Source organism: Schistocerca serialis, chromosome 3 (genome assembly GCF_023864345.2).
Source record: "Schistocerca serialis cubense isolate TAMUIC-IGC-003099 chromosome 3, iqSchSeri2.2, whole genome shotgun sequence".
Taxonomy (NCBI): domain Eukaryota; kingdom Metazoa; phylum Arthropoda; class Insecta; order Orthoptera; family Acrididae; genus Schistocerca; species Schistocerca serialis.
The window spans coordinates 406654708-406776603 of NC_064640.1; the positions used below are offsets into that span (position 1 = coordinate 406654708).

At 41.1% G+C, this 121896-nt stretch overlaps 2 protein-coding genes and 1 non-coding gene across 5 annotated transcripts; 2 read left to right on the plus strand and 1 right to left on the minus strand.

Moving 5' to 3' along the window:
- Nucleotides 1-20439: 20439 nt before the first annotated feature.
- Nucleotides 20440-102718, plus strand: LOC126470266 (ero1-like protein). 3 transcript variants are annotated; one of them, XM_050098005.1, is made up of 12 exons: nt 20440-20546; nt 27694-27813; nt 27909-27992; nt 46026-46097; nt 61977-62038; nt 72921-73109; nt 73277-73323; nt 73409-73501; nt 73580-73838; nt 73960-74113; nt 83705-83850; nt 100075-102717. In XM_050098005.1, the coding sequence occupies exons 3-12, from the start codon at nt 27960-27962 to the stop codon at nt 100148-100150; spliced, it is 1131 nt and encodes a 376-aa protein (XP_049953962.1). In that variant the 5' UTR covers nt 20440-20546; nt 27694-27813; nt 27909-27959; the 3' UTR covers nt 100151-102717. The 3 variants fall into 3 exon arrangements, with proteins under 3 accessions (XP_049953962.1, XP_049953960.1, XP_049953961.1); XM_050098003.1 differs by lacking the exon at nt 20440-20546 and adding an exon at nt 20904-21941; XM_050098004.1 differs by lacking the exons at nt 20440-20546; nt 27694-27813; nt 27909-27992 and adding an exon at nt 20904-21941 and having other exon boundaries at nt 100075-102718.
- LOC126472263 (U6 spliceosomal RNA) lies at nt 43526-43630 on the plus strand. Its single transcript, XR_007586390.1, has one exon. It is a non-coding gene; the product is annotated as a U6 spliceosomal RNA (small nuclear RNA).
- On the minus strand, nt 101696-118668 carry LOC126470893 (piggyBac transposable element-derived protein 4-like). Its single transcript, XM_050098916.1, has 2 exons — nt 117820-118668; nt 101696-101803 (listed from the first exon to the last, which is right to left on the minus strand). The coding sequence occupies exons 1-2, from the start codon at nt 118666-118668 to the stop codon at nt 101696-101698; spliced, it is 957 nt and encodes a 318-aa protein (XP_049954873.1).
- Between the last annotated feature and the right edge of the window lie 3228 nt (nt 118669-121896).

Sequence of the window (121896 nt, forward strand, 5' to 3'; positions counted from 1 at the left end):
GAAACATTTTCATGAAAGACTGAAGTGAGTTAAAGGTCTTTGTAAGAGAAACGAACAGTGGCTTGCAGAAAATATGATTAAAAGCTTTAGAGACATTTCCAGTTCACACCTGTGTGCTCATCATGTGGTTATTGTGTCCACCAGATATGGGAAAGGAGGCATCCTCGAGCCTGGAGAGTTAGATGGGTGTCTCTCTAATCCTCCAAAATAGGTTGTTGCTGCAGCCTATATGGCTGGCTTACTGGTGCATGATTTTCCTAAATGACTGATATTTTCCAACACCTGTTGCAGAGAAACTTGTGAAAGTCCTTCCAGAAAGCAATAGCTTTCATAAGCTCTATTGGTGGGAGAAGGAAATAGTCAATGAAAATGTCAACATTTTGTTCCTGATTCTGATTGGCTGGTTAAATAATCTTATAGGGCACTTTGGGAGTTCCTAAAATTGGGTAGTCGACCAGCAGCCATCATGAGGTGTAGAAGTTGTGCACCATCTCGATTGGAGGCTATGTTTCCATGGTAGAATTTCAGAAATCAGCAGACAGACCCCACCACATGAGAAGATGGAAAGCAGAGATTCTATCGTATAGCACTCTAGTACTTTTTAGAACAGAGAGTTCTCTTGGCATCAGCCACACAGACACCAAACCTGTGATGGTCAATCTCTGATGTAAAACCTCGCATTTTCGCACCTTGACTCCCTGCAGTTAGCCCTGGTAACACTACGTTGAGGTGACACAACTCATAGAATACCTCCTAATATCGTGTGGGACCTCATTTTTTACCTGGTATTGGGCAGCAGCTAGATGTGGCATGAACTCAACAAGTCGCTGGAAGTCCCTTGCAAAAATGCTGAGCCATGCTGACTCTACAACTGTCCATAACTGCAAAAGTGTAGGATTTTCTACACGAAATGATCTCTCGATTATGACTCATAAATATTTTATGGAGTTCTTGTCAGCGATCTCGATGGCCAAATCATGCACTCGAATTGTCGAGGATGTTCTTCAAACCAGATGCAAACAATCCATAAAAATTCCATCGTTGTTTGGGAACATGAAGTCCATGAATGGCTGCAAATGGTTTCCAACTAGTCAGTGACATAGTACATTGCCATTCACAAAAATTCAGTAATTATTTGGGAACATGCAAATGGTCTCAAAGTAGCGAAACATGAGCATTTCCAGTCAATGATCGGATCAGTTGGATCAGAGGACCGAGCCGATTCCATGTAAACACAGCCCACACCATTACGGAGCCACCACCAGCATGCACAATACCTCGTTGACAACTTGGGTCCATGGCTTCTTGAGGACTGCGCCACTCTCGAGCCACGTCATCAGCTCTTACCAAATGAAATCGGATATCATGATATCATCTGTCCAGCCTACAGTTTTCCAGTTATCTAGGTTCTAACCGATGTGGTCACAAGTTCAGGATAGATGCTGCAGGTGATGTTGTGGTGTTAGCAAAGACACACGCATCAGTAGTTGTTACCATAGCCCATTAATTCAAAATTTCGTCACACTGTCCTAACGGAAAAGTTAGTCGGACGCCCCACATTGATTTCTGCGGTTATTTCACGCAGTGTTGCCTGTCTCTACGCAAACGTCACTGTTCTCAGTCGTTAAGTGAAGGCTGTCCACCACTGTATTGTCCATGGTGAGAGGTAACTCCTGAACTGTGGCGTTCTTGGCACACTCTTGAGACTGTGGATCTAGGAATATTGAATTCTCTAACGATTTCAAAATTGGAATATCCAATGTGGCTAGCTCCAACTACCATTCTGCTTCCAAAGTCTGTTAATTCCCATTGTGCAGGCATAATCATGTCGGAAATCTTTTCACGTGAATCACCTGAGTACAAATAACAGCTCCGCCAATGCACTGCCCTTTTATACCTTGTGTACATGATACTACCGCTATTTGTATATGTGTATATTGTCATCCCATGACTACTGTTACCTCAGTGTATATCTCTCATAGGATTTGAAATTTTTTGTTCAGTTCCTCTGCACGTATAGCTGTTCAAGAATAGAATATACACTACTGGCCATTAAAATTGCTACACCAAGAAGAAATGCAGATGATAAACGGGTATTCATTGGACAAATATAATGTACTAGAACTGGCATGTGATTACACTTTCACGCAATTTGGGTGCATAGATCCTGAAAAATCAGTACCTAGAAAAACCATCTCTGGCCGTAATAACGGCCTTGATACACCTGTGCATTGAGTCAAACAGAGCTTGGATGGCGTGTACAGGTACAGCTGCCCATGCAGCTTCAACACGATACTACGGTTCATCAAGAGTAGTGACTGGCGTATTGTGACGAGCCAGTTGCTCGGCCACCATTGACCAGGCGTTTTCAATTGGTGAGAGATCTGGAGAATGTGCTGGCCGGGCAGCAGTCGAACATTTTCTGTACCCAGAAAGACCCGTATAGGACCTGCAACATGCGGTCGTGCATTATCCTCCCGAAATGTAGGGTTTCGAATGAAGAATAGAGCCACGGGTCCTAACACATCTTAAATGTAATGTCCACTGTTCAAAGAGCCGTCAGTGCGAACAAGAGGTAACTGAGACGTGTAACCAATGGCACCCCTTACCATCACGCCGGGTGATACGCCAGTATGGCGATGACGAATACACGCTTCCAATGTGAGTTCATCGCGATGTCGCCAAACACGGATGCGACCAACATGATGCTGTAAACAGAACCTGGATTCATCCAAAAAAATGACGTTTTGCCATTCGTGCACCCAAGTTCGTCGTTGAGTACACCATTGCAGGCGCTCCTGTCTGTGATGCAACGCCAAGGGTACCCGCAGCCATGGCCTCTCCGAGCTGATAGTCCATGCTGCTGCAAACGTAGTCGAACTGTTCGTGCAGAAGGTTGTTGTCTTGCAAATGTCCCCATCTGTTGACTCAGGGATCGAGACGTGGCTGCACGATCCGTTACAGCCATGCGGATAAGATGCCTGTCATCTGGACTGCTAGTGATACGAGGCCGTTGGGATCTAGCACAGCGTTCCGTATTACCCTCCTGAACCCACCGATTCCATATTCTGCTAACAGTCATTGGATCTCGACCAACGCGAGCAGCAATGTCGCGATACGATAAACCGCAATCGCGATAGGCTACAATCTGACCTTTATTAAAGTCGGAAACGTGATGGTACGCATTTCTCCTCCTTACATGAGGCATCACAACAACGTGTCACCAAACAACGCCGGTCAACTACTGTTTCTCATGTCAGCACGTTGTAGGTGTCGCCACCGACGCCAACCTTGTGTGAATTCTCTGAAAAGCTAATCATTTGCATATCACAGCATCTTCTTCCTGTCGGTTAAATTTCGCATCTGTAGCACGTCATCTTCGTCGTGTAGCAATTTTAATGGCCAGTAGTGTACACAAGAACTTTATAGTTGGTCCCTCTGGATTCCCTTTCTCTGGAAGTTCCTTTGAAAGCTGCGTCCAGTACATTTGTACCAGCACAGGAAAACTTAGCTGTCTGAGTTTTCACCGTTAAGTTCACAGCAGATAGGTGCTGACATTCCGGAACACATAAAGGTGACACACAGATCACACAGTCACGACATTACTTGTGTTGACAGTATTTCTTTTCTGTGGCTGACACCTGGAATTTGTGCTGAGTGTGAACAGTTCATTAGTGTGTTTTTACTTCAGAGAATTTTTAAGGAGAGTGAAACAAAGAAGGAAACTGAAAGGAAGTAGTGCAGATCGAAAGGGTCTATTAAAAAATCGCTGGTACAGTTGGAGACAGATAAGGAAGAGAGGGAGGCAGAAAAAAAGAGTAGGACACTAGGGAAGCACAGAAGGAGGCGAAAAAGGAAAGAGATGTAGACGAGAAGAGGGCAAAGAAAGAACATAATAGGAAGCAACTGGAGGAAGAAAGAAAGATGACGTTATATCCAAGCAGTTCATATTATGGCAGGAAGCACCTAAAAAGAAAATAGAGGAACAAGAAGATGAAAACTCAGCCTTACTAGATTGGAAAGGTGATGATGATAATTATTCAAAAGATGATCTTCCGCAAGATAATTTGGAGAATGATAATGTTTTAGCCAGATTAGTAGTTGAAGAGATGTTGCCTCTTGCCACTAATATTAAATGTAGACGACATAAATTCTTCAGGATCAGAGCATGAATTAGAAAAGTGTGGTGGAAAGGCTGTGTTAACTTATTCTAGTGCACTTTGGCTAGACTTTTGATGATGATGATGATGATGATGTTTGGTTTGTGGGGCACATACAAATTCCAAAGCTTTACACAGCTCAATCTCGCCACTTTCACGAATGATGATGAAATGATGAGGACAACACAAACACCCAGTCCCTGGGCAATGGAGAATCCCCAACCTGGCAGGGGAACGAACCCAGGACCCCGTGATCCAGAAGCAGCAATGCTAGCCACTAGACCACGTGCTGTGGACTGGCTACACTTTTGCAAACTAATTCAAACAATTGACAGAATAGCCAATGGCAGGAACAAAAAAACTGTCTAAAACTCGATCAGAGCAATAGTACTAAACATCAATTAAAAACGCATCAATGCATAATAGAGATATATGGAGACAAGGATTCGATAATGAAGTTTCAGCAACTCTGTTCATTCCCTTTTGATGTAAGCAGTGGAACATGAAAATTGTGAGCAGGTTGGTAATACACCCTTAGGCTGAAACACCAGAGCCTTCGGGACGCCCATAAGAGATGTACCACAGCCTAAAAAATCACTCGCGACACTCCGTCTGGTTTTTGTTACCCACAGCGGTAGCAGCGCGCCAAGAGGCCAGCAAGTGACTTCTGAAGACGATATCGGATGGATGCGAATACTATCGTTTATACTGATTTGTAACATAATTGTTACAATAGGGAGCGTGTGTATTGCCACAAAAATTGACAATAACTAAAAAATGGCAACTCGTTTGTCATTTCTTAGTGTTCTGAGGACCTTGGGAGGTATGAAACGGTGGATTACAGCACAGTTTATTTACTATTCTCTTTTTATACTCACTGAAGAAAGCAATTTTCTTTCAATAACAAAAAAATTGCCAGTAAATCACAGAAGATCTGACTTTTTATTACGTCCAGCCTTGTCATCAAATATGGGGTGTCTAGGAATCCTTCATACTAGGTTTGCAAGACAGTCAAATCAAACAAATCGTATTAATGAGTCTCATTACAGAAAAGTAAATGACAATACTTAACTTTGACAATTACACAGAAGTGTCGCAAACAAAGGGCGACATAAAAAATAAGCAGTCTTCTTCAGTATATGAAATTCCAAGTCCGAGCTACAGTACAAGCGAAGTAACAAGCGGTGACACTTCTATCCAAGTCGCTAGTCTTGAAGCTACTGTTCAAATGGGGCGTCGCCAGTCGGTCGCGGCACGTATGTCCTCTTGACATAGGGCCACTGCTGTCGCGTTGTCGTCCCGGAGAGGGTTTCGTCAGCTTGCGATTGGCTGACGTCTTCTCATAGCCATCTCTTCTCTGTCGTTCCCGACTTGCGTGCCGGCGCTGACTTTATGCTGTAACGTTCCTCCTCTCCAAAGCGACGGACCGTCGTTGTATACAGGACACGACAACTGGAGGAGAGGCAGGAGCGTGGATACTCATTTGGACTGGATGTGGTTGCAGGGGATGTCGGACTTACAGTCGCACCCCGCCATCCAGCCTTCGCTCTGGTGGAAACGTCCAGCAGAAAACGCCCAGAAGGGTATGTGTCCACCTCCTGAGGCCCATAACCAGATGTAGAAGGCGGCGGCTGCTATGGTGTGGGCAGGTACAGCTCCATCGGTAGGACAAGAATAAGTGGAGGAGGAGAAGGCTCCATCTCCATGGGGCCATCCCGTGGTGTCGTTTTGACACCCTCTGGTGGCTTCTGTGGCCGCACTGTCCTCGGGATCCATGAATCTGGGGGAAGAGATACAAAAGGATCACAATCCACATAACAGTGGCGAATTGGATTGTAATGTCGGTGCTGCAATACGTCTGGACCTGAAATGAGATACATACATGAGCCAAGTCGACGAAGGATGTCACCTCGTGCCCACCGTCTGCTGCCACTAAAACCCTGAAAAACACGATATCATACGGCGCGAAGCGATACTTCTGGCTTTCCTTCGGCGCCGGATGCTGAGGATGGTGGAGCAGGTGGAGCAGTGTGAGATGGCGGCAGCCGTGAAACAATTCCGCCCGCGATGGTCCATCTCGTTGATAGGAGGCTAGGAAAAGTTGCAATGCTTGATCCCTGGTGTTTGCGGTGCGAAGTTTGGCCATCTGCTGCTTGAATGTTCTGACAAAACGTTCCGCCTTGCCGTTGGACTGTGGATGGAACGGTGCACTAGTGCTGTATGCTATTGCGTTCACAGACTGTTTCAAATTCATTTGACGTGAACTGACGTCCGTTGTCTGACACTATGACTTCCGGCAAACCTTCGAGTCAAAAAATAGAGGACAACACCTGAACTGTGCTACGTGGTATTGTCGAGTTCATTGGCACAGCAAAACGAAATTTGCTGCAGGAGTCTATCACAATCAACCAACGAGTCTTCCAAAAAGGTCCAGCAAAATCTATGTGCACACGTTGGCATGGTGATTGCGATTTAGGACAAGCAGAGAATTTTTGTGGTGGAGCGGATTGATTTTCCGCACATGCGCGACTCTGTAACGTTATCTGTTCTATTTAGATGTCCATACCCTGCCAAGTACGAGGTGCATTCAAGTTCTAAGGCCTCCGATTTTTTTTCTAATTAACTACTCACCCGAAATCGATGAAACTGGCGTTACTTCTCGACGTAATCGCCCTGCAGTCGTACACATTTTTCACAACACTGACGCCATGATTCCATGGCAGCGGCGAAGGCTTCTTTAGGAGTCTGTTTTGACCACTGGAAAATCGCTGAGGCAATAGCAGCACGGCTGGTGAATGTGCGGCCACGGAGAGTGTCTTTCATTGTTGGAAAAAGCCAAAAGTCACTAGGAGCCGGGTCAGGTGAGTAGGGAGCATGAGGAATCACTTCAAAGTTGTTATCACGAAGAAACTGTTGCGTAACGTTAGCTCGATGTGCGGGTGCGTTGTCTTGGTGAAACAGCACACTCGCAGCCCTTCCCGGACGTTTTTGTTGCAGTGCAGGAAGGAATTTGTTCTTCAAAACATTTTCGTAGGATGCACCTGTTACCGTAGTGCCCTTTGGAACGCAATGGGTAAGGATTACGCCCTCACTGTCCCAGAACATGGACACCATCATTTTTTCAGCACTGGCGGTTACCCGAAATTTTTTTGGTGGCGGTGAATCTGTGTGCTGCCATTGAGCTGACTGGCGCTTTGTTTCTGGATTGAAAAATGGCATCCACGTCTCATCCATTGTCACAACCGACGAAAAGAAAGTCCCATTCATGCTGTTGTTGCGCGTCAACATTGCTTGGCAACATGCCACACGGGCAGCCATGTGGTCGTCCGTCAGCATTCGTGGCACCCACCTGGATGACACTTTTCGCATTTTCCGGTCGTCATGCAGGATTGTGTGCACAGAACCCACAGAAATGCCAACTCTGGAGGCGTTCTATTCAACAGTCATTCGGCGATCCCCCACTTTCTTGATCATGTCGTCAGACCGGCTTGTGCGAGCCCGAGGTTGTTTCGGTTTGTTGTCACACCTCGTATAGTGTCAACGAGCTAACTGTTTCTTGCGAACAATCCCCCAGTGTCCTTGGTGAAGTAAGTGCAACACTTCTTTTTGCAAAGCTTTGGGGATCACCACACGTGACTATCCACTGTCATTCTGAACAAGAATCACACCATGCTGTATAGCGAGGCTATGCCGATGTGCGAAGTTAAAAAATGGTTCAAATGGCTCTGAGCACTATGGGACTTAACATCTGAGGCCATCAGCCCCCTAGAACTTAGAACTACTTAAACCTAACTAACCTAAGGACATCACACGCATCCATGCCCGAGGCAGGAATCGTACCTGTGACCGGAGCGGTCGTGCGGTTCCAGACTGAAGCGCCTGGAACTGCTCGGCCACCACGGCCGGCGATGTGCGAAGTATCGGCGCACTACCTCTGCCAGGCACTTAAATGTGATTTGCAGAGTATCCATGTAGTTGTAGATGTGGTGAGTTCTCTATGCTATGGAATGAGCGAGGCCAAGATGTGCGAATATATATTAGCAAAATGTTCAAATCGGAATCAGCTTCCATGGCCTGTGCAGTTTCCTGATAATTCAGAGGAAAGGATTGCCGCAATTCAGTATCCTGAGCATCAATGTGACAAAACGCAGTAGAAGCGTCAGAGTGCGTAACAGGGCTAATCGGAAGACATGAAAGTGTGTCCACATTACCATGCTGAGGTGTCGGACGATACACAATCTCGCACTGGTATTAAGACAGTAACAAAGCCCATATTTGCAATTTTTGGGCAGTTCGTACAGGAACCGGCTTTATCGGATGAAACAAGGACTGCAATGGCTTGTGATCCGTTACTAAGTAGAATTTTCTGTCATACAAATAGTTGTGGAATTTGGTGACATCATATACAATAGCCAATGCCCTTTCCTCTATTTTTTAATAGTTACACTGAGCTTTTGACAACACTTTTGATGCGATAGCGATATGCCTATCGTTATCACCAAATCTGTGCGAGAGCACTGCACCAATTCCGTAAGAAGCAGCGTCAACTTGCAACACAACTGGTTTGTCAGGATCAAAGTGAACCAAGCATCGATCACTGAGCAATGCATGTTTCAGTTTTTGAAAATCTTGTTGGCACTCATCAGTCCAAACAAAGGGGACGTTCTTGCGACGCAAGTGATGCAATGGACCTGCGATTTGTGCAGCATTTGATATTGTTGTTGTTGTGGTCTTCAGTCCTGGGACTGGTTTGATGCAGCTCTCCATGCTACTCTATCCTGTGCAAGCTTCTTCATCTCCCAGTACCTACTGCAACCTACATCCTTCTGAATCTGCTTAGTGTATTCATCTCTTGGTCTCCCTCTACGATTTTTACCCTCCACGCTGCCCTCCAATACTAAATTGGTGATCCCTTGATGCCTCAGAACATGTCCTACCAACCGATCCCTTCTTCTGGTCAAGTTGTGCCACAAACTTCTCTCCTCCCCAATCCTATTCAATACCTCCTTATTAGTTATGTGATCTACCCATCTAATCTTCAGCATTCTTCTGTAGCACCACATTTCGAAAGCTTCTATTCTCTTCTTGTCCAAACTATTTATCGTCCATGTTTCACTTCCATACATGGCTACACTCCATACGAATACTTTCAGAAATGACTTCCTGACACTTAAATCAATACTGGATGTTAACAAATTTCTCTTCTTCAGAAACGCTTTCCTTGCCACTGCCAGCCTACATTTTATATCCTCTCTACTTCGACCATCATCAGTTATTTTGCTCCCCAAATAGCAAAACTCCTTTACTAATTTAAGTGCCTCATTTCCTAATCTAATTCCCTCAGCATCACCCGACTTAATTAGACTACATTCCATTATCCTTGTTTTGCTTTTGTTGATGTTCATCTTATATCCTCCTTTCAAGACACTGTCCATTCCATTCAACTGCTCTTCCAAGTCCTTTGCTGTCTCTGACAGAATTACAATGTCATCGGCGAACCTCAAAGTTTTTATTTCTTCTCCATGAATTTTAATGCCTACCCCGAATTTTTCTTTTGTTTCCTTTACTGCTTGCTCAATATACAGATTGAACAACATCGGGGAGAGGCTACAACCCTGTCTTACTCCCTTTCCAACCACTGCTTCCCTTTCATGTCCCTCGACTCTTATAACTGCCATCTGATTTCTGTACAAATTGTAAATAGCCTTTCGCTCCCTGTATTTTACCCCTGCCACCTTTAGAATTTGAAAGAGAGTATTCCAGTCAACATTGTCAAAAGCTTTCTCTAAGTCTACAAATGCTAGAAACGTAGGTTTGCCTTTCCTTAATCTTTCTTCTAAGATAAGTCGTAAGGTCAGTATTGCCTCACGTGTTCCAGTGTTTCTACGGAATCCAAACTGATCTTCCCCGAGGTTGGCTTCTACTAGTTTTTCCATTCGTCTGTAAAGAATTCGTGTTAGTATTTTGCAGCTGTGACTTATTAAGCTGATAGTTCGGTAATTTTCACATCTGTCAACACCTGCTTTCTTTGGGATTGGAATTATTATATTCTTCTTGAAGTCTGAGGGTATTTCGCCTGTTTCATACATCTTGCTCACGAGATGGTAGAGTTTTGTCAGGACTGGCTCTCCCACGGCCGTCAGTAGTTCCAATGGAATATTGTCTACTCCGGGGGCCTTGTTTCGACTCAGGTCTTTCAGTGCTCTGTCAAACTCTTCACGCAGTATCGTATCTCCCATTTCATCTTCATCTACATCCTCTTCCATTTCCATAATATTGTCCTCAAGTACATCGCCCTTGTATAGACCCTCTATATACTCCTTCCACCTTTCTGCTTTCCCTTCTTTGCTTAGAACTGGGTTTCCATCTGAGCTCTTGATATTCATACGAGTGGTTCTCTTATCTCCAAAGGTCTCTTTAATTTTCCTGTAGGCAGTATCTATCTTACCCCTAGTGAGATAGGCCTCTAAATCCTTACATTTGTCCTCCAGCCATCCCTGCTTAGCCATTTTGCACTTCCTGTCGATCTCATTTTTGAGACGTTTGTATTCCTTTTTGCCTGTTTCACTTACTGCATTTTTATATTTTCTCCTTTCATCAATAAAATTCAATATTTCTTCTGTTACCCAAGGATTTCTACTAGCCCTCGTCTTTTTACCTACTTGATCCTCTGCTGCCTTCACTACTTCATCCCTCAAAACTACCCATTCTTCTTCTACTGTATTTATTTCCCCCATTCCCGTCAATTGCTCCCTTATGCTCTCCCTGAATCTCTGTACAACCTCTGGTTCTTTTAGTTTATCCAGGTCCCATCTCCTTAAATTCCCACCTTTTTGCAGTTTCTTCAGTTTTAATCTACAGGTCATAACCAATAGATTGTGGTCAGAGTCCACATCTGCCCCTGGAAATGTCTTACAATTTAAAACCTGGTTCCTAAATCTCTGTCTTACCATTATATAATCTATCTGATACCTTTTAGTATCTCCAGGGTTCTTCCATGTATACAACCTTCTTTCATGATTCTTAAACCAAGTGTTAGTTATGATTAAGTTGTGCTCTGTGCAAAATTCTACCAGGCGGCTTCCTCTTTCATTTCTGTCCCCCAATCCATATTCACCTACTATGTTTCCTTCTCTCCCTTTTCCTACACTCGAATTCCAGTCGCCCATGACTATTAAATTTTCGTCTCCCTTCACAATCTGAATAATTTCTTTTATTTCATCATACATTTCTTCAATTTCCTCGTCATCTGCAGAGCTAGTTGGCATATAAACTTGTACCACTGTAGTAGGCGTGGGCTTCGTGTCTATCTTGGCCACAATAATGCGTTCACTATGCCGTTTGTAGTAGCTTACCCGCATTCCTATTTTCCTATTCATTATTAAACCTACTCCTGCATTACCCCTATTTGATTTTGTGTTTATAACCCTGTAGTCACCTGACCAGAAGTCTTGTTCCTCCTGCCACCGAACTTCACTAATTCCCACAATATCTAACTTTAACCTATCCATTTCCCTTTTTAAATTTTCTAATCTACCTGCCCGATTAAGGGATCTGACATTCCACGCTCCGATCCGTAGAACGCCAGTTTTCTTTCTCCTGATAACGACATCCTCTTGAGTAGTCCCCGCCCGGAGATCCGAATGGGGGACTATTTTACCTCCGGAATATTTTACCCAAGAGGACGCCATCATCATTTAATCATACAGTAAAGCTGCATGCCCTCGGGAAAAATTACGGCCGTAGTTTCCCCTTGCTTTCAGCCGTTCGCAGTACCAGCACAGCAAGGCCGTTTTGGTTATTGTTACAAGGCCAGATCAGTCAATCATCCAGACTGTTGCCCTTGCAACTACTGAAAAGGCTGCTGCCCCTCTTCAGGAACGTTGTCTGGCCTCTCAACAGATACCCCTCCGTTGTGGTTGCACCTACGGTACGGCTATTTGTATCGCTGAGGCACGCAAGCCTCCCCACCAACGGCAAGGTCCATGGTTCATGGGGGGGGGGCATTTGATATGAACCGAGTATAATAGTTCATTTTCTCTTGAACTGGCTGCAATTCCGTGACATTGCGAGGAACTAGCGGGTCTCATATGGCTAACAAATGAGACTGAAGAGGATGTACACCCTGACTATTCATGACATGACCAAGATAATGCAACTAAGGTTTAAAAAAAAATCACTCTTGTCCAGTCTACACTTTAGTCCTGCATCAGATAGCACACAAAATAAAGCAGGCAAATTTGCAATGTGTTCTTCAGGTGTACTACCTGCTGCGACAATATTGTTCAAATAGTTTGAACAGTTTGGTACTTGGGCAGTTAGCTGTTCCAAATACCATTGGAAAATGGCGGGTGCGGAAGCACCGCCAAAAGGCAAACGCAGATATGTAAACAAACCCAAAAGAGTGTTCATAACACACACGGTTTGAGATTCTTCATCTAGTGGTATTTGAAGATATGCATCGTGCAAATCAATTTTTGAAGAGTAGCGACCAGCGCCTAATCCGTCCATGGGATCCTCCGGGCGTGGAAATGTATAAGTATCAATCACAATTTGTGGGTTGACTGTAGACTTAAAGTCAACACGGAGGCGAATGCGACCTGATGGTTTGAGGAGCAAAAGAGCGGACTTGCCCACTGACTAGCTTGTATGGGCGCAACAGCTCCGCTATCATGCAATTCTTTAAGTTTGGCAACTACTTTGTCACGTAATGCAATGAGAACAATTCTGGCACGGCAAAATTTCGGCTGAGCATTGTCTTTTATAGTAATATGTGCAACAAAATTGTTAGCCTTGCCTAAATGTTCAAAAAGAGTTCAGGGAATTCTTTCAGCCACTACAGTGTCTTTAGCGTTGAATGCGGTCACTGACAACACATTATACTGCATTTGAAAGCCAAACAAATCGAACGAATCAAGACTAAATATGTTCTTACAATCGCGTGATTTTAGACGGTGAAAGTTACAGTTCGCGTATGCGAGTGATACATTGCAGCCAAAGCACATTTTCTGAGAACGGGAATGTCTTGTCCATTATAAGCCGTCAGGTGCGTGCTAGTTTTAGACAGGCATGGGGAGCGTAACAGTTCATATGTGTTACGATTCAGTAATGTAACAGAGGCACCTGTGCCCAACTGAAATTTCACAAGTCTTCCACTAATATGCAAATTAACAAAAAGTTTGTTGGACTGGCGTAGCACTGAAGAAACTGTTTGCTTCCTAGTTTTGATAATGCCTGCAGCAGGCTTTGAATACACTACATTGATTACATGGGTTTTGTGACTAGCTTCTTGTGAGCATGCAGATTTCTTATGTTTGTTCTGTTACAAACATACGGATTGTACGTGACCTTTCTTGCCACAAGCATAACACTGTGCTTGTCTTGACAGGCAATCTTGGCGTTTGTGCCATGAATAGCACCAAGGGCATGACTTAATTCTGTTCGCCTGTGTCGAGGACTGTTATGCAGCTTGACGCCCACGGACTGTTGCTGTCTACTGGGCAGACTGTAAACAAGGGACGCCTCAGCTCAACAAATTGGTGGCTGCTCTTATTTATGGGCCGACACGGCGTCTGAATCACACTGATCTAGAATTTGCACTGCATGCTGGAATGATGGATCAGGCTGATACAAAATAAGTTCTCCAAGTCTGACATCAATTACATTGTACACGATAACATCAGGCAACATAACGTCTGAATATAAAGCATCACAAGGGCATTTGAATTTGCATTTCCTCGTCATAGCCTGCAAATCTGTTACCCATTCTCGATGAGGTTGTTCTGACCGTTTCTTGCAATGACATGCATCACATTCACTTGTTGGTAACAATTGTTAGTTAGTGAATCTACAACCTGATCATCGAGAAGTTCACTTGGCGTGGCGTTAGAGAACAATTTCTGAATTAGGTGAAAGACTGCACTGCCTACCCTTGACAAAAAGTAATGTAGTTTCACAGTACCTGGCACGTTGTGAGCAGTGATGTGGGCTTTATACTGTTGCAACCACTCGAGCCATTCCTCTTCGTTTACATTAGACTGGCAAAAATGTGGTACAGCACCCAAAGCTACAGTTGTTTCCTCTTGCACTATATTGGTGGCTTGATCGGCGAGTAGCTGCTGTAGGTACTGTGTTTAGCAACGTGGCTATCTGCTGTGTCTGAAACTGAAACATCTCTGTTAGCTGTGTTGCATCTATTGCTTGCAGCTAAGGCGACTGAGCAGGGGTTGGGAGAGGTGGGTTGCTCATTTCAGAAGCGGCAAATGCAATAAACAAACAATGCAAGCAATAAAAATAAGCACATAAGCAAAGAAAATTTCTGCAATGCCCACCTGCAAACTCTGACTGGCAAAAATACTATATTGTTGAAACATGTAAACGCACCCCTGCAAAGAAGAGAAAAAGTAGAATTATGGCGCCAGCGAGACGCAAAAGCCCACAGCAAAATAAAACTGTTGCAGACAGGCACTGGGCTTTCGCGTTGGTGTTATCAACCTTCTCGTCTCCAAATATTACGTCCAGCCTTGTCGACAAATATGGGGTGTCTAGGAATCCTTCACACTCAGTTCACTAGACAATCAAATCAAACAAATCGTATTAATGAGTTTTATTACAAAAAAAGTGAATGACAATACTTAACTTTGACAATTACACAGAAGTGTCGCAAACAAAGGGCGACATAAAAAACAAGCAATCTTCTGCGGTATACATAATTCCAAGTCTGAGCTACATAGAGTGTACAAGCGAAGTAATGAGCGTTGACGCTTCTATCCAACTCACTAGTCTTGAAGGTGTTGTTCAACTGTGGTGTCGCCAGCCTTTTGGGCGCTTATGTCCTCTTTACATAGGGGCTGCTGCTGTTGTGCTGTCATCCTGGAGAGTGGTCGGTCAGCGTGCGATTGGCTGACGTCTTCTCACAGCCATCTCTTCTCTGTCGTTACCTACTAGCGTGCCAGCGCTTGACTTTACACCGTAACACTTTTTGCAGAAAGACGTCAGTGTCTACCCACCAACATGAAGTTTTGTTCACTAGACATCCACGCTAATTCACTCGATGTGGAATGTATGAAACCTGTATGAGATGTAATAGTTATATTATTTAATGTACCACATTACTCAGCAAACCTGTAGCAGAAGGGAAAACCGCACAAACATCATAATAAAACGTCAAAAAGTAATAAAAGTGTTTCTCAACAGAGAAGAAAACAATTCCACAATTGTCACTGCATCTGAGCCACAAATGGATAGAATCTCCAACATATTCGGTTTCGAAACAAAAGTAATTACATTTACAAAAGCATTTCTCTATCAGAAAGTCGAATAAAATGTAAGAATGGGCAAATCATTAGGCTCCATAATTTTTTTTTTACTTGACAAAGGAAGTGCCTGTCGCTATAAGACACAGCAACAGAAATATATACTGTTCATGCATGAATTATGTATTTATTTTCTCTCGCTGTCAGCAAAGTAATCTGAAATTATCCACATAATTGAAAACATTTCTTCATGAATAACTAGTACCTTATGTCACTGAATCAGTGAATTCAGTTGTTTTTACATTTATTTCACAATGATTCATGACCCTGGGTATCTTAGAAATGCACAGAACGCAAAAATATAACAATTATTTCGTTAATTAAGTAGAAAAATAAATAAAACTTTCATTGTGCAAACTTTCACATGAGAGAGTGCCGCGATTGTTATATTAGACTGTGGCTGTACTCCGAGGAAACCACACCTTGAAACCTCTGCTACATAGAGCAAAGTGGGATTTCAAGGTGCAGCCATAAAACTAGCTACTAAGTGCTCGGAAAATATCATGTCACGTCACATATCAACAATTACAAATACGTTGACCAGCATTGTCTAAATCCATGTGGGAAATATGTGACATGTATTCTAATAATTTAATATCTGTAATACATTATTGAGAAACTCATTTTAATCTATATTTTGGGGCAGCACCACCTCAGAGACTTTAATTACGAGCTGCACCAGACCATAGCGTTTGCTTGGAACAATTTAGGGAAATCACAGAAAATCTAAATCAGGGTGACTGGATGTGGATTTGAATCCAATCGAGTCTAGTGCGAGTTCAGTGTGATAACCACTGCACCAACGCACTTGGTGCCACTCTGTGGAACAAATATCCAAGTCGTCATGGAACATTTGAAACTATCACGGAAAAACGCAAAAATCACGAAATACAGTAAAATAGTAGTAGTAGCAGTTATTCATCTGTAGGTGAAAGGTATTGGACATGTCTAGTATCCAACAACATAATGCATGCTTATGCAGGCAATTACATACCTGCAGGTATAGTTTGGGACAAGTAGCTAGACATGGCTTATAGTAGGAACTATCGCAGCATTTGCCTGAAGTAATTTAGGGAAACCACAAAAAACCTAAATGTAGATCGCCAGGTGAACATAGGATCCTCCACTCTCCCGTAAATACGGCCAGTCTACTTAAAACAGTGCTATCTCTTTCGATTTATCCCTTGTGCACAATACTTGTTTACAAAGTTATTTAATAATATAAAAGGCTAGTACTCCACTGTTCGTTTATTTCTCACTCCTAGTCACTGCACGGACCACACACATTGTTCCATAGCGTAACATTACACACACTATCAGCTGATGTCAGGACTATAATGATGTTGCCCGGTTACCATTTTGTGTGCTGCAACTTCCCATTTGCTAGCTTGAAAAACTGAGTCACTCTATGATGAGTAAGATGTTGAGCTCAGAAAGAGAATAAGGTGTTAGTGTTACACATTGTGTAGCTCTTGCAGTAAGTTTTTCCAGTAAATAAAATGAGAAGCAATAAAGTAGTGTGAAAATGTTGTACAAAATAATAAATGTTCTATTATCATTGTTTTTGTTGCCTACATGTGTTACGTTTTTACCAAACCACTTTTCTGTGTTGTCTAAGTAATCCTTCATGTTGCAGGCCTATAACATCTTCCTTAACAGGTATTTTAACCACTTTTTAAAAAAGTGTTTTAGTAATCTCTTTAATCTCCTTTGGTAATTTATTGTAGTTTTATTCCTTAATGGTATTTTGAGTTTTATGTTTAGTCTTTCTTGGTAAATGTAAGTTCAGTGTACTGTAAAATAGGGTAAATAGAAACAACAGGGTAAATAGAAAAAAAACTTCATATAAACAGTTACTTTGAATGCTATAAGATTGTACTGGACGTTAATTTTAACTATTTTTTTGGGTTGGCAACACTTCATACTAACAATGAAATTATGTTTTGTTCGGTCGGTAGCATTGTAGGTTGATGTTTATCTTTGTGTCAGGGTCTATAGTTTTTAAGTTGTTTTCCTACCTACTTTAAACTTCTCTAGTAAGTAAACATGTATTCTACATATGACAGTTAATGGCATTGTAAGTATGAGGTATAACATCTATATAAAAGAGTAAAGGCTGGTTTTTGTTTCACTTTCAATGAAATCAGGTCTGTATATTTTCAATTTTTTTAGATTATGCTCAAAACTTCGTGGAATGAATAGAAACATTGTAGACAAATTGAAAATATGCAGCGAATGGGGCTATCCTATTGACTTTACAACCTTAAGACTTCTAGTAAAGGATTCTCTGGACAGAAGGGGGGAAGGAAGTGAAAAGATTTACGAATAATCTCTGTGGTCATGATTTTGTTGAATCATTTACGAGGCGACACAAAGATCAATTAGCAGTGCAAATGTGCCAAAACATAAAACACTCCAGAGCTGGTGTTGCACCAGAAACTATCAACAGTTACTCTGATGAACTGTCAAAGGAATTGGAGAATGTGCCGCCATCTAATATAATAAATTATGATGATACAAACCTTACAAATGATCCAGGAAAACGAAAGGTAGTCACACGGAGGGGAAGTAAATATCCCAAAAGGGTCATGACCTCGTCAAAGGCATCAAAAATGGCCCTGAGCACTATGGGACTTAACTTCTGTGGTCATCAGTCCCCTAGAACTTAGAACTACTTAAACCGAACTAACCTAAGGACACGCCACACATCCATGCCCGAGGCAGGATTCGAACCTGCGACCATAGCAGTTGCGCTGTTCCAGACTGTAGCGCCTAGAACCGCTTGGCCATCTCGGACGGCCTCAAAGGCATCAATCTCCGTAATGTTTGCAGCAGCTACAGATGGCACTATTACTACCCCCTTATGTCATGTATAAGGCTTTGCATTTATATCGAAGCTGGACTGAAGGTGGGCCAAAATATGCAAGAGACAATCGGACAAAATCTGGCTGGTTCGTTTCGTTCTGCTTTGACGATTGGGTCCTTACAGTTCCTGTCCCATACCTGAAAAAGCTGGGAGGTAAGAAATTTCTCATTGGAAACAATTTATGTTCGCTTCTGCCCATACAATCAGTTAACCTGTGTCAGAACAATGACATAAGATTTATATTCCTAGCAGCAAATTCAACACACCTGACACAACCACTGGATGTGGCATGTTTTTCGTCCTCTTAAAAATACTTGGCGCCAAATATTAGAAGAATGGAAGAAAGGCCCAGGAAGAAATGAGGCAACAGTTCCTAAGGATAAATTTCCTCTGCTCTTGAAAAAGATGTGTGACTCCCTGAAGGAAAAATAATGTTATTGGAGGTTTTAGGAAATGTAGGATTGTACCTCTAGACCACAATAAAGTGTTGTCAATGGTCCCAGGCACTGGTACCGGTATACCAATAAATGAAAACCAGGAAGAGAATACTGAGCGAGGTGGTGCGGTGGTTAGCACACTGGACTCGTATTCGAGAGGACAATGATTCAATCCCGCTTCCGGCCATTCTGATTTAGGTTTACCGTGATTTTCCTAAATCGCTCCGAACAAATATCGGGATGGTTCCTTTGAAAGGGCACTAGCGATTTCCTCCACCGTCCTTCCCTAATCTGATGAGAGCGATGACCTCGCTGTCTGGTCTCCTTCCCAAAAACTAACCCAACCTCAACCAAGGATAAGAACAATCTTGAAGAATCCACTAATGCTGTTGACAATACTTTTAAAGAACTCTTCCAGAGTCATAAACAAGACCAGACTCTTAAACAAAGGAGAAAAAGGACAAAAGTTAATGTCCAACATGGCAGAAGTGTTAGAGTTGATGACTTTGAGGACATGGATGGGGAGGATGTAACCCCCCATTCTTCACTTTACAGTGATCCAAGCCCTTGTACATCTAAACAAGCCAAGACAACGGAAAGAAATAGCAAGATAAACAGAAAACATCAGAGGATGAAAATGTATATTCAGTGTAGGCCAGTGATGAAGACTTGATTTTGTCCTCTTCAGATTCTTCAGACCAAGATGAAAATACTGGTATCTCCATAAGCCAAGGTGACTATATGGTGGTCAAAGTATATGGTAAAACATCATATTTTCGATGTTATGTTTGGAAAGTTAATTACCTTCTTCACAATGGTTTTGATGGAGCATTTTTAAAAAGAGTTCCTCAAACCAAACAGTTCACAATGACTGATGAAGAATCTTTTGTCTCAAGAAATGATGTCGTCCTTAAATCGTCGCCGCCGATTCTCAGTTCAAGTGCTCGATTCAAAGACATGCTATGTTTTGAGGATGATCTGTCTGATTTAACAATTTGTTAATAATACAGTACGAGGCTCATGGTAAACAGCTGTGTTCAGTTTGTTCACCTTAAGTTTGAATAGATGAGCCATGTGAGGACACAAACATTATTGTATATTTTACTTACTTTCAAAATTAATAAACCATTATCTTTTGAAATAAATGTGTATCTGTTTATTTTATAATAGAAAAACTATATTCCATACCTTTTATCAACCTCACTTTGCTTTTAAAAGAAACAGTGATAGTTTTATAAACGTGTTTCCATTCACCAATATGTGTGGGGTGATGAGAAACACCATGTTTAATTTTTTTTTAATTTATTGAAAGAAAATAATTTTATAATAATATCATAAGCTGATAAGAGCAATGCAGACCTGAATTTTGGGTAGTGTTTTTTTGTTTAAACTTGACGAACAATGAGTAAATTTTTCAACCACAGTTCAGATTTGTTGCTATTCAACACTTTTTACGGTAGCTCTTGTTCCATGATAATGAGCAAAGCTGTTTGCGCAATAATTATCAATGTAATTTTTGATGTGTGCAACTGATTGGTAAATGTACTCATATTGAGTCGTTAATATCCCACAGGGTTTTGAACAGGTCTTTACATTGTACTCGACTACAGCTATTTTTGGCTATTATTCTTATTGACCTGGATGTCTCTTTCCGTTCCTTTGACAGCCTAAGTGAATTCCGTCATTTGAAATGCGTTGTGGAATGTTCTGATTTTTGATTGTGTCCCGTTAAGTAGGAATCGGTCTTTACTGAGCGGTTAAGAGTGAGGTAAGAGAGAAAAACAACAAGAAAGTCGAAATCTTGCAATATGAAACTAATAACGGTAGTCAAACGTAAAATTCGTATTTGGCGTTCTTAATAAAAAGAAAAACAACAAATAATACTTAAAGGTACTAAATATATTGTTTCTGCCTTTATCCTTTTGCATCTCATTTTCTTTATAATTGAAAAATAGCACATAAAACTGTTTTTATCATTCAGTGGAACTTGTGTTCAAGCAGCATGGAAGGAGATGTAGAATTTTAAAGTAAGAAAAACATTAAAAATTATCTCTGTTCTTTTAAATAAACAGTGTACACTCTTCCTTTGTTTGGTAGAACTTTTGCCTTTTTGATATTGGGTCTTTTTTGGTGGGAAAACGATCGGACATAGAAAGAGAATTGTCGGTTTCTGATGCAACCTTTGTAGTATGTTACGGGAAAAAGGCAAGCAATAAAGGAAATGTGCACTACAACTACATGGATGCGGCTAAAATAGGTTAAATTCCTGGCTAGCAGACGACGCCACCATCAAAACTTTTTTCCCGAGCACATTTGTGTCTTAACGCTGAAGGCCTGTGCAAATGCCACCATTTGAAATGCATTGTGCAATGTTTTGACGTAGGTGTGACGTGAAGCCTAGTGTGGATCGCCCGTAACGTGGAAATCTTCAAAATAATAGCTGTGAACGTCATAATCGCGTCACCACCGTCGTCGATTTCCATGGAGATAGACATACTATAGCTGTAAATGGAACCTGATTGGTGAAGGTGAAGGTTATGAGGGGAAGCTGTATACAGAATTCACCAATGAGCGAGGAACACATGATAAATACGTAAACATAACTGTATTTACGTCGATGTGACAGTTTACGCGTTGGTGTGGTCGAGGGCTGGGGAATTTGCTTGTTGCGTGCGTTTGGAGGACTTTTGACTGATAATGGTTGATAACGTGGTTGCTTCGAGTTATTGTGTATGAGTAAGAGTTCAAGTGACGTTTTCGTGTGCAGCAAGAATAGAAACTTTAGCCTCAAAACTCAGACTGCTATTACCTAGTATTGCAACAGCTGATGTAAGGTGAAGCTGTTCTTCCATGTCTTAATTTCAGGAACAGCGTTACAGGTTGACACCAGTGTCTGTTTCGTGGTATCAAGCACAAGTCATTCCAGACAATATTGGGTTGCGCTTACACGCGTTTAAGCAGTAACGTTTTATGTACGAAAGAGGGCATTTATTTGTTTCGTTGATGTGAAGTAATAAGGTTCTCATTCAGTTTTATACAAACAAATTCATTATTGCTGCGCCTAGTTACGATGAACAGGTGTATCCTCGTTTTTGCTATTTTCGTTCATGCTACAGGTATACACGGAGATGACAGTGTTTTACACAACCAGTGCTTTTGTCAGGTGAGTTGCTAAATGGCAGACAGTGTAGCGTATATATAACAAACCAAATGGAGTTATGTACTGTTGTAAGTCTGTTAACACGTGTGTGTGTGTGGGTGTCGCAAAAAAGCTTAAGAGAATAACCCACAAGTGGTGGAGGGATGGAAAACTGTTCACATGTTTAAAACTTAGCCCTATTTGAGGAAATCTTATACAGACCCTTTCGTAATTTGTGCATACTTAATTGAAAACAGGTCTGTAAATTCTTCAGTTATACAAAAGAAAATGATCATTCTGGTAGATGAGCAAAGATGCAAACATACCATCTCAAAAAGATGTAATGAATTGTTACACCACAATGTTTTTAGTTTCGTAAGAGCAAACTATGGACAAGCTACTGACAGTTTGAGCCCTCAACTAAACAGTGACCCACACAACTTCGACTTTGTTATGGCCTACCCTTTGTGAAGCAGAATGTTTGTTTAAGTGCTATGGTGACAAAGAAATGTTGTGTAGTGTGGGAATCTCGCTACTAACTCCTTTTAAAACTTCTTGCAAAGTATGTGTAATCATTTTAGTAACTGTGTATAATGTCTGATCTTACAGTTTGGCTCTTAACAATAATGAAAACATCATTTGTGATGTTTCATGCCATGCTTGCTTGTGACATATATTTATGTGGTAATTCATCAAAGTGACTTGGTGGCCAATTGGGTGAGTACCAGACTGCCAACCTAAAGGTACGGGACTCGGTCTGCAGTTATCCCTGTTACTTTTGGGTCAACTGAAACTACAGAAACCAGATACTGACATTGTAACATAATGTAACAATAATGTGGCAGGTGAAGACATGCATGCACTAACAGAAAAAGAACAGAATGCTGACAATATGTGCTGCTATATTATTTGTAGGATGTTTTAGGCTTCTAGGTTGTGTTGACATGCTGATCTGTAGTGTAGGCAGAGTTCTAGGTTTGTTTGAAAGGTGAGATTTTGCATGTGAGTTTGCAAAGTGGTATCAGTTGCTTCAGTTGAAGCACGTAAACTGTAGCTAACATTATGGTCACATAGTGAATCTTTTGGATGTGAATTCACAGTTATGCAAATTGGGGATCAGTGAATTCTCAAAATGAAATACAGATTTTCAGTGTTGGAATTGATTGATAAGGTATTGAGACTGACCCTTGTGCTTCAAAATGCTGTGTTAAGTAATGGCATTCACTTTAAGTGACAACAATGAAGTGCAGATGCTTTCTTTTTAACAAATACAGTAAGGAATACTGACATGCATAGGTAAACAGTTTTGAAAAAAGTTGCGTCAGGGTGGTTGGCTTGTAAGCTATAGGGCGTATGTATAGTTCATTTTATGACTTTTAGTAGGTTTTAAATTGTCCAGTTTGTACAAATTACCAGCCTGTTATAACTTTATATTACAACATGAAACTCAGATCTGAAGTGTGAATAAGGTGGAAAGTGTGTGTTGTACCACAACTAAGTCCATGAAATGCCACATGTGAATTTTATTTCCTGAAACAAACTTTCCTAAAACAAAATGCTGTAAATGTGAAATGTCAAGGTCCTAAAAGGATCTAGGCACATTACTGACTCCACAAACTATTCTTACAATTGCTTTTGTAGAAAGAAATTGATGGGACTTTAGCTGCATTTTTCTTAACTTTCAGGAAAGTAAATCTGCCACCAACCCAAGGTTTGGTTTGAATAGCACAGTGCTTTATTAGGCATGGTCCTAATGGGTTTTATACTGTATGCCCTTGCCTTCCTGTGAACTTTGAGTTGACTTATTATTATTATTATTATTATTATTATTATTAGTAGTAGTAGTAGTAGTAATTGATTCGTCCGATGGTCATTTTACAGAGACACAAGGTATGGATAAAGGGACCTACAGTTTAATGTAGAACCCGCAGCATGCAGAAACTTGGTGTATTTCACATTAACAAATCATTGCCAGAGGTGAAGGAGTGATAAGTGATGGAAAAAAAGGGCACTTATTGAGTTTAGGGAGACACCCATGAAATCTTTGATTTTTTACCGATTATCGTCAGTTTGACTATGCTGATCACAAATATGACGTATTTTTCATCAGTTTTGAAACATTAAAACAACATATTGTCATTTATTAAAAATGTAACAATACAGCAACATAATAACAAATTTACAATACGGAATTCCGTCAAATCAGGGAAAAGTCTAGTCATTATGAGTTAGTAGAACAAACACCAAACTAACACTTAACTACACTGTTATTTGACTTTAGTGTAAACTGAATGATGCGATTTTATCCGAGTGCTTTGTCGTGCTACGATTTAGCTTGAATGATGTTTGCAAATAACATATTCGTGGTCCGGTCAAAATATGAGAGAAAGAAAATTTCATTAAAAATTTTTTTCCTCTCGATATATTAAAAAGTTTTTATCGGGGATGAAAGTAAATAACATCTTCGAGATCAACATATTGTAACTGATCAAAAAGTGAGAAAAAATATTTTCAAAAATTTTGGCCCCCTAAAGTTGAGAAGTGCCAAAATAAGTGTGTACTGAAATAGTTCAAATGGCTCTGAACACTAAGGGACGTAACATCTATGGTAATCAGTTCCCTAGAACTTAGAACTACTTAAACCTAACTAACCTAAGGACATCACACAACACCCAATCATCACGATGCAGAGAAAATCCCTGACCCCGCCGGGAAGCGAGAACGCTACTGCACGACCACGAGCTGCGGACCCAAGTGTGTACTGAACTACCAATGTTGGATGTAAACTTTGTCCTGTGACCTAATGATGTTACATCCTGTGACTGTGTACAGGATGAGAATAGGGCATTGATTGTTTCTTACCCCATGGCTATATTATTTTTTGGAATGTCTGTTGTGGTGACAGACTGATATCTTGTATAGGTCAGAGCATCTTTGACAAGATACATGCAATACACAAAGATCTACATTTTGTAACTTTTGTGAGTAGTGTAAGCTCTAATAACGGATCTACTACAAGATTCAAAATGCAATTTTAAGACTTGTTGTTGTTGTTAGTTTTACTTAAGTGACAATACAAAATTACTATTTCATTTTCTCCACATAACATTTATAATACTCAGGGGGAATAAGTAACTTCTGGTTACTTGCCTACATACTTGTCTGCTCTACAGAATTCTTTTTTTGTCATAAATTTTTTCGTGGGTTGTGAGAAAATTCTTCTCAGTTTTGAGGCTAAGTAATTTTCTTGTCAGTGCTAAAGTTAATGTGATACTATAACGTGGAGGTAACTTTTCTCTGAAATATTTGTAGCCTGTATGAAAGGCAGTTCAGTTTTTTTTCTGTTTCTTATGTTGTGGAATGAATGATTTCATAGATCTCCAGTTTTGTGGGATCTCGCAATGCCATCACAATTGTATTCGATATATACAGTCATGGAAAAGTTAAAATATTAAGGCCCTTAAAATGCTATAAGATTCCTTGTGTGTTTCTTTCTACAAATATGTGATCATGGTTTTTGTAGTTAGGGTCTTCGTTTCATTCCTGTGACGGTAGAGTTTCCCGATACTGTGACTCCATAGTGTATATTTGGTTCAAAATGACCATGGAGATAGGCATTGGATCTCTTGATAGGCATATTGAGTCAGTTGTTTCAATCGATATCAATGAGCCTAACTTCTTGGGAACAGTGTTTACCTGTTGCTTCCATTTTAACGCACTGTGTGTTGTTATTACCTGAAAATCTAACTGAAACTATTTCTTTCGGACCCTTTTCAACCAAAAATATATCCATGTGTCCCCATTTTTTTGTGTATCTTTGAGAACTCTGTGCATTGTTTTTACCATATTAATGATTAGCTCATTTTCCACTGTGCTGTATTATTGACAGATATGCAAGCGTTTTTCTCCAGCACCTCAAAATTTTTGGCTATCATAGGGATATAGTATCTCTTTTTCATTTTCATTTGTTTGGACATTGTGTACGAATAAACTGAATAAAATATATCCCAATGCAACGTCTTGAGAAATACCATACCTTATGCTTCTACTTTCTGATCTGTATAAGTTTTCAGTTACTGAGACGCTGTTTTTCAGTCAGCTGTGTGTTCAAAAATACCTGAGTTCCCTAATTTCTTTGGTAAGACTATTGTCTTCACGGAAACATTGTTGCTGATAATGTCCTATACTAATAGAGGAAAACATGTATATGAAGTATAAGGTGTGACCAAATGAAAAGGAGAGTGTAATTATATGTAAAGAAATTTTAATAATAATATTATAATTACAGTTCATGTGGAGCAGTACAACTACACATAGTTGCCATTGATGTCAGTACACTGATACCAGCTTGTAGGAAGGGAGTGGATGACTTCAGTGCAGAAGCTCCTTTGTTGCTGGTTTATCCAATTTTCCATGGTGTCCTGCACTTCCTTATCACATTCGAAACTCTGACCCTTCAGTTTGTTGTAAGATACGAGAGTCACAGGGGAAGATATCGAGGCTGCAAGGAGGATGTTCCTGGTCTTCGTGGCCAGTAAAGGTACTTTCCCAGCCTTCAGGGCAGAGTGGGCTTCTTTGGATAAGAGGAGCTGAGATGCGGCCACTCCATGCTCGTCTGTTTGGAGGCAGGTTTGAAGTGGTGACACCACGTTTATCGCATGCCACAATTGGACTAATGTAATCTGTTCCTAGCTCTGCATGTCTCAGCAGATGGGTCTGGCAGACATCAGTTCTTGCCATCCTCCGATTCTCTGAAAGACGGTGTGGCATCCATTGTGCACTAACTTTGCCATAATGAAACTCCTTGTGGATTATGTGGTGCACAGTTTCTTTGCTTATCTATAGTTTAGCAGCAGTTTCATGTGCAGTGACTCTACAGTTTATCCATATGCTCCACAGCCGAAATTGTGGCACTGGTGGTGACAACATGCACCTGCCCAGGGCATGGCCTGTCCTTGATGCTAGCATGTCTTCATAACACGCACACATTGGAATGTTGTGCAGGGATAATGGAAGTGTCCAATTCCACCCCTCCGCTTTGGGTCAAGGGAAGTGATCGATTCCAGTAGATTTTTGTGTGTAGTGGAATTTGGGAAGGTTGTGGGGTCTTGTTATTTTAGTGTTTTTTGTCGTTTGGTGTATTGGTGTGTGTTTATATTTAATTTGGCCCCTCCCAAAAAACCCCAATTTCCCCCGCTTCTCCCGTCAGTTTCATTATATTTTTGGAGGAATATCTATTTGGTGGTTTTCCGATATATTTTGTGTTTGTTGGCATGTTTACGTGATGAAATCATAGGAGCGGTATGGGAGTTGTTGTGAATGGTCATTTCCGCCCTATTGGTGACGTCATTGGTCAAAGCCGATGGCTGGAATTGGATGCTTCCGTTGACCCTTTTGTGCAACGTGAGGCATACTGCTCTTAGCACAACTCCATCCTGTGATGGATTTGTGAAGCATTCTCCCTTCTGCACCAAGAAATTGGATCAATGCTCATTGTGTTGATCAAGAGCAATCCATCATGTGAACTGCGTAAACTCGTCTTGAGAAATGAGGAAATTGCTGTGAAGCTGTTGTTCAACTGGGAATACACCACACCCTCTTTTGGCAAACACATTCACCCATTGGATTACATACCATGATGTTACAGCGAAGGTTTCCTTTCCAGTTGGGCATACTTTATAGCTTATTAAAACAATAAATGTGTTTTGGAATAAAACTATATTTCAGAAAAAGAACAAATTCTCTTTCTAACTGTCCTATGTTTCCTTTCTCACAGCTGAAGGGTCGAATTGATGACTGCAACTGTACAGTGGATACAGTTGATCACTTTAATAATGTTAAAATATACCCAGTATTGCATAGTTTGCTGATTAAAGATTATTTCCGGTTTTATAAGGTATGTATGTGAATGTAGATTCTTTTTGAAAGCATTAAAGTTGAACAGCTGCAGTGCTTATGTTATTGGACAATCTTTTCTTTTTCACTCTTTAGGTGAACCTTAAGAAAACATGTCCTTTCTGGGCAGATGACAGTAAATGTGCCATGCGCTATTGCCATGTACAACCGTGTCTGGATGTGAGTACCTTTGACAACATTTTTTGGGGTAAGAGGATGGCTTATAATTTTTCAGTACCATTGGATGCGTGTGCTAATGCTGTGTGTTTGATAGACACAAATACAAAAATCATTTTTGCCATTATACTGTGAATTATGATGAGTGTGTGCCTTTCTTTACTAGATAGAATACACCATTCCAATTTAAGTAATATGTAGCACTGTATATAGATTTGCAAATCAATTTTAGATCTGAACTCTGCAGAGCATCTTAAGAGAACATTCTTGAGGATGTTTAGTATTCCCTACTTTGTCATATCCCATCACTGCACCTGCTTGCTGTTGACTAGCCCTTGATGAGTTCCTTGTTGATATGATGATGTAAGGAAAGGTGTAGAGAAGTATGTTGGAGTCTGTGTATTATTCCACTCAATGGAGAAGACAATAATGTGATGACTGTTCCCTGAGGTAAATTTGTAATCTCACTTTATGTCCATACTAACTTTTGCTCGTTCTCATTTGTCAGTTGGTTGGTGTTAAAATGTGTCTCACACCTACTGGGAGATGTCAGTGTCAGGAGACACTTTCAGTAAGTGAAAGGAAATTTGTGAATGTAAGCATGAGCCTGTGTGAGAGAGAGAGAGGATGTGTTGCCCCATACCTACATTAGGGCTTTGCGCAACATAAAAACGGCGTCCAGCAGTGAATGGATTGTAATACAAATGTGGTCCGTCACCACCCTGATGCATCACTATTGAAGGATTTTTATCCATTCAGAAGGAAGCCACTTTTTCAGCTAGTTAAATACATGTTCCACAGATAATTTTGCATGAGATAGCAGTGATGCATGGGTAACCTGCAATATAGTAATCATTCAAATGTAACTTATCTAACCTTGTGGTTATGTGGTGCCCAGACAGGCACAGAATATCTGTCTCTTCACAGCTTTCTAAATTTTCCAAACAGACAAGAATCTCCTCTATCTTACTACTCAGTCCTCTAATATTTTGATGAAATAAGCTAACCTTACATTTCTGTCTATTATTAACCATTTTGTGGGGCTCTTCTGCTATTTTCACTTCTTTCAAGACAGGGTAATTGTATCCTGACCCTAACCGAAAAAAGGTGCCCCAGTGACACCAGTAAACACAGGAATCTTGCGATGTGTGATGGTGGCCCCCTGTATATTATCTGCAAGAAGCTCAGCCAACCTATCTTTCCCTCACCTATTCAGTGTAAGCCATGTCTAGTATATTCCCATCTCCCAATTGTTGCAACTGGCACTGCACTCATATGAGATTTTGTTTCAGTCACCAGCAGCCTGCATAACTCAGTGTTCTCATGGCTCAAGGCAGTGTTTACCCAGGACTGGTCATGGCACTGCAGGACATCCACAAAACTGAAATTTGTGTGTGTAGTTGCTACTCTTATCTCATCCAGGTCACCCCTAATGCAGTAATTACTGTTCTTAGCCAGGCTGTTCGCTGCTCCACCACCTAGAAGAACCTGATCCTTCATGCCAAAACCTTTGCACATTTTACCTGTGTCCTCTGTCGCCTGGCTAAGGCTAGCACTTGGCTTCACAATACTTGTCACTTGGTACTCTGGCCCTAATTTGTCCTGTACCATCTGGCCTACACCCCTCCCATGACTACTGCCTCGCAGCAAGACTTTTCTTCCTACTCTCTTTCGGTACCGTCTACATTGAGTTTCTTTCCTAGAAGTTAGCTGCACCCGACTGTGACCTACAGCTGGATGAGACTCTTCCCCTCCTAATTCAGGTAAAAAGTCAAATTTATTGGATTCCGTTAGCTTGAATGTAAATGAAGTTGAAGAGCTGCTCTTCTTTTGCTCTTTGCTTGTTACGTTTACCTAATTCCCAAGATCTTTTATCCCCTCTAACCCACCCAGTTAAAATTTCATGTGATCTAGTTCAGCCCGAAGGGCACAAATCTTTGCCCCCTGCTCAGTGATTCTCTTGTCTTTTTTTGCGAGGCTTACAGTTCAGTGGGAGAGCCTCATTGAGTTCCCATTCAGTTTCCCACTACAGTCACCCAAGTGAAATTCCAACCCACAGTCTACGCATACCACTCTCTCTTTGACTATCCTATAGCAACATCCACTCTTATCATGCATTGCAAAACAGATTACACACTTCCAGGTGGAATTGAACCACTTAACACTACACGAATTTTCGTTACTTGCAGCAATTAAGCCTATAGATCAACACTTCAGGTGTATTATACAACATAAAAAAGTTATTTATTTCTACATGCAACAAAAACTTAGTACTTTCTCAACTGCAGTATCCGTTAAATTATCTTCATCACAACAGAATGTAACTTTATTGCATGCAAACTGCACATAAACAATGCAGTAGTGCAAAAGTTCTAAATCAAACAAATTAAGATTTATGCTATTTTCCAGAAATACGAACTTAATGGACATGCTCAAATTAAATTGTTGAAGAAAAGAAAAGTCCACACAGAACAATTAAGACAGATTCTCTAAGTTAATTGTGCCAAAATATAGTAACTGATACCTTTATTGGTAAGCTTAATAAACACACTGATACACATATTTAATGAGTAGTTTGTAGTGAACTAACTGTTATTATAATATAAATAACTTGTCCTTACAAGAGCACAAAAACTGAATGTCTTGCTGGGCACAGGGAATAGTAAGAACTGTCACATGGTAACTGGGAGTAGGTATTGGACACAGGAGGTTAAAGTGCGAGCTAACTGCAGAGGATCTTTGAACATTTCTCAGTGGGTAGTGTTGAGTACATTGTATTGTGTGGCTAGGATTTGTTTGTTCTGTAGTTGTTTACCAAAATGCAGCACCTGTCATTCCTGTTTTCTAGTTGACATACTCTGGTTGAACGTTAATAAAACCAACAAACTGCAGGGATGTATTCCTGACTGGAAACGGAAAAAAAGGTGCTTTGAACATGTGTCTGGAAATGGATGGTGTGCGTGCAATGAAAACAAATTGTCCCAGAACACAGTACAGAGTTGCATCACATCCATGGCACAAGAGATGTTGAAAGTAATCTCCAAGGGATGCAAAGCATGAATTTGTGTGTCACATCCTGGATTACTACACATTTTCCCATGTTCCGGCCTCTCTCTGAATAGCATCACAGGCATTGTGAACTTGCTATTGAAGGATATGCACATCAGGAACTGGTTCAGCATACACAACGCTTTCCAGATGCCTCCAGAGGTAAAAATCCAGCGGTTTTAAGTATGGTGACCTAGCAGCTGAAAAGTTCCCGCTACTTTGGGAAGCATTCCTATTACTATCGATGTGATCAGTGAGTTCTTCACATGTTAAAGATTGCATCAAATAGTAATATCCGCACTTACAGAATTAAGCACCTGTTTCTTTGTCTCCTCCACCACCAGATTAACATCCGGAAAAACTAAAAAAAAACTTCTATTTATTGAGTCAGTTTTCTGTTGCTGGTTGAGGAGCACTTACCTAAATTCCTTTGGATGTATGTTGCTCTGCTAAGAAAGAGAATCCTTGGTTTTACTGCAGCTGGTCTTGCTATATGTGTATGTTGCAATAATAACCTGCCTAATTTTTGAGTCATTGTCGTTTATTCATGAAAAATACAAAACATTTCCACTGCCAAATTGTTCCATCAATACTGTTGTTGTTGTTGTTGTGGTTTGGTCTTCAGTCCAGAGACTGGTTTGATGCAGCTCTCCATGCTATTCTATCCTATGCAAGCTTCTTCATCTTCCAGTACCTACTGCAACCTACATCCCTCTGTATCTGTTTAGTGTATTCATCTCTTGGTCTCCCTCTATGATTTTTACCCTCCACGCTGCCCTCCAATACCAAATTGGTGATCCCTTGATGCCTCAGAACATGTCCTACCAACCGATCCCTTCTTCTAGTCAAGTTGTGCCACAAACTTCTCCTCCCCAAACCTATTCAATACCTCCTCATTAGTTATATGATCTACCCATCTAATCTTCAGCATTCTTCTGTAGCACCAGATTTTGAAAGCTTCTATTCTCTTCTTGTCCAAACTATTTATTGTCCATGTTTCACTTCCATACATGGCTACACTCCATACAAATACTTTCAGATACGACTTTCTGACACTTAAATCTATACTCGTTGTTAACAAATTTCTCTTCTTCAGAAACGATTTCCTTGCTATTGACAGTCTACATTTTAATTCTTCTCTACTTCGACCACCATCAGTTATTTTGCTCCCCAAATAGCAAAACTCCTTTACCACTTTAAGTGTCTCATATCCTAATCTAATTCCCTCAGCATCACCCGATTTAATTCGACTACATTCCATTATCCTCATTTTACTTTTGTTGATGTTCATCTTATATCCTCCTGTCAAGACACTATCCATTCTGTTCAACTGCTCTTCTAAGTCCTTTGCTGTCTCTGACAGAATTACAATGTCATCGGCGAACCACAAAGTTTTTATTTCTTCTCCATGGATTTTAATACCTACTCCAAATTCATCTTTTGTTTCCTTTACTGCTTGCTCAGTATAAAGATTGAATAACATCCGGGAGAGGCTACGACCCTGTCTCACTCCCTTCCCAACCACTGCTTCCCTTTCATGCCCCTCGACTCTTATAACTGCCATCTGGTTTCTGTACAAATTGTAAATAGCCTTTCGTTCACTGTATTTTACCCCTGCCACCTTCAGAATTTGAAAGAGAATATTCCAGTCAACATTGTCAAAAGCTTTCTCTAAGTCAACAAATGCTAGAAACGTAGGTTTGCCTTTCCTTAATCTAGCTTCTAAATTAAGTCGTAGGGTCAGTATTGCCTCAGGTGTTCCAATATTTCTACGGAATCGAAACTGATCTTCCCCGAGGTCAGCTTCTACCAGTTTTTCCATTCGTCAGTAAAGAATTTGTGTTAGTATTTTGCAGCTGTGGCTTATTAAACTGATAGTTCGGTAATTTTCACATCTGTCAGCACCTGCTTTCTTTGGGATTGGAATTATTATATTCTTCTTGAAGTCTGAGGGTATTTCGCATGTCTCATACATCTTGCTCACCAGATGGTAGAGTTTTGTCAGGACTGGCTCTCCCAAGGCCGTCAGTAGTTCCAATGGAATGTTGTCTACTCCTGGGGCCTTGTTTCGACTCAGGTCTTTCAGTGCTCTATCGAACTCTTCACGCAGTATCGTATCTCCCATTTCATCTTCATCTTCATCTACATCCTCTTCCATTTCCATAATATTGTCCTCAAGTACATCACCCTTGTATAGACCCTCTATATACTCCTTCCACCTTTCTGCTTTCCCTTCTTTGCTTAGAACTGGGTTTGAGCTCTTGATGTTCATACAATGGTTCTCTTTTCTCCAAAGGTCTCTTTAATTTTCCTGTAGTCAGTATCTATCCTACCCCTAGTGAGATAAGCCTCTACATCCTTATATTTGTCCTCTAGCCAACCCTGCTTAGCCATTTTGCACTTCCCGTCAATCTCATTTTTGAGACGTTTGTATTCCTTTTTGCCTGCTTCATTTACTGCATTTTTATATTTTCTCCTTTCATCAATTAAATTCAATATTTCTTCTGTTACCCAAGGATTTCTACTAGCCCTTGTCTTTTTACCTACTTGATTCTCTGCTGCCTTCACTACTTCACCTCTCAAAGCTACCCATTCTTCTTCTACTGTATTTCTTTCCCCCATTCTTGTCAGTTGTTCCCTTATACTCTCCCTGAAACTCTGTACAACCTATGGTTTAGTCAGTTTACCCAGGTCCCATCTCCTTAAATTCCCACCTTTTTGCAGTTTCTTCAGTTTTAATCTACAGTTCATAACCAATAGATTGTGGCCAGAGTCCACATCTGCCCCTGGAAATGTCTTACAATTTAAAACCTGGTTCCTAAATCTCTGTCTTACCATTATATAATCTATCTGAAACCTGTCAGTATCTCCAGGCTTCTTTTATGATTCTTGAACCAAGTGTTAGCTATGATTAAGTTGTGCTCTGTGCAAAATTCTACCAGGTGGCTTTCTCTTTCATTTCTTAGCCCCAATCCATATTCACCTACTATGTTTCCTTCTCTCCCTTTTCCTACTATCGAATTCCAGTCACCCATGACTATTAAATTTTCGTCTCCCTTCACTATCTGAATAATTTCTTTTATTTCATCATACATTTCTTCAATTTCTTCGTCATCTGCAGAGCTTGTTGGCATCCATCAATACCAGCCACGTGTATTCAACTGCCTTTCCAACGTCCCTCCAAAAACACATCTCCCCCAAAGAACAAACAATTGACAAAACATTAACATCTTTGGAAATGGAAGATTAATGAATTAACAACTAAAATTAATAAAAGTAATTGTCACACCAGAAAATGGATAATTAAGATCTGCACATAATGTAAAAGTTATTTGGATAACAATTAAAATTAATAATGTGTAATTAAGATCTGCACATAATTTGCATAAAACCTAAAGCAGATACTAAGATCTGCACATAGAAATGGGAAAGTGGTTCCATTTCACAGCTACAGGGCCTCTGGTCTTATCCAGCATTGGGGAAGATGGGATTGAGGTCTCGATGAACTGTAATGTGGACTTGGTGTGGTGCCCCATTGTGAAGAAACCACATAACCTGTCATACTGCGAAAGACACATCCTTAAGCAGCCCATGTAGAGTATTCCATAGGAAGTCGATGTATCTTTCTCCAGCAAGGTATTGTGGAATAATAACCAGTCCACGTATGTGGTTGCCAAGGATCCCTGCCCACACATTGATGTTGAACTGATGTTGATCGGGGTTCACAATTTCCTGAGGATTGTCTGTAGCCCACAGTTGATGATTATGCAGGTTGATGGTGCCAGTTCTGGTAAAGGATGCTTAGTTGGTAAGGAGGACTGATGACAGAAATCCCATAATTGTAATAGTCTCGTACAGAAACCACCAGCAAAATCCTTCCTGTAGAGGGAAATCCACTGCTGATTATCCTTGCTCTCATTGCAGGTGATAGGAGTAGTAGCGGTTGTCACAGGTGATTGGAGTAGTAGCGGTTGTCATGCAGGGTACACACAATCATACTTTGGCGTACACCATGTTGGCAGGCTACATGCCTGAAGCTTGTCCAAGGGTTCGTCTCAATATCCTGCAGAACCTGCTCCTCCAAATCTGGTGCATGCACAGTCCACAGCCTCCTTGCAGGTTCAGCTGTCTGAAATGATCCATGATCATATAAACACCCAAAAAGGGCTTGAAATGTTGTGTGATGGGGTTTGTGTCTGCAAGGGCTGTCATTTTGATATAGTCGTGCTGCCCTTCGACCATTTCCATCTGCTTGGCCATACACAGACACCATTTCAACTTGTTCCCAACATGAATACCAACCATTCTGTTTCAGTACACTGTGTCAGTCATGTAGCCTGCAACAAACAAGGAACATGTGGCACATTGTTAGAGAGACTTCCATTCATCAGCGCCATCTATTGTGTCAGTGATGCATTTCTGAACACATTTCCAGTCAGGAATCTGTCCCTGCAGTTTGTCGGTTATAAAAATGTTCACCATGTATATGCACTGAATCTGTAGCAAATTTATTGCATTTTATTTTCTACTGCTGTATCTTCTGTGCCATTATTATGCGCCAACAGTGATGTACAGCAGCAGCATGTATAAGTTTAATGATGAAGATTTTGATGATATGCACCACATATAAGAGTTCGCTGAATGGCAGCAATGACAACATCACCACAGTACTTTAGCATCTGAAGGCTGTTGCATTACTCTGTTTTTTGTGTTGCGTGTTTTAGTGAGTATGTATTTACAGGATTTTTCACTTTTGTGAAGGTATTTTCACCAAACCAAAGGTAATTGAGGAAACAATATGAATAATTCAGAATTACATTATTACTCTGTAACAAGATACGGAAGACTGCATGTCTCTGATACCAAAATACTGCACAACCCTTGAAATTTGTAAACTTCTCGGCTGATTAAAACTGTGTGCCAGACTGATACTCGAACTTAGGACCTTTGCCTTTCGTGGGCAAGTGCTCTACTGATTGTGTTACCCAACATGACTCACAACCTCTTGTCACAGCTTTACTTCCGTCAGTACCTCATCTCCTACCTTCCAAACTTCACAGTAGCTCTTTTGTCAAACTTGCAAGATAGGAGACGAGGTATTGGTGAAAGTAAAGCTAGGTATTGGTGGAAGTAAAGCTGTGAGGACAGGTTGTGAGTTGTGCCTGGGTAGCCCAGTCGGTAGAGCACTTTCCCATGAAAGGCAAAGGTCTCGAGTTTGAGTCTCAGTCCAGACACAGTTTTAACCTGCCAGGGAGTTTCATATTAGCGCACATTCTGCTGCAGTGTGAAAATTTCATACTCTGAAATTTTGTATGTTGAGTTTGGGGCCACCCTGCAGAATCCACATAGAACCTGGTGTTCCCATTCAACTTTTTATGTGAGATACATAATTCAAACTCATTAGGTCAAAACACATTTGTCCCACTTCATGCACAGTTTGTGAAAATGATGCAATATTTTCTGTGGTCTTCCCTGAAAATGAAGGGGTGAAGCTGACAGCAAGAAAATTATTCACCATATTGATGATGAAGCAACAGAAGGGGTTACCACATGTATAAATGGATGCATCAAGAGTTATCTGAACCCCTAGATTTGCTGTTTGATCAATGGGTGGCTCTTGCTTTGCCCATAACTCTTCCTGCTTTTCTAGATTCTTAAGAACAGGGGCCAATATGTGATACTGGAAATCTCTAAGTGGATCACTAATACCTGTGCGTGCAGTTCTAACCATTTGTGAATGTATAGTGAGCATTGTCACCTACTTTTTGTCGTAAAGCACAAACAATAAAAGTTGAACAAAAACATCCAAGCAATAGGTGTTTACACCCAAACTACATATCCGTGGCATTTGAAAATGCAATACAAACAGGTGGGGGGGGGGGGGATAAGGGGGGGGGGGGAGGACTACTACTTAAACATCTCTTTTGCAACAGCTGTTGCATGTCAGGCCCCTTGGATAAATGGATCAGTGGCTGCAATGCAGTGCTTAGCAATATTTTCATTGAATGGACCTCGATATGACAGTGAGACTTGGACAGTAACTCGCTGTGACCCATGAATGCTCCGTTGCGCACAACGACAGCAGCACTAGTTCAACACTGTGACCTGGCAGCATGTGTTAGGTGGTGGCACGTAGTGTTACCTCTTGCCCAACAAACTAGGTTTTGGACATGTAACTCGTGGTGTATGTTGTCACAAAACATAAAGGCCTATGTTTTAGACCTGAAGGTGGAGATTCAACTTCTGACACATTATATGCAGGTGCAGAATTCCTGGTCGGGTTGGAGACAAGGTGTGGAATGTTTAGGAAGCTTTCAACTAGAAATTGGTTTCTTATGAACCACAAGTAAGTTTATTCCCGATACAGGATGCAGTTGGCCTCACCCAGGTTAGTTTGGAAGGCTAACAGGCAGTCTTGACATAGCTGAGAAGTGATAATTTAAAAAAAAAAATGTAGTTTTAAGGCCTAGGTCCACAAAAGTCAGGAAAGACATGAGTCCTAGATAGCCTGGTGCCAATGCAGTTGAGAGATACTGGGTTTGACTGATGCTCTGTACCAGCAGTTAGCAGTCAACATGTGATGCCTCCCATACATCCCCTATTGGCTATTCAAACAATGGAAAGGCCAGTTTGGAATATCAACAGTTATGAAAATGATGGATTGCTACTCACATTAAAGATGACACATTGAGTTGCAGACAGGTCCACAAGTGTGTGTTTTCTTTTCTTTTATGAAGGAGGTTTTGGCCAAAAGCCTACTGTGTAACAGTCTTTTAATTGCACCTGTCTGCAACTCAGCGTGTCATCTTTATGGTGAGAGTGTTCTATCCTTCTCACAATTGGCTTTTCACTTAGTGTGGAAGGGGCAGGTTCATTGTCAGCATGTCAGGGGAACAAAACCTTAGCTGAGGCAATGGCATTACATGGCACACAAACCACAATGAATTATTATTGAATAATACAAGAAAATATTTTAAAGACAAATCATAGCTAATAATTGGATTGCTATAATACAAATAAATGCTGCAATCAGTAATTGTATAGTGTTGTTGAAAGAATTGTTGTCATTCAGTAGATATCTGGAGACTGTAGAATGAAATGTCAGAAAATTAAAATTGAATCGCTTCTTTTTAGTGAAATAGACATGATCAGTTAAAAAGTATGTGGAGGCAAATCTCTGGCTAAGTCACATATTGATTTTTTTAACAACTGATGAGTTACGATGAGAGTTCAAAATCAACTTGATTTGAACTATGGTAGGGTAGTTTTTGCTGTTTTGGTGGTACATTTAAAATATTATTGATGGGCACATCTGTTTCGCATACAACCAGCAGATTGTTTTTGCATAGTTAATTTGACGGTTCCCATCAAGTCTTCTAAAAGACATCATAGTCAGCTTTGACTATAAAAGTTATTTATTTGCACTACTGCAGTTCGGTCATGTGGGTGTTGTGAAGTGCTGTAACTGCACATGTAAAATCTAAAAATCTTCTAATATGTACCGTATTTACTCGAATCTAAGCCGCACTCGAATCTAAGCCGCACCTGAAAAATGAGACTTGATATCAAGGGAAAAAAAATTTCCCGAATCTAAGCCGCACCTGAAATTTGAGACTTGAAATTCAAAGGGAGAGAAAAGTTTTAGGCTGCACCTCCAAATTGAAACAAAGTTGGTCCATTGTAATATGAGACACAATTTAGGTCGAATGAATGACGATACAGCTACAGTAGTTTGGTTTGAGTCATAAGCTTCGCATTTAAGCTTTACCAGGTAGCCATTGCTATGCATCAGGCACTCCGTCCGTATTTATACGGGTACCCTTCCTTTTTCACGTGCTTTGTCTAGTTTTAATCGATTGCTTATTTTTCTTTGATCTGATAAGTGCCGTTCTCTTTGTTATAGGTGTTTGCATCACTCTAAGCTGAAACTGCAGTACTGTACTGTGTCATGCATTGTTTGTCGCATTCTGATAATGAGTGTTTACGGCCTGCTGCTGCTCGCGGCATGGCTTTCTTTAGTGCGCGCTACCGCCGCTTAAAAAAAAAAAAGAAGAGGAATTGTCTCATTAGCGAAACAATGGCAAGAGACTGCTATTTGTTGTTACTTACACTGCTGCTTTCTTTGGTAATGTCAACAAGAACAAAATAATAGACTGCGTATGATGGATGATGTTCTGAACAATAGTTTAGCGAAAAATTTTCTCCGTTTGAAAATCTTTGTAGACGCCTCTTTAGTACATTACATTCTGCACAGAAATTAGTCATCTTAGATTTAAAAATGTAGTCAATTGCCGTGCTTCATTTCTGACTATATCACTATTAGGCATAAGAGTAATACGAATATAAACATGACATGATACGTATATTCTTCCGCGTTTACTGTTGTCTCACTCTAGTTTCATAGTTTATTAGGCAGACAGGATTTAAATGAGATAGCAGCAAACATGGAAGAATACATGGCAAAATGTTTATATTCGTATTATTCTTATGGTGAAGAGAATACTGGATGTGATTCACAATTCATAAAAGTTCCTATTAGCAACCATCTCTTCTCACAGGTAGGAAAAAATTCAGAATGTAGAGTTGGCCATATTGACAAACATCCCAAACAGTCTTGCCAGTCGGATTTTCGTACTACAATGAAATGCTGCTACATTTGAAGATGAACAAAACGGAATTTGTATTTACTTCGTTGGATAATGTATGAAAATACAGTGGTCGAAACTTGGGGCACTGAAAAAAAAGCTCGTCTTCCACCTTTTTTTTTTAAATTTATTTACTGACGCAGAGGTTTTGGCACCAGTATTTATCTTTGTGCCTGCAAAGCATTCCTGTGCAGCGCTACATATATTCGACGGCAGAAGTTAGTTGTGGCGGCACCTACCAACATTTTTCAGAACTTCGCTTACTTTGCACTCGATTCTAAGCCGCAGACGGTTTTTTGGATTACAAAAACCGGAAAAAAAGTGCGGCTTAGATTCGAGTAAATACGGTATTGATATCATTGTCATATACCTATGTTGGGTCTTTTAACATTGTTAACATCTTTAACATGATTGTCACATACTGAGTCAATTGCTTTTTAGAAGACAAGAAATATTGAGTCCATCTGAAAGCCTTGCTTCATGGCTTTCAAGATGTCATACGAGGTATGAAGAAGTTGGGTTTCTCGTGATGGATGTTTTCGGAATACTTGCTGGTAGGCATGAATGGAGTTATTCTGTGGGACTCATGTTAAAGATGCTAACAACATTAAAAGGTCCAACATACAGACACAATGATGACAAGTATACATGTCAGAAGATTTTTAGATTTTGACACATGCTAAAGCTCGAGTTTACCACATGACAAATGGCCACATGGCCAAGTCCGCAATACTGCAGATAAATAACTTTTGTAATTAAAGAACAACCACCCTTTATGAAAGTAATACATAACTTTTACAGTTGAATGTGAGTATGTTGACTTTTACAAAATTTTACATGACTGAACCTCAACCATGAGAAGTTAATCAATGAATTCGGTAGAAAAATGGTGTGCTCTAAATATGTTGCTCATAGATAATGATTGATGTGAAATTCCTCGTTCCTTACTGCTTCTACCAGCTTGTCCATAAACAAATGATATTTCAACAAGAGCCTTGAGATTATACTCATTGCAAATTGCACTGCACTGTAATATTAACTCAACTTGTAAACACAAACTGCTAACACTTGTGTACATTAACATGATTTGTATAAAAATGGATACACTGAAGGTTAGGTATCAGTGTCCCCTGAAAATTATTATGTGAACCAATGATCAAACTGAATTGTAGAGGTCCTGTTCACCACATTTCATCATGTACTAATACGATTCGTCATTCGGAAGCTGTATGCAACTCTTTTGGCTTATAACTTTTGAATCTAGACTAAGGTTCCTGCTCTTCTTGAGCTCCTTCTGTTGCTCCTAGCCATGCTTAAAAGTTTTCCCTAATGATGTCAGATATGCTCCGTGTTTTATGCAGTGTTGTTTGTTGTTTGAAACTCACCGGTATGAGTTAAACTAGTTCCCATCTGTACTAGCACATCAGTAAATAATCTTGATCATGTTGAACGCCACAGCTGAAACTAATATTAATGAAAACCACCTCCACTGCATTATTACAGTTGATTTTGTTTGTTGAACATCTTCAGCAGAATTGTCAGTGGTCAGCAGAAAGTTTATGATCAATGTTTTGGATTTGGTCTTTAACATTACATGTGACAACCAGACCCTTTGCATCATTACTTTAGCACAACTCAGCAACCTGAAGATGTTCATTGAAAAAATACGGTTGTAACACAATAAATGTGTAAAAATACAGCTGAGGAGATTTTCATTAATTATTAGTACATAAGTGTTGTGTTGTGGTAACTAGTTCCAGTAGACAAAACAGACTGAAATATCATGGGCACTTTCCTTGTCTAATCATGGAAAGATGTATGTGTGATGACAACAGTGTGTATTTAAATGATACAAATTAAAGTCGGTCATGAACCAGCCGAGGATTACTCTCTGCCTTCCTGTGAAATGTCGTTTCACTGGATGTATGACACTAGAGGAATGTGTGCTTGCAAATAAAAATACATCAGTCTGATCATTTAACCTCCTCCTAGCCTATTGTGCTAAGATTGACATGCTTCCACCAATGTTTTTATGCTGCAATAAAAAGGTAGTTAGATTGTGATACTTGCACACCACTTTAAATGTGTCAGTCTGAAATGTTATACTCTCTTGATGAATGATTTACATCCATTTACTTTCTGTTTCATGGCACACTGTAGAATATTCTTACAGAGTATGTGTTGTCTCTCCATCCTCCCCTCTGAATAGACATTGTCCTCATTTGAGTTACTCACAATAATTAAAATCAGATTTTGTTGTAGGACATCTGTTTTTATGTTGCACAATGAGTGAGGCCACTGTAGATGTGCTAACTCAGTATGATAAAAACAGCACCCAGTGCTTAGTAATTATTCTACATATTCATAATCTGCAGACCACTGTGAAGTGCATGGCAGAATGTGTTTCACATTGTTACACATATTGGGTTTTTTCCTCCTGTTTCATGTGTGTGAGGATAGTGGGAAGAATAACTCCCAAAATGCCTCTGTGCATGCTAGGGGGCTTTTGCATACTCTTAGACTGGGTTTCACAGGATAGTTGACATCTGTGTTCATCCACCTGCCACTTCATTTTTTTTTTTTTTTTTTTTTTTTTTTTTTTTTTTTTTTTTTTCAGCACTACCTAGGACCGTTTGTGCTGCCTTTCTGTGAATAGAATTGGTATCCCCACTTAGTCCTATTTGGTACGGGTCTCACACATTTCAGCAAAACTCGAGAATGGATTAGATAAGGGTTTTCTAAGTAATCTCCTTATAGACTGATAGTACTTCCCCAGTAAGTTGTAAGTGAACTTACTATGTGATCATTTGTTTCAAATTCCCACAAATTGTTACACCCAAATATTTCTATGAGCTGCAGTCAGTCCAGTTGTGACTTATTGATACTGTAGTCATACTACCTTTTATGTATCTTGTGAAGTGCAAAATATTACATTTCTGATAATTTAAAGTAAATTGACAGTCTTTACACCACTTCAAAACCTTATCAAGATCTGGTCAAATATTTGTGCAGCTTTCTCATACACTACTTCACTGTATGTACTGTATCGTCTGCAAAAAAGGCTGAGGTTAATGAGAATATAGTCTGTCAGGTCATTAATAACATGAACAGCAAGCTTCCCTGGGAAATAACTAAAGTTGCTTCTACATCTGTCAGTAATTGTTTATCAGAGATAACATTGTGCATTGTCCTTACCAAGAAATCCTCAACCCAGTCACATGTTTGATACTAAATATAATAGCAGTTGAGTTAGTAAGCATTGCTGCGCTACTGAGTCAAATGCTTTTTGGAAGTCAAGAAATACTGCAATCATCTGATTGTCTTGATCTGTGGCATTCAGGATGTCATGTGAGTTATGCACGAGTTGGGTTTCACATGGTGAATGTTTTCAAAACCCATGTTGGTAGGCATGGATGATGCCATTTTGTTTGATACTTTATTAAGTTTGTAATACGAATAAATTCTAAGATTCTACAACAGAGGGATGTGAATAAAACGGGATGGTAGTTTTGTGAGTAATTTCTCCTACCTTTCTTGTAGATGGATTTGACCTGTGCTTTCTTCCAATACAATCTGACAGGGATTACATCAAGCCCTGTCCTCAGCTGTTTCTCTATGCCGGTACCACTAATATCTATATCACTCATTTTTGCACTGGTACATAAATTGAAATAAAGGAGTATTGCTGGAGCTACCTCATTGAAGGACTTGTCTATATTGAGACACTCCATAATTATGATTATTAATAAACTTTAAAAAGTAGCTCTTAGTGAGGAGTACAATACCGAATATTCATAGTATCCTTTTCCCAGCAAGAATCCAGAAAAAGTGCAAAAAATTGTTGTACTCACTTTGGCAATACATATTCTAAAATTGTAACGATGCAAAGAAGATTAGCATTGCCCCTGTGCAAGGATGACACACAATCACAAAGCATTCCAAATTTTTGCTTTAAGGTCCAAAGCCAGGGCTGGATTATAGGACCCCCTGCCTATGAAAGAATCCCAGGCTACTTGTTGAACTGACTGGATACTGGAAAAATTGTACCTCAGACTATATTTTTAAAATTAAATGTAATGACATTTTTAAACCACCACCTGGATGTTATTAGTATTTACGTGGATGGGTCTGAGCAGGAGGATTTTATTGGCTGCTCTGTCATGTTACCTGGCATAGTCCTCCCATAGCAGTTTTCAGTTTTTTATGCAGAATTGTTTGCTGTATTGAGGGCATTGGAGCAGACGAGATGGCATTGTGGCAAGAAATTCCTTAGATATTCAGATTCCCAAAGTGCCCTTTGTCTGTTGGTCAGATGGACCCAGCAGATCAGATGGTGCAAGACCTACAGGATGCTTTTCCTTTTGCAAAGTCGGGAAAAGGAAATATGTGTGTGAATCAAATGAAAACCTTAAATTTGTAATGACAAATCGAAATTTCGCGCAGTTATCGTGTAAGTTGGTAAGTGTGCTACAGTGTGCAGAATGGCCTGTAGGTGGCAGCATAGTGTAGATGCACACACACATCGTCGCAATATCAGTATAAAGATGGCGACTTGCACCAGGGAAGAACAGTGTTCTGTTATTTGGTTTTTGCGTAGTGAAGGTGTGAAAACTATTGAAATTCATCGACAAATGAAGGTTCAGTACGGTGATGCATGTTTGTCACAGCAGCAAGTCTACGAATGGAGTAGGAAGTTCGCAGCTGGTGCGACTTCAGTGGAGGATGCTCCTCGTCCAAGTCAGGCACAACAAGTTGTGACTCCACCGAACAGTGCAGCAGTTGCATGTGAAGAACTTCTTCGGCACTTTGAACGAGAATGTGATGGCTTCCTTGCAAGAATCGTTACTGGGGATGAAACCTGGGTTCACTTCCACCAATCGGAAACGAAGAGAGCGAGCAAGGAATGGTGCCATTCCTGATCACCAAAACCGAAGAAGTTTCGAACAGAACCATAAGCAGGGAAGGTTATGCGGACTCTCTTTTGTGACAAAAAAGGAGTTGTTTTGGAGCATTACATGCGTAGAGGGACCACTGTCACCAGTGCATCATACACGTAAAAAATCAACTGTGACCTGCAATCAAATCAAAGTGTTTTGGATTTCTGTCAGGAGGTGTCCTTTTGCAACATTACAATGCAAGGCCCCACACTGCCCATACAACAGTTGCAACAATCACAGACCTGCATTTTGAGTGTCTTCCTCATCCACCATACTCACCAGACCTTGCCCCAAGTGATTTCCATATGTTTGGACCACTCAAAGACGCAATGGGGGGAAAGAAGTTCCGTTTTGATGAAGAGGTGCGCCACATGATGCACAAGTGGTTGCGCGGACTACCAAAAGAATTTTTTTTCTAAAGGAATTTATGTACTTTGTAAGCACTGGAGGACTTGCATTGAGCGTGGGGGAGATTATGTTGAAAAGTGATACAGATTTGTACCACTTCTGCACAATAAATCATATTTTAAAAAATATTTAAGGTTTTCATTTGACTCGCCCTCGTAATTTTGTGTTGGGTTCCAGGGTGCACAAGGATCTGGGGAACTGAACTTGCTGATGCAGCTGCCAAAGAGGCTGGCTTCCTTTCGTCTCCTGCTCGCTGTTCAGTTCTCATGCAGGCTCTTACCACATTTGTGACTAGAAGACCATATGGTTGTGGGAGGCTCAGTGGCTGGAAATGGAGAATAAGAATCGGCATTCAGTGAAACCAAAGTGTGACTGTGGCTTACCTCCTACCTACCATGACGAGCTGAAGCAGAAACCCTGACAAGGCTTAGAGTAGGAGATTGCCCATTAACATATGACTTTCTCTTACATTTGGGGAGCCTCCAGTGCGCCATGGATGTGGTACATGCTATTGATACGACATATTTTAATTGAGTGTGTTTATATAATGACCTGAGAGCAGACATGGGTCTCCCACAGGACCTGCCCTCTATTTTCACTGAGTTCATGTTGTAAATTTTGTGTAATGTCTGGGCTTCTTCCCAAAATACTGTGTGTGAGATTTTAATGCGTCACAGATTGGCTCGGCCACACATTATTTCTAAGTAGTCACCCAGCCATAGTCATCTGCCTCTTTTTGAACTGTCTCTGTACTAATACTTTATTTTATATAGTTATTCTGATGATTTGTCTGACATTTATTGTTGGTCTTTTATGAATCTCACCATCTCAGGGTTGTGTTTTCAATTGTTGTGCTTGCATACAAAAAATATCAATGCACTTAGCATAATGCTGTATTTATAAGACATCTGTAGAAAATGTCTCATTTCATTTTGTTGGTCTGCTAGATAGCTATATATGCAGATTTGTTTTTGCTGACAACATTAATCTTTTTGTAGGAACATATTCCACCTGGACTGAAAGGCCATTTAGCAAACCAGAAGCAGACCACAGCACATGCTGCCTACAAAGTGAGTAACAGTAAACTATCTCAAAATGTGTGTGTTATTTGGACTATATAACCACAAAAAGAGAGCTTCAAAACTAATCCAAGCTTCCTGTTATATATTTGTTCTGGTTTGAGAAAAATTATTTTACCAAAAATTATAAGAACTTTTTTATTTGTGATTGGAAAGTTCTGCGGTGAGATTTACACTACCTATATATATATATCAATGCACTTAGCATAATGCTGTATTTATAAGACATCTGTAGAAAATGTCTCATTTCATTTTGTTGGTCTGCTAGATAGCTATATATGCAGATTTGTTTTTGCTGACAACATTAATCTTGCATAAGCTCTCTTCAGTAAAATGAGTCATCTTGTGATTATCTGTCTTATTTATATCAAAGTTCATATCTTTCTGATTTCGCTTAATCATTTGTGATGAAATTTATATGTCTCTTACCTAGTGCGGTGATGCAGTGATTAGTATTAATGATCCGTTAATCACAGCTAGTTCAAACATTCAGGAACTTCATTCAGTATGTTTAAGATAATATCCCAGCCAAAATTAAAGGCACTGGTTGCAAACAGTTGCAGATTGTTGCCCACCTCGGAACAAATGGTGCTGTTATGTTTTCTGAGGCTACACTAGGTCCCTGCTGACATCTGACATAAGTAGAGCAATCAGCCTTGCTTGTGGTACATCATTGCTCACAATCTCGAGAACAATTCTCAGAACTGGCTGGGGCTTGTGCTTTTGAGCAAAGTTGAAATCCTGCACTAAAGACTTCGGTGATTCTGTGACCATCGAAGTGTCTAGGTTTGAAAGCTAAAGGGTTTCACTAAACAGTGGAGAGATGAGTTCCCACCAGAGCTAGCTACCAATGTCTGTCCACAGAATACATACATTTATTTTAATTTATATGTAAAAGGTCAGTCTGTTCATGGCCTGCAGCAGAACATTTCAGATGAGACTGCAGGAATTCCAGCAGTCCAGTTTCGATCCGTCTTCTGCAATTTGCTGACTGGGGCCCAAAAGTGCCAAGATATGAATGGTGGTCACTTTCAACATCTGCTGCATTTCCTTTCCTCTGCTGTGTTTCTCTGTACGCTGGAACTCTGTTCTCAGGACCACTTTCATTTGCCCCACCCTGTATAAGCTCGTAGAGAAATGATTGATATTGACTGCTGAGAAAAAGTGTGATTTGTTCCCTGTCACACATTACAAGCAAAACTATTTTCTACCTTTCTTAACACTAGTTTTGCAGCCTATAGTCATTGATGCAATAACAGCCTTATTGTCACAGATTCCCTCTCTTTGTTAACCAATTCAGAAAGTTTGGGTGTGTCCATTGCTAGACAGTCTGAGACCTTGCTCTCGGTAGTTGGTTTCCTAACTGTTGTAAGTAATATTCAGAAAAGACGTTCAAAACTGTCTCAAATGGTACCCATTTTAATCATGTGACTTGCCTGTTCAATAGTTGGCAAATAAAGTAGTCCCCTATTACAATAACATATTACTGAGCTTTCCAAACAGTTAAGCTCAGCTACTTTCGCTCTTCATACAATTGCTAATTTTGGAAACAAACGATCAACCTCCTGGCACATTTCCATTCAATAATTTTGTATGGAATCATTTTCTTGGGTAACTCATCATGCAGAAAGAAAGTATTGATTGCACAAAAGTGAGCAGTAAGAATAATATTTGGTGTTCATCCATTGATATCGTGTAGGTACCTATTCAAGAAGCTGGTCATGTTAACTGCACCATCACAGTGCATATGTTTGCTAATGAAATTCATCATATATAATCTGCCACAATTTGAGAAGAACAGTGATGTCAATACCTGCAACACCAGAGGGAAAAATACCTTTATTACCCATTATTAATCCTTTTGTGGCTACAGGCATACATTTATGGCCTGCAGGTAGAACATCCAGATGGCTACAGGTGTACATGTTTGCCCAGCAGGTAGAACAGTCAGACAGCTACAGACGTTCATTTGCGCCCTGCAGGAAGGAAAACCTGACAGGTAACAACATTCGTGTATGTCTATGGGAGCAGATAAATGGGCACTATGGAATGATAACTCACTGTTGTCTGTATTTGAATGTTCCTGCCAACACTGTCGTTATTTGTTTTTCTTGTCGGAAAGTGCTGCAGTATTCGCCAGCTTGTGGTTCCTTTCGCCTTGAGAGTGGATCTGTTAGATGCAATTTGATTTCCTAATGTACCCAAGACAGAAGATAAAAAGACATATAATCTGAAGGGCTGGAATTATCCTAATGAACTGACATATCAGGTCTTGCAAGTGGTGAATAGTGCAGCAAAATACACGCAGTTTCTCTGCAACAGTTCCTGCCATGCGGAATAGCAAACTGCGCACACTGGCAAAACAAATGCAATTTGATTTCCTAATCAACAAAGTACATACAGTACGGCCATATGTAATCTGAAAGGGCATGTATTTTACTACAGAAGTGATGTATCAGACGTTGCCAAAGGAGAATGCTGCAGCAGATACCTCAGTTTCTCAGCAACACTCACAACTGCGCAGAACAGAAGATAGTCCTAGTTTTGGGCATCTTCACTAGAATCGCTCGCTTTAAAACTATACGTCTTGAAATGGATTTGTTCAATGTTAATGAAATTTAAATAGGTTATAGGAGCATATATATATAGGTAGTGTAAATCTCACCGCAGAACTTTCCAATCACAAATAAAAAAGTTCTTATAATTTTTGGTAAAATAATTTTTCTCAAACCAGAACAAATATATAACAGGAAGCTTGGATTAGTTTTGAAGCTCTCTTTTTGTGGTTATCATAAACTGCAACCACTGCGATAATACAGTGTGATACTGATTCTAAAGACTGTTTCTGAAGAGTGGTTCTGTGTGTGCTGGAATGTATGATTAGCCAACAATGACCATAGCCAGCAGTGATCATCGGGCTGTGTCAGCCATCTGCCAGCCAGGCACACAGTACATTCACCCCATTAGGCAGTTAGGCAGGCAGGATGCTTGACGCTACCAGCCGTGAAAGGATTAAATCTGTCATTGGCAATGAAAGGAGTTCAGTATGCTGCAACAAAAATTTTGGATCATTTGACTAATTACGTAAAATGTCTGACAGATACTGAAGCAAGTTTTAAATTTAACATAAAATCATTACTCATGGACAACTCCTTTTATTCTATTAACGAATTTCTACTTAAAAACTAGCAGCCATTTAAAAGAAAAAAAAACCTTGTCTTTAAGTCTAGTTTCTTGAGTAAGAATAAAAAAGGTGTTCATTAATGTTAACACTAATCATATATATGTATCCTGTAAACTGACTCATTCCACATCATTTTGATAAAAGAATAGTTCAAACGACATATGGGACATGTAACTAACATGTCAGGAAACTTACACCTTATATTTTCCAAATTTCCTGTGAGGCACTAAACCACGAAAAAAGCATCTAATTACTAAATTCACTCACCTTTGAGGCTTACTTTCATCCCATTAATTCACATTCAGGGTCTTTAATAACCTCAATAGATACTGCTGAGTTCTTTATAGTAATAAATATGCTACCATCATTACACGCCAATGGCAACCAAGCTGCCTCTTCCTGAAACTGTCCCACGTAACTCGATGAGCGGGCTGCCCAGGAGATGCTCCATGAAGGACATGGCCTCGCAGACATTTGACCTCAAATTCAGCACTGCAGCTGTAAAATCGCACTATCATGGTAGCATTCCCATCTTCTCCTCCAGCTGTGCAGCAAGCCAACAAACTTTTGCCTCACAGGGCGATGTCACCTGCTACACAACCAGCAGGCCAGAAAGTACAGAAGGAATACTCCTACGAAGACTTTTTATGTCCCTCCAGCCAACAAACATCAGAGCTTCCTCTGCCAGTTGGAAAGGCTCCAAGAAATAAAATAAATGCAAACGGACCTCTCCTTTGCCAACTCGGAGATCCTCTTCGACAGTGTTGCAATGTGTTATCCTCGCCCAACCAACCTCAGTGTTGCCGGTGTGCACTGCTAACCATTTTTTTCTACCCTGGACTGTGCAGACCAACAGAAGGAGAATGCCAACGCCTCTGTAGATCTCGTTGAGCAGGATCCTCCAGCCTCTGTGCCCTGTAGCAGTGAATCTTCGAAGACTGGCACTTGGCAGCCACTGAGGTGACACGACTTCATTTTTTCCCTCCTCCCCTATCCATGTCATGATTCTTCTCCAATGGAATGTTCATGGCCTTTGATTCAACTAAGATGACTTATGGCTGCTCTTGGAGTCGCATTGCCCGCTTGTTCTCTGCCTCCAGGAAACAAAATTGTGTCTTCACGACCGCTTTGAGCTCCTGCATTTCTTCCCAGTCCACTTTGACCTTCCCCCACCCCCCTGCTTGGTGACTTTAGTGCACACCATCCCCTTTGGAGTTCTCCCACAGCCTGCCCAGGAGGTGTCCTTTTGGTTGACTTTCTCAATCAACATAATGTCATCTGCCGTAATGCTGGAGCACTCATGTTACTTTCAGACTCCACGCACACCTATTCCCATTTGGACTGCTCCTTCTGCACTGCCCAGCTTGTCCACAGTCTCGAGTGGCCCAGTCTCTCTTTTAACAGTTCCACTCCCTCTTCAATCATGGGGGCAACCTGCGATGGCTCTCGGGGACCAAGTTCCATTCCCAAATTTCTGACCTGACAGTACCAGATTATGTCATAGTGGTCCCTATTGCTATCTCCAACACCTTTGGCCACTGTTTTGTGGAATGTCACCTTTATTGTGCGGGAGCTAGATCGAGCTCTCATTTCATACTGATCCTCCGCCCCAGGACCGGACAATTTTAACATTCAGATGTTGCAGAACCTTTCTCTTATAGGAAAGCATATTCTCCTCCATACGTACAATTGCATTTGGGCAGAGGACACATTTCCCAGAAGCTGGTATGAAGCCACTGCCCTACCCATACCTAAACCCGGTAAGGACAAACAGCTTACTTATAGTTATTGCCCCATTTTTCTCTTGAGCTGTGTTTGCAAGGTGATGTAACATACGATTCATGCCCGACTCGTAGGGTGGAGTTTCACAATTTACTAACTACTGTACCGAGTGGATTTCGAGCGTGCCATTCTGCAGTTGACCATGCCATCACTGTGTCAACCCATGTTGTGAATGGTTTTCTGCGGAAATACCAGACTGTACCAGTGTTTTCGATTTGCTGTAAGCCTGGGACACATGCTGGAAGACTGGTATCCTCTATACTTCTGTGGCTGCATGCCCCGTCCCCTTCAGGAATATTTAAAAAACAGAGTTTTCAAGATGCATGTGGGTACTGCCTTGATGGACACCTTATTCCAGGATAACGGTGTGCCTCAGGGTTCCATCCTAAGCATCGTCCTCTTTGCTATTGCCATTAACCCTATTATGGCCTGTCTCCTGCCGGGCATCTATTTTGTGATCTATTGCAGTTCTCCATAGACTGGTTTCCTGGAGTGGCGTCTTTAGCAATGTCGCAATCGTCTTTACTCGGGGAGCATCGACAATGGCCTTCGCTTTTCTGCTGCCTAAACTGTTTGTATGAATTTCTGGTGGCACAGTTGGTTTCTTCCGCCGAATTTCTGTTGATGCAATTGGTTTCTTCCACCGTCTTTACATATTGGACCTGTTGCTCTTCCGTTCATTGAAACTACAAAATTCTTTGGGCTCATGCCTGATAAGAAACTTTCTTGGTCCTCACACGTGTTTCACTTGGTTGCCCACTGTACGCGGTCCCTCAGTGTCCTCAGCTTTACTTTCTGGAGAGCAGATCAGACCACCCTACTCCTTTTGTACTGGCCCCGTGTCTGTTCGATACTAGACTGTTTTGTGTATGCTTCTGCACATCCATCTCTCTTATGCCATCTGAATACTATCCGCCATCATGGCATCCGTTTGGCCAATGGCACCTTTTACACTAGCGTGGTCAAGAGTCTGTATGCAGAAGCTGCCGAAGTACCGCTGTCGTGACTTTCTCTGCAGCAGATACACATGGTGTTTGTCTGCCATGCCTGGTCACCGATCCTATGCTCCCTTTTTCAATGGCTCCTTTGATCGCCAGTATGGGGCACGTCCTTCTGTTACGTCTTTGAGTTACTTTTGGCTCTTCCTCTGGCTGCTTAACTTCATGGTACCTGCCACTTTGCCAATGGGTGTGAACCCTTCACCAACTTGGCTTCATTTGGCAGCCCATGTTCACTTCGGCCTTCATTTACTTCCTAAGGACGCTACTCAGCCTCGCTCTATCACCAAAGTTTCATGACCTTCACATGGAACTTTGTGATAGTACCTTTGTGTAGAGTGACTGCTCTCGGACTGACCATGGTGTCGGGTGTGCCATCGTCACTGACGCTAACGATTTTCAGTATCGGCTTCTGGAACACTGCTCAGTATTTACAGCAGAACTCTTCACCCTGTATCAGGCCACATAGTACTTTCGGAAACACAGGATTTTCGATTATGTCATCTGCTCCAACTCTATTGTGCCCTTCAGAGCCTTTATGTGCTGTACACTGTACATACCTTAGTGCAACGGGTCCAGGAAAGCTGTCGCTTGCTCACTTTTGCTGGAGCCACTGTCATGTTTATGTGGGTTCCTAGTCACATTGATTTGATGGGAAATGAGGCTGCTGCCACTGCTGCCAAGGCTGCAGTCCTCGTATCTCAGCCTGCTAGTTCTCCCATTCCCTTCAACAATCTCTGTGTTGCCATCTGTAAGCAAGTTGAGTCACTTTGACATCACCACTGGTTCTCCCTTCATGGGTGCAAGCTCCGGGGAGTTAAGCCTCTCCCAGCGGCTTGGATGACCTCCTCTTGGCCCTCCCACTGTGAGGAGATCATTTTAGCTAGGTTATGTATTGGGCGCTGTATTTTTAGCCAACGTCATTTGTTAAGTGGTACTCCTCAACCACTTTGTGCTAATTTCTGTTGGAACACCTGTTTTTTAACCACTTGTGTTCTCATGTATGTTTGCTGTGTGAGTTATAGGTAGTTTTAGCGAATGACGCACAGGCTGTTGACTGCTTTTTACTTTTTATGCATCGTAGCAATATGGCAAAGGACATTTAATCTTTAGTTCAGGACTTCAGTTTCTCTATGGTGTATTTTATGGACATTTCTCCAAGTTCCAGTTTTTAGCTGTCTCTCCTTCCATCGATTGGGCTTAACATGCAGTCGGTCTTAGCCCCCTTTCTTTTGTCTTTGTGTTCTATGGTTCTGACATGGGCACATGTGACCCTAGTTGTTTTTGCACCTTAAAACAAAACAAAACAAAACAAAACAATCATTACCATCTAGCCTACCTTTACAATATGAGCGAAAATATTATGACCACCTGCTTCATAGCGTGTTGGTCCACCTTTGGAACACTATACAGTAGTGATTGTTTGTGATGTAGATTTGGCAAGTCCTCAGCAGGTTTCTGGTGATATGTGGCTCCTTATAGTTACACACAGGTCACACAGTTTCTGGAAATTACTGGTCGCCGGTTTGTGGGTGTGAAACTGGTGCCCAGTAGCATCTCAGTTACATTCCATTGAATTCAGATTGGGGAAATTTAATGGCAGAGACATTGTTAGTTCACTATCATGTTTCCTCAAACTTTTGTAGGGCAATTCTCCACCACTGTCAGGGAGGAAATTTAGCATAGGGGGATTCAGGTGATCCTCAGTAATGTTCTCGTAGTCCACAGCCATCTGTGGTGCTTTTGAATACTTCCACAGGTCCTGTGCAATCTCAGGTGAATGTCCCACATAGCATAATACTGCCACCACCGGTCTGCATCCGTAGCAGTGCGAATGATTCAAGCAGCTATCCACATGGATGGCAGCATATCCAGACGTTTCTGGGAGTGTAACAATAAATGTCATTCATCTGATCAGACAACTCATTTCCATTGATCTGTGGTCTAATCTCGATGCTCTTGTGCCCACGGAAATCGTAATTGATGTGTTTGGGTAACTGTGGGACCATACAGGGGTCGTCTGTTTGGAGCCCAAGGTTCAGTAATGTGTACCAAATGGTGTGCCCCAAAATACTTCAGCCTGCATTGACATTGTATTCCATCATGTGGTCTGTCACATATCACCAGCGGTCCTGCATTATAGAGTGGATAACCCTCTGACCTCCAAGTTCTGTCACGGAACGTGGACGTCCTACATCCTGTTGCCTGCTGGTGGTGTCACCATTGTCCTACCACTTTCCGTAGATGCTTATGACAGTAATTTGCAACATTGCCCGGTGATGGGGCCTAAAATTCTACTCTTTGTCAAAGTTACTGATGTCAGTGCATTTCCCCATTTGTGGTCCCGTATCATCACTGTAACCATCTGGCTCTATCTCTGTTCCACTTTATATGCTTCCTTTATGGTGTCACATACCTGTGAGGACATGAGGCAACATTCACTCTCACTGTGAGAAGCTGTCATAATGTTTTGGCTCACCAGTGTTTTGCAGTCTTAATTTATGATTTTGTTGCTGCTGTTCACTTCTTGCAGTTTTCTGTTCCTAGTACTACGTGGAAATTATTACCTTTAAATAAGTGAAACCAGTTCTAGGAAGTTACCTTGGACACTCTTCCAGTTAATTAATCCCACATTAACATTTTCTCTCTTTTAGCTGCCAAGACAAATGTTCCAATATTAACTGGAAAAACATGCATATCGCAAAAAAAAAAAAAAAAAAAAAAAAAAAAAAAAAAAAAAAAAAGGATGCCATAATTTGAGCAATATTGAGAAGCTGTGTGGCCCATCATATCAATGAGAGCAGGAACTGATAGCCACGAGATCTACAGGACAAAAGACAGGCTTCATCTACATTTATACTCCGCAAGCCACCCAATGGTGTGTGGCGGAGGGCACTTTACGTGCCACTGTCATTACCTCCCTTTTCTGTTCCAGTCGCGTATGCTTCGTGGGAAGAACGACTGTCTGAAAGCCTCCGTGCGCACTCAAATCTCTCTAATTTTACATTCGTGATCTCCTCGGGAGGTATAAGTAGGGGGAAGCAATATATTCGATACCTCATCCAGAAACGCACCCTCTCGAAACCTGGTGGCCAAGCTACACCGCGATGCAGAGCGCCTCTCTTGCAGAGTCTGCCACTTGAGTTTGCTAAACATCTCCGTTACCAAATAACCCTGTGACAAAACGCGCCGCTCTTCTTTGGATCTTCTCTATCTCCTCCGTCAACCCGATCTGGTACGGATCCCACACTGATGAGCAATACTCAAGTATAGGTCGAACGAGTGTTTTGTAAGCCACCTCTTTTGTTGATGGACTACATTTTCTAAGAACTCTCCCAATAAATCTCAACCTGGTACCCGCCTTACCAACAATTAATTTTATATGATCATTCCACTTCAAATCGTTCCGCACGCATATTCCCAGATATTTTACAGAAGTAACTGCTACCAGTTTTTGTTCCGCTATCATGCAATCATACAATAAAGGATCCTTCTTTCTATGTATTCACAATACATTACATTTGTCTGTGTTAAGGGTCAGTTGCCACTCCCTGCACCAAGTGCCTATCCGCTGCAGATCTTCCTGCATTTCGCTACAATTTTGTAATGCTGCAACTTCTCTGTATACTACAGCATCATCCGTGAAAAGCCGCATGGAACTTCCGACACTATCTACTACGTCATTTATATATATTGAGAAAAGCAATGGTCCCATAACACTCCCCTGTGGCACGCCAGAGGTTACTTTAATGTCTGCAGACGTCTCTCCATTGATAACAACATGCTGTGTTCTGTTTGCTAAAAATTCTTCAATCCAGCCACACAGCTGGTCTGATATTCCGTAGGCTCTTACTCTGTTTATCAGGCGACAGTGCGGAACTGTATCGAACGCCTTCCGGAAGTCAAGGAAAATAGCATCTATCTGGGAGCCTGTATCTAATATTTTCTGGGTCTCATGAACAAATAAAGCGAGTTGGGTCTCACACGATCGCTGTTTCCGCAATCCATGCTGATTCCTACAGAGTAGATTCTGGGTTTCCAAAAACGACATGATACTCGAGCAAAAAAACATGTTCTAAAATTCTACAACAGATCGACGTCAGAGATATAGGTCTATAGTTTTGCGCATCTGCTCGACGACCCTTCTTGAAGACTGGGACTACCTGTGCTCTTTTCCAATCATTTGGAACCTTCCGTTCCTCTAGAGACTTGCGGTACACGGCTGTTAGAAGGGGGGCAAGTTCTTTCGCATACTCTGTGTAGAATCGAATTTGTATCCCGTCAGGTCCAGTGGACTTTCATCTGTTGAGTGATTCCAGTTGCTTTTGTATTCCTTGGACACTTATTTCAATGTCAGCCATTTTTTCGTTTGTGCGAGGATTTAGAGAAGGAACTGCAGTGTGGTCTTCCTCTGTGAAACAGCTTTGGAAAAAGGTGTTTAGTATTTCAGCTTTACGTGTGTCATCCTCTGTTTCAATGCCATCATCATCCCGGAGTGTCTGGATATGCTGTTTCGAGCCACTTACTGATTTAACGTAAGACCAGAACTTCCTAGGATTTTCTGTCAAGTTGGTACATAGAATTTTACTTTCGAATTCACTGAACGCTTCACGCTTAGCCCTCCTTAAGCTAACTTTGACATCGTTTAGCTTCTGTTTGTCTGAGAGGTTTTGGCTGCGTTTAAATTTGAAGTGACGCTCTCTTTGCTTTCGCAGTAGTTTCCTAACTTTGTTGTTGAACCACGGTGGGTTTTTCCCATCCCTCACAGTTTTACTCGGCATGTACCTGTCTAAAACACATTTTACGATTGCCTTGAACTTTTTCCATAAACACTCAACATTGTCAGTGTCGGAACAGAAATTTTCATTTTGATCTGTTAGGTAGTCTGAAATCTGCCTTCTATTACTCTTGCTAAACAGATAAACCTTCCTCCCTTTTTTTATATTCCTATTAACTTCCATATTCAGGGATGCTGCAACGGCCTTATGATCACTGATTCCCTGTTCTGTACATACAGAGTCGAAAAGTTCGGGTCTGTTTGTTATCAGTAGGTCCAAGATGTTATCTCCACGAGTCGGTTCTCTGTTTAATTGCTCGAGGTAATTTTTGGATAGTGCACTCAGTATAATGTCACTCTATGCTCTGTCCCTACCACCTGTCCTAAACATCTGAGTGTCCCAGGCTATATCTGGTAAATTGAAATCGCCACCTAAGACTATAACATGCTGAGAAAATTTATGTGAAATGTATTCCAAATTTTCTCTCAGTTGTTCTGCCACTAATGCTGCTGAGTCGGGAGGTCGGTAAAAGGAGCCAATTATTAACCTAGCTCGGTTGTTGAGTGTAACCTCCACCCATAATAATTCACAGGAACTATCCACTTCTACTTCACTACGGGATAAACTACTACTAACAGCGACAAACACGCCACCACCAGTCGCCTGCAATCTATCCTTTCTAAACACCGTCTGTGCCTTTGTAAAAATTTCGGCAGAATTTATCTCTGGCTTCAGCCAGCTTTCTGTACCTATGATTTCAGCTTTGGTGCTTTTTATCAGTGCTTGAAGTTCCGGTACTTTACCAACCCAGCTTCAACAGTTTACAATTACAATACCGATTGCTGCTTGGTCCCCGCATGTCCTGACTTTGCCCTGCACCCTTTGAGGCTGTTGCCCCTTCTGTACTTGCCTGAGGCCATGTAACCTAAAAAACTGCCCAGTCCACGCCACACAACCCCTGCTATCCATGTAGCCGCTTGCTGCGTGTATTGGACTCCTGACCTATCCAGCAGAACCCAAAACCCCACCACCCTATGGCGCAAGTCGAGGAATCTGCAGCCCACACGGTCGCAGAACCGTCTCAGCCTCTGATTCAGACCCTCCACTCTGCTCTGTACCAAAGGTCCGCAGTCAGTGCTGTCGACGATGCTGCAGATGGTGAGCTCTGCTTTCATCCCGCTAGCGAGACTGACAGTCTTCACCAAATCAGATGAGGTGTGACATATTCATAGCAATATACAACAATCATAAATCATCTTGGGTATAAATTGTCTGGCCTTCAATAGGTATTAAGAACAAGATAAAAATTTGTAGTTTCAGCCTTGTATTGCCCACTGGATGTTAGCAAAATTAATGGAGATATTTGTGGGCAATAAAATGGACAAGGAAGATTTTACCTCATCTTGGACAAGAGCTAGAATCATTTACTTGGAATAGTAAACATGTAATGGAGCTGTTGGTAAAGTTCAAGTGAATAGTTACTCATGATCCAGAAAAATATGAACCTAACAACTTTATTAAAGACGTATAAGAGAACCCTTGCTGTACAAAACATCATGAAGCATCATACGAGATAATCCAGTAAGTAAAGTCATAGCGTAAATTTATAGATAAAAAGGACAGAGTCTGAGTTAAATTGGGGGGAGGTTATAGATTGACAACGAATGTTCACATGCATTTGGCACGTCATGAGCTGCTATATTGCAAGTTGTGTTTGGGGTCCTGCGTCTTGATATGTGTGTCAGAGAAAGAGCTGCTATATACTAGATGAAGAAAAACTGTCCAAAAAAAAAAAAAAGCAAATGAAATACTTGAGACTTGTGAAGATAATAGCATCCCCATCACAAAGTGTATTATGGATTTTTGGCAGGAGAGGTGGTACTCTTCTGCCACTGTAAATATTGCTTCTTCCCAAATGTTGGATAGAGACTCCAAATTGTGTAGAGCTATAGATACACATAATCACATCCTCTGGAATGTCCCGTTTGAGTCCTTGATGTTAGGGAAGGGAAACAGCAACTTCAGGACATTCCTGTCTACAAGGCAATGTCTAATGACTTGGAAGTCAGCTTCTTGAATGAAATAGCTTGATTCTTCTCAGAGCCAGCCAAAAGGGAGAGTACAAACCAACTAATACGCACCCACGAAGAAAGGATGTGACATGCTATGTAGGAGGGGGAATGGCTTGATACCAAGATTGGAATGCAGCAAAATGGGTTTGGCAAACTGACAACTTGTCTTACTTTCCAAATCAGAGTTTTCTTCTTATCTGAAATTGAGCCTGAAAGGGAGACAAGATCTTCAGTACAACTGCCATAAGGGTGGTGAAATGGTAAATACTCTAGTACGCCATTGACTTGCTGTAGGATCAACGAGGCCATAACGATAGTGCAAAAAGGAAACTGGATGTAGAGTACCCCGGCTGTTAAGATTGCATGAGGTAACTCAAAAAGTTTTGTAATTTTGTCCCTCAACATATTTTTTGGGATAAAGACAAATTTCTTCTGTTTTTCCTTTCCATTTCCTCTTTAACTTCTTTTTGTTTTAGTTCTCTTTTATCTGATTTTTGTAATATTTTAGCATATAATTAGTTCTTGGAAGAAGCAAGTGCAAAGGAATGCATACTTCCATAATGGTTGTACATCCACTGGCAGGTAACAAAATCATGAGTGTATATCATTGACAACTTGGACATACTGAAAGCAGCTTTATAATGAAAAAACTGTCCATTAGTTGACTGGATGATGGACAATCAGTGAAGTAATAATTGTAATAACAGTACTGGAAATGAAGTGCCTAAGACAGATCCAAGGAGTAACCATATGAGATAGAGAACAAATGTATCGATAAGGAATCGACGTGGAATCCAAGGTGTAAATAAATGGATGAAGACAAGGAAAAGAAATTGGAAGGATTATGTGGAAAGGGCGGGTGGCAGTAGCACCGGGTGCTTATAATGAAACTGGCAGTGTTGTGAGTGCTACAGTGCATGCTGTATACATCTTCGGACACTGAAACATTGTAGGTATGTTCATTGATGTACATAGTGTGCTGAAAAAAATAATAGTTCCACTTTCTGCCACCAGGTGAAAATATGACACTCTAAGCTGTCAGAATGTAGTGTGGGTGGTAGAAACTTGAATTATTATTTTTTTCAGCATACTCTGTGAGTACACCAATTAATCAAAATACATAATTATGATGTTTCAGAATCCTGCAATGTATGCAGCCTGTACTGCAGCACTCGGCACACAGCTAGTTTGATTGTAACCACCCGACAGTATGCCTAGTCGGGCGCCTGCAGGCAGCTTTCCCTAGATTTTAGTGTACGTATTTGTTGTTTGTAGATGATTTCTCTGTCTTTCGTTTCTTCTCCAGTCTTTCAGCAACCCACCAGTTGTTGCTGACAATTTAACTTTCACCGAGTGAGGTGGTGCAGTGGTTAGCACACTGGATTTGCATTCAGGAGGATGATGATTCCAACTTGACAGGCCATTCAGATTTAGGATTTCTGTGATTTCCGTAAATTGATCCAGGAAAATGCTGGGACGGTCCCTTTGAAAGGACGTGGCCTATTTCCTTCCCCATCCTTGTCACAATCTGAGCTTGTGCTCAATCCCTAGTGACTTCGAACTCAATGGGATGTGAAACCTAGTCTTCCTTCCTTCCTTAGAATTTAGCTTTCCTCAGTAGAGGATGAGAGACACTGTTCTTAATATTAAAGAAAATAGTGAGGTTTTTGGACTCTCATTTGATTTTAAGCTTACCCTGATCTGACACTTTAAAAAACTGAAAGCATGGTCCCTCTAAGCACTAAATATTTTAAAATGCATAAATCATAGTTTGTGGGGAGCAAACCCAGCCAGTCTGCTCCAGTTTCACAGAGCCTTCTTGTGATACTGGCTTGATCAGGAGTGTGTGCTCTATGGGTCTGCAAAATACACATATTTAAATGACATTGCACACCATGAGGGAACCGAGCTAACAACCGGAGCCTTTAGGCCCAGCCATATTCCAAGCCTATCTGCTGAGATTGGTGAGCCACCAAACTTCAGGCAGTGACTTCTCGTGGAGCAGCAAGCGTATGAAACAATACCCATGCCTTAGATGTCTGCGTACCATTCTCACTCATTGTTGGAATGTTTTTTCAGGTGGTGTAAGGTAGTTATTAATATATGTAGTTTATTTTTAAATAGTTTCATACATAAGGTTTCATGAACACCAGATATGATCCTCACAGTGCATTTCTGTGCAGTGCATACTTCATGCCTGTACGTGGAATTGCCCGTGAAAATTAATTCCATATGACATTGATGAATATAATTATGGAAATTAAGCTAATTTTGATTCTTTCATCACCAAAACTGGTAATTACACGTAGAGCAAAAGTTGATGAACTCAAACATTTGTGAAGATATATTTGATTACCAGTTCAAGTTTTGATTGATATGTACACCTGGGAATTTTGAAATGGAAATATACTGTGAAAATGTAGATGAATGGTAAGAATATCATTAAATCCAAAGAAAACAATAAGAAGGAGGAAGTAGTACCCACTTGCTCTGGAATATGTGTAGATACACTCAGTATTTGGTTGAGGAAGCCATACTGACAAAACCTTTCAAAGAAGATGGATATTGAGTCGCGTTGCACCTGTGAATGAAGATGATTAGTGACAAAGCAGGTGGTGGATGCAAAGTGTGACAGCATCAGTGCTTGCTAAGGTTGTAGGCTGGATGCTTGGATGTGTTGCAGAGTGGTTGGCTTATGAGTCTTCAGTTTGATGATCCTTAAGACCAGTATTCTCACAACATGAGTGCTGTATCCTGCCTGACATCAATACTGCTTCAGTGCGTTGTGATCTGTGTGAGTAAGGCGTGCCAACTGTTTTTGTTTTTTACAAATGCACTGAAGTATATGTGTACATTTAAATATTTGTGGTAATATTTTTAATTAACATGTGAATAGTGATAGTTTCTATAGTTGTTTTGTTGCGGCTCCTTCACTTTACCACATGCTGGGGATAAGAGAGTATTTGCTCCCCATAAATATTTACCAAGTAATTTTACCATCTATTATGTCATTATTTGAATGTATTTAATGGCATTTTGTTCTCTTTTTGTTCTAGTACTTAGAGAACACACAGAGTGATTGTGACGATGAGTTGAGCTATATAAACACAACCATTAGGTGAGTGTGTCATTCTGTATTTCTTCTTTGTTATTTGCCATTTCTTATAGCTTTCAAAGTATTTTCTCAAACTGTCTTTTTTTTGTGGCGGTGTAAGATCAGTATTTGAAAATTCATTAAAATTGCGCTTAAGAACCTGTAATTAGACATCATTTCATTCCAGATGTCTGATTTTTATTGTGTGTCTGCAGTTAGCTTCAACAGGATGTGTACTGTGTTCCAGAGGGACTTGTAGTATTGTATAGAATATTTTAACTACACCATCTTATTTTTTTAATGCTATAAGCTGTCAAATATTTTTTCTATTTCTGGGCGTAATTTTGAGTGCTAGTATCTTTTTATGAAATATTTAGAAAAAAATCTTGTATTGTTGTGTGCCATGACCATAAAATGGAAAATTTTCTTACTTCACATCTACTGTGAATTGCAATTATAAGATGCAACTTGTGGTTCATGTTAGTGTTTTCTTATAAATAAATGGAATGGCTGGCCAGTACTTATCTTTTTCGTAGTGAATTTTTTTTTTAGTTTTGCTGATAGAAAAAAATCTTGTATTGTTGTGTGCCATGACCATAAAATGGAAAATTTTCTTACTTTACATCTACTGTGAATTGCAATTATAAGATGCAACTTGTGGTTCATGCTAGGGTTTTCTTATAAATAAATGGAATGGCTGGCCAGTACTTATCTTTTTTGTAGTGGTTTTTTTTTCCTTCTCTCTCTCTGATAGAAATGCTTTAGGAACTTGTATATCCGTTCTTTGATGGAGGGATTGGGATGTTGGGAAGGTGGTGTAGATACGCAGGTCTCTTGAGTCATTCTGTAGAGCATGCTTAGCAAATGGGTGCCGGGTGTCCTCAGGGCAGACAGTTCTGTGTCCATTCATGTACTCATCCAGTTTAGTGGTAATCATCCTTATATAAAAAACAGTGCAGTGAACACCATAGTTGGGAAACAACAAGAGTGGGTTCTTTTGTTGCTCTGCCTTTGCTGTATGATTTGTTGAAGGTGTAGTGATGGGTAGTGTGTAAATGCCTGAGATAAATTTTACAATGTGAACAATTTCAAGAATAAGAATATTTGTGTAATATGGCTTATCAAGGAAGTTGTAAAGCTTTGGAGGGTGACAAAAGGCAACAGTGGGTGGTGTGAGAAGTACAGGGTGAGGGCAAGATCATCTCATTTCGATACTTGATTTGAGAAAGTCATAACATTGGTGGAGTAATGTAAGAGGCATTTGTGGACTGGCAGACAGGGTGCTTATTTGTGGGAGAGGAAAACCTGGGATAGGTTATTTGTATAGCTGTTGAAGAATTTGGCTTAGGACAAGATAAATTTACCTTGGATGCTTGAACTGCATGGAAATTGGGAGGCAACTGTTGAAGGAGAGGATCTGTTGCTTGTTGGATGGTTTTATAAGAGTTGTGTTTTGTGTGTGAACCTCAGTAAGATGTAGGTAAGTTAACGAAGGTGGCTTCGAATTTGAGTTTGATCATCAGCAAGTCTACCAAACCAGGAGGCAAAGATTCTGGGTGTTCAGAATTTCCCCTTCCATGTAGCCCAACAAAAGGTTGCTGTAGAACAGGTTACCTTAGCTGTCACCCTTAGATGTTTGTCTGTTTGTCCATCAAAGGAAAAATAGTAATGAGTTAGGACGAATTTGGCTTGTGTGACATTTTTTTTAAGAGTTTCTGGTGGGTGTTTGCGTAGTTAGTGTTAAAGTGCTGAGAGGCTGTGGGTATGCTGGTTGTTGGTGTAAAGAGAGGCTGCATCAGTAGTGACATTGTGGGCTTCAGGTAGTAGAGGAAATGGAAGTGGGTTCAAGACATTGCAGGAAATGGTTGGAGTTTTCTTCTGTGGGATGGGAATCTCTGCATGATGAGTTTTGAGGTGCTGGTATAGAAAGGTCAAGATGTGTTCAGTTGTAACTTTGAAACATGCTACACAGGGATGGCCAGGATATTAATTTTGTATAATTGGGGAAGTAGGGGTATGCAACTCAGGAGAGGCAGAAAAGTCTATGAAGGCAGTTGGGAGACCTTGTTGGGGGTCTAGGGTTGTTAGGATTTTTGCAACTCAGTTTGGATGGAAGGAATGGGGTCTTTATGAAGTTTGATATGCCAATGTGTTCAAAAGCTGATAAAGCACCTTTGCCACAAATTCCCCACAGTAGAGGTACTATAACTACAAAATTATCAATTTCATGTATTGATTTACAATGGACAATAACCATCAGAGTATAGGTGCATTTCTTAACAAAAAGCATAAAAAACTTTGGTTTCAAAGAGTGGAACTACAAAATATGTTTACTTTCATTCAGGTTTTATATTCTTTTCAAGTGGCCATAAATTGCATCTACATAGAATTCAGTTTTCCAATAACTGAATCCATTAACCATGTAGGCATTGTTTGCTCTTCTGAAAAATTCTGTAGGTAATCATGTTACAGTAATTCATTGTGCATAAAACAAGCAGTGTCATACACTAAACAAACTATGCATTTTATTACATATCAAAAACACTTTAATCAAAAGGAAGGAAAACACAACTTTTTAATTTGAAGGAAAATTGCTCAAGGCACATACATTATTATAAAAACGTTTTATTTTACGAAATATAATATGGATAGATAAAAATCTGTTCACCAAACTGTGGCAGGAGAAAACACGTAATAGGTATGGAAACAAATCAATTTTGGAGCCAGTGGCTCCTCCTCATGGCAGAAGGGTTGAGGTGATGAGGGAATAGGAAGAGGTATGAAGGAAAACAACAGATGAGGTGTAGGAAATAGGAAAAGTTATGAAAAAGTCACTGAGAATCCCAGGTCAGGAGAGACTTAGTGGATGGGATGAGAAGGAAAGAGTGATTGTTGATGCCTGCACCATCTAATATTTGAAAACATGAGAATGTAAAGGTGGTAGATACAATAATAAGTAAGACAAACACACACACACACACACTCACACAGAGAGAGAGAGAGAGAGAGAGAGAGAGAGAGAGAGAGAGAGAGAGAGAGAGAGAAGAAATGTTGAGAACCAACCACATATTGTAAGGAGTTCTGAGGAACTGTTGTCATGAGAGGGAGTATCCAGATGGTCACGTTGTACTGTGTGCTCTGCAACAGGGTATTGTATATTGCTAGCCTACACTCTCTGTGATAACTTGTCATAACAATGCAAAAGGCCGAACAGTGTTTACATAATAGCTGATACACAACATGTTGTTTCACGGGCAGCTCTCCCCTTGATAGAAAATGTACTGCCAGTTACAGGCCTTGTGTACATAGGATAGGAAGGTGCATGGGCAAGTCTTACAGTGGGGTTAGTCACAGGGCTAGGAGCCATTGAGTAAGGGAATTGGTGCTGGAGCAACATAGGATCTGACCAGGATATTTCAAAGATTGGTGGTGGGAGGCGTGGGGGGAGGGGTGGAAAGCTATTCTCTATTGGGTGTGCAAAATATCAGACAGAATAGTGTTTCAAGGCAAGATTTTAGGAAGTCATAGCCCTGTTGAAGTAGCTGATTTATTCACTCAAGACCAGGATAATCCTGAGTGACAGAGGTGTATTCCTAAGTTGTTTCCTTAGAGCATTCAGCAGTACCAGAATGGGATATAATGGCGTGGAAATCTGCTTTTGAACTAGGCTGGTGGGGATAATTATGTAGGGAAAAGGCAGATGTGAGATAGGTGTTGGATTGCTGTAAAGAGTCTGCATGTGAACAAAAAGTTTGCCTCGGATATAAAGGCTGTATGAGAAGGAATGTTTCACACGAAAATCCAAAATCCAGGTCGGACCTGACTTTATAAAATTGCCAATCTAAGACACTTGTTTTATAACAGATACATCAGTAATTTGTAAATTATTTGTACCCCGTTTGGCACATTTTTTGAGGCACAACTTCGTGTTATGTGAACACAACACTTGGAGGGTAATGGCAGCTTCATAGTTCTTAACCTTTGTTTTGTGGTGGTGGTGGTGGTGGTGGTGGTGGTGGTGGTGGATGGGGGGGGGGGGGGGGGGGGGGAGAAAATTGCACTATTTTATTCAGGGTAAGATCTTATGTTTGCTATTGACCAAAGCTACCGCTCTCATGCTCATCAGTGTATAGGTTACATGAAATAAAATATTGTTGATACGTTACTAGTAAATATAAATGTTCATACACCTGAAAAAGTACATAAATTAAATCTACATCATCATATACTCCCCCACATCTTTATTCTCTTTCTATCTTTTACACTTTTATATATGAGGTGCGTTCAATAAGTAATGCAACACTTTTTTTTCCCAGCCAATTTCAGTTGAAAAAAATTTGTTGTGGGATGTCATGGAATATTCCCACTTCAGCCCCTATTATTTGATGTAATTCCAATAGCAGGCAATGCTATATGTAGCATTCAAACTGGTGTCTGTAACAGAGGTGCATTTCAAGTAGAGTTCTGTTGGCAGAAAACCAGAGCATCAGAGATATTCGTAGGTGCTTGCAGAATGTTTATGGAGACCTGGCAGTGAACAAAAGTGTGGTGAGGCCTTGGGTGACGTGTCAGTTGTCATCACCATAACAAGGTCGCACAACCCTGTCTGATGTCCCGCATGCTGACTGGCTGCCCACAGCTGTGACTCCTCTGTTGTTGGAACGTGCAGACACACTCATTTAAGGTGATTGAAGGATCATTATCGAACACCGCATTGCACAACTGGATGTCTCTGTTGGTGGTGTGACACACTCATCCAGCAGTTGGGGTTCTCGAAGGTGTGTGCCTGCTGGGTTCCTCGCGCTTAACAGAAGATCATAAAGAGTAATGAAGGACCATTTGTGCGAAATTGCTTGCACCTTACGAGGCTGATTGTGACAAATGTTTGTCGAACATCATCTCAGGTGGTGAAACATGGGTTAATCACTTTGAACCAGAAATGAAACAGCTATCGATGGAATGGCTCCAAAGGAAAAGTTCAAAGCCACACCCTCAGCTGATTGTCATGGTGGCAGTCTTCTGGGACTGTGAAGAGGTCCTTCTGCTTGATGTACTCTCCAGTGCTGCAATGATCAACTCTGAATTGAATTGTAATATCCTCAGGAAACAGAAGAAAGTACTTTAGTGTGTTTGTCATCACAAAAATGCAAATGAACTTGGCCTTCTTCATGACAACACAAGGCCTCTTAAAAGTCTGTGCAGCCAAGAGGACTTCACAAAACTTCATTGGACTGTTCTTCCTGATCCACCATACAGCCCAGATTGTGTGCTTTCAGACTTCCATCTGTTTGGTCCAATGAAGGATGCACCCTGTGGGAAGCAGTATGTGGATGTTGTGGAGGTTATTGGTGCAGCAATAAATTGGCTCCTACGTCAACCAGTAGAGTGGTACGGTGCGGGCATACAGGCCCTCCCAGCAAGGTGGCGTAAGGCTGCTGCATTGAATCATTATTATGTTGAAAAATAGGCTTTTGTAGCCAAAATAGTGGGGAATAATATGGTGTATTGCAATCCTGAATAAAATTGACCTGCTTTCAGAAAAAATGTGTTGCATTGCTTATTGAATGTTCCTCATATATATACCTTGTAACAAAATAATTTAGTTCTCCCATTAGAGACCATTATTTTTTTAGTTACAACAATGTTTTGTTGGTAAATCATGACCTTCATTCATAAATTGAGCCAATGCCGTATTGTTTCCTTACTTGGCTACAACTCTTCAAACCTCATCACCTGCGATATTGAGTTCGTGTCAGATTGCTTGCTGAATGAAATTTCTCCCACTCCTTCCTGTTCCTTACATCATTCATCTTTGACAGGCTTCTGTTCACTGGGTCAGCTGTTTGGCTGATGTGCATCTTCCAACTAAAGCATTGCTCTGTGCATTTTCCATCAAGCTATAATTTTATGTTTTGTAATGCTTCATTTACAACAGACAATCTACTTTCCTCCAGTATGACTGACTACAGATCAGTGATATGGCCAACTGTTGCCAGGGTCATTCAGTAGGTAAAGCAACACTTTTGTTTCTCAAACAGAATGGTTTTATGCATGATTTAAATACAACACATTGTTCTCTGATTCTTTGACTATAACCCACATCTTCCAGTGTGATCTCCATTCAGTACTGTGAGCCTACACCACCTTAATCTGGTAGTTTGTAGACTGTCATGATATCATTCTGCTGGTCTGTGGCTCAACCAAGTTCTTGTTGCATCAATAATTTCCCCATCATTGTTGTAGCACTTCTTGTGGAGTCCATCCTTCAGTAATCGAAATAGATGGAAGTCAGAAGATGCGGGGCTGTTGGGCAGATGAGGAAGAACAGTCCACGAAAGTTTCGTGATCTCCTTGGGTGCACAGACTTGTGTGTGACCTTATATTATCGTGGAGGAGGAGAAAAGCATTCGCAGTTTTGTGGCCACAAACATGCTGCAATTGTTTCTTCAATTTCCTAAGAGTTTCGCAGTAGACTTCTTTCTTGATGGTTTTTCTATGAGGGAGGACATTGAACAGAATAACATTTTAATCATCCCATAATAGTGTAGCCATGATTTTACCAGCTGAGGGCACTGTTTTGTACTACTACATCGAAGATGATGGGTACTATCACTCAACGAACTGCTGTTTTGTTTCTAGCTCAAAGTAGTGAATCCACGTTTCATCACTTGTGGCAGTGTTCAACATGAAAATTGTCACCATCAGCTTGATGACAAGCAAGCAGTTTGGCACAGATGTTCCATCTTTCCTCTGTATGCTCTTCAGCTAGTCTTAGGGGAACCCAACATGCACAAACATTTGAATACACTAACTGGTGGACAACAGAGGTGCCAAGTTGAGCACTGAGTTATTCAGTTGTCATTCGTTAATCACCTCAAATAAGTGTGTCTTCATGTTGCAACATTGTATGCATCATAGCTGTGTGTGGTTAGTCTACACGTAGGTGATCAGATTTCCTTTCCCTTCTCCTTTTTCTGATGATGACAAATGATTCTCTCAGTGGCTTACTATACTTTTAGCCATTGCCCTGTGTCTGTAGCCATTCTGTAAATGCCTGTGAATATTTGTGATGGTCTGGTTTTTCACCGAAAGAAATTCAGTGACTGCTTTTTGCTTGCAACATGCCTCAGTTGTAGATGCCATTTTGAAGACTCGTTATGGGACTGCCATCTGCTTAGAGTTAGTAGCAGTACATGAGATGATGCAGGAATATTTAAGTATGTCACAAAAAAAATTACTATTTTTTTTATCCAGAATTGGCAAAGGAAAGAGTGTTGCCTCAGTTATTAAATGCCTGAACACACACACACACACACACACACACACACACACACACACACACACACAATTTCTAATAAGTGTTGTATCTTGTGTTAATGCTGTTTATACTACTAGCATTCTCACAGAAGATAATTCTGTACCTTACTATAGGGTGGCCTGGAGTCCTGTGCAACTGACATGGAGACACAAAAAAAGATAATGTCATTACAAATTATACATTGTTTAATTTTTTATCAGTTTGTGTGTGTGTGTGTGTGTGTGTGTGTGTGGTGTGTGTGTGTGTGTGTGTGTGTGTGTGTCAAAAAAAATTAGAAAATCTGTTTCCATTAAGCTTCTGGTTTTTGTGGGTAGTTAGAAATAAAACCAAATGTGAATTCTTTATTGTGTTAATTATTAGCATTAAATAAAGACAGAATGCTGAAAGCAATTCAATTTGCTGTGGGTATTGCACATTGATGGCACTTGAGCTAATAAATGTGTGATGTCACATGTTGTTTTGTGATCGTTGGCATGTCTTCTTGAGCTTGAACACGGATAGTGGGTTATATATTTTATAAACAGTAGAGTATAAAGAATTCAGGAGCCACAGGCTGTTCGAGCTCACATACCCACTCACAGGCTCCATGTGCCTGGAGGCACAGGTGGCTTAATGCCATCGTGCAGCCAGTCAAGGAGCTTGGGTATAGCGTATGCTGTCATATATGTTGGCCAAGTGCCTGTTAGCAGGAGTGGACAGATGGCTTGTGCCAGGGGCAGCAATATGTTGCTTATTTTTGTAATCAGCATCACTGAAATCCCACAAATCCCACAAACCCCTGGGCAAAGCATAGATATCCAAAAAGTGAACATTATTTTTCATTTCCCACTTCATATTTCAGTTTGTCGACACACTGTGAAGACATACAAACTCAAAACTCATGCAACCATTGTCGGCAAAGTTGGAACACGCTGAAAGTGTTTAGTTTGACCGAGTTGGACAAACGTGCCGCGTTCATGCGCAGTGGCCAGTAGCGCAGTTGCTTAGTATCGTCGTATAAACTAGGCTTTACTTTCATAGTAAATTTGCTTTTACGCAAGGTGAACTATGTGTGAGAATGTATGATGAATTTCTTAAATCATAGTGTTTGACTCTCATTTAAAAATTGACTCTTTGAGGATGAGCCAGTTAGAAGAATTTCAAGCCCAGAAGATCAGACATTAAACAATTTATTGGCACATTTGTATGATGTATCTTAAAGTGTAACAGGCGCAAAAAAGATCATTATATGTGAAAGCTTAGCTGCTCGTGCAGCCTATTAATCTATAGGTAGAGGAGAGCGGGCGTGGCAATTACGACAATAATCGCTCGCACTCCCATCACTTATGAATATTTTTATTCTCGCAGCATATAAACAATGCATGTAGCATAGAGTGCATACTACAGAGAACTAATCTGGCAAAGATACAATTGTTCTTGCTGCGGTATGGAGTGGTATTATTGGGGGCTGAGCTAGTGGTTCTATGTCTGCACATATCTTAGAGACCAATATTACATCTGAAAACTTTTCTTTTCTTGTAGCAACACTATGTATATTAATTTAAACCATTAACTTTTCCTATTTGTGTGTTCATGCTACTTAACAGTGATGTTCCTATTGGGTGACCACATCATGTACCCTATACTCTGAATATTCGCTGTCATTGGCTGGTGAGATCACGTGACATGAGCTGTAACTTGCTTACAAAAGTACGTTGCAATCTCGATTTCAATGCTTTGGAAAGTAACATGCAGTGTTTGGTGGTATTTGCATTTATACTTCTGTACTACAAAAATATGCAACATACATGTTGCTGCCCATCAAAGATCGTTCCAACCCCCCGCCCCCCCCACCCCCCCCCCACCCCCCCGCCCCCCTCCCCCCCCCCCTGCCCCGAGTTTCATTTTCTTAAGTGCTCAGAAATTCTACACTAGTGTAGGAGTGATGATGACTACTACAGTTCCGAGGGAAAGTATACTATGGAAAAAGTGTATTTTCACCTGGGAGAAAATGTGTTTTTAACTGAGAACTCTGGGAAAAATCCAGGAATTTTTTTTCCTTGTCCACGTATACACCCTGATTGTATGGCAGAATAAGTGTGTTAGTGGTACAGAATGAGAAAGATTGGTGTCATTGGAACAAAAGTTAAATGAGTCCATTTGAAGAAGTTTCGAATCCATTTGAGTTCGTAATAGTGATATACTATGTACACTGATTGATCAAAACATTATGACCACTTACTTAACAGTGTGTTAGTCAACCTTTGGAATGCATAACAGCTGCAGTTCTGTGTGACATAGATTTGACAAATTCGTGGTAGGCTTCTGGCGATATCTGTTGTGCGATTCCTGTAAATTATTGGCCAGTGGCTTGTAGGTGTGGAGCTGGCATTAGATAGTGCTCCACATGTGTTTCACTGAGTTCAGATCAGGTGAATTGGATGGCCAAGACATCAACATGAGTTCACTATCGTGCTCCTCAAACCACCATAATGATTCTCATCTTGTGGTGTGGACAGTTATCCTGCTGAAAGATGGCATTGCAATCGGAGTCAACATCAAGCGTGAAGGGATAGAGGTGGTTCATGATAATGTTTACATAGTCCACAGCTATCATTGTATTTTTGATTACTGCTATAGGTTCCATAGAAACCCAGGTGAATATCCCATATAGCATAATACTGTTCCCACTGACCTGAGTCCATAGTGTGGTCATTGTTTCAAACAGCCATTCACCTGGACGATGGTATATATGGACACAACCATCAACCTAGTTTAACAAGAAATGTGATTCATATGTCCAGATGATATTTCCATTGATCAATGGTCCAGTCTTGATTATCATGTGTCCACTGTAATTGTAATTGACAGTGTTGTAGGGTTGACATGGTAACATGTGGAGCTCACCCACTGCAGGGTCGCATTTCAGGAATACATCGAGAATGGTGTGCTTGCACACTTTTGGCAGCACCAGCATTGTACTCAGTCATCAGATCTGCCTCAGATGTCCACTTATCTTGTTTTACAGAACTTGAGCAAACCTCTGAACACCATATTTTGCCATGAAGCATCAATATCCAACAACAAGACACTTATTTTTGGTTTTACTGCCCTACATCCACTTTTCATAGATTATAACATCAGTAGCATAACTGCCAACCACATTCACCATTTTTCAATATGCTTGTTCACAGACACAGGGCAAAATGATCTACACTTAGATAAGGTCACTTATGTCAGTGTATTTCCTTATTTTCAGCCCCTATCAATGCTACAGTGATCCTCTGTTCATCTTAGCTCAACTTGTATACTTTTTTACCACAAGACCTATCTCCAGCGTCACCATATGGCAATAAATCTCTCAGTGTGTGTCAGTATTTGTTGGAAATGTTGGTTTAATCTATTATCTCTGTACAATTAAGATGTTTAAAGATTTTCTAGTGTTATTTTGCTCTTATTTAGAAACCAGAGTTTTCCTTATTGCAGGGTCTGTGTAGCATGAAGTATATTCTTGTTATGAAATCTATTTCTTCACCCAGTATGAGATGATTGATGTTCACATTGGGATAAAAGGTCCAAAGTTTTACAGTAAACTTGTTACTTTTATAGTGCTGCTACGTATGAAGATTTCAAACGTTGGCAAGAATATGACAATAAACAAGACAATTTCTGTATGTATGATGATGAGGATGATGAAGAATATGTAGATCTTCTTCTGAATCCTGAACGTTATACAGGATACAAAGGACAGTCCGCCCACCGTATATGGAATAGTATATACAAGGAGAATTGCTTTCGGTAAGTGTATCATTGAAATAGTGCAGTGATGATCCATATTTCTATCTCATATCTTGTGTATATACAGTATTATACATATTTTTCTGTAGAGATCTTTTTTCTCTCTCATTTTCACATGTAGTATATTCATTTTGAACTTTCTTTCTATGGATTCTTTTTTTCTGTAGCCCAAAGGACATCTATACTCCATACATACAGTCCTCGCATCTTAATGGTAAGCAAAACAGATGAAATACAGATGAAATACCTCGTGACAGCATTGTAATTGTTGTTGTCAAATCATGATGATTAAATTTCAGGCATGTGTCTAGAACAGAGGGCATTCTACAGAGCTATATCAGGTTTGCACACAAGCATTAATATTCACCTGTGTGCAAAGTATTTGCTTTCCGGTAAGTGTTTGCATATATTAATGGAATTACAACAAAATCTGAAGTTAATGTTCTGATAATATTGTTTAAGTATTGCAGACAGAGTTTCACTTGGAATTGATGAACCGGGAGGTAAATGGGGACCAAACTTGAGCGAATTCAAATTTCGCTTCAGTCCAGAAACTACAAATGGCGAAGGTCCAAATTGGCTAAAGAACTTGTACTTTTTGTATCTGTTGGAACTAAAAGCAATATATAAAGCTGCACCGTATCTCCGTGATGAGCTTTATTATACAGGTAATGAGGAAGAGGATCTTGAAGTACAGGAGGCCATGAAGGATTTTCTGAAGCTTGTCCAGTAAGAACAAGACAAATTTGTATAATGTTTATTTTACTGATGGCTTTGAAGTATCCTATTTTGAAGTTTTAAATTTCATACTCATGTTTAAGTGTAGCACTATGTGTGTTTTATCTTTTAGACAGTTCCCAGAACACTTTGATGAGTATGTGATGTTTTCTGCTGGTAAACAAGCTGAAAGGCTGAAAGCTGAATTTCGTGAACATTTCCGCAACATTTCGAGAATAATGGACTGTGTTGGATGTGACAAATGTAAGCTCTGGGGAAAATTGCAGGTAATTGATGTCTTTGGCCTGCTGCACTACACTAGAAAAATTAAATTGTGCTGAGCCCTTTCAACAGCTGAATGTCGCTCTCATTTTTGTGTCAAGTTAGCATCTGGTTTAAAATAAGTAAATTGTTTGTTCTGGTATGGCAGGCTGTTCTTTGATAACAGTCAACAGATACTTGCATGTGGACATATGTGCTTCTTAATTATGCTGTGTGCATTGTAAAGGATTTTGACATTAGTGATCTGTTTTGGAAAAGTGTCTTATGTGCAAAAATCTCCACATGAAATTAGAGGACACTGTGTTCTCACAGGCATCAGAGAAACTTGAAAGGAAAATGAAACAATAAATAGAAATGTTCAGTTAGCATATGGTCAAAGTAGTAATACCTCTTGATTATGGGCTACATATGCTTCTGCCCAGAAAGTGTGCATTGAAAATCTTATATGAAATTAAAATATTCTTTATGCATTTGCTAAATTGGTTGTAGTGTAGATTTGGCAAAATTATGTATGCTAGCTGTCACATTTACACAGCTAGAGAGTGTGAAATTGTTGTGAAAATTATAGAAAGAGGGCGATGTAAGGTCTTTCATTTTACAAATGATGAAGATTTTTGGTGCTGCATTTGTGACCATGTTGTTTTTATTAATAATGCTCTTGTTTGACTGATTCCTGAGCATCTATCATCAATCTGGTGCCCTTACCAAGTAGGGTTGATAGAGAGAGAGAGAGAGAGAGAGAGAGAGAGAGAGGGGGGGGGGGGGGATCCAATGAATAGTGGAGTGTTTTGTCATGGGATCGTTTAGTTAATGCAAGAGCTGTACAGAGATGCTCAGCAAACTCCAATGGCAGACACTAAAAGAGGGGCATTGTACTTCATGGTGAAGTTTACTATCGGCTTCATGGTGAGGTTTACTATTGAAAATTTGAAAGAGTACTTTCTGGGAAGAGTCAGACAACAAATTTCTTCTTCCCACATACATCTCACAAAATGATCACAATGAGAAAATTCGAGAAATTAGAGCATCAGGGATAATACAGAGGCTTGCTGACAATCATTCTTCCTAAGCGCTCTTTGCTAATGGAGCGGGGAAGGTGGGCAATCAGTGGTACCAGAAGTACCCTCCGCCACACACTGTCAGATGGCTTGTGGAGTATTGACATAGATGTAAAATTTAGAATGGTAAGTAGTGTCTCCCTGTGTTGAACAGTGTACAGGCAATTAGAAAGGTTTATAAATAGCTTTGTCCAAAAGCTAAACAGTTTATCATTCTTTCTGTATGCCTGCCCAATGCTCGGTGCCTCCTTTGTTTTGTGAGTAGTGATATATTCACCTATCAAGACACCACATCTGTACTGTCTTTTGTAGTTTGTGGTAGTAATTCTGTTATCAGTTTTGTCTGTCTCAAGGGTTTCTTGGTAGGACTGAATGGTAAATTTTTATGTCTCCAGTATTTCTTTAATTGGGATTGTTCTTTTTGAGAGGGCCGCAGACTATTTCATCATGTTCAGTTGTCCAGTCCAAACTTGTGCACAGAATAATAATGACATTGTTGACCATACATTGCTCTCACCTTGTCCGTGATCACCAGATAGTACTATATATACTCCTGGGACTTCTTACCTCTTTTGATGTACATTTATTATCTGGTGCACATGCTGGCATTCTATGAAATGTATATCCCCCTTGAAGTTTTGGCTTTGATTGAGGAGAAGATTGGAAAGATTTTAGTAAATTCAGTGCCAGTTCCTGTACCTTGTTTTCTCCATGGATATGTTGGACAGACTGGTTACCTGTAAACTTTTTCTTTACCATCTTTAGTGATCTGAGCATTTCTTGATGAATTAGAATATCAACATGACTGTACAGATCAATCTGCGGTACAATATTTTATAATTTTTCACAGTATGTCTGTATTGTTAAGAGGGATGGATAAAAATTAGTGGCAACACTGCTATAACATGAAGGATGTGCATCAAATGGCATGTGTGCTGTCTGTAGCTGATAGCAGAAGGTCAGCTGAAGTAGTGCAGTGAGTGACAGTGGCTGTGTTTGAGATGGCTGTAGTGTGTACTGTCTGAGAGTAAGAGGGGCCAGTTAAAGCACCCTAACAGGATGTTTAGGAAACTGTGTGTGGATAAAGATTGAAGCTGCACATGGTTGTAACACACACAAATGTTTTCAGGGACTGTGTGAGGTATGTGGTGGTGCAGCATTGCCATAGCAAACAGTGGTGAGATGGGTGGAAGTGTTTTGCGATGGCAGGGATGTTATTCAAGATTGGTCCAATTTGGGACAACCTCAATGAACAACATGGCAGTTGGGTGCCTTGTGTCCCTAATGGATGTGGATCATTGATGGACTGCGCACAAATTAGCCACAGAGCTAGGTGTTGATCAAGGTGCAATAGTGAAATTTTTATGCACAGTCACTACCGCAGGGAGGGTGAAGACTTGCTAGAAATGACAGTCACTATGCTCAAAACCTGGGCTCAGTCATACAAATCGTGTGTATGTGTGTAAAGCGACAATCCAATGAATGGAAATGTTCCTGCTTCTCCTTGCCCACAGAATGTGCACTGTGAATCAAAGTGATCGTTATTGTGTCTTTCGATATCCATGGGTTAATCCTGCATCATTTTATATTGAGAGGGCAGACAGTCACTGCAACCTACACCTGCAGTTCCTTGCAATATCAATCCTCGTCCCACACTGAGAAGAAAGCAACAGCACCATCTAGCACTGCATCCCATCAGCCTTCGTAACAATCCATGATGCCACAGAGTGAAGTTCATGCATGCAGGAGTTCCTGTGTATATGGGGATGGCAGGTACTGTAATATCCTCCATATTCACCCAGTACGAGTCTGTATGATCATGACCTGTTAAACAAGATGAAGAAACCTCTTTGTGACATTGCTACGACATGGGGGAGACATCATCCGTCCCCACAGGGGGCCCCACAGCTCTTTTGTGGGTATGTACCATACTGCCATTGGTATTGACCCTCATATCGTACAGGCTTGTGTTTGTTTTGGTTAGTATAGCTCAGTGTTGGATAGACCGTCAGTGCTAGAGCACCTCGTGTTTCTGTTGCTAAGAAACCGAGTACACTGTTCGTTTGTTGTATATTTTTATGAGCTTCCAGCAGGAACAACTTACTTACTTATTTACAGATACCTGTGTAGTTACTAGATTATTTTTGTAATTTCTTGCGTGTTCGAGTGCCTACTAGGCACAAGCTTTTATTTTAATAACAGTGTAGCGTACTGTACCGCTGCTGCTATTGACCCTTATATCAACACTCGGATCGTACAGGCTTTTGTTTGTTTTGGTTAGTGTAGCTCAGTGTTATTTAGACTGTTAGTGAGAGAGTACTTTGAATTCCTGCTGCTAATAAGCAGAATACACCGTTGGTTTGTTGTATATTTTTACAAGCTTCAAATGGGAGCAACTGCTGTAATGTATAGGAACTGTGATTGCTGTGTACAGATGTGAGCCGAGTTGGCGACCCTTCACTCGCAGCTCCAGGCTGCGTTGGTTTCTGTCACCCAGCTTGAGGCTGCTGCCAAGGAGCATCACTGTGAGGGGTCCGATGCGGGGATGCAAGAGATGTCGAGCATGTCGCCCGTTTGGTCCACTGCTGTGGCCACCCCGGGTACTGCCTGCACTGAGGTTGGCCCCTCACACGTGGTCAAGTGGGAGATCATTCCAAAGTCTGGCAGGCAGTGAAAAACTTTCTGAGGGGCCGATCGTAGGGCCTCCCCGGTTCATTTGACGAACAGGTTTTGGCCATTATCTGTGGCTGACAATGTCTCTGAGCTGGATGCAGTCGTCCACCCTGTTCCAGAAGAACAGAAGAAGCTTCTCAGCCTGCAGTGTCTGGGCACTCACAGAGGGTGGGTTTGCTGGTAATTTGGAGTTCCAACATTAGGTGCGTAGTGGGGCCCCTTAGGAAAAATGGCTGCCAAGGGGGGGGGGGGGGGGGGGGAGAAAGGAAGCCAGTGTGCTCTCCGTGTACATACTGGGGGGAGTCATTTTGGATGTGGAAAGGCTGCTTCCAAATGCCATGAAGAGTACAGGATGCAGCCAGCTGCAGGTGGTGGCTCATGTCAGTACCAATGATGTATGTTGCTTTGGGTCGGAGGAGAGTGTGTCTGGTTTTGGGTGGCTAGCAGAAATGGTAAAGACTGCCAGTCTTGCTTGCGAGATTAAGGCAGAGCTCACCATCTGCAGCATCATCAGTAGAACCGACTGTGGTCCTTTGTTGCGGAACTGAGTGGAGGGTCTGAATCATAGGCTCAGGCGGTTCTGTGACCGTGTAGGCTGCAGCTGCCTTCACTTCCGCCATTGAGTGGTGGGTTTCCAGGTTCTGCTTAATAGGTCGGGAGTCCACTACACACAGGAAGTGACTACATGGGTAGCGGGGGCTGTGTGGAAGAGACTGGGCGGTTTTTTAGGTTAGAAGGCCTCTGGGAACCACAGAAAGGGCATCCGTCTAAAAGGGTACAAGTAAAACACAGTAAGTTAGTTGTAGAAACAATTGGTATTGTAGTTGTAAATTGTCATAGGTGTGTTGGGAAAGAACCAGAGTGCCAAGCCGTAATAGAAAGCACTGAAGCTCAAATAGTTATAGGTACAGAAAGCTGGCTAAAGCCAGAAATAAGCTCAGCAGAATTTTTTTCTAACGATCCAACAGTGTTCAGAAAGGATAGATTAAGTGCAATTGATGGTGGAGTATTTATTGCTGTCAAAAGTAGTTTGCCTTGTAGTGAAATTTAAGTAGATAATTCATGTGAAATAGTATGGATAGAGGTTATACTTGGCAATCGGACTAAACTATTAATTGGGTCGTTTTACCAAACCCCCGACTCAGAAGATATAGTTGCTGAACAGTTCAAAGAAAACTTGAATCTCATTTGAAATAGGTACCCTACTCATAGAATTATAGTCGGTGGTTACTTTAATCTACCCTCAACATGCTGGAAAAATTATACGTTTAAAGCCGGCGGCAGGCATAAAACATCATCCGAAATTGTACTGAATGCTTTCTCAGAAAATTATTTTGAACAATTAGTTCATGGGCCCACTCGAAGTGTAAATGGTTGCGAAACCATACTTGATCTTTTAGCTACAAATAGTCCTGGACAAATACAGGTATTAGCAACCACAAGGCAATAGCTGCTAGGTTGAATACCATAACTCCTACTACCACCAAAAAGAAACGGAAAGTATATCTGTTTAAAAAAGCTGATAAAAATTCTCTTAACGCCTTTTTAAGAGACAGTCTGCACTCCTTCCGATCTGATCATGTAAACGTAGAAAAGTTGTGGAGTGATTTCAAAGAGATAGTATCGACAGCAATTGAGAGAGACATACCACATAAATTAATAAGTGATGGTACTGATCCCCCATGGTACACAAAACGGGTCAGATCGCTGTTGCAGAAACAGCGAAAAAAGCATGCCAAATTTAAAAGAATGCAAAACCCCGAGACTGGCAAAGTTTTGCAGAAGTTCAAAATATAGCGCGTATTCAATGTGAGATGTTTTCAATAATTTCCACAACAAAACTCTGTCTCAAAATCTGGAAGAAAACCCAGAGAGGTTCTGATCATACATAAAGCACACCAATGGCAAGACACAATCAATACCTTCACTGCGCGATAACAATGGTGAAGTCACTGATGACAGTGCCACTAAAGCAGAGTTATTAAACACAATTTTCTGAAACTCCTTCACCAAAGAAGACAAAGTAAATATTCCTGAATTCCAGTCAAGAACAACTGCCAAGATGAGAAACATAGAAACAGATATCCTGGGTGATGCAAAGGAGGTTAAATCACTTAGTAAAAGCAAGGCTTCTGGCCCAGATTGTATACCAGTCAGGTTCCTCTCAAGAGTATGCTGATACAATAGATCCATATTTAGCAATTATATACAACCACTCGCACACAGAAAGATCCATACCTAAAGACTAGAAAATTGCTCAAGTCATACCAATACCAAAAAAGGGAAGTGGGAGTAATCCATTGAATTACAGGCCCATATCACTAACGTCGATTTGCAGTAGGGTTTTGGAAAATATACTGTATTTGTACAGTATGAAGTTCCTTGAAGAAAATGATTTATTGACACGTAGTCAGCATGGATTCAGAAAATATCATTCTTTCGAAACACAACTAGCTCTGAGTGCTATCAACAGTGGATGTCAAATTGATTCCATATTTTTAGATTTCCAGAAAGCTTTCGACACCGTTACTCACAAGCATCTTCTAACCAAATTGCCTGCCTACGGAATATCGCCTCAGTTGTGCAACTGGATTGGTGATTTCCTGTCAGAAAGGTCACAGTTCGTAGTGATAGATGGAAAGTCATAAAGTAAAACAGAAATAATATCCGGCATTCCCCAAGGAAGTGTTATAGGCCATCTATTGTTCCTGATCTATATTAACAACATAGGAGACAATCTCAGGAGCCGTGTTAGATTGTTTGCAGATGATGCTGTCATTTACCGTCTTGTTAAGTCACCACATGACCAAAATGAATTGCTAAATGATTTGGATAAGATATCTGTATGGTGCGAAAAGTGGCAATTGACCCTGAATAAAGAAAAGTGTTTATTTATGCACATAAGTACTAAAAGAAATACACTAAATTTCGATTAGTCACACAAATCTGAAAGCTGTAAATTCAACTAAATACTTAGGGATTACAATTACAAATAACCTAAATTGGAATGATCACATAGATAACGTTGTGGGTAGAGCCAACCAAAGACTGCAATTCATTAGCAGAACACTTAGAAGGTGCAACAGGCCTACTAAAGAGACTGCTTACACCATGCTTGTCCGCCCTATTCTGGAGTATTGCTGTGCAGTATGGGACGTGCATCAGATGGAACTGATGGATGAGATCGAAAAAGTACAAAGAAGGGCAGCTTGTTTTGTACTATCGCACAGTAGAGGAGATAGTGCCACTGACATGATATGTGAATTGGAGTGGGAATCATTAAAACAAAAGCATTTTTCGTTGCGACGGGAGCTTCTCGTGAAATTTCAATCACCAGTTTTCTCCTCAGATTGTGAAAACATTCTGTTGGCACCCGCCTACATAGGGAGAAATGATCATCATGATAAAATAAGAGAAATCAGGGCTCACAAAGAAAAATTTAAGTGCTCATTTTTCCTGAGTGGAACGGTAGAGAGACAGCTTGAAGGTGACTAATTGAACCGTCTGCCAGGCACTTTATTGTGAATAGCAGAGTAATCACATAGTTGTACATGTATGTGGAGTTCCCTTTTATGGTGACTCAGCTATTCCCCAAGTTCTGCTATTCCTTGACGGTCTTGTCTTGCTTTCTCACTGTCCCTTTTTTACGGCTTTTCCTGGTGACCATTGGGGTTTGATCTCCCATTCTAAATTGTTTCTGGAGTGTGAGTCTTTTGGGGATGAACTACCTCCCTAGCATCCATAGCATGGTTCCTCTCACCTCTCTTCCTCCCCCCTTCCCATTCACTGTAGCCTCCATTGCCGCCCCTCCCCCCACTGTTAGGTCACCAGCATGGTAGCCAGTCAGTGTAGCGGGGCTGTTACGTACCAACCTGCCTGAGCCCCCCGACGACATGGGGATCACACTTCTGGTTCGTGAGCTGTCAGTGCCTCATGTATGTCTGGGAGTGGTTGCTCATTTCTTTGGTGCATCGGAACTCCTGACAATGACCACCGTGCCAGATGGCCCTTGCTGCAGCTGGATGGCACCCCTGGGGTGAGCCCCTGATGAGACTTCCCACAATTCCCTTTTTGCCCTTGTACAGTGTGTTCATGTGGTGTTCTTTATCTAGAGCCCGGGTCACAATGGGATCCCAGAGGATGAACTTTCTGACAGGTTGGACAAATTGGCTACCAGGAAGCTGCCTGTTGAGATGAGTATTCTGGCACCAGACCTTCGATTGATGCTATGTTGTCATGTCATGAGGATTTGGGATACAGACTGGATACTGTGACTTTGCTAAACACGCTAGGGCGATGAAGGAGACCACAAATTTGTGGAGGTTCTGGTGTTAGGAGGCAATGCTGCAGCAGCTGACCCGGTTTTATGGTTTATTCATGAAGGGAGTTTTTATCACTCTCTCTAAGGGAGGGCACCTCAGCCTTTTTGGCCCCCTCTGCCCCAACCATTCAATGGCTGGCTGCACTTGGTGGTCTGCCCCAGCCCTTACCCTACCCAATCTTTTTTTGCTCTTCTTCTCCCTTCTTGCACATTGTGTTTTACTCGGTGTTCTTCCTGTGCTTCTCTCACCCTGTCCACGTCACTTATCTTTTCTGAGTATTGTTGGGTGGGGTGCTTCTGGTAAGTGATGGGGAGTTTGTTCCCCATTGCACTTTCTGCCTCTGAGGGCCTGTAGTAGGCATTGGTATTTTCTTTCCTTTGGTTTTGCGCACTGGGTCCTTTGGTGTGCAGTTTTGGTGACTTGCCTGTTCCAGGTAGGAAGCATTGAGGACCTTGTAGTTCGGTCCCTTTATTCATTAAACTGACTGACCAAGACATCATCTGTGCCATAGGACAGCCCTTGCAAGACATCGACGGAGGTAGGTGGACTGACGGTGTACAGCACATTCCATTTTTGTGGGAGAAGGTTATGGAGATGTGAGGCAATTATGTTGAGGGCATTTAATACTGTGAATGTCTGCTAGTGAAGTCTGGTATCATAATAGTTTTGTCACTAATTTTTCTCCAACTCGTGTAGTATGTCAAAAAATTTGAGCTCTAAAACAGTCTTCTGTTGTTTGATCCTTAACACATTTGACATCCACCATCATTTGAAAGGCAAGTCCTTATGTAAAGCCTTTGTTGTCCAAATTTTTCAAAGCTTTTGATCTGATAAATAGGATTTGTATAGATTTGTGTTCTTCATTGTCTCTTCAATTAAAAAATATGTATTTCTACTTATTAATGGAATATACACTATTGTGAAGATTTGTGACATGTTAAAACTGTGTGCCATCTCATGCACAGTGACATATTTGAACTTTTAAGTTGATCCATGAGGTTTATTGAACAAGGTTAAGACACTAAACCGACATTTGCAAGGATTCACCTTGAATCCTCATCCAGCCATCAAGATTTAGGTTTTCTATGGTTTCCCTAGTTAATTCATAAAACCATTGGTAAGCACATTGATGTTTTCTTTTCCCAGCCTTCTCTTTCCTGAACTTGTTCGACCTCTTTGTCGATGAGATGATAAATCCTAGTCTTCCTCCTTTCCATTAAGTAGGCATGGGTAGTGCAAGAGGTATTGTACTTCTTGTGATGGACAGTGATTTGTATTAAGAATCGCAATCTGGAACCTATTTCTAACTAGTCACAAATTTTCAAAATACATTTTGTCATATTCTCAGAAAAGCTACCATTTTGGGGAGTTGTTACTTACAATTACAAAGGATAAATATAATTCTACATATCATAGTGCCTTTTTTTATCTTGGCACTGTTTTGTATGGAACCATTTTTAATAGTTAGTTAAAGTTGGTGTGAAATAAAATGTGACACAATTTTCCTGTTATAGCTTCAGGCTGGACGTATTTTCTGTTTCAGATTAAAGGACTAGGAACGGCATTGAAAATACTTTTCTCTGGTAAATTTGACAAGAGAAATACCCCTTATGGTGCTAAATATTACGATAATGGCAGATTTCAGTTGGAAAGAGGAGAGATTGTTTCTCTTATCAATGCCTTTGGAAGGTATGTTCAGTAAATTATCCACATCTACAGTATGTCTGTTTTGATTGCTTGGATTCTATTATATAAAGAAATTACATTGAGTGTAAAAAGGTAAAAAGTATTACAGGAGGAGGAATCTTGTTGCACTTCAGCAGTTGACAAGAGGGAATGACAAGGTTTCGTATGTATCTTAACCTCAGTATTGGTTGTATTTATTAAACTGTATGTTTGTGGAACATATTTGCATGCTGAGCAGTTGCAAAGCTACAACAATGACAGAAATTATGTAGTACCAGTGAAATCTCAAGGTTTGTTAAGCAGCCAATAAAATGATATTTGACATAGACTTGTATCATTTTTAATATTATAGTTCACATTAATGGCTGTAGGTGATTAGGGACCATAAGAGTTGTTCAGGCTATGTGCAAGAATATCCATTCTTGAAGATTCATTTATGCATTTAACATGATCCCTACGTCAATATGCCAAACATTACTGGACTGTCTTGTTGGATTAACTTTTTTGATGAAATAAATTGTAGTTCATGTTGAAGTGTCTTAACAATTCTGCAGTAATGTAAAATTATAATTGCATTTTATCACAACATGAAGACTATACTTCCAGCTGAAAGTATAAAGTGGAATCCATGTGAATGGTCATGGAAAACATAATGAAAGTAAATTGCAGCCTGTAATTTTATACTTTGTTCTGTAAGTAGTGTGCTCTGATTGTTCCCGTTAGTCGTCTTGGCAGTTATTGTACTTTGGTGTGTTCAGTTCTGTAGCCAAACAGCCACATTTCCATTAAGTGAACCTCTGGCCAGTTTTATGGTTCTGATCAAGAAAATTCTGCACTTTATGGTGCAATATTTTGTAAAGTGACTTAAGTAGACTTTCATTGGAGGAAGAGGGTAAAGTTCAGTGGTACATCAGTATAGGAACCCTTAGAGATTGGTAACTAATTCATTTGGGAAGGTAGCAAGAAGCTATCAGCTGTGGCATCATTGAAGGACCTGTTGCATTTACCCAGTTGATACAAAGTATCTGCAAAAAATCTAAATTAGGATGAACAACTAGATACTTGAACTTAACTCGTACAGAGTGTGCATTCTGTACCATAACTACTGTAGTTCTTTATAATGTTAAGGTTCTGCTCCCCAAAATAATAATGTATGGTGTAAAAGCCACTAGCAGTTCAGATTGTATCTCCCGTGCCTCAACCTCCCCCAGCATCCTCAGAAACCTACTCAAATTGGATTGGATTATTTAAATTTTTACTGCACAATAAGCCAGTGATCTAAATTGTACTACATTATTGTATTCTAAAACATTTTTTTCTCAGAAATTCATCACAAGTGACTGTATAATGTTATATCCATGGTTAAGACTTGCCACATGTAACGTTGTTCCCACAACCACATTTCATATAGCATTTATTTAATTGAAATATTGTGTTATTTGATACCATAAAAATAGTACGCAATTGTTGACTGTGTTGCAATATGGTGCAACAGAAAAGTGAGTGGAGCCTTCATATGCACTCAGATCCTTCATACTGTATTCTCATGGCCCCTATGCAAGACATATGATGGTGGCAACAGAATTGCTCCAGTCTTCCTTGAATATTATTTCCCTAAATTTAGCAAAAATAATATAGCAAGAACCAGTTCTTTCCCTCTTTTTTTCAAACATTCCCATTTAAATTCACTGAGCTTCACTACAGTGCTTCTGTATGGACTATACCAATCTGTTACAGTCCACTATTATCAGTAGACATAGGAGTACTATTAGGCAGCAAGTTCTGCAGTGCTATGAAGAGTGGAGGGAAATACTGTGTGAACTTGACAGCTTTTCTTGCACAGAACAGGGCTGTGGCAAATAGCAAAGAAATCATCCGAAAAAATTCAGTTCTAAAAGGTATGACAATCAATAAGTTATAACATGGGAATGAAAAAAGAGTTAGTAGATTTTTATGAAGAAATAAAACATCAAAATTCGAACACAGCATGTGATTTGTGTGAAGGAAATGTTCCTCCTCGAACTTTACACTGTAAGTAAATGTTAGTCGGTCAGTGTGTGAGGAGTGTCGTTCAGTGAAAGTGTGTTACTGTGTACTTGTCAGAATCTCTCCCCCAAGAATACTTGAGTATACATTGCTCCTACCCCCCCTCTCCCCCCCTTTTCTCTCTCTCTCTCTCTCTCTCTCTCTCTCTCTCTCTCTCTCTCTCTCTGAAAATGTTTTTGTTCTCAGTCTGCCTGCAGTCACATTGCTGATGGAACATTCTTTAAGTCGTTGAAATATAGCTTTAATCAGGAAAACTTACTTTACTTGTAGTAGCTATTGTATACGCACAACCAGGCTCGATGTATCAAATTTCATTTTCAAGTGCATCTGTACAAATCAACACCATCTTTCATATCATCACGATATGATTCAGCCACATGTTCATAACATCCAGGCCGTAAGTACATACTAACAATGTGAAGACTTGGGCACATTGTAACACAGGGATGTACGTGTACCATTTGAGTGGCAGGATGCTAATTCTGTATTGGTACTCCTACGGTATGCATGCATATTTTGTCTTTACTTTGGCAGTATTTATTTACAGCATGGATATTATGAACACCAGACCAAGCCACATTGTGATGTCAAGAAAGGTGTTAATTATTTCTAGAAGTGTACTAGAAAATGAAAGTTGATATTTTGAAAGCAGTGAAACTATAAAAAAAGGAGCAAATAAAGTAGCTTTTACAAGGAAACTAAGTGATCCATTAATGGCTTAGCAGCTGTAGCTTCTGCACCCTGTCGTCAGTGATCTGGAAAAAACTAAGCGAAACGTAACTTGCCGTGCACTGTTACATCGAGATATAAGTGGAGACTTGTGATACTAATAAACACGTGCAAGCAAACTCGGGGTATACACTGCTTGTTATCATTGCAAGAGCCTCAGGTACTGCCTCATAATGTTGCAGCATACATTCTCAACTTCACATTCAGGCAACCTGAAGAAAAACTACTTACAAAATGCTTAACATGTTATCCAAAGTTCATGCTTGATGCTGCCCTGGACCTAACTGTAAACAAAATGCAATCTAAGTTTGAAATTCTATTTGCTCATTTGATAGAGTAATGTCAGACTAGTTGGGCATGATATTTGATGCAAGGATACTTGTTTACAACATTATAAAAGCATGAACAACAATCACTGGAGTACTGATCTCATGTTGTCAACCGACCAACTTCCTTGTTGCAGAATTTACCTCAGCATTGTGCAATTGATTCATTCCTTCCCGAGCAATGTTTTCCCGGTAATGTGATACTAATCGAGGCCATTTCATTTCCACTGTTAACACTTAAAATAAGAGCTATGGAACAGTTATTTTCAGTACACAGAAAAAGTTCACATTTGGCTAAAATTCTAGGCAGCTTTCCTCTTTTATTACATTGTCGTAAGTTATTTCGTAATGCGTACCTCACACACCAGTCTCGGAAACTGACATACGGGCGGGAGAATGGTGTGCTGACCGCGTGCCCCTTCATATCCGCATCCAGTGACGCCTATGGGCTGAGGATGACACGGCGGCCGGTCGGTACCATTGGGCCTTCGTGGCCTGTTTGGGAGGAGTTTCGTTTAGTTTTATACTTCACACATATATGGAAAACTACCAGTGGTGGTAGTGGTGAACAAGCAGTGCAGAATAATCACAAAATGTGAGCAAACCCAGGTTGTACATAGCCTGGAGGTCTTGATAGCTTTAAATAGCAGCTTGATGTTATTGGAAAGAAATAAAACTAATGTCAAGTATTATTGTGAGTATTAGTGATAAAAGCTGTAGAGACTAGGGATGGGCAATATTTAACTGAATTATTAAAATAACTTTGTTATGAGTCATACCTATCAAGCAAATAATGAGTTCTGTGCTAGACCCTTTTTAATTGTTTATGGGATAAGTTCCACAAACAGAAGGGTGTGTTTTCACTATTCACCTAGATTTTGGATAGCAAGGAGAAAAGTATTTAGTTGCACACAAATAGTTTTGTGTGGTGTGTGTGTGTGTGTGTGTGTGTGTGTGTGTGTGTGTGTGTGTGTTACTTGAGCACATGCAGTGTCTTAATTCCTTCTGAATGTTTCCTCACAGGCATTCCATTCAACAATTGTGACTCATTAATAACTCCACGTGTGTACTGTCTCACTCATAGCTGGAATGTATGTGTTTGTTCAGTAGCTGTTAACAGGGCAGATTGCCTTAACACAGAATCATTCCACTGTGTAAGCAGAGTTGTTGCCGTCCCAATATTTATAGCTTCAAGTGTGTTCTTGACTGCAGTTCAGTACTCATGTATTATATAAATGTGTCATAGTATTGGAAAGTGAAGTATAGGAATTTTACATTCAATTTTGTGTGTAGTTGTGTATGGTTGCCAGTAATGAATAAAAGAAAGAAATATCCTTATTTATGGTGATTTTTTTTTCAATCAGAGACAAAATTAACTAAATTTCTCTTGATTGTACATGCTAGCAACATCAGTGACTTGCAAGAGGATTTTTTTGAAAACAGGCATGTAATAAATGAAAGTCGCACCCTCTGAAGCCAAATGCATCAAAGGGTGTCAGGGTCATCCATGACCATGTTTTTTGTAAGTGGTCAGCCAGCTACATGTTCTTGTGTAATTATTTTAGTTTTCCTCTTGTATTACTTGCAGTTTAGTTGTATATGCAAAGTTCTGGCTGAAAATCTGGATTATTTGGGAGTAAACGAGATGAGTGTCCGAAAGGCAGAGAAGCACTATTCATTCATAGGTACACAAACAAAAGGTATGGAGCATGGCTAGCTTTCGGAATGCACTTTCTTTTTCTAGCTGTAAGAAAAACATGCATGCGCGTGCAAGACTGTCTCCCTACATTGTGCTCAGTTGACTGCCAGCTCTTTACATGTGTGAATGAGTGAGTGTTTGTGTGCCTGTTTTTCCTACAGCTAGAAAAAGAATGCATTCAAAAATCGGCCAAGATCCGTATCTTTTGTTTGTGTGCCTATCAACAACACAGTGCTTCTGTCTTTCATTGAATTTCAATTAAGAAGTTTTATGACATCTGACCCTATTAATGTTACCTTGAAGGTTGTGAGACAGCGTGATTCTATGGTTGATAGTGCATGAGGTTGGGAGGGACGGGGTACAATTGTGTAATACTTACTCTTCCTTCTTTTATAAAAACCGAGCGAGGTGGCGCAGTGGTTAGACACTGGACTCGCATTCGGGAGGACGACGGTTCAATCCCGCGTCCGGCCATCCTGATTTAGGTTTTCCGTGATTTCCCTAAATCACTCCAGGCAAATGCCGGGATGGTTCCTCTGAAAGGGCATGGCCGACTTCCTTCCCCATCCTTCCCTAATCCGATGAGACCGATGACCACGCTGTCTGGTCTCCTTCCCCAAAACAACCAACAACCAACTTTTATAAAATTTTAGACATTTTAACCACATTTGTTTCTTCTAATTTTTGTAATGGGAACTGATAACCTGGTTGTTGAGTGTCCATGAACCACACACAGCAGGTGTTGTAAAGATTTTGTTTTTAAATATGAACTCTTATTTGTTGAAGGAAGCATGAATACTCTGTTTTTGAATAAATGATTTCCTTTACTGCATAAAATATCTATAAGACCTCCCTACACTAATGTTATTTCAGATTTTTGTGTTCTACATGACCTATCCATCAAATAATTAATAGGTTTCTGGTTCAGACTGCAATGATGTAATCTATTATTTGTAATTAACAGTGTAGCCCATTTCTAGTAGAGTCGAATAAATTTCTGCTGCAAAAGTGATTTTATTTAATCCTAGTAGAGTCATGAGGTCGTGAGGAATACAACTGGTGGTGTGGGAGAAGTGATACTTCGACACATTGAAGGAAATACACATTTAAGGTGGAGACTGTAATGAATCTAGGTGACAGCTACTGTACCTCAACAAAGTATTAATCCAGTAGTTCTATTTTGATTGTGCAAGATTAAATTTAAAAGCATTTTCTGTTTTCCAGTGCCATGTGCAGTATGTAGTGTTTTGACTGGGACACTATTGAAAGTTAAAGTGCAAAGTTATGTTTTCAGTGAGCCATTGATTGCTGATGTGTGTCTACCTCACAGCTTTGCATGTGTTACCAGTGCAGAAATATTGAATCTTGTGTGAGTAGTGTTAAACTTTTAATAAATACCCCATGTACTGAACCATGTAAACCTGCCAACTGTCATTTTGCTGATATCGAACCAGGAAATCAATATTTCTCTTTAATTCATAATGACCAGTTAATACAACATGATTGCTAAGTAGTAATACAAGCAATTATCTTACTTTCTCAGGCAGACCAAGAGCAAGGGGCAGTGTCTAATATTGACTGTATCAGTTGCATTTGAATTGCCTTCCCACAGATGGGTCATGTCTGTTGTGAGCATCTGTGTGGGCCATTGGAGCATCTCTTCCTCTTCTGTGCTGCCGTTATATTATCTGACCCATTTTTCGACTTCAGGTCTATTAAATGATTCCACTCAGTGGTGACCTTGCCATTCTTGAAGTTCATAATTCTGGTTCCTCCTTTTCTTACCACCTAAATTTTCACCTACTTTGGTCAGCTTGAGTGTTGCCACCACTGCCAGGTCTAATTTTACCATTTCTGAATTTTCTAGTCAATGACCCATGAGGGGAAGGTCGCTTAATGTCGTGTGTGTCCCACCCATTGTGCAACCCCATCTTGAGCACCTTTAGCGGGAGTGGTTACAGCAATATGCCTAAAACTTCACATGGTAGCTACTACATTGTGAAAGGGGGGATGGGGTGCATTATCAGTTACCTGCGTGGTAATTGAAATAGATTAAACTTTTGCATGCTAATGGCTGAAAAACACTCAGCAGTCTCATCAAAAGGAAAGGAGGCTTCTAATATAGAACAATATAACTCTGACTTTCCACTCACAGTGTAGCCAAGGAAGATAGTCAACTAAAGAGACAACCTGGAGATATACTCCCACAATATATGATTTGATCTGGGACCAACGCAGAGCACTTTCTGAAAACTGTTAATTCTTTGTAGTTTCAGTCAATAAAATGAAAAAGAACTTCATCTTGATGTGTCCACCCAACTGATAATGGGCATTGCTCTCCTGTGATGAGCTCAAGAATATTCCTGTTATTATTACACTAAATAACCACCTAACTGTTGTTTGGGGCATTAAATTTAGCTGTCACTAGATACTGCAGATGTACAAAAAACTGTGCTGCAGTAACATAGAATGACGTCTGTCCATTTTGTCTGTGATGTACAGCAGGAAGCAAACAATAATAGTCAATTCCATTGCTTTCATCTTGGCCTATTAGGGTGCCACTTTTTTTTTAACTTGTTAAAAGAATGATGCACAACTATGTGAAAGCATATGCCCTTCCTTTGTCCATCTGTGATCTGTTTTGGAAATGTATCTTCATACTGTGCAAGCAGACTTGTCTGAGGTGATTGGAAGGCTGCTGCATATGAACATCCTCTACAATCAATCACCAACCTGCATCAACTGTGGGGAGCATCATTCCCTGAGATGACTGATTTAAGCCGTTTTTAATATAACGTAAGATAAAGGTAATACATAACTTTTGGTTATCCGACATGCCATAAGGCCAAGAATCAACATGTTTACATTTTGAGATGAGTATTAATTTTGCTACAACACTGAACATCTCATTTGGAACAAAGGTGACTACATCCTCATGCCACATAACATCCAGCCCTGGTGGCCACCTGCATATACTAATTCACATGGGGGACAGGAATGTCCCTCCCTGTGTTCCTTCTACACCTGCATTAGGAATTTCAGTTTTCAGTTTGCCACCCCAACCAGAAGTGTGTCCTACAGGAGCTACCCTCCTCTGGTCTCTCACAAACCACCTGCTGTCTTATGGCCAGACAAAAGCCTGCAGCTGAAGTGGACACAGCCTACAAAGTGAGCCTGTTGTCCTTCATCTCATATTCCTGCCTCGGCACCTCTCAACTAGAGATAAAATATTATTAGGAGAAAAAGGATGAAAGGTGAAAGAAAGGTTAGGTTAGAGTAGATATGATAGCTTCATGGACACTGGAATCGCTCCTCCTCCTCCCCCCCCCTCCCCCACCCCCTCAAAAAAGAACCATTTAAACTATATGTGAAGGGGTGTAATTCCTAACCAGTAGTGGTGCAAGTAGAATCTGAAACTTGTCCCCCTTGTTGTTTTCATAACCTCTGGGTACATCCACAGATAGCAACCAGTGGAACTGCTGTCACTAATTTAGCCATCCCAGTGGTCTCTGGTGACTATTATTTTAGCCAGCAGTTTGCACTGCCCTTCAGCAGAGCTATTTTATTATTTCTCTGCAAAACACACATATACCTTACAATATACAGATACTGAGTTGTTTTACAGTATCGAGCATTGGGCCAAGGGTGTGTATTGATACAAAGGCCATCTACAGTGAAAAACTATGGCTCAGTAATCCATTGGAGGCTGCAGCTGTACACATAGACTCTTATCTTGTGTTACGAGTATCTCTTTGTGGATAGGTAGGTGACATATCAAGAGAGAACTGTGCTGATTTCTCAGCCATACCTGCATCTTTCATCGTATTAGTTGACTTCAGTGCCCATAACCCTTTATGAGGCTGAAGTGGGACCTCAGCCTGAGATAATCTAATGGAACAAATGTTCTCAAATCATGATCTGCGTCTATTGAACAAAGGTGCCATAACTCACTCTAGAGTAGTTCATGAATATTTTTGACTGTAGATGTCACATCATAGTCTTCTCCTATCCATCCACATGAGAGCATGACAGTCAATGTCCAGATTGTCTTGCCTGTAACACCCACACCCGGTTAGATGCCAAACTCAATGAACCCTCAAGATAAGCTCCTTTAACTGGGACCGATATCCGTAAAATATGGGTGTGATTGGCCTACTTGAAAGTCTGCTGTCCCTAGATTTATGGGTTCACTTCTTAAATGTATCTCTTCCTTCCTGAGTGAATCTCATGATTTTTAAGCTAGTGACATAGAATTTTTTGGAATATGATTTGCAGACAACTCCGGGGATGACATGAATTATATTCAAGAAGAACTTTCATAGAGTTCAGGCAAATTACATTTAAAGGAAAATAGATGATATTCTGCCGAAAGTACTTTTAGTACATAAAGCCAAAGTGGTTTTATTTCCAAATATGACATTGTGCAGTAGAATCAGCTTTGTAAGGTCGACGCCAAATCACTTAAAGGCAAGCAGTGATATTATTCCACTGGGCATTGTGCATGAAAGACCAAGGTTGACAGAAATCAGTGAGGAAAACTAGATGACCACTGACCATGAGCCAAATACTGCTGTATTACCAGAGTAATCCGGACTGGGCAGTGCATATTTTAGATACTTAAAAACTATATAATTAGTATTGTGTGTAATTAGTATATAGTTATTTATTAGTATATAATTAGTATTTTATATTATTGTATATAATTAGTATTGTACTGAATGCAAAGTCACACTGTGTGAACTGCAGTGCTTCAATATTTACCTTCAAAGCAGAAAATTTTCATAAAAACTCCTCAAAGATGTTTACAGTACATAAGGCAAGCTTTATGCTTAATTGTTATATGTTTTGTGTCAAAGAACCATGATGTTTTCTCAAATTCTGTGCATGTGCAGCTGATCAATTTTTCCTCTCCTGAAATCAATGTTAGAAAAGATATTGCTTTACACACGTCAATTCAAGACCAGGGTATCTCGCCACTTTATATAAGAAAGTAAAGTGTTTTCATTAATTCAAGTATTATTAATAGGCTACAAAAATTTTAATGGTTTATAAGCTGAAAATGTGGTCAAAAAAGGCATGTTTATCAGCATGGGTTTCCATGTTATTGCTAGCCAGGTTTCAGTGTATATGTGACTGTAGGCTTTCTTGGCATAAAATATTGATGAAGGTTTCTCGGGTCTCCAGCCGGGTGGTAGCATTGATATCTTGCGATGTTTTGGGAAGTGTCATACTACCCATCTTCTGGCAAAGTGTTGCTGAGAGCGGGCTATTCATGTGTACGGCTGCCCCCCTCCACTAGACCTAAGATGGCTGTGGTGGAACAGCAGCATGCGCACGATGGTGGATATGGTGGCCGCGTTCGGTTCTCAGTGTAAGCATTCTGTCTGCGTCCTCGGCAGAGGACGTTGATGGGCGGATTGCCGCTATTGCAGGGTTCCATGCTGCGCTGAGTTGGTATCCCTCATTGCTGTTGACCAGAGGGGACATAAGACTACAAAGGGAGGACCTACTCATGAGCTTCGACGTGACGTCGCTTTTCACGAAAGTGCCCCTTCAAGACTCCTTGGCACTTGTAGCCCAGCACTTTGAACCACAAACAGTCAGCCTCTTCGAACACACACTAACAACCACCTACTTTCAGTGCAATGGGGAATTCTTCGAGCAGATCGAATGTGTGGCCATGGACTCCCCATTGGCTCCTGTTATTGCAAAACTCTATATGGAACATTTCGAGGAGGTGGCCCTTCAAACTGCCAGACAGAAACCAAAGCACTTGTTCTGCTATGTCGACGACACTTTTGTCATATGGGGACATGGCAAACAGGCGCTAGATGAGTTTCTGGAATACCTCAACGGCATCCATCCGAACATCAAATTTAATGGAAATGGAGGAAAATGGATGCCTCCCCTTCCTTGATAATTTAATTAAGAGGAAGGCAGATGGTTCACTAGGCCATGCAGTGCATAGGAAGAAGACACACACAGACCTACACCTTCATGCAACAAGGTGCCACCATCCACCACAAAGATAAACAGTACTGATGACTACCCTGGTACGTAGGGCGCGCGCTGTCTGTGACAAAGACAGCCTACCATCTGAGCTGCAACAGCTGAGGGAAGTCTTCCAACAAAATGGCTGCAGTGAAACGCAGATCAACAGGGCGCTTAAAAGGCAGAAGGAAGCAGTGAGAACCCCAGAAGAAGATGATGATGAAGAAGAAGACAAATGACTTGCGTTCCTTCCATACGTGGGTCTGCTCTCAGCCAAAATTGCACGACTTCTGGGCAAATAAAATATCAAAACCGTTCTCCGACCATCCCCGAAGACAAGGGAACTCCTAGGTTCTGCCAAATACATGCAGAAAACAATACATTGGGCAAACACAGTGCTGTATATTGAAACGCTGCGAAGAACATATCAGATGTGTGCGACTAGGTCACACAGAAAAATCAGCCATAGCAGAACACAGCATAAATGAAGAACACACCTTCAACTTTGAAAACATGAAGGTACTGTGCCGAGCATCTGGCTTCTGGGAAAGCGTTATCAAAGAATCCATAGAAATATGGATCCACAACAATCTGGTCAACAAAGATGAGAGATACCAACTCAGCGCAGCATGGAACCCTGCGATAGCAGTAATCTGTTGGGAGCACATCCGTCAACGTCCTCCACCGCAGATGCAGACAGAATGCTTGCAACGAGAACCGAATGCGGCCACCAGGGGTGACTGCCATCCGCAGTACCGCGCGCACACCGCTGGTCCACCGCAGCCACCCTAGGTCTAGTGGAGGGGGTGACCACGCATATAAATAGTCTGCTCTCCGCGAATCTTGACACTTCGTCAGAAGATGGGTAGTATGACACTTCCCGAAACGTCGTGAGATATCAATGCTACCACCTAGCTGGAGACCTGAGAAACCTTCATCAAAGGTTTCAGTGTGTTAACACTGCACACTGCATTAACCTTCAGCCTTACCCCACATGTGAAAATGGATGTTACTTTACATGACAACCAGTCAGGAGTGCCTTTTCTACAGGACTCCTACCCTCTCCTCCACCCAGTGGAACCAGGAAAATGCTACAGCCACTAAAGAGTGTAGATTTGTGCTGTGACGGTATAAATGCCACCTGTTGTTGGTTAACCTAATGACCTTAAAAATGCTTTTGCCCCAATCTGTTTCCTTATGAGAATAACACTGAATATATGTGGCTACCTTAGGGACCAACACCTGTTCTCCACAGGTGTGGACCAAGGTACATAGCACCAGTTGATGACCAATATGCATGGCATCTACCTGGATGGTGCTATACACACTGACATGTTACTGTTAGCTAAACACTTGCAGTGCACTTCAGCAGAATCTCAACTACTCTTCCACTTTCCAACTCCATAGAAGGTGGCTGGCATATACTGACCTGATTTTTATAGGAGACCACTTGATACTGTGCAACCTTCCTTTCAAGTACTGGAAACTTATCAGCACTCTGACCCTGACTTGGCACCATGCCTTGTGATTGTAATCACAATCAAATGTTACATCATGTATGTAAAGAAGTCAGAGACCATTTTCTTTCAATCTATAATAGTTTAGCTCAAAGGAAAGTTTACAAATAAGAGGAAGGAAAGTACTGGTGTCCCAGTATTGAAATTGGGTATGAGATAGCGAGTTATAGAACAGGTAGCCCCACACAAATACTGTGCACATTTCTGGAATGAATGATGATATACTGGGTGTGCTGAAGGCACCCAATGTAGATTTACAGATGGCCAGTATATCAATGAACGCTTAGTTCACTGAGTGTGTTCTATAAGCACAGCTTTCACTTGTTGCCAAAAATAGATCACCGTCTTCTCTGATATACGAAAAGTCAGACAGCTCGCGGTACCACTCCATCCCCACTACACTGCCTGAGTGGTGTTGCAGAGGCTCCTCTGCCAATGTTTATTTGGGATATCTTATCCTACCAGACATTTCAGATTCTGGTTGATGTTTCCCACACTACTACTCATGCACTACAGGGCTCTGTGCTGTGTGTGCCCTCCTTTTTCTGATAGTGATCAATGTTCTTGCTGGGTTATAGGACCGTCAGTCTCACCCTTCTTGTTTGTTGAAGACTTCTTCATTTACTGTTGCTCTTGAACCAAGAGCACTGTGGGATGTCACAATAAAAACACAATCCTGGGCTCTCGCCCATGGCTTACAGTTTCTTGCTGCCAGAACATGTACACTGTCTAGTCACATTAATGTGGCCATTTGTCAAAAGCCTGAATGACCACCTTTTGCAGTCTGGACCATTGCAAGATGTGCAGGAAGAGATTTGGTAAGATACTGGAAGGTACTGACAGGACTGTGGAGCCATGCTGACTCCAGTGCTGTGGCCAGATGCTCTAGGTTTCTCAGTTAAGAATCTGTGGCACTAACAGCTTGATTGAGTTGGTCCCACAGATACTCAATTTGTTTTAAATCCAGGAGTGTGGTGACCAGGGGAGTATGGTAAACTCATCCTCATCCTCATTCCCTTTGAACCATGTACTTTCACTGCAAGATATGTGACAAGTTGCATTGTCCTGCTGGTAGACATCATTGTGCCAAGGAAAGGCAAACTGAATGTAGGGGGCGGGGGGAGACATGGCGCCTTAAGGATAGATGCAAACTTGTGTTGATCTGTTTTGCCTTCCAGAATGATGAGATAACCCCTGGCCTGGACCCTTTAAATGATTGTTGGAGAGTTTTTGCTTTCAGATGTTTCAAGCTGTTCACACCAATGACCATCTGTCTGCTGGAGCATAAAACGTGATTCATCTGAATAGACCACCTGTTGCCACGTAGGAGATGTCTGGTTGTGGCACTAGTTTGCAAATTCCAGCCTTTGCCACTGATGAATAGCAATCAGCATGAGTGCATGAACCAGGCTGCTGCTGCGGAGGTCCATACGCAACAACATTCACTGAACGGTCATTGAGGAGACACTGTTGGTAGCCTCTTGGTTCATGTGGGTGGTCAGTTGCTCAACAGTGGCATGTCTGTTCTCCCATACGCATCTCTGCAGCTGTCTTTCATCCCTTTTATCTGCGGCCCATAGTGCAGCACAGTTGCCTCTGCATCAGTTTTGGATAGTGCCATTTTGCAATGCACAGTATACTTTAATCATGGTGGCACACGAACAGTTTATGAATGTAGCCATTTCAGAAATGCTTCCACTCTTGGCATGAAAGCCAGTGATCATGCCCTTTTGGGCATCAGATAAATCGCTCATTGCTCCGTTTCCACATTATGACAATGACTGCACTGTTTACGGGTCCCCACAACCAGCTTTATACCCTCCACTGTTAGTGCTGCAACCTATCATCTGTGAGTGGTTATTGCACATTGATGCTGAGCGTAGGCAGTGGTCACATTTAATGTACTGGACCATGTATAATGCATTTTTCTCATTGTCAGATAGTTTGCCTGCATCCAGAACTTAACTTCCCTCATGTCTTGTCCAATTATGTAGTCGTCTCACTTTATTGGACTCATATTTGATATCCAGTTGTCGTGGATTCCCCATATTCACCAGCTGAAGATTGTGCTGGTTAAAACACAACACTATGCACTGCCTTGGCAGCGTCTCCTTGGGTGCAGACCACTCCACCCTTTTGAGGCTTCACACAGCCTTTGTTTTATCTTGTCCAGGTTATGGAAGCCTGACTCACGGATTTGCAGCCCGTTGGAACTGGCTGCTGGAAATGACACACCAATATGGGATCAGAGTTGCAATTGGTGCCTTTTTTTGAAGTAGCATTGTGGACAGCCTCCTGGCAGAGGAAAGGGTTTGTTCCTACAGCTTATGTGTCTTAAGTTGCTACTCTGTTATGCAATGCAGCTTCACTGAACATTTTGATCACCCCATCCTTTTTCTTGGCCGGGGCATTAGACTGCCATGAAAGAGGCTCTGTTCTGGAGCTCCAATAGTGGTTTGCGTACAGTCCCTCTGCTCAAACTGCTGCCTTTCCCCACTCCATAGTAAATGACACACACTCTGTTTTTCAGCATTTGTTCCTTTCAGTCCTTGGTGGATTTCCCAGTTTAAAGACAGTTTACACTGTTTGCTTAATGGTTAAATGTTGAACCAGTTATGCATACACACATACCAGAGGCATGAAGTAGATCCTCTACTGGCAATGCCTTCTGGGTAGAACTGATGGCCATTACCTATTAGGACCTGTATCTGCAATACTTGATACTTAGTGGCTGTCAACCTTGTTTTACCTTTTATCTGTGAATGAAATTAGTATATCCTTGGCCACTATGGTTTTGTTGTCCACTGGATTGATGCCTGCTATTTCTACTGCATAATCAACTTTGGGGAGGAGCTGGTACGGGTTAGGGATGTATAAGCTGAGGATATTTGTCTGGTTCCCATTTCTCATGTTTGCCATTGTAAAATGTCATAAAACATCAACTGGGAGAACTAATTAATTTCCAAAGGAGTGTGTGTGTGTGCTCTATTTAGAATAAAAATGTTACTGTTGTAAATTACATTTACAGAATGTAGTGCTGTTTAAAAAAAAATGGAATGACCTTGAGCTGTTTTACAGTACTATTGATGGACCAAGTTTCTTTTATAAATTTCATCACTTAAAATTTCTGTTAGGTCTCAAGTGTAATATTCAGAACCCTTGAAATTTCAGTGGGGTATGTTATGTCCTCAGGAAAAAAATTAAAAACCATTATTTGTTACCAAAATAAAAAAAATATGTAAAGGAACAAAAACCCCATTAATGTGATTTTCCCAAGTGATAGCCCATGCTTTGAGAATTTGTTTGGAAAAAATAGGGATTGTTCACTTCCCTCAGTGTTATATTTAATGTAATGGTGAACCATTTTTTTGCAAAATAAAATACAAAGACATAAGTAAACATTTTTCCTGTCTTTGTGATTTTATTTAAAGGTGAGAGAGATTTTTTTTTTGCTAGAATCCTTATTTCATAGAATATACAACCTCAAAATTTCAAACTGTGTGGGTGACAAATAAAATGTGGTACCTTTAGCAAATGTCATTTTGTACCATCACAATGTTAAAATCAACTAAACTTCCTATCTTTGAAGTGACATAAAGTGGAAGCAGTGATAAAAGGCTGAAATTTGGTGGTGTTCTCCCTAAGAACAACACACAAGCCAATTTACATCGAAATCTGAGATTGTGGGTGAGACAGCCTGGATAACTTGACATAGAACTGATCTCTTATTACCTCATCAATGCAGTATATTCAGTTAATTACAGGAGACATATATAATTTTATTTTACATAACTATTCATATATTCTTAACGAAAGACAATACATGTGAAAGATCAATGCAGACAGTTTTTATCAATACATCTTTGTAATTTTATATTAATATACTGTTATATCTAACAAATTGTTATGGAATTTACAGATTATCGACAAGCATATATGAGCTGGGACACTTCCGCAGTATGATGAGCCATCATGTTGGGAAGGATTTTGCTTAAAAAAGGTCTGCAACTGAAGGATTTCTGAGGAGGGCAAAACATCACAGTGTTGTGACAGGCAGTGTTATTTATTTTTAGTGTTAAATGTAATTTAAGCAAATGGTGTACTTTTCCTTTTCTAGCTTGTTCCTAAAACATGGTCTCACAAGTGATGGAGCCCTCGGGTGTCATCAGAGACTCTGTGAAATCCTACTTGTCAATCAGTTCTGCCATCAGTCATGCATGTCTGAATTTTGACAGCTTCCATACAAGACTGCTCTGCTGACCTTATCAGTGATTGGAAATTAAACCTTAATCTTCCTTCATTACTTCCATACAGATATACCTCTCCTACATATCATTCACAACTTTTTGCTGTAGTGATAAACTGGTTTCTGGATTATATGTCAGGATGCCAGTATTCATCCAATATTTTTGTCACTCTTTCTTTTGATCTGTACTTTGGCTGACTACTGTTTAATATGTGCACTAATCACGGAAATTGTGTTTGTGTGATTGGTAGATGATGACTGGAAGTTCAGATTGTGTCAATGAAGTGTACACTGCTCACATATCTGTTTTTGTATGGGTGTGTGTTAGTTCATCACTCAGTTAATCCTAAACCAATTGAAGATCTTAAGCTAATACTGTGCAGTACTGCTGACTAACTTGTTTCTCACTGAGTGGCACTGCTGACTGAAGTTGACCGGCTTCTCCTACAAAACATTCCATGGTCTTCCTTGTGAGTTTGTCTAAAGGCACTGTACACCAAAATATGGAACTATAACAAATTGAGAGAGTAGCAGTGTCATGTATCAGCTTTTTTGTACCATAATTTGTGTTTACTGTGGCTAACAAAATCTCCCTGTAAAAGCTAATCACAATTGCTAAAAATTTTCTGCACCAAAGGTGGACCATATGTTGGTTGGATGTTCTGCACAGTCCAACACCAGGTGCTTCAGCATTTGCCTTACCATTGCTTCAGAGTCTTTCTGACAACTTATTGTTTCAAATGTGCAGGAAAATAATTTTCTACTTAACCTATTTTTCCATAATCCACCTGGCATGAACAATGAATAGAGGGAAATGAGCATTTATTTGCTGTATTTACTTAAATAGTGACAGAAGAATATCAGTTTTATATAAATTACATAGTAACAGAAGAATATCAGTTATATGTTCCTTTCATGAAAGTAATTGATGTAAGTTATGTAATACACTGTACTGAAAGCAAATGATAGTCAGATAATTAATGACACAAAAAAGGATACAATTTTTATTACGAAGTTATCAGTATAGTTGAGTTTTAGGAGCATGGCTGATGTGAATACCTTAATTTCCATGATCTCGTAGGAAAAGGTTTTGTTTACATATGTACCATTTCAGATATTGTGTGTACCGGTTCTTGTATTGTAAGCAGTTGCAGATTATATTGGTGTTGTATTTGTACACAGTTTCAGAATGGTGTAAGCTGTTTTTATTGCTATTCATTGTTGCTCATATTGTGCAGTTAAGATAATTTATGTACAAATGTAACAGTAAATTAAAAATAAAAATGTACCAAATTTAGGGACAACAATCTGAACTATGACAGCAGGAGAGCGCCATTCCACATCTCCTGCTTTTAGCTGCAAGGATTTCTTCTCCAGCAATTAAGGGCAGAAGAGTTTGCATCTGAAAAAGTGAAAATACATTAATACAATGGATAAGTTACATGGATTGTTATTTTTTTTTATAACAACTTTCTTGTATTTTCAAAGGAAACAATTTGCCCACTTTTATAACCTCCTTTGAGAAGTGGCACCTAGAAACTCCAACTTTTCGCATCTGTTTCATTATCTGAAAAATAGTGAATAATGTAATTTTGCAAGCTAATTTACTTCAATATTTATTTTTGGGTCTTTATTATTGCACAGGAATGTTATTGGAAATTTACAGAATAAGATAACTATTTTGCATTGTTGATTGAAGAGTGCTCTTAAATGGTATTTTTTCAGTATTTGTTGCTACAAAAAGAAATAGTGTGTTCTTTTGACTTGTGTAATTTATTGCACAATATAGATCTTCCACTTGGTGCAAAGCATCACAAAAGAGTGAGAGTGAGAGTGAGAGTGAGTGTGAGTGTGTGTGTGTTTTTTTTTTTTTATGGTGTAGCATATAGCTATAATGAGAGCAGTAGTGGTTAAGTAGACCAATATTGAACCATGACGTCTTTAATTGTAATATTACAGGACATACTCTGTTGAATGTGCAGTACAACTGCTCAGCAACTGCTACTGTTGTACTGAAGATGTGTATTGTATGTGTGTGAATTACACAATTACTGCACTGATAGTACTTATATTCACATGTTACTTATATTATGGTGCTCTGATTTATATTTTATTTCTGTGCATATCATTCCTGAACATGAAGTACTGGTTTTCTTAAAATGATTTGCCAACTTTTTATAGTATCACTAAAAATAACGTTTTCTTTTACCAATATATGATAAAAGTTTAATAGTTACTTAAATGAAAATCTTGTTTTATGAACATAATTAAAGCCATGTTATTTCATTTGTCATATCTGCTTTGGAAGTCAGATGTATAATGTATTATACTGTGGCAAAAATTTGAAATAAACAAAAAAAGTCTTTATTCCTTTTGAAATAAAAATAAAAGTAGTCAAGATAAAAAAAACTTTCTACTCCACATTTGGCAACAAGCCTATGCTTTTCAGAACTAGTGATTCATTCATCTTGTAAATTTGAGTAGGAAAACCACAAAAGACATCATAGACCAAGAGTAGTATCGTGAGGTAGGACAAGAAATTAAAATTAATCATGAAATTGATTAATGGGATGTGAGGTAGTCTCAAATTTCCTTGTGGGTAAGTAGGGGAAAGGAGGGTGAGGATCATATTCAACAAAATTGTAATTGTTTCAGAGGAAACTTGTTGTTTTCCAAAATGTTCTGGTACTGGATTAATAAAGTTAATCAAAGTTAATATGGTGGTTTTAAGGCTTCAGATGTTTAACGTAGTCTCTGCACAATTGAGAACAATGCACAGTACATTTATAGGGTCATGTAAAACTGTCAGAAAAGTCCTCCTTTGGGATGCTGTTCAACTTGTGTGTCACATTGTCTTGAATGTCGTTTATGTGTGTGTTAGGTCCATGTTGATAACACAGTCTCATCACCCGCGATGATTTTTTACAGAAAAAAATTGTCTGCTTTTTGCATTCAAATCAAGTCACGGCAGTTGTCCGCACGTCTTTCATGTTTGGGAGTCAAAGTGTGCTGGACAGACTTTGCACATTCTATTCTCTTTGTCAAAAAGTTCTGGAGAATGTCTTGAAAACTTGATTTAGATGTGCAGTTCGTTGCTCCATTGAAATTTGTGACACAACAATGTTGACACGCTACACCCACATGCCTACTACTTCACACTGCCTGCTCGCAACTGATTGGTCGAATGCACATCTTTTATTTAAAGTTGTTAGTTGAAGCTGCCACTTTAGTCATTGTGCTGACTTTGCTTACACGCCGGGAATGAAATCAGTCTGACAACTTTTTGAACAGACGGTTTAGGGCAATTCATAAATTGTAATTATAGTTCTTAGAAAAGAACAAAATGTGAAATTTGAGATTTCAGTTGACACATACTTTTGTTACCATACTTTTGTTACTTCCTTATTATGGGTCACTTTTCAATGGGGAATGGGTTACTTTTCAGTACTTATGTAATAACTTCCCTTTTTATTTTTAAACAAACAGAACATATGTTTTATTGATGATGTTAGAGGCCAACGGTATACATTGCAGGCCATTAAGATTGCAAAACCCCAAAGATAGCATGAAACAAATTTGTGATTTCCTGTCAGCAAGGAAACAGTTCATAGTAATAGATGGAAAGTCATAAAATAAAACAGAAATAATATTCAGCATTCCCCAAGAAAGTGTTATTGGCCATCTATTGTTCCTGATCTATATTAACGATATAGGGGACCATCTCAGGAGCAGTCTTAGATTGTTTGCAGCTGATGCTGTCATTTACAGTCTTGTAAAGTAATCACATGAAAAAAATGAATTGTAAAATGATTTAGATAAGATATCTGTATGGGGCGAAAAGTGGCAATTGACCTTGAATAAGGAAAAGTGTGAAGTTATTCACATGAGAACTAAAAGAAATCAGCTAAATTTCGATTACGCGATAAGTCGCACAAATCTGGAAGCTTTAAATTCAACTAAATACTTAGGGATTAGAATTACAAATAACCTAAATTGGAATGATCACATAGATAGTGTTGTGGGTAGAGCCAACCAAAGACTGTGATTCATTGACAGAACACTTAGAAGGTGCAACAGGTCTACTAAAGAGACTGCTTACACCATGCTTGTCCGCTCTATTCTGGAGTATTGTTGTGCGGTTTGGGATCCGCATCAGGTGGGACTGACGGATGACATCGAAAAAGTACAAAGAAGGGCTGCTCATTAACAAAGGCATTTTTCGTTGTGACGGGAGCTTCTCAAGAAATTTCAATCACCAGTTTTCTCCTCAGATTGCAAAAACGTTCTGTTGGTACCCACCTACATAGGGAGAAATGATCATCACGATAAAATAAGAGAAATCAGGGCTCGCACAGAAAAATTTAAGTGCTTGTTTTTCCCCGTGTGCCGTTCGAGAGTGGAACAGTAGAGAGACAGCTTGAAGGTGGTTCATTGAACCCTCTGCCAGGCACTCTATTGTGAACAGCAGAGTAGTCGCATAGATGTAGATGAACTGGCATAATTTGTACAACATGCTTTGATGTGCAAACGATTAGCATTGCAGCCAAACTGTACAAAATAGTTTGGAGTAAAGCCATCTAAATTGGGTGTGTAAGGAAGAGTTATGCAGTGGCTTTTTTCATTCAGAAACTGCATTTGAATGTTTGTTGTGTTTGTACTCAGGTGATTCACCTCAAAAGGTCTCCAATGTGATTATACTCACATGACGAGAGTTAAGACTCAGCATGGAATGGTAGTTGGAGCTAGATGCACGGGACATTCCATTTTGGAAATCGTTGGGGAATTTAATATTCTGAGATCCACAGTGTCGAGAGTATACTGAGAATCCAAAATTTCTGGCTTTACTTCTGACCATGAATAAAGCAATTTCCTTCACTTAACAACCGAGAGCAGCAGTGTTTGCAAAGAGTTGTCAGTGAAAATAGACAAGCAACACTGTGAAATAACGACAGAAATCAATGTGGTATGTACAATGAACATATCCATTGGAACAGTGTGGCAAAATGTGACGATAGTGGGCTATGGCAGCAGACAACAGACATTAGTGCCTTTGCTAACAGCTCGACATTGCCTGCAGTGCCTCTGCTGGGCTCGTGACCATACTGGTTGGACCCTAGATGAGTGGAAAACCGTGACCTATTAGATTGGTCCTGATTTCAGTTTATAAGAGATGATAGGTTTTGAGTATGTCACAGACCCATGAAACCTTGGCCCCAAGCTGTCAACAAGGCACTGTGCAAGCCGATGGTGGCTGCATAATAGTGTGGGTTGTGTTTACATGGAATGGACGGGATCCTCTGGTCCAACTGAACCAATCATTGACTGGAAATGGTTATGTGTGGCTAGGAGACCATTTGCAGCGATTCAAGGACTTCATGCTCCGAAATGACGATGGAATTTTTATGGATGACAATGTGACATGTCAGAACATTCTGGAAAATTCAAGCGGCTTATTTGGGCACCCAGATGGCCCATCATGAATCCAACTGAACATTTATGGTTAGTTTACTGAACACAATAGTAACCATACGAGAGAAATTAATCAACAATATATTCTCTAACATCATCTAAAAGTCTGACAATGTTCAGGTGAAACCTATTCTTTCCGAGTTAAAGATGTTGTCAATTACGGTTGTTCGATAAGCAGCTAAGAAGGCAAACATTTGAGGGCGCAAGATCAGAAGTGTAAGTGCTTAAGGGATGATTTCCCACACAAACTGGATAGTTCTGTTTCTGAAATCACCAGAGTGCGTTATCGTGCAGTAGTGACAACTGAAGCTGTTCTGTTGGTCTTTTTCTTATACAGTGATCACAAGGTGCCTTAGTTGTTGCCAAAAATGCCAGCTGTGATGGGAACACTCATGCGGAGGAGTTCATAGTGCACAACACCCATTTCGTGCCACTAAATGCCGAATATTATCTGCTCACACTGCCCTTTGCTCGTGAAGATGTCGCTTGCTGGGACTGTTACAAAGTTAACATAAAGGCATTATAGCTTGTCACAAGTAACAGTACTGCATAGGAATGCTCAGTGAGCAAACTGGTGACGTTCGAGCAAAAATGTAATAATAGTCACCTAGCCCATTGACAGCAAATGTCACAATTCATCACTCATGTCAATTATCAAGAATTCTAGGGAAAACATTCATGCCAGAAGGATCTTTCTTGGAACAATCAAGTTTTTTTTTTTTTTTTTTTTTCTGGTGTGATTTGTCCAATACCATTCGAGCCACATACAATACAAATGCTTCGAGCTGCTGCTGCTGCTGCCTGCACCCCTCCTTTATACCGAGAGCGCAAAACATATCACAAATGTTAGACATTTTTCCACGTGGGACTATATTTTATAAGCCTTAAACAACTTTCGAAAGACTGAAGTATGCAAAATCCGATATGTAACTGGACAACAAATACTAGAAATACAAATATGAAAATGGCACTTCATAGATACATTCATAGGAACGTACACATCTTGTGTAACTGCATGATACTAGAGTTATCGAAGTTATTTCGCATATAAAATCAAAACTACACCAAGAAACAGTTTCCTGAAACTTCTTGGCAGATTAAAACTGTGTGCCGGACTGAGACTCGAGCTCGGGACCTTTGCCTTTCGCGGGCACATGCTCTACCAACTGAGCTACCCAGTACGACTCGGCCACTGTACGTAGACGAAACTCTCGAACATGAAATGTTCTGATCTTCACGCAACCTCGAGCTTTTTTGTGGAAGATTTTAATATTACTGGTGGATTAGAAAATGAAGCAAATTATCTTTGAGGTTCTGTCAAAGTGATACCTTTAGCAGACAGCCAAAATTCAATTAACAAACAACAGAATGAGTGGACCTAAACGGGCGAAATTGCGTCTACTTTGTGCGACGTTTACCACTTTTTTTCCCTCCCTATCAAAAATCATCAGCAGAAGTTGGAATCGAACTCTCACCGTTCTCACCGTAAGAATATGAACCTATAATATATATACACTCCTGGAAATGGAAAAAAGAACACATTGACACCGGTGTGTCAGACCCACCATACTTGCTCCGGACACTGCGAGAGAGCTGTACAAGCAATGATCACACGCACGGCACAGCGGACACACCAGGAACCGCAGTGTTGGCCGTCGAATGGCGCTAGCTGCGCAGCATTTGTGCACCGCCGCCGTCAGTGTCAGCCAGTTTGCCGTGGCATATGGAGCTCCATCGCAGTCTTTAACACTGGTAGCATGCCGCGACAGCGTGGACGTGAACCATATGTGCAGTTGACGGACTTTGAGCGAGGGCGTATAGTGGGCATGCGGGAGGCCGGGTGGACGTACCGCCGAATTGCTCAACACGTGGGGCGTGAGGTCTCCACAGTACATCGATGTTGTCGCCAGTGGTCGGCGGAAGGTGCACGTGCCCGTCGACCTGGGACGGGACCGCAGCGACGCACGGATGCACGCCAAGACCGTAGGATCCTACGCAGTGCCGTAGGGGACCCCACCGCCACTTCCCAGCAAATTAGGGACACTGTTGCTCCTGGGGTATCGGCGAGGACCATTCGCAACCGTCTCCATGAAGCTGAGCTACGGTCCCGCACACCGTTAGGCCGTCTTCCCCTCACGCCCCAACATCGTGCAGCCCGCCTCCAGTGGTGTCGCGACAGGCGTGAATGGAGGGACGAATGAGACGTGTCGTCTTCAGCGATGAGAGTCGCTTCTGCCTTGGTGCCAATGATGGTCGTATGCGTGTTTGGCGCCATGCAGGTGAGCGCCACAATCAGGACTGCATACGACCGAGGCACACAGGGCCAACACCCGGCATCATGGTGTGGGGAGCGATCTCCTACACTGGCCGTACACCACTGGTGATCGTCGAGGGGACACTGAATAGTGCACGGTACATCCAAACCGTCATCCAACCCATCGTTCTACCATTCCTAGACCGGCAAGGGAACTTGCTGCTCCAACAGGACAATGCACGTCCGCATGTATCCCGTGCCACCCAACGTGCTCTAGAAGGTGTAAGTCAACTACCCTGGCCAGCAAGATCTCCGGATCTGTCCCCCATTGAGCATGTTTGGGACTGGATGAAGCGTCGTCTCACGCGGTCTGCACGTCCAGCACGAACGCTGGTCCAACTGAGGCGCCAGGTGGAAATGGCATGGCAAGCCGTTCCACAGGACTACATCCAGCATCTCTACGATCGTCTCCATGGGAGAATAGCGGCCTGCATTGCTGCGAAAGGTGGATATACACTGTACTAGTGCCGACATTGTGCATGCTCTGTTGCCTGTGTCTATGTGCCTGTGGTTCTGTCAGTGTGATCATGTGATGTATCTGACCCCAGGAATGTGTCAATAAAGTTTCCCCTTCCTGGGACAATGAATTCACGGTGTTCTTATTTCAATTTCCAGGAGTGTGTATATATATATATATATATATATATATATATATTAACCCGCCAACCATGAAATGCAATATTTTATCAACCTACCACGCTGCCGATTCCGCAATTTTTTTTTTTTTTTTTCGCAGGAAACGCACCGAAATATACACTCAAATGGCAGTGTATTCCTTCAAAAAACGAAAATATTCTCGTTTTTTCCGAAACACTTATTGAAGCCAATCAATTAAAATAAAACAAAAGAAGTCATTTCGACAAAATCAAAAGGGTGAAATCAGAAAAACGCATAGGAAGGAATGGGGCGGCAATTTTAACGTGCCCATACATTCTTCCTTCCGCCACTTCTACGTCGTGGAACATCTAAATCCATAGAGGTGGCCACAAAAATAGAAATAAATAAAAAAAAGAAAGAGGGGGGGGGGCATGGCAACTCATCCAACGCCTTGGCAATGAAAAACAAGATACAACATATTAGAAAAAAATTCACAATAACGGAGCATCCGGAGCCACGTCCAATGTGCAGTGGCCATATAGTGGGAAAAGGCAGACGGATCTGCGTCATATCCACTCACCATCACGTAGTGGACATAATGGCCAACAAGCCATTGTTATTCGATCGAGGAAAGAAGGTTGAATCAGGACGCACGAGAATTTCCCCCGAGATAGCCGCCCCCGACGTCCTGAGGAGAAATGCCAGTTGTCGGCGAAGCCATCTCCAATGGTCATGACCGCAGGAAATCAGCCGATGAGATAATGTATCAGATTCATGGCAAAGATTGCAGCGATCCGTTACACTGAGGCCAATACGAAAAAGTCGCACGTTGGTAGGTACAATATCATGAACAACTTGGTACCATAAGGACGCCACTTCCATCGGGAAAATCGAGAGACTGATGTTAGACCAAACAATCTTCCAGTTCGTTTCTGGCGACAGGGCTTCCACAGAGGGAAGACTATAAGGAACTGGCAAGCGGCTTAACAGTATTTTTAGGGAGAGATTCGATTGGGAAAGGATATTTACTCCTAAATAACTGACCTCAAGAAAAAATTCCCTGACGTGCCGTAATTTATAACTAATCCTACCAATATCTGCTGGAGGTGTTAAACTCACTGGTCGGATACAGTCATAAAGGCGAGCTGTAAGTGGCTGGGGGGCGCGTTGACGCGTTAACACGGTGCGACGGATGAATAAGGCAGACGTCTTAACCCGAATGTCAGGGAGGCCCATACCTCCCTGCAAACGGGGCCGTGCCATGACCCCATAATGCACGCGAAATACAGAGTGATAAACCTGCCAGTTAAACTTTGCAACTTGTGGGACACCATCGCAGGGAGTGGAAAGATTTGTGGAATAAAATAAGCCTTGCTTAACACATACGTTTCCATGGCCCGAACCTTATGAAGAAGTGAGAGGGAGCAACGCTCGTGTTCAATGATTGCACCCTGAATCTTATCCGTGACAGACTTCCAGTTTATCGTAGCCATCTTTAGCGGAAAGCTGTCAATTATAACACCCAACGATCGATATCGGGTGACCTTCGAAGCCCGTGGAATTTCAACAGCGTCAAATCCTCGCAAACTGAGTAAACGACATTTCTGGTCATTAACCTGCGCTTCCGTAAGACGACAAAAGGCATCCAAAACTTCCTTCAGCAGTGGTATACCGTCATGGGTATGGAGAAGAACCATAACGTCATAAGCATATGCACGAACGGTAAACCTTTCTCCCAGCAGCAACCAGCCACTCAGACGAGCAGCTATAGTTCGCAATAATGGTTCCAGAAACAGCACGTAGAGCGACATTGATAATGGACTCCTTTGAAGGACGCCCTGACACACCGCGATGGGGGAAGTAAGACAGCCATTTATGTCAATGGACGCCCAAATACCAGTGATTAGAGAGCTAAACAGCCGTCGTGCAGCATTGTTAAAACCAACAGTCGTCAATACTTGCATAAGGAATCCATGATTGACGCAGTTGAACACTTGGTGAAAATCAATGAAAAGCAAAGCGCTTGGCACGGGAATGGTGGAAGCAATCGAAATTAAGTCTCTACATTCAGCAACGGGAGTCAGGAGAGTACAACCTGGAAGACAACTTTGATGACTCGCAATTATGGTAGTCAACAATACCGATATTCGGCTATTGACCACTCGCGCTCTATTTTATAATCATAGTTGAAGAGGGTTATTGGGCGGACCTGAACCACATGCAAACGTCCCGGCTTTTTGGGAATCAGGACTATTTTAGCAACCTTAAAGGTGGGTGGGAGAAGGCCTCCCTGGAACACCTCATTCACCATGGAAGTTATCGTATCTCCTATTAATGGCCAAAATCGAATATAAAATTCTTCCCATCTAGAGAACAAATGGTAGAAAGACACGTTCTTTGAGATCGCTTGTGAAGCCGGAGAAGATGATAGAGAGAGGTCAACTCACCCTGTACGATTGAACGAGGCTAGGAACGCAATCGGACCCCATCCATTTGCATATGTTTCAGTTGGAGAAGTTTTGCCTTCACACGGTGGACGTCGATGACCCTCAAGGAGGCATCACGAGCATTATCGTAAAGATCGCGAATGACTGCACAATAAAATTCCCTAGAGCGCCTTATTTCAGCAGCTTTTTCAGCGCTAAAATGCTTGAGTGTATTTCGAATCCGGGGTTTAGCAAAGGTAACCCACCATTGGAGAAGTGAGGAATAACGCGTCTGGGACTGGGTTGTCCGCCGCCATACGTCTGCGATGATGCCTTCCAGAGAGAATCCGTGAGATGTAGAGTGTTTAGCTTCCATAAAGGGCACGAGAGATGGACCCACTGCGGGACGTGGTTAAAAGTAATTGAAACAGCACAGTGATCAGTGAAACTGGCAGGAATTACATCTATAGAAGCTGCCTACATATGGGGGCAGATAAATAAAAGGAGTCCAATCGGCTACTTGAAGTAGCAGTAAAAAACGTGAACCGCACCAATGTAGGATATCTGCAAACCCAAGCATCCTGTAGATGCAAGGACGTCACCATATCATTAAGTTCACGACAAAATGTATGATTGAGGGTCTGATCAACACGGCATAAGACGCAGTTAAAATCGCCCCCTAACAAAACCTTGCACCGGTTCCGTCGGAGTAAATAAACAACTTCTTCCTCATAGAAATGCGCGCGATCGGATGAACGACCGGATCCAGACGGAGCGTAAAGGAAAATTAAGGTGAGGTCATAAAAACTACAGCCTATACTGCGATCATCATGTAGCGTTTCGAAGTCCGTCAGCGTGAATCCATCTCGATAAAGCAAAGCCATACCGGTAGAATTTTCAGGCGTGACATTGAAAAACATAGAATATCAGGAAGACAAAACACATCAAATGATACTTCTTGTGAACACACGATATCAGCTTGGGAATCGTAAATAAACTGGCGTAACGCAGTAAGCCGTAATTGGGAATGTATCCTATTAACATTGAGGGTTAGAAATGTACATGCATGCATCCGTTAACACATGTAAGGTCAATAAACAACATTAAGGAAAAAGCACTATCACGTCCGTCTCTCCCCAATGTCCGGAGGCAGGGAAAAGAAGGTATAATGCTAGTCCTCCCCACCTGACGCTGAGGAATCCGCGCTTCTCTTTTTACGACGCGCCGCAGCACGGGCAGGTTGAAAACGCTGTTTCACACCACTCAATGAAAATATACACTCTTGATGTGGAGGGGTTGGGGGCACGTCAAGCTCCGATTTGACAGAGGAGCCATCGTCACCACACTTGTCGGAAATAGGGGAACACAACTCAGAACGACCAACAGCAACATCAGGTACAGAAGAGACAGGTAATGCAGTGCTGGTGTCGGGTGGCATCTCCTGAACATCAGGAAGAGAACCCGTAGAATCCCGTTGCTCGACCGTCTCAGCGTGGAGGAGGGGTGGTACTGCACTAGAACACTGTAAAGGCTGGTCAGAAGGCGACGTCTCTGCGGGAACAACGGAACCCACGGGAACCGTCACGTCGACGGGTGAAGTGGGGGACGCAGATTGAACGCACATTTCAACATCAACAGAAGCAGCTACATCCTCTCTGGTAATACTGGAATCACAATTAACATTAGTAGGCAACGAATTACCGCCAGAAGGTGCACCCTCTGTCAACGCCGTGTCAGAAGAACGAGACTGAAGTGGGGCATCCTCGAAATCTGTACCATCCTCAGTCTGCCGGCGTTTGACATGCACTGCAGGAGCCGTCGTCCCCTCGTGGACAGAAGCCGCTCTGGTACGCGTCGGTAACAGTGGAAATTCGCGACGAGTAGGGGGTAATGTTCCCCTACATCGCTTAAAGCTTGAGACTGACTGACAGCTGACTGCGAAGTTACTATGTCTGCTGACGTTAAAGGAAGACGTTTTCGATAAGACGACGTCAGAACAGTAGTACGGCGTGGGCAGTCAGATCTGAGATGACTGCTTTCGTTACAGATTAAACAAGTTCCTTCTTGCCCTGTATATGTAACATGGATGCAGTAACCACAGACAGTTAAGTGGGAAGGAATATTCTTTTTAATGCACATGTACACAGTCCGGATACCATTATAACACTGGAAGCGATGTTGTGCTGACTAGCGTTCCCATCGAATATGCTGTATGATTCGAAAAGGAAGCAACGCTGTTTTCAGAAATGAATCGCCCACTTCAGGAGGAAGGTTATAAATTCTCGAGTGCCGCATTTTCAAGGAGGACCTGACTAACAGAACCATCGTGATGTGTAAACAACACTTTAGAACCAACCCGGGAGAGAAGTCTTTCAACTTCAATGGGATCATAAAACTTCATAAAGAATGCATACAAATCAGAATCAAAGTAAGCAGTATCTACCTGATCAGCTGCAACACGGATAACATCAGCCAACCAATCGTGAATTTCTAAGGAGCCAGGTTGAACACGACGAGTACTCTTGCCAAAACTGAAATGAACAGTAGCTCGATGAGGAACAGATTTAGGAGACTCGACAGACACCATGGCGCGGGCAGAAAACACCGCCGCCAAGAGGAAAACGACAACAAATTCCGCTACGCAACTAGGATGTGACTCCGGCCGATACACCAACAAGACTGAGTAGCTTCGACACAAGCTGCGCTGCGGCACAGGTGGAAGCCGACGAGAACCTGCTCGCTCAACGCGCAAGGCGATACTGACCACTAGACCAGTCGAGCAAGGCGATACTGACCACTAGACCACTCGCAGATACAACACTGCAACGCTCGAGCGCAAGACAACACAGTTTTCATTCAGATGGCTGGACCCAAAATTGTGAGGAGGGTCTGTTTAATTGGCGCCTTAAGAGGACGTCTCAGACAGTCTCTGTGGCGGCTGGTTAGCGGCCAGGTTTAATGCCTAAGACTGTACCTAGTGCAAAAGTTATGACAATTTTATTTCTGTTAAACAAAAAGGGGACAAAACGAAGCTAGTATCTACACCTTAGACTCTAAGAGAGCATTAAAGGACTAATAATCATGGACTTGAGTCCCTTTACCATCATCGTCGTCGTCGTTGTCGTCATCATCGATACTCATATGTTTTATGACTAAGATTTTGGAGGTGATTTAGATCTGGACAATCAAACTCATCTTGTAATAAGCTTTGCATCAAAAGACTCATCCAGCATAACTTGTTTAACAGCCTTCCTTTAATTTTTTGTCTAATTTCTCTTATTTCGTTTATTAAGGCAACTTTTCACTTTTTATATTTTAAAGGTTTCCGGTTCACGTAGTTTTATTTCTGGTGCCTCAGTTAATGATGTAAATTTCCCTTTTTTCCTTTCATCAAACAAAGGAGAATAATATATACTATATAGGTAGAAGAGGCATGCTACCTTCTACTACTTTGGAGGCCTTTACAATTTTTTGCTCAGTTGCTTTCAGATTAGTATAATCTTTTTGCCTGTTCACACTATTTTGCTCAAATCTAAAATAAAGCAACCTACGTAGCACCCATCATTCCATATGGTCATACACACTCCTGGAAATGGAAAAAAGAACACATTGACACCGGTGTGTCAGACCCACCATACTCTCTCCGGACACTGCGAGAGGGCTGTACAAGCAATGATCACACGCACGGCACAGCGGACACACTAGGAACCGGGTTTTGGCCGTCGAATGGCGCTAGCTGCGCAGCATATGTGCACCGCCGCCGTCAGTGTCAGCCAGTTTGCCGTGGCATACGGAGCTCCATCGCAGTCTTTAACACTGGTAGCATGCCGTGACAGTGTGGACGTGAACCGTATGTGCAGTTGACGGACTTTGAGGGATGGCGTATAGTGGGCATGCGGGAGGCCGGGTGGACGTACCGCCGAATTGCTCAACATGTGGGGCGTGAGGTCTCCACAGTACATCGATGTTGTCGTCAGTGGTCGGCGGAAGGTGCACGTGCCCGTCGACTTGGGACCGGACCGCAGCGACGCACGGATGCACGCCAAGACCGTAGGATCCTACGCAGTGCCGTAGGGGACCGCACCGCCACTTCCCAGCAAATTAGGGACACTGTTGCTCCTGGGGTATCGGCGAGGACCATTCGCAACCGTCTCCATGAAGCTGGGCTACGGTCCCGCACACTGTTAGGCCGTCTTCCGCTCACGCCCCAACATCGTGCAGCCCGCCTCCAGTGGTGTCGCGACAGGCGTGAATGGAGGGACGAATGGAGACGTGTCGTCTTCAGCGATGAGAGTCGCTTCTGCCTTGGTGCCAATGATGGTCGTATGCGTGTTTGGCGCCGTGCAGGTGAGCGCCACAATCAGGACTGCATACGACAGAGGCACACAGGGCCAACACCCGGCATCATGGTGTGGGGAGCGATCTCCTACACTGGCCGTACACCACTGGTGATCGTCGAGGGGACACTGAATAGTGCACGGTACATCCAAAGCGTCATCGAACCCATTGTTCTACCATTCCTAGACCGGCAAAGGAACTTGCTGTTCCAACAGGACAATGCACGTCCGCATGTATCCTGTGCCACCCAACGTGTTCTAGAAGGTGTAAGTCAACTACCCTGGCCAGCAAGATCTCCGGATCTGTCCCCCATTGAGCATATTTGGGACTGGATGAAGCGTCGTCTCACGCGGTCTGCACGTCCAGCACGAACGCTGGTCCAACTGAGGCGCCAGGTGGAAATGGCATGGCAAGCCGTTCCATAGGACTACATCCAGCATCTCTACGATCGTCTCCATGGGAGAATAGCAGCCTGCATTGCTGCGAAAGGTGGATATACACTGTACTAGTGCCGACATTGTGCATGCTCTGTTGCCTGTGTCTATGTGCCTGTGGTTCTGTCAGTGTGATCATGTGATGTATCTGACCCCAGGAATGTGTCAATAAAGTTTCCCCTTCCTGGGACAATGAATTCACGGTGTTCTTATTTCAATTTCCAGGAGTGTATTATTGTAAAAATAAGTTACTTACATAGGCTGGAGGTACATTTCAACAACGTTGACATATACCCGCAACTGTTTATTGAAATCTGTCCCATGTGCAGCCATTAATGTTAAAGCAGTTTTACTACATGTAGAAAACCTGATTCAGGTGGTTTGTAGAATATTTAGATCTAGAATCTCTTAACTTTGTGAATAAATCTCATTTAATCCTCAGTCATTATTAAGCGCCAAAGATACAGCATTGAAAACAGAACTGAGCCATAAATTTAGACGTAACGAAAAAGCATTAATTGAATAGCAATATTTTTATTGGATGATAATGGAGAGCCACCCATTGTTAGCTAGTGACCTATTGTGGAACTAGATTGTTTACTCAGTGGACAGTTAAACAGAGCTTCCAGTGGTGAGAAATTCAAAGTGTTAACTCTTTGATGCACAGATTTTATGTTTAATTAATTTTTTAATAAAACATGCATTTTCTATGTCTGGTGGGGTTGCTAATAAAGGAAAACATGAATTAAAATTTTTTATTGTATTGATTTTGGTTTTAGATGGTGGTATATATAATATACCACCATGCCACTTAGGGCCGTACCTAAAGTTTTTGAGATATCTTGGTTTGTGCTTGTAACTCACCTTTAAATTCTACTCTAAGCAGTAATAATTAGTATAATTAATGTAAAATAATTTTATTTCTGGCAATTGGTCATTTACAATACAAAATCAAATTACAAACCTTACAAATAAAATATGTTTCTTATTCCTTTTTGTGAAAATCTTGAAAGCACCTTTTTGTTTTGCTAAGGCACAAAGGCACTTTGCATTCAGCGCACATCCAGAAAGTGCGCACTTGCTTCTTTTTTGTACTGCATTTCGCACAACGTCTGGCGGTAGTACGCTCTGGCTGGTGGGATGAATTGTCGAGACGCTGGCGTGAGGAAACATATGGCTTGTTTTTCTTTACGTGGACTTGACTCTCATGAAGTCTAGATGGCCTCAATGGTGTTTTCTGGGTTACTAAGCTTTGCAGGATACTCATCCTGAAGACTTTGGCAGTCATTTTTTCTCTATCGCCTAGTTCCTTCCAAATTATATAGCTGTTGACGATACTGACATCAAGCAGGTGAAAGAATATTCGGTGCCACCACTTTTTACTTCTCCGGCTTATTTCATATGATTTTTTCAGTTGGTCGAACTTGTCGACATTGTTCATGTGTGCATTGTAATCCATCACTGCTTGAGGACAAGGTAGCTCTATGCGTGAACCATCTCTTTCACGGCGAGTCACTGTAGTAACTTCAGGACTGTGAAAATTTGAAAGGAGATGAACAGCTCTCTTATCTTTCCACTTCAAGTAGAGGATGCCACAGTTGCTGACCCTCCAGTCAAATTCACCTCTGCTTAATTCTTTGTCTGTTTTTAATTTGGGTAAATGTTTCCTTGTTGGTTGAACTGTCCCACAGGCATATATGTTTCTCTGCTGTAAACCAGCCAACAAGTTATAGCTATTGAAATAGTTGTCGAAATAAAGATAATGGCCTTTATTTACGAGTTCAGAGGACAAACTCAGCACTACATGCTCCCCAAGGCCTGTTTGCACTGTGTCACCTACTTTTCCGGTGTAAATATCAAATTTCAAGTTGTAAGAGGTCTTGTCACACAGCATCCACACTTTGTAACCACGCTTTATGGGTTTATCTCTCATGTATTGTTTCATACTGTTGCGGCCTTTGAATTTGATCATTGACTCATCAATTGCTAGGTGTTTGCTGGGTTGGTAACACTTGGAAAAAGATTCAGATAGTATCTTGATCACTGGTCGCAGCTTGTACAGTTTGTCATAACCTGGGTGTCCTTTTTCTGGATGCAATGTGTTATCATTCAGATGAATGTTCCTCAGTAACCATCCAAACCGATTTACTGCCATCAGAGATGCAATATAACGATCATGAAGTTCTGGGGCACTAGACCAGTAGTCTCTGTATGCTGGCATACGCTTTATACCCATCAAAATGTTGATTCCCAGGAAAGTTCGTATTTCATTGTCAGTTGTTGGAGTGAAAGACTTGCCAGATTGCGTCGCATATAAATTTGTTTGGAAAACGATTAGCTCAACTAGCTCTTTTGGAAATATTTTTTCGAATATATCGATAGGTTCTGGATCATCAATGTCCCTAATAAAAGCACTTGGTCCTGATTCACTGTCGAACTGCATTCCTGAGGTAGCATTGAATTGTTGTCCCCAAGTTGGCGCTGTGTCAGCAGCGCGTTTTGGCGGAGTGGACTCACTTTCTTCCTCGCTCTCTGAAACTTCGCCTTCAGACGACACAATAGCCTCCGCAACAATGCTTGCTTCATAATCAGATTCGTCATCTGTGGTGTCAACAGTGGAATCCTCGTCTGATGGAATTTCACACAATAATCGTTCGATTTCTTCATCTCGTAAGCCTCTTCTTGACATTTTCATTTTCAAACAACAGCCTGAATCCAAGTAAAGAATACGTAAGCAAAACAAAATGGAGAAAGAGCTAAAATAAGTCACAACACAATTAAAAACTAAACTTTGTAGCGGAGGATTTCGAATTTTATACTAGGAAACGAAATGCAATAGAATACTGCTACATGCACGGTGGTACAAATAATATACCACCAAAATAAATTGTATATAAATAACGGAAGATTGTGCATATGAATGTATACATGGGTTCATACCGTAGCTGTGACGTCCAAGATATGGAAAAAACACAGGCGCAACAAGAAATTCGTTATAAACCACTATTCACACGCAAAAACCATGCACAACTCAGCACGCAGCTTTCACAGTTGTAATCTATGCAATTCTTGGCGGGAACTGATTCCTTATAGGCAGTGAGTGCCATCTGTCTGATAAGTAGAGAACTAGGTGAGCATATTAGAGTGGTGGTCGTGCAGTTAAACCACTGTGCAAAGAGCCAAGAAAATTTTCAAAAGGTGGTATACTATGTATACCACCGTGCTCCAAAGAGTTAAAAGGTACAACTGTATGAATTCTCTTCTCCCCTGTTTCCTATAACTTCTTTGCTGAGCCTCCGCTTCCAAAGATCCTAATGTAATTCTTTCATCCATTGTACTTGCGTCTTTCTCTTTTCTGGTAGGTCAACATCTTACTTGCTGCCCTTTCTGTTTTTAGAAGAACAGCGGAAAGCACAAAGTTGATGCACTGCGTTAAAGCAAGTGGTGGGACAACAAGAGCATCAGCACGTTTTGTTAGTGCCAGTTGCTTACATCAGGGGCAGGTGTACACTCAGGGGCAAACCTATTGTTCTCCTTTGATTGACAGATCCTTAACATATTGTTCCACCGCCCCCTCCCGCCCCCCTTCAGGAAACCTCCAGCCCACCCCCTCTCCCTTGCTGATGCAGCTACTCTTCCAGGTCTGAGTTATTCGAATAGCCTTCTCTCACTCTTATTAATTTGATTAACTATTTAATTAAATTAATCAATTAATTAACCACTCCTCTTCTGGTAAACCCCCCTCCTGGAAATTGACAGGAAAAAGACTCAGTTGATCGGTCATGTGGAGGGAAATTGATTGCAGTTTATGGAATGTTGTTTAAACAATTTAGACAATGTATACAATATTGCTTAATTATTTATGGCAGTGTATGGAATATAATTTATTTATTTAGTGAAAGAATTTGTCAGGAAATCGATTGCAGTGTATGGAATATTGTTTAAACAATGTAGACAATGTGTGGAATATTGTTTATTTAACCAATTTATGGGATTCAAGCAGTGTATGGAATATATGAACTTGGTGGCTCTGTGGTGGAGAGGAAGGATCTCATAACAGGAAATTCAAGGGTATATTGTTTATTAACAAAAAATTCAGTTTGTGGGGGGGTGGATTTCTGTTGCTCATCATTCTCTGCTGTTTGGAAAGATGTAGGTCTTGTAAGAAGCAATGACATGGGGCAAACATGTTGCATAACCTAATGTTCGGCACTATACTCTAGGTGTCTTAATCTAATGTTTGGCCCTTTGTCAGCAGTTAACCTAATGTTCTGTTAAAAGGTTTTCCATAATGAAATTTTCACTCTACAGCGGAGGGTGCGCTGATATGAAACTTCCTGGCAGATTAAAACTGTGTGCCGGACCGAGACTCGAACTCGGGACCCTTGCCTTTCGCAAGCGAGTTCGAGTCTCGGTCCGGCACACAGTTTTAATCTGCCTGGAAGTTTCAGGTTTTCCACGTCATCCACATCCCCTTAAACTATTGTACCACCTTTGATACCAAATTAAGTAATTAGTTATGTTCTCCCACCATTTTCTGGTACACTTTTCGAATTTCACACGCATTTGAACGCCATTTCTGGCGCACTCTTCTTTGTCACCCACCCCAACACCTTTAAGCTATTGCACCGTGTTTTACATAAAAATTAAGCAAATTAATTATGCAAATTAACCTAGTGTTCTGCACTTAACCTGCTGTTCTGCTCCATGTCACCCACCCACCCACACCCTCCCCTTAACTATTGTCCCGCGAACACCACGCTGATATAAAAATTTATGCAAATCAATATGCAAATTAATTAAATCGATATCCTTCACATTTATGTGGTAGTTTTTTTAATTCCCAGCCTCCTATTGGTGGGGGGGGGGGGGGGGAAGCGATGGAATATAGTTTATACAAAAGATCGCTAATAAAAAACATATCCCGCCACCCGACGTCTGACACCGACTCCGCACTTGCTGCCAGGAGTCGGGATGCACCGGCGGCCCCCGCAAAGTGACGACGCTGCCATCAGCTGCTGAACCATGCGCAGGTGTCAGTTCTGGTCCCACAAGGATGAGGTGGCAGTATCTCTTTCATACACGACACCTGAGAAGTACCTGTTGAAACATGTGTTCACCGAGGCACTGTTGCTGGCGCGATGACGCATAGCTGCGGGTCCAGCGCCGAGAGAAATGTTTGCATAGTGGCTCACCCTCACAGGCCCAGCTAAAAGGTTGTCGGCGCTATACTGAAGTAACAAGTTCAAAATGGTTCAAATGGCTCTGAGCACTATGGGACTTAACATCTGAGGTCATCAGTCCCCTAGAACTTAGAACTACTTAAACCTAACTAACCTAAGGACATCACACACATCCATGCCCGAGGTAGGATTCGAACCTGCGACCGTAGCAGTCACGCGGTTTCAAACTGAAGCGCCTAGAACCGCTCGGCCACCGCGGCCGGCAAGTAACAAGTCTATGTTAATAACAGCCAAGTCCCCCTTTGAATGCGCTATGTAAATCTTTTACAGTGTTCCCCAGAACAACACAGGATGCATTCTTCTTAGCGATTCTAATGGAATAGTCCATCCATTACACATCAGTCCCTTCCGGGAAATAGTAAAATGCTGCAGAAGTAGTTAACGGTCGCTTTTGTTGTTGTATTGTTGTAGAAGCTTTCGTGATGTCTCAGCTCGTCTGCATGGAAATTCTTGTCCCAACAGGATCTGTTTACGAAAGTAGTCCCGAATAACACCGAATGGATTCTTCCTGATGGTCCTAATGGATCAGCACGTCCGTCACGTCTCTTACTGAATTTACCCATTAAACTGCTGCTGCTGCCAATGTGGGAGCACTGCCCGCCATTGTTTCGATATCTATAGCACACATAATTTTGCATGTAGAAAAAAATCTTTCATTCCCATTATGGCTATCG

Excerpts from the sequence above, each read along its gene's own strand:
- LOC126470266 (XM_050098003.1), top strand. The coding sequence starts at position 21,849 with ATGAACAGGTGTATCCTCGTTTTTGCTATTTTCGTTCATGCTACAGGT. Across the intron at positions 27,814-27,908 it reads ATTATTTCCGGTTTTATAAG|GTGAACCTTAAGAAAACATG; the intron begins GTATGTATGTGA and ends TTCACTCTTTAG. Across the intron at positions 73,839-73,959 it reads GATTTTCTGAAGCTTGTCCA|ACAGTTCCCAGAACACTTTG; the intron begins GTAAGAACAAGA and ends TTTATCTTTTAG.
- LOC126470893 (XM_050098916.1), bottom strand. The coding sequence starts at position 118,668 with ATGTCAAGAAGAGGCTTACGAGATGAAGAAATCGAACGATTATTGTGT. Across the intron at positions 101,804-117,819 it reads TTGATATTTACACCGGAAAA|ATGCAAACTCTTCTGCCCTT; the intron begins GTAGGTGACACA and ends TCACTTTTTCAG.